Genomic DNA, 144,179 nt, shown 5'->3' on the forward strand with positions numbered 1-144,179 from the left:
TGACCGACGACAAAAGCTCGAGTTTGAATTGATGACAATGATTATTTTGCAATGATGTCATAAATGCTGAATTATTATTGGATTTTCCAGACATGGTTTAAAAAGCATGCTTTAAACATCGTTCTTTACTCTTTATTGAATTAAAAGGTAAATATTATGAATATGTTTAGGTTTATTATCTTACATATGATTAATGGAAACTGAGTCTAGATTTTGAAGCGATTAATTATTGTGATTGAATAGTCATTTGGAGATACGACCACGGCCTTTGTTTTATTGTTTTCGCAATACAGTTAAAAGACCCGTTTGATATTTTTCATGTTTTTCTTTCTTGCCTGTATATTTCAAATCTGGAATACGGACAAAACCCCTCACGGATAAAAACCCTCCCGTCATTTTCATAGGGGCGGACGAAAACCCTCCCATGAATAAACATGGGCGGACAATAACCATCCCATGAAAAAAACGAGGGAGGACAAAAACCCTCCCATGAAAAAACAGGCGGACAAAAACCATCCCGTAAAAGAAAATTTACACTTAGTGTTGCATTCATTAATCCGACAAAATTACCCATTGTGTGTATTGTGTATTGTGTTTTCAGGGGTGTGAAATTGGAAGAAAATGTGTATCCATTAACTGCAAACATACCGCTTGCATATATATCCGATAATCCAATATGATAACAACATCAATTAAAACATAATATCAGGCCATTTAAAGACAAGTGAATTTAAATTTAGATTGAATGCAAAACGATACAGTGCAACGTTTAATCGTGTTATACGCTCATTCATGCAAAAAACGTGCTTTCCTGGAAGTTTCTGAAAACTTTGCGAAAATGAAAGTAAAATTCTGTTAACAACTAACAATTCGTTAGCATGTAACTAATTTGTCTTAATTACTTATTTTATTTATCTTTGACTGTAACGTTTTCAATTGCATTGCAAAAACTCTCCCATGAAAAAAAACTGGGGAGGACAAAAACCCTCCCATAAAAAAAGGGGCCGGACAAAAGCCCTCCCGTGAAATCTGAGCCACGAATTCAAGTTCCAACGATTATTTATGAATTTTTAATCCGTAATCGGTCATTTCCGAATGTCATTTCCGACATTTGTATTTATTTTGTAGTCGGTTATCCGAGATATTTATTTTTTGTAATAGTGACTTCACTTCAGTAGGTAACATTACACTATATATTGACTAATTAATATTTAGGACGAAAAAAATATACTGCATTTAATTTCACGACAGTTTGTGTATGTTTTTGTTCTAAACAAACAGCAATTACAGTTAAATGACCTATTAAAACAAGCATAGCTAACAAGTGGATTTAAGACTTAAGACTAGGTTTTGTTTGTTTTTATTTTCAATGTTATGAAAAACTTCATAAAATACCGAGCCACAAGACACACTACTATAAATCCGTACGACTTATATTTCAACAGTTACAAGTACATGTAGTAACGAAAAGTTAAAATAAAATGAATACTGCAACCATTATTATTCGTCAGACATTAATTTTCGTCTTTTTCGTCCTTCGACCGATGGACGAATTCAAGATCCTAACGAAGAATCATGTCCCATATTTGAAACAAATAAGATTGAATTACCGTAGGCATGAGGCATATAAATCCAGCGTAATCCATGCATATACACAGGGCTCGAAATGAACACTCGCACACTCGCAAAATGCGAGAAAAAAAAGATTGAAAGGTAAGTTATAAGCCACCAGCATTTTTTGCAAGTAAAGAAATAGTTGGGAAAAAAAAGAGTTATATTGCTAAATGCGTTCGACGGCGTGAACGCTAAACCGTAGGTCACTTTTTTGAACGTCCGAATACCCATATGCGGAAGCGCGCACCTTGTTTGTAGACTGGTATACTTATAGTACAGATACCCGGATGGTATTGATACAAAGAACATGAAACAGTCGACTATTCACACTCAAGTTTTAATCCGGTTTTGACACAAAGGGGTGTTCATTATAATGTGTACTGACAACTGACATTTCCTGTAAAACGCGAATGCATTAAGGCTGTATCGAATGCGTCGACTTCGTTTAGGTATAATAGTGTTGATTAGCGCTTATTGTTAACAACTTTATTACCCATTGTGTGTATTGTGTTTTTCAGGGGTGTTGCAGATTATACAGCCAACACGCGGCGAATCCGGATTAAAGACAATACTATTAAACGCAATTAAATTATGACGATGTGTTATCAACACCTGACTGACATATATTCTGCGCTTTTATAACAAATTAATAAAGAACATATTGGTTTGTGTTTGGTTGTCCGTGATTATAATGGAAAAAGACTAATTGGCAATTGGCTTCGTTGTTTAAAACACTCGTTAACGGTTATTCAGTCCCACTTATCCGCTAATCATAATAAAGAACGTGTCAATGACATAAATAATAAGGGACAGTTACTATCACTTGAAATAACAGACTTATTAATTGGCATATGCCAAACAAGGCCCGCCTCCTGCAAGTGACTACCAAGTGTCGCCCCTCTTTCCCCAGCACGATTTTGTTCGCAACCGCGTATTACATGTATTACAAACATTACAAACAATTCGGACGCTTTTTTTTCAAACACAGAAAAGGACGAATTTAAGTGCTGACGAAATAGTCTTTTTTCTTTAAGGACGAAATTTCGTGCTGACGAAAATAAATGGTTTCACAGTATTTGTTGTAATATGAAATGTATTACCGGATTACTGATTGAACAGACGTAGAAATTATAATATTGCGATTATTATATTTAGTTTTATATTTAGTTTCTATCGACTTTCAGTATTGGTTATATTAAAAATTTTCATATGCACATTACACCGGTAAACATGTTTGTAATTATTATTATTATTATTATTATTATTAGTATTATTATTATTATTATTATTATTATTATTAGTAGTAGTAGTAGTAGTAGTAGTATTATTATTATTATTATCATCATCATCATCATTATCATCATCATCATTATCATCATCATCATCATTATTATGACAATTATTATTATTACTACTACTATTATTATTATTATTATTATTATTATTATTATTATTATTATTATTATTATTATTATTATTATTATTATTGAGTTCAGTGATATACATAACATGATTTCACATCAAAATATTAAAATCTCAATCAGTTTTTTACACAGACTAAATCACTTAACTTCGCCATTGATTCTCTTCATCTCCTCTTCCGTCAAATATGACCGAACTAGTTCGAGTGTAGTTTCCCACAATTTCTCCTGCTTCTGCTTGTTGCGCGCGTCGCTGTTGGGTGTGGCGATTTTAAAGTCCACCCAATAGAGTCCGTTCACTCCGACATGCTTGGGGTTTACCGTGAGGTCGATGGAACATTTCGCTGCTTCGACTGACGAGATCGCCAGCCAACACTTAATACAGCAAAATAAACATTTCCTTATCCCTGTGTCCCAGTCGCGCCATAATGGAGTGTCGACAACGCCCGGATGGATGCTATTTATAGTAACATTGGAACCGGAAATCCTGCGACCAATCGCGGCGGTTTGCATGATCTGGTATAGCTTTGATCTGCCGTAGTAATTCTTGCTGGAAACCCCTCAGGCGGTCCGGAATAGTTAATGGTCTTTAAAGGGGCCTTTTCACAGATTTTAGCTTGTTTTGAAGTTTGTCATTAATGCTTTATATTGATAAATGTAAACATTGGGTCTAAAAATATCCAGTAAAAAAACAAGAATATAATTAAAGAATTTGAAAAAAGTAACCCTCAACGGGGCTCGAACCACTGACCCATGGAGCAAAAGTCTACCGCTCTATCCACTAGACTATCCGCGCTTATACAATCTGAAGCGTATTTTTTACTTCATATATGCAATCCTTGTAGTATCAAAAAATACAACGACAACAACAGAATTCTCCAAATTATTCAATCGTTTCGCGTTGCAACGCTTTATAATTTTCAGGTTTTTAAATTGTCAAAAGATGCACATAATGGATATTTTAGAGCATGGTAAATGTTCAGTATAACTGTTTCCTCACAAATATCATAACTTCAAGGAAAATTTGCGAATCTGAAACAATTTTGTTCAATTTTTTCAATTTACCAAAGCGTGAAAAGGCCCCTTTAAATCGAAAGTGCCTTATTGGTGCGCGGCGCTAGACATAAGAAGAACTCTACAATCGGGTCCGGACTGTTGCATGAAGCCAAGCAATTTGGCGATCATTACAAATTGACTAAGGTAATTCACCTGCAGCAACATCTCCTTGCCATCTGCTGTTTTTTTGGTACGGAATAAACCCCAAACCGGCGTTGCAGAACAGCACGTGAAGTTTCGTCCGCTTTTCTTAATTGTTTCGCAGAAGTTTGTCACCGATTCGAACGACGCTAGGTCGAGATGCATAAACTCCAGCGCTAAAGTTGTGTTCTCGGGCAACTGCGATGTCTTCTTCGATTTTTCTTCTTGAAACTCCTGGTTCATTTTCGCTATAGCCTCCTTTGTTTTTGAGTATCACGGTCGCACCCATTATGGCCGACCACTTGGCGATTTCGTACCCGAGGACGGAGTTCGCACCGGTGATCAGGATGATTTTATCCCGTGTCATTGGTACTATTGGAAACGACGGCCCGCTTCCCATTTTAGATAAACCTAAAAATAATAGTCCAATATAAATCTCAATAGAGGGGATCAAAATATTTTCAATTTGATGGAAGCATATTTCAAGCGACTTAAATTTCGAACAATATGCACATACTCGGATAGGAATTAAAAAATAAATATGAGAATATGAATATTTTGCATAAGAAATGTGTCGTCAAAGTATGTGTTTCCATACAAGTATTTTAGATAAGTCCAAATAACGCATCGTAGTTATGCTTAGCAACAGCATTCAATGAATTGCTTTTAAAAATAAAAAAAAAATACACAAATAAGTCCATCCAAAACGCTAAAAAATGTATTTTTATTGTAATTCTCGGAAAAGTGACTTTTACAGACATGCATGGTTTCCGTCTGCCCAGAGATCAAGATAACTGGAGTTTCCTTATCTTTCAAAGAAGCAATCGAATTGCGAAATTGTTATTTATTGATTTACGCACTCTGTTTTGTCTCAGCCGCACAAAGTTTCGACTAAAATACTAGTACATAGTTATAAGTTTAGCTACAGGAATTGATAAATGATGTTGGCCGTTATGTCGTGTTTCACGGTTTGGTATACGGTTATATACATGTATATAATAAATAATAATATACACAATCGCGAAGTTGCTTCAACATAAATTAAACGTAACAATTCGACAATTACATTCAAATATGCAAAACCTCTTTTAAAGCTAATTTTTCTTGTAGTTCGGTGATACTTCCAATTGCAAGTTTGCGTCATGCTTAGCAATGTGCTAGTGTGGCTTAACTCTTTCAGTGCTGGAACCGAATTTTGAAGGCCTTTGAAGAACGTTGCGTCTCATCAGAATCCAAACTGTTTGCTATTCTTATAGTATTATTTGATAAGAAAAATTGAAGAAAATGCTAATGTTAGAAATGCGGCAGACGACATTTTAGCAGACGACAAATTTACCAGCATGCACAGGGTTAACAAAGTGGTATTGTGTGCAAACATTTAGCTGTTTTAGAATATGATGGTTTGGTACATCGCGGTTATATTTCGCACACTTGACATAGCTGACGCTTGACTTCATTTGTAATACATTTGAAAGTCTTTATTGACCCATTTATGCCTAGCGTCTAGAAAAAAGGCCTTGGCAAACAGTGTAGACCCAGATGAGACGCCGCATGATGTGGCGTCTCATCGGGGTCTGCGCTGTTTGCTTAAAGGATTTTCTGTAAGAAATATTCTAAATATAGAAATAAATAAACTAGACATCCTTAATTTTGGAAATAAGTTGATCCAATTTACACGGATATGAGAGTCCACTAGGCATTAATGGGTTAAATTAACAGAGATTTACTTCTAGCAGTACATTTTCGGCCCATTAGTCTTGGATGAACGCTGATAAAGTAGTCTTTAATTTTGCACTTTCTGCACCGTTTATTATAACATAATACGAACGGTAATTAACGTTCTCTTTTAAACTACAAACCGTGACACATATAGTATTTTTTTATTTCCACATGGTAGTTTAATGAAACTACAATATTTGTTGGACTACTTTTCATTAAGTTTGAATAGTGCTATAAGTTAAGATCTTGAAATTATTTCCGTATGCCGGGGGGATAGTTTGTCATGCACGATTCCAAGAAATATTAACGTGTTTACTTTACACGTGTGTAGTAGTAGCTTTATGATAAAACTCAAACTCAATAAAAGAGATTCGAATACAAATTAATGTGTTAAGTGTAAATAATTGCAATTATAATGTAATGTTAAATTATTATTAACAAATTTGTATATTTGCAGCAATAGTAACAACTCACTTACTTGTAACCAATGATTATACAATGTCCATATAGAACAAAAGTGTACAAGCATATTACTGTTAAAGTCCTTTATGGTAGCGAACTTTTTCGACCATGGTTGTTGTATAATCCTTTTTATTAGGTCCTGCACTAAATCAGATTTAAAAAAAACAACAAGTAAAGCCTTAGCCCAGCATGAATATTGGATAGGCTAGCTATAATCTGTAATCTCTGCGATTACGCATTGTATCGCATTGTATCGTCTGTTTTTTGTAACAGTGTTAAATAATACCAAATGCTGGGAACAAGTATAGCAACTTATCATGGTTACACTGCACTATGAATATGCATATGGATTTTTTTCTATAAGCATTATAGAAAGACGGATCCGCTTAGTATTTCTTAGATATTGTCTATTGAATTATGCGCACTTAAAATGTGACAAACGAAACCCTATTATAATCTATAAAAAAGGATGAATGCAAAAAACCGGAACCCTTATGTTCTGACGACAATTTGAAGTTACGACTTTTTTACTTACAAGAAATTTACATTTGTGATCAGCATGTTCCGTTTTCAAAGTACTGACAAACAGTAAGGAAATGAAAACAATTGCTCAAATTAAGTATCGTAACTTAAATTTGTCCCAAGATGTATCGTAACTTAAATTTGTCATAAGATGTTTGTTAAGACGTACTCGTTTGTTTTGCAGCATAAAAATGATCATTCATATGCATACATGTACTGTAGACGTTATATTTAGTATGAAATTAAAAGAAAAGCCTTTGCTATTATATATTTATTTACAATATACATAAACAGTAACATCTTTATATACAAATTCTATTTACAATATATAAATAGTTGGAAGATTTCAAAGAGTTTAATTTCATGACATCTCTTTGTACACTATTTACAATACTGTCGAGTTTTAGATTTAAAAATATCAAAGAATGGATCTTTGACACTTTTTATAAATCATTTAAGAAAATCTAAAACAATAAAATAGCACTGTTGTGTGCGCAACAATTAAACATAAAATCTTTAAAAAAAAATACTTAAAACAGACGCGTGCAATACACGTGCACCAAAGAACTGTATGACATAGGCCAGTGTGGAGATTATTATTTCAACATTAAAACCAATAAAATATATTTATGGTTCGAATCAGTGTATCTTACTATTTGTAAGCAAAATATTAAATTTAGTATTCACTCTTACCTTCAAAGTCTTTAACAGTATTATAACAGAAATATTTACCGATAGGAAGCACACGTCTAGTTTGGATAAATTTCAAACATTTCTTTCGTATACGTTGCGCAATCTAAAGATATAATACTATTCCAAAAGCAGTTGTGTCAACACTCGTTAGATAATTTCCAAACGCGTGTATCTACAGAGCAATTAATCGTCTGCAATAATAAAATTGCAAAAATAAGGCAAATGTAAAAGCCTCTTGACGAAATCGAAATACAAGAGGAATTTTTTGCTTTATAATAACAAAAAGATGCTTTATATGTTTGCTAATTGTGCTAAATTTCCGAAATTTTCCGAATATGTCAAGAACCCTTACCAAAACGAAATGCAAGGGATTCAGTATTCGGATCACTTCGGATAGCACGAAAATTTTGTATCAGTTTTGTCCGCTAGTTGATTTCGTGCACAACGGTTTGTTTACATGCTATTTTTTCAAGTTGTTTGATTAATATATTACTAGAAACTTTCGTACGTTTGATCCGACGATGATTATGACAATCGCTCGTGTTAAAAGCAATTGCTCTAATCAATAAATATTATGAAATGAACATACATATAGATACACTGACTTTTCCATAAAACCCGTACACTTTTCGGTGGATTAATTGTGATATCATTTTTAGCTACTTACTGGCTACCGCGTCTTCAAAAACAGAACAAATACACTAATTAAAACTATAAAATATGCCTAACAGACAGAAAAGACAGACTCTTCAGATCAGGTTGTGTATACTGTTGAGTCATTTGTTGATAATCAACTGCTAAATGCACATGCGTTCCAAAGACGCACAGACGATGACGTGACAGTGCCGTCGGCGTTGATGACAAGAATTGGTGCCCCATGCGTACCGGTATATCTTCGCGTCTGCTGCCAAGATGGCTGCGAATACGGCTTTGTGTTTTCTATTGGCTCACCGTTTTCGACGAGTCCCGGTTGGAGACGCGTACTGATTTGTCCATTCGGATAAGGAGGTGGAGACGGTAGGCTAAACTCCGCGCCTATCCTGTACGTGTACCGAGCATCTGACGTCATTGCGCAGGGATGTGACTGGAACGCCATACACGGTGAAGAAAATGATCTTTGCCCGTATGAATCGTCCGAGGCTTGAGATTGGGACGATGCGTTCACCGGATTAAAGGAATGCCCGGTCTCGGAAAAATCGCTTAAACTAAAGGGCGAAAGCCTGTTCAAGTCACCAATACAGTCATTACTGAGTATACTGGAGTCAAAATTATCGTAAAGAAGACTCGGAGAATTGAGAATGTTGTTCTGTTGACGGCTGCAATCGGCAAGCATCCGACACGAGCTATCGTTCGGGCTCGAGTCGCAGGTTTCAAAACCACTGTCGTAGTGATGCTCCCCCGATGTGTATGGCGGGGTGCAACGCTGGGGATCCACGCCATTGAAGCTTAATTCCGGACTTTGTAGAGTAAAGCGCGGCATCCAGGGGTCCTCGAAATCGCATGATGACGTCATATGATTCTCACAACTGTTGTCATAACCACGAATCCTCGTAACGCCCGTTGGCCCGTGTAGTTGTCGATTTGCATCTATCTGGTAATATTGATTAGCGTTTTCTGTGCTCCTCATGTTCATGGAACTTCCGGCGCTTGCCATGGTGTTCGATTCCACTTGCGATGGAGTGCAGACACCGAGGCCAGTGCCGAACTGATGGTTGTGGTGTTCGCTAAATGTCTGACTCGACCCGAGGTTTAGGTTTCTCGTATGAAGAGGCTGTCGGTGTGATTGGACGTCGTTGACCGAGAGTCGACAAACCTGGGCCTCGAACACGAGGCCCGGCGTCTGCGATTCGCGGACGAGGTTCTTAAAGGCCGCCATCTTGTTTGCGACGTAATCACCCACTTCTAACCAGAACTTCTCTGCATTTGCACTGAAACCGACATGCGTGTTTATATATTGCGTTTTTTGTGAAACAACTGCATATTATTTTGCTTAAGAAGAAAGACGGATAGAGCTGTGGTACCATAACGTTACAGTAGTTGCAAAAAGTAAAACAGCCGTTTGAATATACTTGTAATTAAAGAAAAATAGCAAAACATCTTTCAGTTGGCCTATATGTTATTATGATAATAATTTTTCATAATGACAAACGCCGGAATATCAACTGAATATATCATTTTATGTGTATGAGAAATAAAAAGACACGATTAAAAGAATCAGTTAATTTGTTCAATACATGAGCGGATTATGCATTCTCAATGTAACAAAACAATCAAAATTATCCCTTTAAAGTTCTTCAGCAACTTTTTGTATTGTGTCCGTTTCGGGGGGAGGGATGCGTCGCTATATTACACGTCTGGAAAATGTTCCGAGTCTAAAAGGGTGAGGGGTAAAAAACTTCTCTTATTATGCCGGTGTTGTTTTGTTCGTGGTATAAAATGAAAAACACCAATCGGAATCACAGCACCATGATATGATGGCATTACAAAATCTGTGTAGCCTGTACAAAGACAGCAAAAAACCTAACCGTAAACCACCACTTCTTGAGAACGTGACCTACTTGTAGTAGCCCCATCGGAGTGTATTGGTTCCCGGGTCGCCGTCCGCGTTCGTGCTGGGCCGGTAGTCGCCACGTGCGAAGCACGAGATGCTGCTCGGGATGATGCACCACAGGTACGTGGAGCGGGCGAGCTTCTCGCTGTTACTTGCGCCTCTACCTGTGTGCGGAGAATAAAAATGCATTATGTAAAACTGCAGAAATACCCTGTATTTTTGTAGAATGTCTGATTTTTTTTATAATATGAGTCGCGTTCTGAGAAAACTGGGCATTATCCAGTTCGCACAGGCTAATCAGGGACGATACTTTCCGCCTTAAATGGATTTTCGTGTAGAAGAGACTTCCTTTAAACGAAAAATATCATTAAAGCCGAAAGTGTCGCCCCTGATAAGCCTGTGCGGATTGCACGGGCTAATCTGGGACGACACTTTACGCACATGCATTATGCCCAGTTTTGTCAGAACGCGACTCATATAATCATCTGGCGTGTTGGCGGGTTATACGGTTTCCAACACAATAACGCTCCAGAACAACTCATATAACCACTAAAACGACACAAAGAGCGAAAAATGTCATAATTGTTTCGGCGCACTGTTTTATCGTTCTGGTGGTATATTTGTCGTTCTTTCCGCGACCAGTCCAAAACCCGCTAGCACGCTTTGACGATATGACAGAAGCCAGATACCATACTCAACATAATTACTAGTCTTTTAAACTTTTAGCTCGATTGCACTGAAAGTATGCCGCCATAACGAAATTCTCGGCCCATGGCATTTTTACCGAAATTAACTTCAGCAACAAAGACTATCATATGCAGAAAGGTTTGACGGACACAAAATCTACTTAAAATCTGGTATAAAGGTAACTTGGAGCGTCATGGCGACGATGTTAACTGTCAGTTTTAAAGATATTTACCTAAGTATGAACCCTTCACAGACGTATTGGTGTTAAGTAAACATGGGAGAAAATGAGTGCCCCGTGACTATGCTATAACCCACGGTGCCTGTGCTATAACCAACGGTGCCTGTGCTATGATCCACGGTACCTGTGCTATAATCCATGGTGATTGTGCTATAATACACGGTTAATGTGTTATACCGGTAATCCACGGCCCTTGTGCCAACTGAGCTAACCGGGCGGCTGTTTCTTACCCACGCATTCTATAGAGAGTATACGCGACTGTCCGCCCATCGCCGTTACTTACCGACGGTAATCTTGGTGAAGCATAGCGTCTTGGCGAGACTGTGTCGCACGGCGTTCTTCCAGTGTTTCCGGGTGGAGTGCTTGTAGAACTGGAAGCGCGCCTGAATGTATCTGCAACGGAAAGGCGGACGCTTTTAGTGACATGAAGATGATTGAAGCATTGGCGCGGTGCAACTTTTTTTTGTAAATTAAAACACGATTAAAGTTACAGCTACTGATTTTTTCTTTATTCATAGATCGAAGCATTCAACGTGAGTCCAAGTGTAACCGTATAATAACTAACTATTGCTATTCAAATAAGTTTGCATGAAAAATATTTTGAATAATCATCATGTTTAGTATAAAAATAATGTGAATCTAAATTGGTAACCTTAACCAGCTTAATGTTAACTTCCGTGGAAGCCTCCTAAAGATTAGACAGCCCGATTTTTAACAAATATTATGCATTCGTACCTGTATATCTCAGTGATCGGCAAGCAGAAATTGGGCGACCGCAGCATGGCCAGAAAGGCCAGCTCCGTGTAGCTGTAGTTGGGTTTGGCGGCGGCGCTGTCCGACCGGTCGAGTTGCTCGTACACGTTAACGAAGTTGTCGATAACGCGCCGCAGTTCCACTTCCGCTGCGTCCATCGCCGACGTTCTTAGGGAATGGTGCATACGAAGCGCCCCAATACCGGAGCTTGAAGACGCTACGTGCACCTGTCGTCGACTTCCGGTTTCGCCGACAGGTGTAGACGCCGACATTGGCTTTCCAATGAGAGGGGAGCCGTAAGAGTTCTGGAACATGTCGCCGGAACTTCCGGGTAGCATAATTTTGGCGGGGTTCTCCATTGACGCCCCGTCGCCGGCGGCAAATTTCCGCTTCATGGTGGCTCACAAGGTGTTCCTCTGCAGACGATTCACTTTTCACAACGTTCAAAAGCAAAGTCAAAACACTATTTAATTTTGGTTCCGCGCCTTTCTACAATTCCTAACTCTTTTTCATGCACTTATTTCGACCCAATGTCCGCTTAACGAAACTACTACGATGCACAGTTGTTGTAATAATAACATATAAAAGGTCCCAAGCGCGCTACATATACAAATATTATTTCTCAGTTTTCTCATCAAAAAAATCTCCGTCTCTCCACCTTCTCAACAAGTGACACAATGAACTCGAGAATTAAAAGCAGTCCATACAAATATACATGTTATTATACGCACCATTGGCTAATGTTTTCAACAATTATGTGCCATTTTAAGATAAAAATGTGCTCATAAGCTCGTGACATTTCTGAGCAGTTTTTGAGCGCCTATTTTAAGCGCCTTACCCGACATGGTTAGTCATCCAGTAATCGGTTAGCCATCCAGTAATCGCCGTTGTATTGTCCACGTAATGTGTTTGAAAAAGGCGCGAAAAATATCATGCACTGCGTGGTATTGTTTCGTAATCGGGTTTAATCGATCAATTAAGGGACAATTGTCAATTAATGCATTTGTCACCATGCCTTAACAGATAAATGTGCTTATTTTGGTGTAATATTACGTATTGACGTTTTGAACACATTTTGTGTCACTCTTGCGATCCCACAAGGTTCATGTGTTTTATTAACATTTTCTTTTTCCGCAAAAAAATATTATTTTTTGGAAACATTTTTTAACCCCGTTGTGGTCAATGAAAATTCTTGTTTTAATTGTGTTCTTCCATACACTAATGAACACTCTTTATAAGACTATGAAAGGACGGAGTTTTATTTTAGCGGTACCCGCTAAATAGGTTTCGTGTTTAGCATAAAAGCTAATAAATATTTAAAATGTATATATAAGTATTAAGCACTTAATTATTTATCCGAAAATTCTTTCACAATGAAAATCGTTTCTACGCTAATATTGACAAGGTGGACATTCGTTCGTACGTTGTTTTAACTACCCGGACATTCATTCCCACGCTATTTAGACATTCCGGACAATCGTTCCAACATTATTTTGACAGACCGGATATATATACTCCTACATAGTTTCAACGCCCAGAATTCTGCAACATATTTTGGCAAATTATTTATTACAGATCTCAGTGTAAGTCGATATATTCTCATGATCACGATAAAATCTTACAACAATATAAAGTATAACACAAAATATGAGAAAATTATTTTTTTAACTATTTCAATAACGACATATTAAAATACCGGATAAAATGCCCAGAGTGCCATACTATTTTGATAAAATGTGATAATAATGACCGGGATAGCAATTATTCAGGAACGAATCACCGGGCTGTCCATATAACGAAGGAACGAATGTCCAGGCTGTCAAAATTATGTAGGAACCATTATAAGCATTGTCATAATAACGAAGGCACGAATGTTCCTGAAGGATGTCAAAAAACATAGGGACGAATGTCCGCCTGTGTGAAAAATAGGCTATGACGAATGTCCAGCATTCACTGTATTAATATGATTAAACTGGCTAATATCTATACAGTATTTATTTTGAGTATTTGGCGTTACATAAGTCTTAGAATAACAACGTAATACTTCTACCACGATAAGACATTGGGGTACCATACATGGTGTTCAATGACCAGGCATCTACCACGGGTGGTTTATGACACCATGGTGTTATTTAGTATTTGTCGGCACAGTATCTGATCATAACGAGATAATTGGTTTATACGGAACACAGGGGCTATTTAACCACAGATGTATCAATAAACATGATAGATCTTTTTTCAAACAGCGCGATAAAAAAGCTCTAACAAAGCGTGTCAAATGTGTGAAAAAATGGAGAAAAATAAGTACTTTAATCAAGACAATTTATTTAATGTATTGACACTTATAATGTGAATTACATATTTATAACTTATTTTGACAATGTCATATTGTGTTTTCTAAGTCGCCGAATGTTCAAAAGAGTGAAAGGTTGAAATGAGATGCGATGTTGCGCGGGATTATTGGAAATTTATACACGTTCAGCCTCGTTCGGGAGTTCTGCGAGTCACGTGACTTTGCGCCCTTATCAATTTTGGCCTATTGTGAAAAGGGTCTATTACATTTTACAAAGTATACGTTGTGTAATGGTTACACACTGACGCTAGAACCCAGGAGTAGAAGGTTCGATGACCAGCTCAACCCCTTTTGTTGGTGACACAAAACCTAGATGCAATCTATCATGTACACCACATTATAATTATGATTTCAATCAAACGGTTTAAACTTCAACATACTTTTTTATTCAATTCACGTGTGTTTGTGTGCTGTTTTATGTTGAACTTATGATGAACGTTTTCCTTATTTTATTATTGAGTTTAATTCACGCAGTAGTCTAGTTAACAACAAAATCTTTTGTTATGTTTTACTAATCGAGCAAACTAGATTCAGAAAAGCTGAAAGTGTCCGGTAGACATAGAACATAACATGAGTGTCCGGTAGACATTGAACATAACATGTGTTTCCGGTAGAAATATAACATAACATGAGTGTCCGATAGACAAAGAACATTACATGAGTGTCCGGTAGATAGAGAACATTACATGAGTGTGTAGTAGGCATTTATCACAGCATGAGTGTCCAGTAGACATTGAACATAACATGAGTGTCTAGTAGACAAAGAACATAACATGTGTGTCCAGTAGACAAAGAACATAACATGTGTGTCCAGTAGGCATAAAACATAACATGAGTTTCCAGTAGACATAGAACATAACATTTGTGTCCAGTAGTCATAGAACATAACATGAGTGTCCAGTTGACATAAAACATAACATGTGTGTCTAGTAGACATAGAACATAACATGAGTGTCCAGTAGACATAGAACATAACATGAGTGTTCAGTAGACATAGAACATAACATGGATATGGTCAGTAAACATAGAACCTTAAATGAGCGTCAAGTTAATGTAGAGCATAACATCAGTGTCCAAAAATACAAAGAACATTACATCAGTTTATAATATACATACACCATTTAAGATGAGTGTCCAGAACAAAACATACGTGTCCAGATGATATAGAACATAAAATGAAGATATAGAACATAAAAACATTAACAGAAGTGTAAAAAAAAAAGCGAAAATACATGGGTGTCCAGAAGCTATATAGGACATACCGCGAGAATCCATTAGACACGGAATATAATATGAAGGGCAGACATGCTACTTTAATTGAGTAGTCAATTGACATGTTCAGTAGACATATGAGTTTCATGAAAGCATACGACGAGACATAAGTGTTCAGTGGGCATATTGCGCATAACTTTTGTGCCCAAAAATAATGTTTTAGAACACACTATGAGTGTCAAGAACAGTAAGATTATCATTAAAGTTTTATTAAATGATGTTGTTTTTTTAAAGTGTCATATACATTATGCAAAAAAAAACAAGCGGAAAAACACTTCTGACTAAAAAAAGTTAAGAATAGTCTGGATGAGTACGTCGAAGATACCACTTCTCAGCTTTTACTCAACGGTGATGGAGTGCGCGAGTATACACTATTGATGTTTTAATACACTGTATCTGAAAATATCTATCGTTAACGGAACCGGATTGTGCCATCTATAATCTCGCCCTTCTTTCATCAAGGGTGACACTAGACACACGAAGCGATACACGATATTTTGCGCGACAGTCGCGGCGACGCATTACCGGTATATTTTGAGCGACAGTCGCGGCGACGCACGATATTTTGTGAGCACAGTCGCACGATATATTTAACACGATATATCGCCTTTATTATTATAAAATAATATGATATCAAAAGATATATATACGACATGATGCACATGCTTGATGACGTAAAAATTTCCCCTTTTTGTCTCCCCTGATTTTTTGAAAACACGACAGTCGACAGGCGATATTATTACAGCGATATTTGAACAGTACAATTATCGTGCCTCGCCGCGAATGTCGCGCTAAATATCGAGTATCGCTTCGTTTGTCTAGTGTTGCGGTCTGATATTAGACCGCGATACACGAGATTTGGATAATATGGGCGATATTTGAATAATAAAATATCGTGCGTCGCCGCGACTGTCGCACGATATTTTGCGCGACAGTCGCGGCGACGCACGATATTTTGCGCGACAGTCGCGGTGACGCACGATATATTTAACACGATATATCGCCTTTTGGGCTCTACCTACACAAGGGCGATATATTGTGTTAAAGATATCGTGCGTCGCCGTGACTTTCGCGCAAAATATCGTGCGTCGCCGCGACTGTCGCGCAAAATATCGTGCATCGCCGCGACTGTCGCGCAAAATATCGTGTATCGCTTCGTGTGTCTAGTGTTGTCCTTGATGAAAGAAGGGTGAGATTATAGATGGCACTATCCGGATTCCATAATCGTTGCACATTTCACAGTGTCATCACTTAGTTTGTTCAGGTCAATCAAAGTTTTAACAAGAAATATCTTTAAAAAAGATTTACGGCGTTGATTGTGGTCGATGTTTATGAACGATGAAAAGTTATCTCTATGAGATAAAAAGTAGCGGATGCCTTTTTTCTGCGCAGTTCTTAGCTACATCATAAGCAAATCAATTACGGGGTGTTGCGCCAGATTTCGTGGCTTATTTTGCTTTATGTGATATTATTACTCAGATATCTATATTTACAGAATAGAAAAACACAAGAAACATGAAAATAAACGAGTGCATATAGGTCAGCCGGCAATACTCGAATCTTATTTAATTGCATAATTATAGTATAGCGAATTATTGTGCTCATGCTTAATAAACTGGTCTAAATGGATAAATATTTCTAATAAATTTTATCAAAATTGGTCCTTATCATGCAAATGTTGAAACCATATTAAAAATCGATGATTGACATACCACAATAATATCGCCGAATATCGTTATTTAGTATCTTTCTGATCAAAACAGACTTCAAGTGCACAAAGTTTACGAGACGGCGTTTATATAAAGATTTCTGCAACTGACCGCAAACTGACCTTGATACCTTGCGGATTGGAATGCAAAGCATTACAGTCACTACTTTATTGTCAGTAAGACCGGTGTAACACAATGATCGCAACCCCTTCTGCGAACTCCGGTGATGAACTGTATATAAACTCTGACTTTCACAAATGGTCGCGAATTGACCCGAAACCTCGCGGGTTGAAATGCAATGCAAGTAAGTACTAAATATGACAACATAGCCCTTAGTATAAACGCTTTTGCGCTGGTAATTCTCTGAAAATAAAAGGTGAACGCACAAACTGTATTTATGTCGAAAATTGATTGTAAAACTGTTCTATCTATTGAGGGTTTTCATTAGAGATAAAATTGTTTCATGCAGTAAAACAGTGTTACAAAGACGCGGATATGTTTCCAATGTTCTGGTGTTATACTCAAATCAGCCAATGGAATAAATGAAGTGTATTCATTCGTACCTAGCCGCGGGAAATTTTATTTGAGTATTATTGGACACTTACAAAGGTCAAGTCAGGGTGAAAAGCTGGTTTAATACAGCTTACGCCGAAACAAGAAATATCTTTAAAAAAGATATACGGCGTTGATTGTGGTTGGAGTTTATGGAAGGTAAAGATTTAAATGAATGAGATCAAGGATAGCTAATATCTTTTTCTGTGCAGTTTTTAGCTGCATCAAACGCAGTACGGGATGTTACGCGGAGTTTTCGCGGCTTATTTTACATTATTACATATTGCTGGTCATAAACCTATAGATACAAAACAGAAAACCAAAGTCAACCGGCCACACGCAAAGTCTCCGTACATATTTTAAATATGTATACGCGCGTTCTTCGAACAAACCTGTTTGAGTGGTTTATCGGGCATTGCTACGTGTATTTGATTCGATTACTAACAGTATCGAGAATCATCGCGCTCATACTTAATACATTAGTCAATATGCTGCAATAATACATTAGTAAATATGGTGGAATAATTCTTGTTAATTAATTAAAAATAATATTTATCATGGTATTGTTGAAAACACATTAAGAATCTATTATTGACATGCCATAAAATAATATCGCCGGATATCTTCATTTAACATCTTTCTGGTGGTAAAGAAAATTCCAGTTCACCTAGTTCACGCTATAGCGTCTTTATTATATAACTATTATGTTACTGACCGCGAACTCCGAACAGCACATAAGGTCTGACCTGTATATAAACTCTGACATTCAAACACACTAACCGCAAACTGACCCCTTATACCTCGCGGGTTGAAATGCAATGCATTAAAGTGAGGCATCGCTTCCACTGCTCTTTATACTTTTACATATAACATGTTGACAGGAATATGGAAGTCAGTACTAAATATGAGAACATGGCCTTTAAGTACACAACGTTCTCGCGCTGAAAATCCTCTGAAAATAAAAGGTGCACGCACAAACTGTATTGATGTCGAGATTGAGTGTTAAACTGTTCTATCTATTAAGCCTTTTTATTAGAGATAAAACTGTTTCATGCTGAACACGCAGTAAAACAGTGTTACAAAGACGCGGACATGTTTCCAATGTTCTAGTGGTATTATCAAATCAGCCAATGCAGTCAATGAAGTGTATTCATCTGTACTTGGCCGCGGGAAGTTTTATTTGAATTCTATTGGACGCTAACAAAGGTCAGGCTAAGGTGAAAAGCTGGCGTATACAGCTAACGCCGAAAAAGGTTACAGTTTTGCTGGAATTGTTTCGAAGCACTTGTAATTATTGTTCACTATGTTACACACTATGTTTTGATGGATATAGTTCTCGTAAGGAAACATTTTAAATCTAGGTTGTGATAATTATTGATCCATGTACATATTTTATGAAAATTTACAATTTTCAGACGGAGTGTCAATAATTGAGCTCCTCATGCTTAGCTCAGTGTCCTTCCCAAAATATCGCAGCGGTAAGGGAGATAATCTTGCTTAGTCAGTTGCCTCCCTTGATAGGTGGCGTTGTGTGTGTGTATGTTTGGACTTATTCTGTACGCATCGTACTGTTCCTTCCGCCATATTGCCATAAAAAAAGCAAAAAGAGCGAAATATAGGGAACGATAAACATCATTTTGGCTTCAAAGAGCCATAAAAACTCTCATCATGTTTCCGATTACACCAGGTAACGTTTGTGTGTCCAAAAATACCCCTCGTTGCTAGAATTTTCTTGTATTTTTTAACAATGACAAACTGGAGAAACACGATATGAAACAAATATCGCATTAACTTAATTAAGTTAACAGACAAATACTTTGGGAATAACAAAATGTAAAATATGCTTGAACAACATTAAGTTTAACCAGACAAATTAGGTTATATATGGTTGTTTTTTGTTGAGTTGTGGGTAAAAAGATCGGTACGTAGGGAAGCCCAGGACAGAGATGTACAGCAAGCTCTACTCGACCTATCAACCGACTACAACCTCACTCAAGTGCATGACAAGCCCACCAGAGAAAACAGCCTCCTTGATCTCATTTTCACCACCAACCCATCTTTAATCAAGTCCACTGCCAACACCCCCGGGATATCTGATCACCATATTGTTGTAACTGATTCGGACACAAAACCCTATTATATTAAGCAAAAACGGAGACGATGTTTCACTTTTTCTAAGGCGAACTGGGACCAACTGAAGGCCGACATCACAGACATATCAAGACAAGTAGTACAGCTCTATAACAACAAAAACAACGTTCATCATCTATGGAATACACTTAAATCCAAACTCTCATCAGCTATCCATTCTAATATACCATCTAAAATGAGATCTTCAAATAATTCGGCTCCATGGATTTCCAGAAACATCAAACGGCAACTGAAACGCAAAGCCAGACTCTACAAAAAGGCAAAGAAATCTAACAATTGGGCTAACTACAGAAAATGCCAAAAGGAAACAAAGAGAGCTATGCACAAAGCTGAATGGAATCACATTAACCTAATAATAGAAGAGGGCCTCCAAAACAATAACTCAAAACCCTTCTGGAATTACGTCAAGTCCAGGAAAGAGGATAACATTGGAACAGCTCCTCTACCTGAGCATGGACACCTCATCACAGACAGTAAAAGCAAGGCAGAAATACTAGTAAATCAGTTCCAGTCTGTTTTCACCAAGGACGACACAAACCAGCCAACTCCGCAACTAACAAAGCGGGTAAATGACGACATCCCTCCACTACACATAAGTGAGGATGGTGTACTCAAGCTGCTGAAAAACATCAATGTCCGGAAAGAAGCTGGTCCAGATGAACTTCCAAACAGAGTACTGCAAGCCTGTGCTATAGAGGCAACCCCAGCCATTGCTGCCATCTTTCAGAGGTCAGTAGACACAGGCGAACTTCCAAAGGATTGACGAGACGCAAATATTGCCCCAGTCTTTAAGAATGGAGATCGCCATTCGCCAGAAAACTACAGACCGGTATCACTCACCTGCGTGCTCTCCAAGCTATTGGAGCATATCATCTGTCGTCACATATTTAACCACTTGGACAAACACAAAGTATTAACAAACCTAAATCATGGCTTCCGCTCAGGATACTCTTGTGAAACCCAACTTGTTGTCACAGCCCATGACCTACTCGGATACCATGACCAGAACAAACAGGTTGACACCATCATCCTAGATTTCAGTAAGGCCTTTGACACCGTGCCCCACCAATGCCTTCTGCTGAAGCTTGAACACTACGGCATCCGCGGTCCAATACACAACTGGATATCCCATTTCCTCACACAACGGGAAATGTGCGTCGTGGTTGAAGGAGTAATGTTGCTGTAGGATCTGGCGTACCTCAAGGCACAGTGTTAGGGCCCCTGCTGTTTCTTTGCCATATTAACGACCTACCAGAAAGGGTGAAATCCCACATCCGGCTGTTCGCAGACGACTGCCTACTGTATAGAGCCATCAATTCAATCAAAGACCACCGAATCCTACAAGAAGACCTTGAGAATTTACAAATATGGGCCCAGGACTGGGGAATGCGGTTCAACTCTAAGAAATGTTATCTCCTCAGCTCAAAAACGAAATCCTCATTTTTCTACACCATTGGCAACACAATTCTCAAAAATGTACAAGAAAACCCATACTTAGGAATAACGTTCTCTAATGACATGAAATGGAAAACCCACATCTCAAACATTACTAATCGGGCCAACTCTACACTAGGCTTCCTGAGACGCAACCTCAGATACTTCCCCCCAAACTGCCGGAAGACCGCGTACCAAGCGCTCATTCGCTCTAAACTGGAGTATGGGAGTGTCAGAGATTTCAATAGATTTTAAAAACCAGGAGTCAATGACCCCTGGACTGTAATTTTGAGGAGTCAAATTGAAAAATGGTGGGGTCAATTTTGAAGCGCGTTAATTGTGGTTTTGTCTGTATTATTCATTTTTTTTAGATAAAATATGCTCTAAGAGTAACAAAATATCTTAAAAAGTTATACTGCTTTATTAAATAACAATACCATGATACATAACACAACATATTTTAATGAATTGGTACAGTAAATATATAATTCCTTACAGTATAGATATAACACATTTAAGTCTTTTAACACATTTAAATAATTTAAGATATGTACCGGTAGCACCTTTTCATCACATTTTTATCGTCATTATATTATCATCATACCCATGATAGCTTTTCTAACAAAACACAATCTAAATGCATGGAACATCTAGTATATCTATTACTGTTTATCCGAATACTATACATGTCCGAAATATGTACACCTTGGAATCTTTACCTGTAGTAGTTTTACTTTAATAATCCAAATTTTTCTTGTTGTTATCAGGTTTAACAAACCTGATCAAATGTTTGTTAAATCCAGTTAATGCTTTCTCCATTATTGAATCGCCATTACTTGCAATTTGAATTGCCAGCTTTGAATTGAGCGCGGGTTGAAAGTTAAGTCTGCCATTTACAATGTCGAAGGTCATGACGCAGCAATTTAATTCTACTCGGATAATTTATATCTTATCGAGAAAATGTGTTTTCTCAATGTTTATGTGTAGTATTATTACTTGTTAGTATAAAAAATGAACTGTGATTCCAGTTTACATAAGATGGGTGTTACTCGTAATTATCGGTGGATTTACAACTGACAAAACTCGCTGGACTTAGATCTACTATTGGATCAACGTAATTAATAGACCTTTGATCAATGTTTTTTACTTTAATTAATTTTGCCGACTTTCTTTAACCGTGCGGTCTGAAAAGTCTGCAAAAAACCTGCAATTATTGGATGGTCAATCAATTTTCATGTAACCACTGCTGCTAATTACCCAGTTAGTGGGCACGCACTATTTAAACGGTGACATGTGTATTGGAAGAGATGATATAAGATAAACAAAGCCCGGGGTATTCCCTTGCTTATAGACCGAATTTCAAATACTGAAACATTAGGTAGACACGGTAGACATTGAACATAACATGTGTTTCCGGTAGAAATATAACATAACATGAGTGTCCGATAGACAAAGAACATTACATGAGTGTCCGGTAGATAGAGAACATTACATGAGTGTGTAGTAGGCATTTATCACAGCATGAGTGTCCAGTAGACATTGAACATAACATGAGTGTCTAGTAGACAAAGAACATAACATGTGTGTCCAGTAGACAAAGAACATAACATATGTGTCCAGTAGGCATAAAACATAACATGAGTTTCCAGTAGACATAGAACATAACATTTGTGTCCAGTAGTCATAAAACATAACATGTGTGTCCAGTAGACATAGAACATAACATGAGTGTCCAGTTGACATAAAACATAACATGTGTGTCTAGTAGACATAGAACATAACATGAGTGTCCAGTAGACATAGAACATAACATGAGTGTTCAGTAGACATAGAACATAACATGGATATGGTCAGTAAACATAGAACCTTAAATGAGCGTCAAGTTAATGTAGAGCATAACATCAGTGTCCAAAAATACAAAGAACATTACATCAGTTTATAATATACATACACCATTTAAGATGAGTGTCCAGAACAAAACATACGTGTCCAGATGATATAGAACATAAAATGAAGATATAGAACATAAAAACATTAACAGAAGTGTAAAAAAAAGCGAAAATACATGTGTGTCCAGAAGCTATATAGGACATACCGCGAGAATCCATTAGACACGGAATATAATATGAAGGGCAGACATGCTACTTAAATTGAGTAGTCAATTGACATGTTCAGTAGACATATGAGTTTCATGAAAGCATACGACGAGACATAAGTGTTCAGTGGGCATATTGCGCATAACTTTTGTGCCCAAAAATAATGTTTTAGAACACACTATGAGTGTCAAGAACAGTAAGATTATCATTAAAGTTTTATTAAATGATGTTTTTTTTTTAAAGTGTCATATACATTATGCAAAAAAAAAACAAGCGGAAAAACACTTCTGACTAAAAAAAGTTAAGAATAGTCTGGATGAGTACGTCGAAGATACCACTTCTCAGCTTTTACTCAACGGTGATGGAGTGCGCGAGTATACACTATTGATGTTTTAATACACTGTATCTGAAAATATCTATCGTTAACGGAACCGGATTGTGCCATCTATAATCTCGCCCTTCTTTCATCAAGGGTGACACTAGACACACGAAGCGATACACGATATTTTGCGCGACAGTCGCGGCGACGCATTACCGGTATATTTTGAGCGACGGTCGCGGCGACGCACGATATTTTGTGAGCACAGTCGCACGATATATTTAACACGATATATCGCCTTTATTATTATAAAATAATATGATATCAAAAGATATATATACGACATGATGCACATGCTTGATGACGTAAAAATTTCCCCTTTTTGTCTCCCCTGATATTTTGAAAACACGACAGTCGACAGGCGATATTATTACAGCGATATTTGAACAGTACAATTATCGTGCCTCGCCGCGAATGTCGCGCTAAATATCGAGTATCGCTTCGTTTGTCTAGTGTTGCGGTCTGATATTAGACCGCGATACACGAGATTTGGATAATATGGGCGATATTTGAATAATAAAATATCGTGCGTCGCCGCGACTGTCGCACGATATTTTGCGCGACAGTCGCGGCGACGCACGATATTTTGCGCGACAGTCGCGGTGACGCACGATATATTTAACACGATATATCGCCTTTTGGGCTCTACCTACACAAGGGCGATATATTGTGTTAAAGATATCGTGCGTCGCCGTGACTTTCGCGCAAAATATCGTGCGTCGCCGCGACTGTCGCGCAAAATATCGTGCATCGCCGCGACTGTCGCGCAAAATATCGTGTATCGCTTCGTGTGTTTAGTGTTGTCCTTGATGAAAGAAGGGTGAGATTATAGATGGCACTATCCGGATTCCATAATCGTTGCACATTTCACAGTGTCATCACTTAGTTTGTTCAGGTCAATCAAAGTTTTAACAAGAAATATCTTTAAAAAAGATTTACGGCGTTGATTGTGGTCGATGTTTATGAACGATGAAAAGTTATCTCTATGAGATAAAAAGTAGCGGATGCCTTTTTTCTGCGCAGTTCTTAGCTACATCATAAGCAAATCAATTACGGGGTGTTGCGCCAGATTTCGTGGCTTATTTTGCTTTATGTGATATTATTACTCAGATATCTATATTTACAGAATATAAAAACACAAGAAACATGAAAATAAACGAGTGCATATAGGTCAGCCGGCAATACTCGAATCTTATTTAATTGCATAATTATAGTATAGCGAATTATTGTGCTCATGCTTAATAAACTGGTCTAAATGGATAAATATTTCTAATTAATTTTATCAAAATTGGTCCTTATCATGCAAATGTTGAAACCATATTAAAAATCGATGATTGACATACCACAATAATATCGCCGAATATCGTTATTTAGTATCTTTCTGATCAAAACAGACTTCAAGTGCACAAAGTTTACGAGACGGCGTTTATATAAAGATTTCTGCAACTGACCGCAAACTGACCTTGATACCTTGCGGATTGGAATGCAAAGCATTACAGTCACTACTTTATTGTCAGTAAGACCGGTGTAACACAATGATCGCAACCCCTTCTGCGAACTCCGGTGATGAACTGTATATAAACTCTGACTTTCACAAATGGTCGCGAATTGACCCGAAACCTCGCGGGTTGAAATGCAATGCAAGTAAGTACTAAATATGACAACATAGCCCTTAGTATAAACGCTTTTGCGCTGGTAATTCTCTGAAAATAAAAGGTGAACGCACAAACTGTATTTATGTCGAAAATTGATTGTAAAACTGTTCTATCTATTGAGGGTTTTCATTAGAGATAAAATTGTTTCATGCAGTAAAACAGTGTTACAAAGACGCGGATATGTTTCCAATGTTCTGGTGTTATACTCAAATCAGCCAATGGAATAAATGAAGTGTATTCATTCGTACCTAGCCGCGGGAAATTTTATTTGAGTATTATTGGACACTTACAAAGGTCAAGTCAGGGTGAAAAGCTGGTTTAATACAGCTTACGCCGAAACAAGAAATATCTTTTAAAAAGATATACGGCGTTGATTGTGGTTGGAGTTTATGGAAGGTAAAGATTTAAATGAATGAGATCAAGGATAGCTAATATCTTTTTCTGTGCAGTTTTTAGCTGCATCAAACGCAGTACGGGATGTTACGCGGAGTTTTCGCGGCTTATTTTACATTATTACATATTGCTGGTCATAAACCTATAGATACAAAACAGAAAACCAAAGTCAACCGGCCACACGCAAAGTCTCCGTACATATTTTAAATATGTATACGCGCGTTCTTCGAACAAACCTGTTTGAGTGGTTTATCGGGCATTGCTACGTGTATTTGATTCGATTACTAACAGTATCGAGAATCATCGCGCTCATACTTAATACATTAGTCAATATGCTGCAATAATACATTAGTAAATATGGTGGAATAATTCTTGTTAATTAATTAAAAATAATATTTATCATGGTATTGTTGAAAACACATTAAGAATCTATTATTGACATGCCATAAAATAATATCGCCGGATATCTTCATTTAACATCTTTCTGGTGGTAAAGAAAATTCCAGTTCACCTAGTTCACGCTATAGCGTCTTTATTATATAACTATTATGTTACTGACCGCGAACTCCGAACAGCACATAAGGTCTGACCAATACTGCTCCAGCAGCTGGAGTTTCACTTCTTTATACTGTATATAAACTCTGACATTCAAACACACTAACCGCGAACTGACCCCTTATACCTCGCGGTTTGAAATGCAATGCATTAAAGTGAGGCATCGCTTCCACTGCTCTTTATACTTTTACATATAACATGTTGACAGGAATATGGAAGTCAGTACTAAATATGAGAACATGGCCTTTAAGTACACAACGTTCTCGCGCTGAAAATCCTCTGAAAATAAAAGGTGCACGCACAAACTGTATTGATGTCGAGATTGAGTGTTAAACTGTTCTATCTATTAAGCCTTTTTATTAGAGATAAAACTGTTTCATGCTGAACACGCAGTAAAACAGTGTTACAAAGACGCGGACATGTTTCCAATGTTCTAGTGGTATTATCAAATCAGCCAATGCAGTCAATGAAGTGTATTCATCTGTACTTGGCCGCGGGAAGTTTTATTTGAATTCTATTGGACGCTAACAAAGGTCAGGCTAAGGTGAAAAGCTGGCGTATACAGCTAACGCCGAAAAAGGTTACAGTTTTGCTGGAATTGTTTCGAAGCACTTGTAATTATTGTTCACTATGTTACACACTATGTTTTGATGGATATAGTTCTCGTAAGGAAACATTTTAAATCTAGGTTGTGATAATTATTGATCCATGTACATATTTTATGAAAATTTACAATTTTCAGACGGAGTGTCAATAATTGAGCTCCTCATGCTTAGCTCAGTGTCCTTCCCAAAATATCGCAGCGGTAAGGGAGATAATCTTGCTTAGTCAGTTGCCTCCCTTGATAGGTGGCGTTGTGTGTGTGTATGTTTGGACTTATTCTGTACGCATCGTACTGTTCCTTCCGCCATATTGCCATAAAAAAAAGCAAAAAGAGCGAAATATAGGGAACGATAAACATCATTTTGGCTTCAAAGAGCCATAAAAACTCTCATCATGTTTCCGATTACACCAGGTAACGTTTGTGTGTCCAAAAATACCCCTCGTTGCTAGAATTTTCTTGTATTTTTTAACAATGACAAACTGGAGAAACACGATATGAAACAAATATCGCATTAACTTAATTAAGTTAACAGACAAATACTTTGGGAATAACAAAATGTAAAATATGCTTGAACAACATTAAGTTTAACCAGACAAATTAGGTTATATATGGTTGTTTTTTGTTGAGTTATGGGTAAAAAGATCGGTACGTAGGGAAGCCCAGGACAGAGATGTACAGCAAGCTCTACTCGACCTATCGACCGACTACAACCTCACTCAAGTGCATGACAAGCCCACCAGAGAAAACAGCCTCCTTGATCTCATTTTCACCACCAACCCATCTTTAATCAAGTCCACTGCCAACACCCCCGGGATATCTGATCACCATATTGTTGTAACTGATTCGGACACAAAACCCTATTATATTAAGCAAAAACGGAGACGATGTTTCACTTTTTCTAAGGCGAACTGGGACCAACTGAAGGCCGACATCACAGACATATCAAGACAAGTAGTACAGCTCTATAACAACAAAAACAACGTTCATCATCTATGGAATACACTTAAATCCAAACTCTCATCAGCTATCCATTCTAATATACCATCTAAAATGAGATCTTCAAATAATTCGGCTCCATGGATTTCCAGAAACATCAAACGGCAACTGAAACGCAAAGCCAGACTCTACAAAAAGGCAAAGAAATCTAACAATTGGGCTAACTACAGAAAATGCCAAAAGGAAACAAAGAGAGCTATGCACAAAGCTGAATGGAATCACATTAACCTAATAATAGAAGAGGGCCTCCAAAACAATAACTCAAAACCCTTCTGGAATTACGTCAAGTCCAGGAAAGAGGATAACATTGGAACAGCTCCTCTACCTGAGCATGGACACCTCATCACAGACAGTAAAAGCAAGGCAGAAATACTAGTAAATCAGTTCCAGTCTGTTTTCACCAAGGACGACACAAACCAGCCAACTCCGCAACTAACAAAGCGGGTAAATGACGACATCCCTCCACTACACATAAGTGAGGATGGTGTACTCAAGCTGCTGAAAAACATCAATGTCCGGAAAGAAGCTGGTCCAGATGAACTTCCAAACAGAGTACTGCAAGCCTGTGCTATAGAGGCAACCCCAGCCATTGCTGCCATCTTTCAGAGGTCAGTAGACACAGGCGAACTTCCAAAGGATTGACGAGACGCAAATATTGCCCCAGTCTTTAAGAATGGAGATCGCCATTCGCCAGAAAACTACAGACCGGTATCACTCACCTGCGTGCTCTCCAAGCTATTGGAGCATATCATCTGTCGTCACATATTTAACCACTTGGACAAACACAAAGTATTAACAAACCTAAATCATGGCTTCCGCTCAGGATACTCTTGTGAAACCCAACTTGTTGTCACAGCCCATGACCTACTCGGATACCATGACCAGAACAAACAGGTTGACACCATCATCCTAGATTTCAGTAAGGCCTTTGACACCGTGCCCCACCAACGCCTTCTGCTGAAGCTTGAACACTACGGCATCCGCGGTCCAATACACAACTGGATATCCCATTTCCTCACACAACGGGAAATGTGCGTCGTGGTTGAAGGAGTAATGTTGCTGTAGGATCTGGCGTACCTCAAGGCACAGTGTTAGGGCCCCTGCTGTTTCTTTGCCATATTAACGACCTACCAGAAAGGGTGAAATCCCACATCCGGCTGTTCGCAGACGACTGCCTACTGTATAGAGCCATCAATTCAATCAAAGACCACCGAATCCTACAAGAAGACCTTGAGAATTTACAAATATGGGCCCAGGACTGGGGAATGCGGTTCAACTCTAAGAAATGTTATCTCCTCAGCTCAAAAACGAAATCCTCATTTTTCTACACAATTGGCAACACAATTCTCAAAAATGTACAAGAAAACCCATACTTAGGAATAACGTTCTCTAATGACATGAAATGGAAAACCCACATCTCAAACATTACTAATCGGGCCAACTCTACACTAGGCTTCCTGAGACGCAACCTCAGATACTTCCCCCCAAACTGCCGGAAGACCGCGTACCAAGCGCTCATTCGCTCTAAACTGGAGTATGGGAGTGTCAGAGATTTCAATAGATTTTAAAAACCAGGAGTCAATGACCCCTGGACTGTAATTTTGAGAAGTCAAATTGAAAAATGGTGGGGTCAATTTTGAAGCGCGTTAATTGTGGTTTTGTCTGTATTATTCATTTTTTTTTTAGATAAAATATGCTCTAAGAGTAACAAAATATCTTAAAAAGTTATACTGCTTTATTAAATAACAATACCATGATACATAACACAACATATTTTAATGAATTGGTACAGTAAATATATAATTCCTTACAGTATAGATATAACACATTTAAGTCTTTTAACACATTTAAATAATTTAAGATATGTACCGGTAGCACCTTTTCATCACATTTTTATCGTCATTATATTATCATCATACCCATGATAGCTTTTCTAACAAAACACAATCTAAATGCATGGAACATCTAGTATATCTATTACTGTTTATCCGAATACTATACATGTCCGAAATATGTACACCTTGGAATCTTTACCTGTAGTAGTTTTACTTTAATAATCCAAATTTTTCTTGTTGTTATCAGGTTTAACAAACCTGATCAAATGTTTGTTAAATCCAGTTAATGCTTTCTCCATTATTGAATCGCCATTACTTGCAATTTGAATTGCCAGCTTTGAATTGAGCGCGGGTTGAATGTTAAGTCTGCCATTTACAATGTCGAAGGTCATGACGCAGCAATTTAATTCTACTCGGATAATTTATATCTTATCGAGAAAATGTGTTTTCTCAATGTTTATGTGTAGTATTATTACTTGTTAGTATAAAAAATGAACTGTGATTCCAGTTTACATAAGATGGGTGTTACTCGTAATTATCGGTGGATTTACAACTGACAAAACTCGCTGGACTTAGATCTACTATTGGATCAACGTAATTAATAGACCTTTGATCAATGTTTTTTACTTTAATTAATTTTGCCGACTTTCTTTAACCGTGCGGTCTGAAAAGTCTGCAAAAAACCTGCAATTATTGGATGGTCAATCAATTTTCATGTAACCACTGCTGCTAATTACCCAGTTAGTGGGCACGCACTATTAAGACGGTGACATGTGTATTGGAAGAGATGATATAAGATAAACAAAGCCCGGGGTATTCCCTTGCTTATAGACCGAGTTTCAAATACTGAAACATTAATTTCAATTAGGAGCACAGCGGGATTTATTACCATGGAACTCGATATGTTAACTGACTGACGCACGGGTCAAATTCCGCGTTCACTTCAAAGCTGGCGATTCAAATTGCAAGTAATGGCGATTCAATACAGTCGATTGGTGTATAACGGATAGTTAAGGACTTCGAGTTTCATTTCAACGTAAACAGCATGCATTAAGTAATTAAACCATTACACCTAGATAGACACATGTCTTTCCTATTGAAACATGCCAGCGGTTTTAAATTTCTGGAAAATATTATTTGTTTACAGCGCGAATTTCATGGCACACTAATTCAGCCATTACCGGATCGCTTAGGTCTTTATTGGATTACATGTGTATCATGTTATTTCCTGAAATTTGACACAGCATTTGTAAAAAATAATTGCAATATATGTACATTTCTAGAAAAGAAATTCATTTCTGTGTTTAATAAGACCACGTTCATGGAAATCGCTGCACAATTAATGAAGTAATGGCTGCTCAAAGCGATGCACCCTATATTCGGGTCAGTTTGAGTTGAATACCTTGTTATATATATAGATTTGATAGTGAAAAATATGTTTTCAGAAAAATCGATTTTTCGTTATAATTTGATTATTTTTCATTAAAAATGATGTTTTCACTAATTAATATCATAGCCAGAAGCTAACCACATGTGTATTGGACAACTTCAATTGAGTTTATATTTATTTTGAGACAATCCCCACATTCCTGAATATGGGTCACCACATGTCCGTTATTCACTAAATCCCGAGTTGAAGCTTTCATGCTTATTTTATATGGTACGCATCAATTTGGTTTCTGAGCATTCTTACTTTTGTAAAGGACACATAATACTAAAATATTACATCAATGACATTATGTTTACCAAACAAAATCTGCAAAATTCAAGAAACCATTTGTCTGCACTTTTCCTGTCGTCAGAAAAACGGTGCGTACATAACGTGACCTTGTTTTGCTTTCGAAAAAAGAAACAGTTGTAAACATTGACACACGTCAACAAAAACATTAATCGACTTAACAATGTATTCAATTCATAGAAAGCTATTAATCTTGACATAAATAAAAGTATTTTGCAAAAAACGTTTAACCTATCCGTTACTCACTAAAATCCGCTATACACCAATCGACTGTAATGGAGAAAGCATTAACTGGATTTAACAAACATTTGATAAGGTTTGTTAAACCCGATAACAACAAGAAAAATTTGGATTATTAAAGGGGCCTTTTCACAGATTTTGGCATTTTTTAATTTATTCATTAAATGCTTTATATCAATAAATGTAAACATTGGATCGTAAAAGCTCCAGTAAAAAATCAAGAATAAAATTAAAAAAAGGAAAAGAACATTGTCCGGACCAGGTTTCGAACCAGTGACCCCTGGAGTCCTGCCAGAGTCCTGAAGTAAAAACGCTTTAGCCTACTGAGCTATTCCGCCGATTACACGTGTTAGATGTATTTTAAACCTTATATAAGCAATCTTCGTAGTTTCACAAAATTTAACGACAAAAACAGAACTCTCCAAATTATTCAATCGTTTCGCGTTGCAACGCTTTATAATTTTTAGGTTTTAAAATCGTCAAAAGATGCATATAATGGCTATATTAGACCATGGTAAATGTTCAGTATTACTGTTTCCTCACAAATATCATAACTAAAACGAAAATTTGCGAATCTTAAACAACTTTTTTCAATTTTGTCAATTTACCAAAGCGTGAAAAGATCCCTTTAAAGTAAAACTACCACAGGTTAGGCATTCCAAAGTGTACATATTTCAGACATGTATAGTATTCGGATAAACATTAATAGATATACTAGATGTTCCATGCATTTAGATTGTGTTTTGTTAGAAAAGCTATCATAGGGATGATGATAATATAATGACGATATTAAATATGTGATGAAAAGGTGCTACCGGTACATATCTTAAATTATTTAAATGTGTTAAAAGACTTAAATGTGTTATAACTATAAGGAAGTATATTTAATGGACCAATTCATTAAAATATGTTGTGTTATGTACATTTTTTGTATCATGGTATTGTTATTTAATAAAAGCAGTATAACTTTTTAAGATATTGTGTTACTTTTTGAGCATATTTTTATCTAAAAAATTGAATAATACAGACAAAAACACAATTAACGCGTTCAAAATTGACCCCACCATTTTTCAATTTGACTCCTCAAAATTTCAGTCCAGGGGTCATTGACTCCTGGTTTTTAAAATCTATTGAAATCCCTGTAAAGGAAGAAGACTGATTATACCTTAAAACATGTTGTAAAAGTGCTCTGTTAAATGAGGACTGTTAAAATGTGTCCCCATCAACTCTGACATGAAAAGTAAACAGTTATCTCGAGTGTGAAAAGAAGTTAGTAGACTCGCGAAAGTTGGTGTGAATTTTGAAATATAGCTACAATATCCAGAATTTTCATTGTTACTGAAAGATTTTTCAAATTTGGTGTGGTCTTGTGTTGTGGGGAGGAAACCCGAGTACCCGGATGAAACCCCACCTTTCTCATATTATGACCACCAACCAAACTCTCATGCTGCAGGGGTCGGGAATGGACCCCAGGTCGCCTAGATAAGAAGCGAGTGTACCAACCACTATGCTAGCCGGAGAGCCATTATCAGTTCCATTATCCATTATCAGTCCAAAACCTTTGAAATCCTGAACTTTTTTTGCAGGCATGATGCTGGGTATTTTTTTATATTTTAATCTAAAAAGTAATGCCGGGCTTTTGTCAATTGCAATCCCATTGCTCAGATGATTTATTTAATAAATGCACTCTTTTTTACAGATTTGTCAGTATCTTATATTTTGCATGTTGTAGCAAACAATCACACAGGAAAAAAAATCATGTTGTCAGAACAAATGTCATTTTAAACTCCTTGTAGCTTGTAGCAGGAAAATGATAAAGATAAATTAATTAATGTGATGTAAGGTATTAATTTCCTGATATAAATGTGTTATTAAAGTAAATTAAGTTATGCGTTTAATGACATGTAATGTTATCTCCATGGAAACCTGTTTAAAGTTATCTGCAACTTACAGATACATGAAATCTTGGTATGAAACAGCGCTTCCGTTAGCTTTTAAAAGTAGGATGTCCTGACTTCCAAGCCTAAAATTGTGGACGTCCCAGACATAAATTCCCATTTTTATTTCAGAATTTTTAATATACATACATGTTCCAACTCTCTCCATTACCCGATAATCCAGTATTATTACGATTTCTATTTTCAAAACCAAAATATGGCCAATATTGACACCCGCAAACATCTGCAATTTTACGCAAGTTGAATTGTGGGATGGGGGTATTCCCATTGAACATGCGTTAAATCACGTGACGCGATTGGAAAGCATAGAGCACTGTTCATATTTAGTAATTACGACAAATCAACGACTGAATTTAAAATGTTTCTTGTACCTTCTTTCAGAAAAGTTAGCGTAAGTGAAAGCGTATTTCAGAGTATTAAAACACGTCTTTCTTTAAATTTTACCGAGTACATTTCTTTAAAATTGCGATATAACTTGTAAGGTCATTCATGCATGTAGACCAATATGTATGCATAGTTTGGCAATCTCAAAACACGTTATTTAACTACTTATTGCATTATGTGTTATGGCCATTGATATATAACAAAAAACATTATTCAATTTTAGTATTTTCAAATGTGTATAATCAAATGTGTTATCCGAATCATTTCCAGATTTTATTATTCATGTAAAGTTAAGAAAATTCTAGCAACAAATAAACATTTCTCGTGTATTTTGTGTGTACCGATGAAAATAATGTTAAAATTAGACTTCATGTTCAACATCACGTCATTCTTCCTCGGGGAAAGAGTGGGCTTAAATATTTGATTGCTTAATAAAAACTTCGTAGCGCAGAGGTCGCTAATATTATTGTATGCAGCTTCATGTGGGGTCGGCGTGTATTCGGCTGCCTGAGCGCTGATTGGCAAATGTGCTTACCAAGAAGAATTTGATTGACAGCTGGAAAAATCAATATTGGCCACTCGCTGAGAAATTCATTGAAAACATTAGGCAGAGTTAACAGTCTGAATAACCCGATTTACTGTTGACATTTAAACATATTGTGTATTTGACAAAAGCGTACATGCGGATTATAGGACGTCCAAAGGACTTCCACCATTAGTATAATGGATGTACGACTGCCATTTTCGGGCGTAATTTACGACCGGACGTCCACTAACGGAAGCTCTGGTATGAAATGCAAATGTATAGTTTTTGTCTCCATTTCAATTATTCTTGTGTTATAGTTTTTGATATAGATATCAAAAATATATCACTTTGCCTCTAAAATGGTTAGTTATGACATAAAAATATATCATTTTGCCACTCAATGGTAAAGTTATGTGTTGCTTAATTTTCAAAAATATATCATTTTGCCACTCAAATGGTAAAGTTATTAACATGTCCCAAACCTTCAAACGGGTGTATCTTGTGACAGTTTGGCACTATTGTTTTTGCATTCAATTACTCCATATTTCAATAGTTGAGCACGCTGTACTAGGACAGCTCTTGTTCATTAAGTTGTATGTTTTTGTCATTGGCGTTGTTTTGTTTTGTTGAAGGTACAACTATTGACAGTGGCTTCAAAAGTACCCTGTTGAACGGTACCATCGGTGGTACGTAGTATTCGGGGCTCTTGAAGGCTATCAAATGCAACCCTTCTGCCAACAATTCAAATCTTACCACCTTTCTTTCCTAGCAATGGGTGCCAAAGAATTTTGTTTTTCAGTCATTTAAAGTTTTTTGAGTCATTCCTCGTTTGACTGAAAAATGAGTACATTATTTGTACACCATAATTTAGGACAAATTGTGTACTTATTCATTCTCTTTCTTTCAGGTCTACTGCCTCATGCTATTAAGATTATAATCAAGTGACAATAGCATTAATCTAGCATTAATGACCAATTTGCATAATCTTTTTGTTACACTGGTATTTTCAGGTTTTAAGAAGACGGTCATGAATGACTTGATAGATTGAACTAGTCATCATGATTAGTCCCTTTTTTGTTCTGTGGCAACTTTACTGCAAATATAAATTGTTGATAATTTGTTTGATTATCTATTTGATTTACTTGACTTGCAAGTAAGTTCATTAGTAAAATGTATCATTTAATTGATATCTGTTAACTGTAACTTGACTCACTAGTAAGTTCATTTGAAAAATGTCAATATGTGTCATTTAATTGATATCCGCTAACTGTGACATTTTGTCAGTTTCCTGTGTATGAAAAAGTTAAATATGCAATTTGCAGTATTGTTGACCACATGAAATTGTATGCTTCAAATCTTTTTTGTGATAATGCATGAAGCTTTCCTTAATTAAGGAAAATATTAATGCTATACTTGGCTGTAAATGGTTTTTTGTAAGATTGCTTTGTGATTTTGTGGCACCATTGCAACAGTTGCATTTTATCCTATGTGTATTCATCAACTCTCAGTTTTGTACCAAATGATTTAAATACCGAAACGGACAATTGTGTTTTATCATTGGACCCAACACAACCACAGGCGTACACTTAGTTCGCGCTTCTAATAAGTATAAATTAAAATTCATACCTTTATTTCATTATTTTACTGTGGATGTTGGACCTATCAGTTGTGTTTTTTTTAAATAATTTTAAAGGTTATAAAAATAAAAAGCTATTGTTACATTTCTATGCTTTTAAGTATAATAACACCATTACAATTTATCTCATAATAATACATATTAATATTATCTTAATGCGTTTTTAAAGGAGTCACATGTGCATGGGTCATTTAAAAGTTGTTGTTGGGTAACCTTTTGTACCACAAGAAGTGTATTCATAGTTACTGTGAAACCATTTATTTTCGCCAGCACGAAATTTCGTCATTTTTATAAAAATGATGTTTTCGTCAGCACTTAAATTCGCCAATTCCTGACTTTGAAAAAAAAATGCTTCAGTCAATATCAGATTTGTTTGTCCGAAATATATCGCGGTTGCGATAAATCGTTGTAGGGAGGACACTTGCGAGAGGTCAATATACAATATATGTCTTTTGTTATCAGGTGATCAGTAATTGGCCCCCACTAGTGTATCATTATTAAGATTAGCGAATTAGTGGGACCGAATAACCGTTAACGAGTGTTTGAAACAGTGAAGCCAATTGCCAATTGGTCTTATTCATTTATTATCATCGCCAAACTAATAACAATCTTACCTTTATTGGCGCAAATTAGAGAAGATGCGAAGATTATTGGTTAAAGTTAATGTTAGCAAACTATTTGGTCAATTTTCAATAAAGTTTCAAGAGTTTTTGCATCGTAAATATTTGATCACTTTAAGTACAATAATTTTCTGAAGTGTAAAATTAACAGTGCATTATTGGACAGTGGTTTCATAGGGCACAGCTCAGATTTAATTTTAACAGCCAATGGACGAATGAGTTTAAATTAGATTGAATGCAATAGGATCCAAAGCAATGTTTTATTGCGTGATACTCTGTCATTTGAAAAACATGCTTTCCGAGGATTTCCTGAAAACCGCGCACAAATATAAGTGAATTTTTGTTAACAAATATCCTACATTTGGAAGTAACAAATCATAATGATTGCTAATTTCTCTTTACCTGTTACGTTTTCAATTGCTACAAGTAACACTGATTTGAAACATGTATCGTAAAACTTGTCAAAGCTGTCAATAATTAAAATATCTATAGCCCATAAACGAAGCACAAGCTATTTTTACATCTGTATTGTACTTAAACGCAAACAACCAAACACAAATCAACATGTTCTGTATAAATTTGTAATCAATGTGGAGAATGTATATAAGTCAGGTGTTGATCACACATCATCATCTTTTAATTTTGTTTATTGTCTTTGATCGAGATCCGCTGCATGGAGGCTGTATAATTTGCAACAACACTGAAAAACACAATACACACAATGGGTAATAAAGTTGTTAACAATTAGCGCTAATCATTACTATTCTACCTAAAGAAAGTCAACGCAGTCGATACAGCTGTACTGCAGGCGCGTTTTAGAGAAATGTCACGTGTCAGTTCAGGGGGTTTTTTGGGTTGTGGGGGAAGGGGCCTTTAGCCCTTACCGGTATGTTGGGGAAATTTTACGCGGGATTTTCCACTTTGGGGAAAAATTGTGCGCGGGGAATTTTCATGGCGTTCCCCTTTTTGGGGGATTTGTTTACTTACTCTCTCATTATTACAATACATTTGTACATGTTTGCACTATATTCATTGTTTTTTTCATAATTGATTACTTTTTAACCAGGTTTTCCGAAGGAAAAAACTGGTTATTAGATTGGCGAATTCGGGCGGGCTGGCTGGCTGGCTGGCTGGCTGGCGGGCGGGCGGAACAAGCTTGTCCGGGCCATAACTATGTCGTTCATTGTCATATTTTAAAATCATTTGGCACATTTGTTCACCATCATTGGACGGTGTTTCGCGCGAAATAATTACGTCGATATCTCCAAGGTCAAGGTCACACTTTGAGTTCAAAGGTCAAAATTGGCAATAAATGAGCTTGCCTGGGCCATAACTATGTCATTCATTGTGAGATTTTACAATTATTTGGCACATTTGTTCACCATCATGGGACGGTGTGTCGCACGAAAGAATCACGTCAATATCTCCAATGTCAAGGTCACCACAACTTAAAATAGATTTATTTTGAAACAAACTTACAAAGGGGGTTAATTTTGTTTGTTCATTTCAAAAGTTCAGTTTGAGTTGTCTCCCTTATTCAGATTTTTTTTCACAATGAAAACCTGGTTTTGTGACAATTTTGTCCCTTGTTCAAGATTAAATTGAAAAAGAATTGAGATATTATAATCATGAGACACATCTTTCTATTAAAAAAAAAATGGGGGAATTTTTGGTTCTGAAAGGGGAAAAAACCAGCCTAGTTTGGTTGGGGAAGACGCCGATATTCGGCGTCTGTTATATAAGGTAAAAAAAACCTGCAGTTAAGTACATTGTGTAATAGACACCCTTTTGTTTCAAAACCAGATTAATCTTGATTATGAAAAACAGACGGAGTATGTATGCGTGGATTATGTGGATTTTAGGGCCTAATGCCTATGGTAATTCAGTCTTTATAATTTGTTCAAATATGGGACATAATTGTTTGTTAGGATCTTGAATTTGTCAATCAGTCGACTGACGGAATACAAGAAAATTAATGCCTGACGATAAATAATGGTTTCACAGTATGGCAAGTTTCCCTTAAAACTCCACAGATTTTCAAATACATAAATAGCTAAAAAATATTAATCAACCCTATAGTAAAGTATATACAGCTTGATTAATACATTTTCCAACTCGATTCATTGCCCGATAATCTAGTATAATCAATATTTCTATGTTCTCAGTGACACCCAATTTCTGGTTTATTGAACTGGTATTTTCGTCTTTTTTAATGGAAGTAAATGTAATAAATGAATTTTGAATGCTGTGCCGCAACAACCTTAGGCAACACTATGGAAAAAATGCTTGAAGAGCATTACAAACAATTTGCAAAAATATTGTCCACGAGTTGATGAATACCATAAAATCCTCAGCATTTTCAGGGATGGCCTGCAAACCTGCCTTTGGGGGTTAACTGACTTCCAGAGCCCTTGTTTATTCTTGTATTCTTATGACAGTTTTCACAGACTTTAAACAGTACAGCTATTAAACGCTGTGTAACTCTGCTACACTTGTCATTTAGTGTGCTTTACCATGTATCATTTACATTTTAGTACATGTACTGTCTTTACTGTTGGATTCATCCATCATTCTATTTGTAACTGATAGCATTAATTTTTGTTCTCAGTTGTTGCATAAAGTATTATGTTTATTTGTGAATGGAATTTTATCCAATAATCCGTTTTCAGTCTGATACTTTTACAATTTTTTACCCAGTCATCAACATAGAAATTGCCATGTTCAAAATAGTCTAAATCAATTTGCAGAAGCATAGAAATACTAATGTTATTTAGTAATTGTTAAGGATGAAGTTTTGCTAGCCTCGGCGCTCATAGTCAATCAAGAATCTTGCTTTATTAAAGCTAATGTACATTATAACAATGTCATTTCATGATTATGTTTTCCTGGTAAATAACCCTTAACACTGTAAAAAACAATTTTGTGTATATTTCATCATCCATTTTCGTTTCTTAAGTTTCATTTTAATGGTTGGCTAGTCAGTAGCATAGTTCCAGTAGTTATTCCATCATACATAATTGTTGTGAGTCTGTCAACCGTGAACGACATGTTTGTTTGGAGCTTTTCAGTATTGAAAATGAGACATCTTGTCAACTTTGTTTACAGTTTAGTAATAGTTTTTTAGAGGAAAAGCTATCAAAAAACTTTGTAATTGATGGTAAACTTTATTTTAGGAGTAAATTAATTAAAATAAACTTATTGTCTAAATGATTATAAATTGAGCTCCTTATTTATTTGAAATTTATTAAGCTGAGAATGCAAATATGTAATGCATAGCAGAGATAGACGTTTTAAGTCCAGTATCTGCTGGCAAAAACTTGAAAATTACATGTCTGCATGCGCTTGTTTATTGGTGTGTAAAGCAGTATTCATTATATATTTTTGAGAATGTTAAAAAAATCTCAAAAAGTGCAGGTCTGGAATTTGTGTTGAAAGTTTCAGGAGAATGTGTTCTAATGGTATTTTTTTGTTTCTTTTGCAGGACCAAATCCATTTGCATTTCCACCAGTTCTTGATGGTAAGCTATTTTAGATTATTTTTTAAACTTAGCTTTTAGTTTCTATTAGGTAGGAATATATGACTATAACAGTAACATGAAGCTGTGCTCTTTCCTTAACATGACACAATGGTGTGACTGTGTCATTGACAAGATGCTGTCGTGCAGTGGTCTATCATTGACATAATGCTGTTACTGTATGGTCTGTCATTGACATAATGCTGTTACCGTATGGTCTGTCATTGACATAATGCTGTTACCGTATGGTCTGTCATTGACATAATGCTCAGAGTTCTGTCATTTAAATGTAGCATAGTTGTGTCCTTAATACGAAAATGTGACAGTATGGTCTGTTATTCACATGGCATCTTGGTCTGTTGTTTATATGACACTTAGGTCTGTCATTAACACAGGTCTGTCATTAACACAATGCTTTAACAGTTCGGTCTGTCATTTACATAACCATGGGATTGATTTCTCCTCATTCCAGCTGATTTCCACCCGTTAAATGTCAATCTTATTTTTCAATAAGTTATTAACTTTAATGGATCTATATACAAATGAGGTGTTAAGTTAAAACCTGTTAGGGGAGTAAGGCAAAAGCACACCCCTGATAACCTCATGCAGTCTGTCATTAACTTTACACCTTGCTCATCATTATTTGTGTAGCTTCTCAATAAAGTGCTAATGAATTCACTAAACAGGATCTCCATTACCATAGCAGATTCTTTCTCAGACTCACTAATTCAGAAGAGACATAAGCTGTAATAATAAAGTTTGTGTGTTTCAGTTCCCCCGACCACCCTGCCCTTTGTGTTCCCCCCTGACTTTCAGGCCCAGGCACCACCGCCCGTGCCCGCCCCAGTGGAGTTTGTCTGCCCGACCCGTCCCAACCAGGGCACAGAGGGACGACCCATCGCACTGAGGGCCAACCACTTCCAGGTCCGCATACCCAAGGGGTTTATCCACCACTATGACATTTCCATCACACCTGATAAGTGTCCCCGCCGTGTGAACAGGTGAGTGTTAGGGCTTACTCTGTCATTTGCCATTATAGCTAATGGCTTTATATTGACGGAATCGGCTACAGAAAATTCTGTTCGGCTACAACTTGGCCTTATAAATTCTATAAATTAACCAAAAAAGTAGAATTTCGCTAAACAATTCAAATTGGTTTTTATAATTTTTTTGAGCTGGGAGAAGCCCTGAGTGTGCATTTGAAGGTAAGGTCTGGGATTTTGGCCACTGGTTTACAAACAATCTAAAAATAAATCTTTATTGACAACTTTATGATTACCATGTGTGTTGGTCAATATTCTGCAAGTAGACTGAGTTTGAAATCAAAGAGCCGCATTTTCAGAACATTTTCTGTAAAGATCTTGAATATTCTATTACACACGTTAATAGAATAAGAACGTTTGACCAAAAAGCTCAATAACTGTGCACATTTTTATTCTATTTTCCTAAGCTAGTTATAAATTCGATTGAATATCATGTACCTTAATTAAGGAATTTATGTTAAACCATAAATTGCCATGTCCGCTATTTTTCCTTTAGTTATCTTAATGAAACATTGTAAATGTAGGGAGATTATCGAAACCATGGTGACAGCCTACCAACAGAAGATTTTCCAAGGCTCAAAACCTGTGTTTGACGGGCGCAAGAACCTGTACAGTCGTGATCCGCTACCCATTGGAAAGGAAAAGGTACAGGATGAGTGCTGAGTTGAAGCCAATTCAATAAATCTGGATAACTCTTGACTTATCCCATTGGTTAACTTTTCGTTATCTTTAGTTTTAGGAATTTTGTTTGGTCAGTGATTGTATAAAACAATATATATTCGAACAGGCGCAAGTTTTGGTTAAGTTTTGGATATGATTTAGCCAACGTATTTGACTTTGGTTATCTTTTGGATTGGCTCAAGTTATCCATATTTATACGATTGGCTTGGATCACAGAAGGCGCAGGGTGCTTCTTATAAGTAGACTATTGGAAAGCCACACATTTCCTCTCAAATTTGTAAACTCCAATAAATTTCTTATTGCCTAAAATTTGGAATATGCCTTTTTTTTTTGCTAGAAAATACTTTTTAATAATTGAGAATAAAAACGTTCTTATCTAATATTATATCGCATAAAGCTGTAGACATGTTGAAATTGGTAATGGGGCCGAAATAAGGCCCCAAATTTGAAAAAAAGCTCACTGCATTGGTTTCACACATAAATGTGTACTGAAGTAGAGGGCTGGTCCATTGAATTGATGCCAAGTTTAGGGCCTTGGACTTCGAATTTTCTGTTTTTTGGAGGTTTTTTTACGCAAGGGTGTCAAATATTGAGCAAAAAAAAATGTGTAAGTCTACCTACATGACTTATAGATGAAGTGTGAGTTATGATCAGGTCCATTGATTTTTGGCGAAGTTATGGGCCTTAGACTTCATCTGTTTTCTAGAGGTTTTTAGAAAAGCTTTCAGATATTGAGCTGATTTTTGGTATGTGAGAGTTTACCTACATGACATATATGAAGCGTGAGTTTCAGTCCGGTCCATTGATTTTTGGCCAAGTTATTGGCTTTGGATAATAATAATTAGCCGGATTTTTTTCGAAAAAATCTCGGCTTATAGATTGATGTTGTCGGGCGGGCGGGGGGGGGCGGGCGGGCGGGGTGGCGGCGTGCTCGAAAATGTTAAAGTTCTTATTTCATGGTATAACTTTGGTATGCTTGGACCTAGAGTCTTCAAACTTGACATGAAGGTTGGCCAGGATTAACAGATGACCACTGGTCATTTCAAGGTCATTCATTTGAAGGTCAAGGTCACTGTGACCTTCAATATAAAAAATGTTAAAGTTCTTATAACTTTGGTATGCTTGGACCTAGAGTCTTGAAACTTGACATGAAGGTTGGCCATAACTAGTTAGTAACCACTGGTCATTTCAAGGTCATTCATTTGAAGGTCAAGGTCACTGTGACCTTGAATGTAAAAATGTTAAAGTTCTTATTTCATGGTATAACTTTGGTATGCTTGGACCTAGAGTCTTCAAACTTGACATGAAGGTTGGCCAGGATTAACAGATGACCACTGGTCATTTCAAGGTCATTCATTTGAAGGTGAAGGTCACTGTGACCTTCAATATAAAAATGTTAAAGTTGTTATAACTTTGGTATGCTTGGACCTAGAGTCTTGAAACTTGACATGAAGGTTGGCCAGAACTAGTAAGTAACCACTGGACATTTCAAGGTCATTCATTTGAAGGTCAAGGTCACTGTGACCTTGAATGTAAAAATGTTAAAGTTCTTATTTCATGTTATAACTTTGGTATGCTTGTACCTAGAGTCTTCAAACTTGAAATAAAGATTGGCCAGTACTAGAAGATGACCACTGGTCATTTCAATGTCATTCATTTGAAGGTCAAGGTCACTGTGACCTTAAATGTTAAAATGTTAAAATTGTTATAACTTTGGTATGCTTGGACATAGAGTCTTCAAACTTGACATGAAGGTTTGCAAGCACACTTAGATGACCACTGGTCATTTCAAGGTCATTCATTCTAAGGTCAAGGTCACTGTGACCTTGAATGTAAAAATGTTAAAGTTCTTATAACTTTGGTAGGTAAAAATGTTAAAGTTCTTATTCCATGTTATAACTTTGTATATGCATGCATTCAAAACATAACACAAGGTTTGCTCATGCCTTGAAAAGTACTTACATTTCATTTTGACCTTTGAACAATATTTCAGTAATTTAAGTATTGCATTGACAAAAACACGAAAGGTACTTTCCTGTCATTTAAATCAAAAATCCGGCTTCAATGCGGTCATCTCCGACCGCGGAACTCTTGTTTTCTTTAAAATAGCAGCTTTGCGGTTTCAAAGGGCAGTAGGGGGCATTGTGTTTCAAACACAGGTCTTGTTTGATCTTTCCTTTAACTTGTTGAGGAGAAATTGTGTAGTGTAAACTACCAACAGACTTTGTTGAACTATTGTCTCTGAATCAGGTCACAGATCTTACAAATAATTACTTTTTGCTTCATGCTCTAATTAATTTCAAGATATTTTTCTATTAAATATTAAAACAGTATGAAAAATAAGTTGCAAGGCTTTTTTCCTTGTTAGAGAGACCAGTTTTTTATTTGCTCTTTCATATGTATGTGTTGATTAAAGATTAAGATAATGCATGTAAATTAAGTGTTTATAATATATAAATGAGCTGGCAATTTGAATGATAAACATACATTGAACTAGAGTTATTTTGCGAAACCAAAATGCTAAGTGAGAATCATTCCTTCTACAGCCTTTTGATTACAATTTAAGTATCTTAAAAAAAATTGTTATGATTCATTTCCTATTATACTATTGTTAAGTACAAGTATGCTGCATGTTTCAATAAAAAATCACCTTGTCACAAGGACACCTTTTTGTATCTTAATTAGAAAGCATTCTTTATAAAATCAAAACTGTGATTGGGAACAGATTTTTGAAGCACCAAGTCACAGCAATAAGTATGTTACCATGTTTCAGTGTTGTCTTTGGAAATAAATGGAGATATGTATTATATTGTGTGTTCTACACTGGCAAAAAGGAAAGCTGTACTAAGATATAAACCATGTTTGATGGTGCAGTGAAGGCTAGTTTTAAACTTTTGAAATATATGTGATATATTTTATATATATGAGCAAAAAAATCACACTAGACATTGGTATAAACCATGTTGCCCTGGTCCCTCAGTGGAGGTTAGTCGCACATTTTTTTACATATTTGGGATATGTATTACAATTTTGGGTTCCAATCAGCCAAAACAAACTGTACCTTGTTTTTAACCATGTTGCACTGAAGCCTCTAGTTTCACTGTTGTCTTATGTAATAAATATTATATAACATGTTGGGTTCATGCGACCACAGTTATTAACTTTACTTTGTTTAAAACCATGTTGCACTGACTCCTCCAGTGGCCAAAGTAAAAACTTGATATAAACCATGTTGTACTGACTCCTCCAGTGGCCAAAGTAAAAACTTGATATAAACCATGTTGCACTGACTCCTCCAGTGGCCAAAGTAAAAACTTGATATAAACCATGTTGTACTGACACCTCATTAGAGGCAGCGATTTTTTCCCTTCTTTATAAAGTAACCGTAAAAGGTAGTTTCCCAATCGAACAAAATATACAAAATTCCCAATTGCTGTCTGAAAATTCCCCAAAAGGAAGGCAAATTACGTCAATTTTGTTCAAAAAGTGCATTATCTGCACGTTAACAAAAAAAAATGAGCACTTACACTGAACATTTCAAGCCAAAATAAGGTAAATCAACATTTGAGTTGATTTTTGCCTTTGATATCAAGCAATTAAAAAACCCTATAATTCCCAAATTGGCAGATTTCACGACGTTAATTTTCCCAATTTCAGGGTTTTCCCAATTGGTAGGGAACGGGTACTTTAACCAATTGGGGGAAAAAAATCGCTTAGGCTAGATGTAAATATTTGAAATATACATGACATGTATTATACAGATATTTCGGGCTCCAAAAAGTGTCCCTTATACATGTAAGCCATATTGCACTGATGGCTCTAGTAGGACTGCTTTCTACCCCTGATATTTAGATTGAGTTGCAAGTAACGCTACCAGGCGAGGGGAAAGACCGCGAGTTCACCATTGTGGTGAAGTGGCTGGCCCAGGTGTCCCTGTACGCGCTAGAGGAGGCGCTGGAGGGCCGGGGTCGCGCGATCCCCTTCGAGTCTGTACAGGCCCTGGATGTCATTATGAGACATCTGCCTAGTCTGACGTGAGTATGAGGGAATACCCAGGAATAGTGAAAACTCGTAGGAGTGTAATGGTGGGGAGAAAGGGTTGATAGAATTAAGCGTTGTGGTGTTTTATGTTTTTGACAGTTGCCCCAGTCTTGTTGTGTCTGAGTTTATTACTTACTAACACACACCCTCTCTTGTCCCCCTCTCACAAACACGCCCAACCCCTTAGTTCTGTCTGTGCGAGGCGCAATAGGGGTCAGTTCTTGGAGCATGTTGTTGTGGAAATGGTGTTTAAACAAAATGGTGGAATTTTTGTTGCTTCTTTTGGGTAGTTGCAAAATGAATTTGAATGACCTTGGTTACATAAAATTAATATGTAAAATTAAAAGTTAATTACAATAAACAACGGCATGAAAGACGATTAGGAAAATTTGGAACTACACAAATACTGACATTTTTTTTTGGTGATGTTCAACAAAAATGAAAATGTGTATTCCGCCATTTTGTCTCTTGCATTTCGATGGTAACGATGCCACCAGTCCTATTGAGAGTGTCCCATCTCTATGACGTCTAATAACCGAGGTTGTTAAGTGGCGTTATTTTATGTCCCATTGCTAGGTGGAGCTTGAGTTAACCCTCCCCGGGGAAGGCAAAGATAGAATTTTTAAAGTATCTATTAGATGGATCGGGCAAGTAAGCTTAATCGGACTTGAGGACGCGCTGGAAGGCCGGTCACGGAAAATCCCGCTGGACTCCTTGCAAGCGCTCGACGTTGTTTTACGGCATCTACCAAGCATGAAGTAAGTTGGGTAATCCCGAGAAAAAAAAAACCGGATCCGTCTGCTATTTCTGAAAACCTAAAGTTCTGCTAATTTATAATGTATAAAAGTGTTATCTGCAAAATCAGGGCTCCTGCCAGCCCTGAAAATGCTGTCAAAAGATGTCGAAAATATTAAAACTCATTATTCTTGGCCTGCCTTTGAAACAACCCTGGGGCTTTTTGCTGAGTGACATAACTGATTAAGATTAGAATATTTAAGATCATCCTTTGGATGAGAACACACTCTTAGAAAAACCTGAATGAAATCAAACTTTTCAGACTGTTCGTAAAAGTAACTTGCTTTACCGGGACCTTGACTGAGATTACATATTGAAATTATGCTCTCTGGTAATAAACTCCTTAGGCTTACCCTGAAGTTATATTTCTGAAGTGAAGTGCCAACGGAAATTAATAAAGGTGGTAGGAGAAGGTCACTCTGCACTAAGTCTTTGCAGGGTTGTTTCACTATCTCAAGCTGCACCAACCCTTCTTGGCCATAAAACATCCAACTGTTGGCATGCCAAACAGGTCCTGTTCTACTAGCCGTATATTTCCATTGGTTTCCTCGTTTTTCCTTTCAGCTGTATGGTTTGTTTTCTTTATGTACATTGAACCGAGAAAATTTAAATGCTTAATCAACAATTTTGTCTTGAATCTCTCAGAAACTTGTTGAACAAAATAATTAACACATATTTTTTATAGCTTTTATACAGGTTTGTCTACACTTGTTCACCCTGGAAGACAAATTTTTGCATGTAAAAAAATATCTTTGACATATTTAACGTTAATTTGAATGACAAGTTAATGATTGATGAAAAAATCGTACGCATCTGGTACTTATATCTTAGTGTCAAGTTTTTTAAGAAACAATATCTACACTTCTGGTAATTAAATCTAACAGTGAACTTATTGATTGTTGCAAGACTCAAGGTAGATCATACTTTCATGTCATGAAGGGAACTGGAACAAATGCATCTAGAATTTATTTTGTGAACAAATTGCGCACTTTACAGTGAGTTCTACATGTAACAGGCCAGAACTTGAAGCTCAAATTCACAGCTGTGTTACAGGGAATTATCATGAGGGGAGATCTCTGAAGATGATTATCAGGGTTCATATAAGGCTGTTGGATGTTTTGTGACTCATAAAATAATGCCATTTACGTCTCAAGCATGTCGAAGGGGAAGATCCAGAATGAAATAGCAGAGTTATAACTTCTGCTCCTTGTTAGTTCCAGTCTACTGCTCTCTAGGTTTGTAATAAGAGGGACATTTATTGTGCGTTACTTTGGAAAGTAGAAAGTGTAATATGATTTTATGCTCTAAAAGTAGGAAACCCATTTACCGGTACCTTGTTACTGTACCAATAGCACACACATCTCTCATATACTCTCTCCCCACCCAGGCCCTTGTCCTGTAGCTGTAGTCTTTTAAAGACCACATACACTTGGCACAATTTATTTCAATCATACAGTCATGCAATTCCTCATATAATTGATCTTTGCACAGTGTTTTTCATTCACTTAATTGGGGTATTTTTAACATGCTGTCACTAACATGTACAGAACAAGTTTTATTGCTCCAACCTGGTCAATGTCAAAATGTTAATTGAACACGAAAAATGGAAGTATTAATTTAACACCAATCAAAAATGCAGTTAAAAATAAAGATGAATATTAAAGACCTCAATGATTAAGTACTTATCCAACACGTGTCCTATCAAGATTCAAACTTGTATGAAGTGTTCCTCATGACGAGAAGTTGTGTAGAACATTTTTTTTTACTTAAGTTCTTTTGTACTTAGGATATCTATAATATAATTATTACAATTATTACAACTTATAATGTTATTATGACATGCTGCATTTCGGGGGTGGTGGTTGGGGCGTTTCTTCACCATTTCTTACACAGCAGGTGACTTATTCATGCTGGATCCTTCCCTACCTAAAAGATTGTTTAACCTTTGAAGCGTACTTTAGCATGTATGCTGATAGATAATCTTGATTACATGGTGCAGAACTACAGGGCCTCCCCAAGTCATTTTAGCGCCCCGGTCTTGGGGCTTTTGAATTCTGCATTGGACAAACCCAGGGCACCTATAAATAGTGGTACCCTTATACTGCCCTTATAAACACTGGCTGCTGCAAGCATATTTTATAAATTGGGCTGCTTTAATAATTGCAGCTGAGTGACAAAGTGCTGTCGAAACTAATTAAGCGTGAATAGTTTGCTGTAATTGGCATCGTCACTTTTATGCATGGAAATTGTGGATGTAACAACGGTCAATGTGCTGCTTAATAAAGACATGCAGATTCGGTACATGTTGTATTTTAGAATGACACGCGATCGGATTATTTGAAGAAATGTATATAAGAGTCGTGTTCTGAGAAACTGGGCATAATGCATGTGCGTAAAATGTCGTCCCAGATTAGCCTGTGCAGTCCGCACAGGCTAATCAGGGATGGCACTTTCCGCTTGTATGACATTTTTTGTTAAATGAAGTCTCTTCTTAGCAAAAATCCAATTCAAGCGGAAAGTGCCATCCCTGATTAGCCTGTGCGGACTGCACAGGCTAATCTGGGACGACATTTTACGCACATGCATTATGCCCAGTTTCTCAGAATGCGACTCGTAAGGAAACCAAATTTGACCTGTTAATATCATAGGATACCAGTTTTATTTAAATTTGCAGACATGTAAACTGGAGTACACATACAATTTAAAAAGCCCAAATGTACTATGTAATGTCATTTGGCATGTAAGTTGTAAACAAATGTGAACATAGAGGGGGTAACCCACCTCTTCCTGGGGAAGGCCCTGAACCATGCTGTTATATCATTAATTAGGCAGAGACTTTGTCTACTTGTGTACTGATTCATCAATGTTTGGAGCTTTATATAAGGATAAAAATGTGTAGCCAATCCATGTAATGGGTGATGCACAATTTATGTAAATCTGCATCATATGACGTCTACCAAGTATGGTTGCACTGCACTCATAGGAAACTCTTTATTTTTGTTATGTTATTTGTGTGTTGCCTAATTAAGAAAATACTTATCAGACTTCTGAGATACTATCTTGACTAATAAAGACTCTTGGATCTGTATAACCAATTAACCTCTGTCTCTTACTCCTCAGAAATGACTGATTTTATTTGTTTCTCTGGACTTATTTATACTCCTGTATCCAGCTATGTTACAGTTTGTATTTCTCTAATCTGTGTCTTGTATAATGAACTCAGAATAAGAATGTTGGTGATGTAAATGAAAATTTTAAGTAGAAGTATGGTAAATTTGTAAAAATTGACATTAAACTAAATGTGAACTAATATAAATAGCACATATAAAAAATACACACAAAAAAACAACTAATTTTTGTTTGTATTTGATATTAATATTTTTGCTGAAAAATGTAAGGAGAAATGTAAATAATGATTTAAATGTAATGCTGAATGTGTTTAAAGGAAAATGCTCCAGGAACAAGTGTATTAAAATGTAAGTAAAATGAAAATGTTATGTAAAATGCCATGAGTTTGCAATTAGTTTTTTCACTACCACCGCTAACAACGGTGCCTGTACTTTCAGCTATACGCCTGTGGGTCGCTCATTCTTCTCCCAGCCCGAGGGTTATGACCACCCCCTAGGCGGGGGCAGGGAGGTGTGGTTTGGCTTCCACCAGAGTGTGCGCCCCTCCCTGTGGAAGATGATGCTCAACATCGATGGTAGGTCTACATGCACGTGATTTCTCCTCCATTCATCTGATTTCTTCCTTTTCAATGTCAAAATTATTTTGCGAATAGTTATTAACTTTTCTGGATCTATATGCAAATAAGGAGATTAATGAGCCCAGTGAGCGGTAGGGCATTTTCCTCCATTGAGGTGATTCTTAACCCTTTCCCCCATAAGAAGCGAAGTGAAAATAGCTTTTGCAAACAGCATAAAATCAGAACAGCCTGCAAGTAACTCTGTTCAGGTTTTATGCTGTTTGCTGCTCATCAGTATCAAAGGGTTGGAAATAAAGCCTTTAAAACTTGAATTTAGTTAGAAAAGTTTTTAATTTAATTTAACTTTCTAAGGTACTACAAATGTGTCAAAATACGTATCTAAGTGGTAAAGAGGTTAATCACACCTCTGGTCTTGAAATGCAAGACCTTTTCAATGGGAAATAATTGGACCAGCTTTCCTAAGGCTCCTCAAAGAACTCCTACAAGTTGTTGTAATGCAGGAGAAGGGTTACAACAAATTTGCTATTATTCAAAGTGTTCCTGTTGCTTTTTAAAATCCAAATTGGAATATGCATTGTGTATAGAAGGACATATATAAAATTTGATGTTCTGATACTGTTGTTTCAACAAAACACTTCTTCACCATCTATGACAAACCTGTTTATTATTTGACTCCTTCAGTTTCGGCGACGGCGTTCTACAAACAGCAGCCGGTGATTGAGTTCATGTGTGAGGTGCTGGACATGAAGGACACGTCAGAACAGAAGAGGCCCCTTACTGACTCACAGAGAGTCAAATTCACAAAAGAGATCAAAGGTATATAGCAACCTCTCAAAGAATGTTTACGCATTCAACCTATTACCCTTTTATTGTACCCCCGTTCTTGAAATATGACATTGGGTATATTAGAATCAATCTATCAGTAAGTTGGTTTGTCAGTGTGGCCACTGGGATGTTAGTCACAAAGGTCTTGTTCACGTTATTAGATTTAATATTTCTCAAGTATTGGTACCAGTGGTGTATTGGATATTGTGTGATCAGGAGGTCACGGGTTCGATATCCACTGTGGGAGCGTTCTTTAGATTTCCCCTTAGACTCATAGACTCACAGAGGGTCAATTTCACCAAGATATCAAAAGGTTACTAGCAACTTCTCTTAAACTTTAAAAAAATGTTTACACATTAGACCTCTTTCCAAATTAAATAAAGTTTTACAGTGGGTACATGGGTGTCATTATGTTGGTGGGTTGGACTGTCCGAAAAGAAATGATGGAAGCAAACTACTTCCACATTTTTCAAGCAAAAGATTTGCAACTTGAAATATGTCATGACAATGAAGTGCAGATGTGGAAGGTGCTTTTCATGCTCAATGATCCTCATATTCCCTTGTTATTCGCCCTTTAACATATCTAACGAAGCTGAGCTGGGATGTTAGTTATCATTATAGCAACGCTCTCGTTCAGATCATTAGATTAAATACTTGAAATGTATATCATAGGAAGTACTTAAGTTACTGTTTTGGGCATTGCAGGTTTAAAAGTGGAGATAACTCACTGTGGTACAATGAAGCGAAAGTACCGAGTGTGTAACGTCACGCGGCGACCTGCACAGACCCAGTCGTAAGTACCTCCACATTCTCAGATTGTTTTATACATTTTGAATACTTCTATCAGTTTCTGTATGTATGTTTCAGGAGAATGAAAATAGCACATATGAAACAAGCAAACTGGTTTTAACGTCAAATAAAAAAATGAAAATGATATAACAAAATATTTTTTTATTTATTTCATACATTGGGCTGAATTGAGCAATAACGACAGCGATGCGATTTCTTATGATCGATTCGGAGCTTATGTTTTGAGGCCACATGGTTGTCAGTGATGTCGTGATTATTATGACACCATATTGACACTGTTAAACCCTTTACCACATAGATACGTCTTTTAATGCATTTATTGTCCCTTAGAAATTAAAATTTAAGTCTAAATTCAAGTTTTAAAGGGTTCATTTCCAACCCTTAGATACTGATGAGCAGAAAACAGCATATAACCTGAACAGACTGGGAGTTGCGCGCAGGCTGTTATGGTTTTATTCTGTTTGCACATACCAATTTTCACTTTGCTTTTAAGTGGAAAAGGTTTAAGAAAGAAAAACAGTGCAATATCATGCATGATTTGATCTCACTGCTGTGTAGCATTAGAAGTCCCATAATGACCAGATGAACTTCAATTTATCTCACTGCTGTGTAGCATTAGAAGTCACATAATGACCAGATGAACTTCAATTTATCTCACTGCTGTGTAGCATTAGAAGTCACATAATGACCAGATGAACTTCAATTTATCTCACTGCTGTGTAGCATTAGAAGTCCCATAATGACCAGATGAACTTCAATTTATCTCACTGCTGTGTAGCATTAGAAGTCCCATAATGACCAGATGAACTTCAATTTATCTCAGTGCTGTGTAGCATTAGAAGTCCCATAGTGACCAGATGAACTTCAATTTCAGCCTTGCTCTTAGGAGACTGGGTTAAGCATCTGCGTTAACCCTTTCAGTGCTGGAACCGAATTGTGAAGGCCTTTGCAAACAGTTTGGATCCAGATGAGAAGCCACAGAACGTGGCGTCTCCTCTGGATCCAAACTGTTTGCTATTTTGATAGTATTCTTTAAAAAAAAATTGAAGAAAATGCTTATTTTACAAATTCAGCAGACAACATTTTAGCAGACGACAAATTTCCCAGCATGCAAAGGGTTAAGTTTCATCCAAGATTAGTCTTAGCAGTCTCAACAGGCTAATCAGATACAGCACTTTCTGCCTAAACTGGATTTTTGTTAACCCTTTGCTTGCTGGGAAATTTGTCGTCTGCTAAAATGTTGTCTGCTGAATTTTTAAAATTAGCATTTTCTTCGATTTTTTTCAAAGAATACTATTGAAATAGCAAACAGTTTAGATCCTGATGAGACGCTCATGACACACGTTCTGTGGCGTCTCATCTGGATCTAAACTGTTTGCAAAGGCCTTCAAAATTCGGTTCCAGCATTGAAAGAGTTAAGAATACATTTCTTGATAAAACAAGCGGAAAGTGTCATCCCTGATTAGCATGTGCACAGGCCAGTATGTGCCAACACTTTACATGCACATATATCAAGCCAAGTTATCCCAGAGCCAGGTTCATTTGATAAGTTCTCCCATCTCTTGCCTCCAGGTTCCCTCTACAGCTGGAGTCCGGTCAGACGGTGGAGTGCACGGTGGCGCGCTACTTCCTGGAGCGCTACAAGATGAAGCTGCAACACCCACACCTGCCCTGTCTGCAGGTTGGACAGGAGCAGAAACACACCTATCTGCCACTGGAGGTGAGTCATTGTAGTACTTTGAATAAGGTTTGATTGGCGTGTCATAAGGGCAAAGTTTCTACTGACCAAAAAACTCTTCAGAATTGCTTACTTTTATAGTACAATCTTTACCTAAATCAGACGATAGACTTTATTGATGTTTTAAAACAAAATCTGATTTAACGGAACATTTTCCTACCTAAAAGACCCCTCCATTATTTACCATAATTAATTTCAGTGTTGTTTAATGGTGTTAAATAATTCTAATTCTATAATGATTCATTTGAGCCAGGGTCTGGAAATATAGGGCTTAATGCTTTAATGGATCTTTTCCTTGAAAGGAAGTCTGCACTAAATGAAAATCCATTATAGGTGAAAAGTGTAGTCTCTGATGAGCCTGTGCAGACCCTTACTGCATATGCATTTTAAGCCCCTTTTACCCTGTGTGTTTGGCTCATTTATAACAGCACAAAGGACCAAAGCAGTCAGTATGACATGGTTTGTTGTTTGTCTGTTTCAGGTGTGCAATGTGGTTGGAGGTCAGCGCTGCATCAAGAAGCTGACAGACAACCAGACCTCCACCATGATCAAGGTTTCTCAAATAAGTTCCCCTTTAATCACAGCACACAATGCCCTTTTAATTGAGTCAAAAATCGTTCTTGTCTGTTTAATTATGTTGTTCATTTGTTTGTGAATGGTATTGTTTACTGGCCTTTTAATAGTGTCTTTTTCAATGTTGTTGTCCCTTTAATTGTGAAGTTGATGTTGAATGTTCATGGTGCCGTTTACTGGCCCTTTAACTGCATCTTTCAATGTTGTTGTCCCTTTAATTGTGAAATAAATTTTGTATGCGCATGATTCTGTTTGTTGTTGGTTAACAAAATGTCGGAAATGGTTAACAGAATGGCTTGTGAGTTTTCTTTATTGAATCTTGAGATCTTATATAGACTTATTATATGCTTATTTTTTGGTTGTTGGAAGTTTTGAGTTGTAGTTACATCAAATGAACATGAGTTTTTGTGTAGACTTTGCATATTTGGAAATTAACAATTGTAGTTACTCGACTGGATCTTATGGATGGAAGCATTTTATGTTGACCATGCGTTATTGGGCATAAATAATGTGTAGAATGTGTGGAATCGGAGATGTACAACATTATTTGCATAACTTGATCTGTACATTTTGTGTAGACTGTGCATTATTGGAAATTAACAATTGCAGTTACTTGGCTTGATCTTAGGTATCGAAGCATTTTATGTTTACCATGCATTATTGGAAATTGTGTGCGGAATCAGAGATCTATAACAGAACTCTCATACCTTGATCTGAGCAGTCTGTGTAGACTGTGCGTTATTGGAAATTTACTTGAGTTGCCTGGATCATGTTTCTATTCCTATTGGTTCAGTCCAGGTATTGGGTTGCTAGTTGTACAGTCAGTACTTGGGTTGGGTAGAACAAATTCAGCCACGCTAGAATTGTTATTATTACGTCTTTTTGATAGCGGATAGGTGCTGAAGAAGGCTTGATATTTGTTGGTTTTTGTTTTTAAGCCTGACTTATATAATAATTTTCTGCTAGATTAAGAAATGAGTGTGGTTGATGTAAAATGTGTGTGTCACTGAGAGCTACAGGTTGAAGAGCACAAAGTTGTGCATGTCCAAAAATAACAGATAAAATAGTAAAGCACTATTAACAATTTTATGCAGATTTTATGAGCTAGTACATCTTTTTGTCCCCTACCGGTTTCACTGGAGGGGACTTATGGTTTGCGCACTGTGCTTCTTTCTGTCTGTGAGTCTGTCTATCACTCTTATCTGGATCCTGCAATAACTTTAAAAGTTCTTCATATTTTTTCATGCAACTTGAGACATGGTCAGATGGCAATATGGAGATTAAGCACGTCATTTCATTTTGTTCCTACATCAAAATTATTGGTTGCTATGGCAAGAAATAAAAAAAATAAAATTCTTACAATGGTGGAGCCAGTAGGGGACATGTATTGCCTGGCAATAGTCTTGTTTATCATGTTTCATGTTTATTTTTCGCATGATAAACTAATGATTGGAAGCACATACTATTATTTGTGTGGTGTTCCTTATTCTATTGCTCATCAATTCGTCACAAATTAACACTGTTTGACTGTTCAATCTTTTCAATTTTTGAATACATGTTCTGAATATCCATAATTTTTCATATCTCATTGATGATACATTGTCCTATCTCATTGATGATACATTGTCCTATCTCATTGATGATACACTGTCCTATCTCATTGATGATACATTGTCCTATCTCATTGATGATACATTGTCCTATCTCATTGATGATACATTGTCCTATCTCATTGATGATACACTGTCCTATCTCATTGATGATACACTGTCCTATCTCATTGATGATACATTGTCCTATCTCATTGATGATACATTGTCCTACCTCATTGATGATACATTGTCCTATCTCATTGATGATACATTGTCCTATCTCATTGATGATACACTGTCCTATCTCATTGATGATACACTGTCCTATCTCATTGATGATACATTGTCCTATCTCATTGATGATACATTGTCCTATCTCATTGATGATACATTGTCCTATCTCATTGATGATACATTGTCCTATCTCATTGATGATACATTGTCCTATCTCATTGATGATACATTGTCCTATCTCATTGATGATACATTGTCCTATCTCATTGATGATACACTGTCCTATCTCATTGATGATACATTGTCCTATCTCATTGATGATACACTGTCCTATCTCATTGATGATACACTGTCCTATCTCATTGATGATACACTGTCCTATCTCATTGATGATACATTGTCCTATCTCATTGATGATACATTGTCCTATCTCATTGATGATACATTGTCCTATCTCATTGATGATACATTGTCCTATCTCATTGATGATACATTGTCCTATCTCATTGATGATACATTGTCCTATCTCATTGATGATACATTGTCCTATCTCATTGATGATACATTGTCCTTTCTCATTGATGATACATTGTCCTATCTCATTGATGATACATTGTCCTATCTCATTGATGATACATTGTCCTATCTCATTGATGATACATTGTCCTAGATAGCTTTCTGCGCATGTTGTTCGCTTCATTTTAGCTAGTGTGCTGTGATTTGGAATTCATTTTTTGTGTTTTGATTGTGAACTGATTTATGTTTTCAATTGATCCAAGAATGTCTTTTTTTCGTTCCAAGGACTATATTATCAGACATTTCTACTTTGTTTTACAAACTGAGCAACGCAGATGATAAACTTTGAAAGAATAATATATATTATATATAATTGTTTTGTCAAGTAGCATGACGATAATGTAGTCAATTTATCAAACCATGTTTAAAAAAATATATAAATAAGTCTTTTAAGGTGAAATATACAAAATGTATATGGAAATAAAGAGATGGTTTTCTGTGGATTAAATTATATTTTGATGATGTGGGTTATAGATTTTGCTTACCCGGTAATTGCTTCTTTGATTTTGATTGACATCAATCTAATTAAGAAATGTATCATTAAATCAGATTTTAGGACAAAAATATTATATCAATTTGATGACAATTTTAAAAAGAGCTAAATTTGTTGCAAGAGTATGATAATGTTATTTATTATTATAAAAAAAAATCAATGAAAGTGATGTGTCTTAAAAACTGGTTCGTAAAGTAAATTTATGTTTCTTGTAATTTATTCCAGGCTACGGCCCGATCAGCTCCGGACAGAGAAAAAGAGATCAACAACTTGGTGAGTAAATCTCAATGGTAGGCATAAACATACCAATGAGCCTCCCCGGGGGAAATTAGGGCTTAATACATGTACATAAAGTGTCATCCTAGATTAGCCTGTGCCATCCCCATAGGCTATTCAGGGATGAAACTTTCAGCCCTTACTGGATTCATGCTATAAAGAGCCTTATTTTAAATGAAAATACCAGTGAATGGAAAAGTTTCGTCTCTTATTAGCCTGTGTGGACGGCACACGCTAATCAGGGACGACACTTTACACACAGATTTTTTCCCAGACAAAGGCTACAGTGTTTGTGTTGCGGGCAACCAGAACCAACCTTGCATATACACAGATCCTTCAGTTGGTGACGATTGTTCACTGTAAAATCTGCGTCATTTTAGATATTTTCAATGTTTTTATACCAAATTGTGATGCCAAAAGATTATTTCTTGAATACTAACGTTTGTCTGGTAGTTGCCCTGAAATGCATAATGTATTTGGTATGGCCTAATGAACAACTTGCAGGGTAGCTAATGGCTTTAAAAAGCAAGAGAGCCAATGAAAACAATATATGAAAGTAATAAATAAAATTTTCACAACTTTCAGTTAGAATATTTAGAATTCACAAATATCATGTTATATCAAGATCAGTTAGGAACTGGGTCCTTTTGAACAACTGTTTTATTGGCAGGGACAGATGTGTTGGTGAGGGAATTAATGAAAAAAATCCCCAGGTCTTGTAATGGCATATGGGTATATTATAGATATTGAAGGTAAAGTCTACTGGTGCTTGTTCATAATTTTATCTCCAGTAAAGAATAAATGCCTTAACCCTTCCCCACTTAGATTTCCCACATATTTGCATGCATTCATAGTCCCTTAGAAAGTTACATTTTATTAAAGACCTTTCTTACTAGATTCAAGTTTTAAAGGCCTCATTTCCAACCCTTAGAAACTGATGAGCAGCAAACAGCATTAAACCTGAAAAGACACTTGCAGGCTGCTCTGGTTTTATGCTGTTTGCACATAGCCATTTTCACTTTGCTTCTGAGTGGGAAAGGGTTAAACGATGAAATGGACAAACTGGTAAGTACATTGTCAACATGTAGTCGGTTAATCACAGACAGTTAAATTATTATGTATTATTGACTCGCATAATCATATTTTCCAATATAGGTGTGCCAGGCTGACTTTTTTGTAACTGGTCTATTCTAAAAATTAATTATTAAACATCCCATTTTAATCCTGTGTCATGTCCAATTTAGGTACACAAGGCCAACTTTTTACCACTGGTCTTTTGAATATTTTGTGGGGAAAGAGACATTGTCAATGTTGATTTTACCCCTAAGCTCACACAAATAAATCACTGTTAACATTTCCCCTGAGCTGACACAAATAAACATGTTAATGTTGATATTACCCCTGGCTTACAAAAATAAACATTGTCAATGTTGATATTACCTCTGAGATGACACAAATAGACATTGTTAATGTTGATATCATATGACCCCTGAGCTCACACAAATAAACATTGTCAATGTTGATATTACCCATGAGCTGACACAAATAAAAATCGTCAATGTTGATATTACCCCAGAGCTCACACAAATAAACATTGTCAATGTTGATATTATCCATGAGCTCACACAAATAAACATTGTCAATGTTGATATTACCCCTGAGCTCACACAAATAAACATTGTCAATCTTGTTATTACCCCTTAGTTCACACAAATTAACATTGTCAGTGTTGATATTACCCCTGAGCTCACACAAATAAACATTGTCAATCTTGATATTACCCCTGAGCTCACACAAATAAACATTGTCAATGTTGATATTACCCCTGAGCTCACACAAATTAACATTGACAATGTTGATATTACCCCTGAGTGAGCTCACACAAATAAACATTGTCAATGTTGATATTACCCATGAGCTGACACAAATTAAAATTGTCAATGTTGATATTACCCCAGAGCTCTCACAATAAACATTGTCAATTTTGATATTACCCCTGAGCTCACACAAATAAACATTGTCAATGTTGATATTACCCCTGAGCTCACACAAATAAACATTATCAATGGTGATATTACCCCTGAGCTCACACAAATAAACATGGTCAATGTTGATATTACCCGAGCTTACACAAATAAACATTGTCAATGTTGATATTACCCCTGAGCTCACACAAACATTGTCAATGTTGATATTACCCCTGAGCTCACACAAATAAACATTGTCAATCTTGATATTACCCCTTGGCTCATACAAATATTGTTAGTGTTAAGAACAGTAAGACAAATGCATTATATAGCATCAAACATCACCAAATTCTAGTATTTGTCACTGCCAGACAAGCACCTGTTTAGGCATCACTCAATCAGGCAACTATTTGGAATATCATATTTGCCTGGAGTAAAATTGTAGCTGACATTTTCGCGCTGGCGAGTTGAATTTTACATCCCTGTCATCTCATTTCATTTTCCAATGTAGAAAGGCAACGAAAGCTTTCTTGTCACTTTGGAAATCTTGCAAAAAATTCAACAAACCAAATAACACATTTTAAACTTGTCATTTTCCATTTTAAGTACCCATAGCCAACTTAATGAAACTTGTCCTTTTAAAGATTGCTAATAATCTAACATAGCAAATTTGGCATTTTTACCAGGATTTGATTTCAGCTTTTTAAAGCTGATTTCTTCCCTTTCAAAGTCAGATTCATTTTACAAAAATCCTTATGTACAGATTTAAAGATTTCTTGACCATGTAAGGGGGGGGTATGGCATTTTCCTCCCTTAGATGGTTCTAAAATCAAGCCCTTATTAATCTTGTGTGATTTTTAAATTCAGGTCCGCAAAGCGAACTTTAACTCGGACCCGTATTTGCAAACGTTCGGCATCAGCATTGTGCCGCAGATGGTTGACGTTCACGGCCGCGTCCTAAACCCCCCCAAGATCCAGTACGGTGGGAGGGTAGGTGACAGCAGTCTGTCAGTAAGCAATACTGATAGGGGGTTAAGATGGTGACGGTGTTTTAGACATGACAGAGTCATTTGTTACTGATTGAACCTCGCTCTTGGAAGAACTGGGCTTAATGCATGTGCACAGGCTTATCAGGGAAGACTCTATTCTTCTGCTTTTATGCAAATGTTTGGTTTAAAGGATATCTATTCTCAATGAAAATTCAGTGTTTGCGAAAAGTGTCGTCCGTGATTAGCCTATGCTGACTGCAGTTTTACCCGAGCGTGGCTCAAATGTGTTTGTTAACCTCTAACCATCGTTTCTCTCTTGTAACCATTGGTTATGTTCTCGTGTCATCTTTGTTATTTGCTTTATTAATCGGGGTAAAAAATTGAGGTATGGCATCAGGCGTAGTCGGTAAGTTACCGTGTTTAAGAAGCAGATTTTTACCTCCAAATTTCAAATTCCAAAGTTTTTGTGTGTTATACATTGATACAACTCTATCCTGGCTGCTTAATTGCAAAAAATTTGTTATGTAGTCGTAAATATTCATAATAGCCACCATCTATTTAATTCCAGACAACTAAAAATATAGTGCTATGCAACCCATGCTCCTTATCATAATGACACTTCCTAGTTTGAATGCATAATTAAGCTTTTCAATGTCCTTGATTAAATGATTGCGTAATATAATAGTGGTGGCCATATTCCGTCCGATTTTCATGGTTTTTATGCTCCCCAAAAATTTTCGGGGAGCATATAGTTGCCAGTTTGTCCTTCCTTCTTTCCTTACTTCTGTCACACTTTTGATACAGTTTCTCATAGCACCTTCAATACTTTACCGATCTCTTTCATATTTGGCATGTAGGTACCTTGCATGGACCTCTACCTTTTGATGAGGTTTGAGGTCACTGCGGTCAAGGTCAAGGTCACCGAGGCTAATAATAGATTTTTCCGTCACACTTTTTTTACAGTTTCTCATAGCACCTTCAATACTTTACCGATCTCTTTCATATTTGGCGTGTAGGTACCTTGCATGGACCTCTACCTTATGATGACGTTTGAGGTCACTGGGGTCAAGGTCACCGAGGCTAATAATAGATTTTTCCGTCACACTTTTGTTACAGTTTCTCATAGCACCTTCAATACTTTACCGATCTCTTTCATATTAGGCATGTAGGTACCTTGCATGGACCTCTACCTTTTGATGCGATTTGAGGTCACTGGGGTCAAGGTCAAGGTCACTGAGGCAAATAATAGATTTTTCCGTCATGCTTTTGTTACAGTTTCTCATAGCTCCTTTAATACTTTACCGATCTCTTTCATATTTGGCATGTAGGTACCTTGCATGGACCTCTACTTTTTGCAGGGGTGTCAATTTTCCGGATTATTCCGGAAATCCGGATTTGAGCTGTCCAGGGTTGATTTTGAGGTGAATGTAAATCCGATGAGTTTGTTTAAGGCGGGTGGGGGTAGGGACAAAATTCTTTTAGTGCGGGATCATTTCAGAACGAATATTGTTATAGCATCGTCGGCATTCCGGACATTTGCGCTTGGTACCGATTTTATTTATTGATTTCTGATTGGTAAGCGGCTGGCACTTACATGAGCAGTAACTGGCTAAGTAAAGCACTGCAATATCATATTTTAAAACAATATGTTAATCAAATTATATATTGACTGCATATTTGCTAGGTTACTGGTTACTGGTTTTCATTTTCTGCAGTCAAACGATATGCATATTTTATTTCATTTGTAAATGATGTATCGCCACATGTTTTCGGACAGTCGTTTTCGGATACGCTGGTTTGTCGATTTTAATTTAATTTCGAAGTTCTTAATATCATTTGTTTAGAGTGACAAATACACCTGCGGTGTTACGGATGGTTTGGTTTATAATATTTCGCATTGTACTCACCAGAAATTGCACCTAGAAAGACTATTAAAAAAAAGAACAATAAGCTAGGGCTCGGGGGGTTGGGCCCTCTCTTCCCTTTATCCTACAGCTTAATTTTCTGGATTTCAAATTTGGGACAATTGACACCCCTGTTTTTGATGAGGTCACTGGGGTCAAGGTCACCGAGGCTAATAATAGATTTTCTGTCATGCTTTTGTTACTTTACCAATCTTTTTCATATTTGGCATGTAGGAACCTTCCATTGACCTCTACCTTTTGATGAGGTTTGAGGTCACTGGGCTCAAGGTCACCAAGGCTAATAAAAGATTTTCCGTCAAGCTTTTCTTACAGTTTCTCATAGGGCCTTCAATACTTTACCGATCTCTTACATATTTGCCATGTAGGTACCTTGCATGGACCTCTACCTTTTGATGAGGTTTGAGGTCACTGGGGTCAAGGTCACAGAGGCTATTAATATATTTTCTGTCACGCTTTTGATACAGTTTCTCATAGCACCTTCAATACTTTACCGATCTCTTTCATATTTGGCATGTAGGTACCTTGCATGGGCCTCTACCTTTTGATGAGGTTTGAGGTCACTGGGGTCAAGGTCATCGAGGCTAATAAAAGATTTTTTAATGTGGTTATTAACACATAGATTGACAAAGCGCATCATCAGGGAGCATCCATAGTTTCACTGATATTCTTGTTTGGTCTTGATTTCTTTTTTTCCTCCATTTTGGCTTTAAAAAATGGCATGCGCGTTATACATGGGGGTGCACTATACACTGGAAAATTTTGGTTAGCATGGTCATTTATACAAATGGTTACGATCCTAAGTCTTGTTTACTTGTAACCGTTTGTTTAATGTTTGTTTGGCTTCTTTATAAAGTGCTTTCTATTACCTACACATCAGTCTGTGTAGTGAGCAAAACTGAGAAGGTCAAGAGTTGTAAGCAAATGGTTACCTGTTGTAACGGTTTTCAGAAATGTACAATGACTGTTATTAGGTCTCATTTTGTTGGATCTTTGCCTAACCTATTGCTTGTAAAATAATGATCTTTGTTATGACTCCAATGTGAATAATTTTGGCCTCCGTCTGTAGTGTGGAATACAAAAAGGGTCAAGAGTCTTGTACAAATGGTATATCGCAGTTTAAACCCTTTACCACTTAGATACGTATTTTGACGCATTTGTAGTCTCTAAGAAAGGTAAATTTAATTAAAGACTTTTCTTACTAAATTCAAGTTTTAAAGGCTTTATTTTCAACACCAAGATGCTGATGATCAGCAAACTGCGAGTTACTTTGCTGTTCTGGTTGTATGCTGTTTGCACATAGCAATATTCACTTTCCATCTACATGGGCAATGGTTAAGATAAAAAAGGGATCGTTTTAAGCCTCTCAAATCACTTGGTTTCTTGGAACCATTGGTGACAAGATTGTTGTGTCTTTTTTATGAGCTTGATTTATTTATAGATTCTTATTCCATTTCCCGTGACAACAGTCTGTTGGTATGCAATGTGGATACGGTTAAAGGTTACTGTTTTAAGAAATGTTTGTTGTCATGTCTTGTCTTTATTCTGTCTTTCTTTATATTTCTTAACGTATGGGTGTGATTTCTCTATCAATTACGTGATTTCTTCCTTTTCCTTTGTGCCAAAATAGTAATATTAACTTTGCTTTGCTTGATGTTCTTTATATGCGCAGAATTTTAAAATTTGTAGATTCAACAAAAATACTCTTTTTGACAGCAATGTGTCAGCAAGCAAAAAATATGATTAGAACTTTACTACGCTTGATCTATTAAAAAAAATTGAAGGGTTTTGTTAAACGCTGTTATGGGGCAGGGAAATGCTGTCCCTGAGTTAATTTTAAAATCACACCCATAAATTAATGCTTTACAAATTAGTGTTTGTTGACAACTTTTCTTTGTGATTCAAATATGTATATATGAGCTTATTATTAATAAACATTGTCTTTTATAGCTCGGCTGTTTTCGGAGAAAACCTGAGGAATTGTCATAGCCAGCTCGCCGTCGTGTCATGTTGTCCACAGGCGTCGTGCTAAAACCTTGACATTTGCTCTACAATCTAAGTGCTTCCAACTACAACTTTGAAACTTCATATGTAGATGCACCTTGATGAGTTCTACATGCCACACCCATTTTTGGGTCACTAGGTCAAAGGTCAAGGTCACTGTGACCTCTTTTAAAAAAAAACAACACATTCTAACAAGCTTTCGCAGCCGAGCGTGGCATCCGTTATGCGGTTCTCTTGTTAGCTTGACTATTTACCAAATAGTACAAGCTATACAACTCCCCTAAATGTCGGCGTAGTGTTCTGATTAAGGTAACCATGGTTAAAGGTTAATAAATATTTATGCCCCCCTTCAAAGAAGAGGGGGTATATTGTTTTGCACATGTCGGTCTGTCCGTCCACCAGATGGTTTGCGGATGATAACTCAAGAACGCTCAGGCCTAGGATCAAGAAACTTCATAGGTACATTGATCATGACTGGCAGATGACCCCTATTGATTTTCAGGTCACTAGGTCAAAGGTCAAGGTCACAGTGACTCGAAACAGTAAAACGGTTTCCGGATGATAACTCAAAAATGCTTAAGCCTAGGATCACGAAACTTCATAGGTACATTGATCATGACTGGGGCAGATGACCCCTATTGATTTTCAGGTCACAAGGTCAAAGGTCAAGGTCACAGTGACTCGAAAGAGTAAAATGGTTTCTGGATGATAACTCAAAAATGCTTACGCCTAGGATCATGAAACTTCATAGGAACATGACTGGCAGATGACCCCTATTGATTTTCAGATCACTAGGTCAAAGGTCAAGGTCACAGTGACTCGAAAGAGTAAAATGGTTTCTGGATGATAACTCAAAAATGCTTACGCCTAGGATCATGAAACTTCACAGGTATGTTGATAATGACTGGCAGATGACCCCTAGTGATTTTCAGGTCACTTAGGTCAAAGGTCAAGGTCACAGTGACTTGAAATAGTAAAATGGTTTTCGGATAAAAAAACATTAGTTAAAGTTTGATAACTTTTTATGTCTGTCGGTCAGTCCACCAGATGGTTTCCTGATGATAAATCAAGAACGCTTAGGCCTAGGATCATGAAACTTCATAGGTGTATTGATCATGACTGGCAGATGACCCCTATTGATTTTCAGGTCACTAGGTCAAAGTCTATACTGGGGGACATATTGTTTTTTCCCTGTCTGTTTGTTGGTTTGTCAAACTTTAACTTTGGCCATAACTTTTGCAATATTGAAGATAGCCAACTTGATATTTGGCATGCATGTGTATCTCATGGAGCTGCACATTTTGAGTTGTGAAAGGTCAAGGTCATTCTTCAAGGTCAAAGGTCAAATATATGGGGAACATAGTGTTTCCCAAACACATCTTGTCAAAAGTTGTTTAGCAAACCTCATTTCTCAAGGGATTTTATAACTTAAAATATGTCATGTTCATGAAATGAAGATTTGCAATAATACCTAGTGATCAGCACATTCATGAGTTATGTGCCTTTGAATTGAGCTGACTAAAAAGATACTGGGGTATTAGTTTCAGCTGTGGTATTAGTCATATTTGGGGTTTAAGTTTCAGTTTAGACAACTTTCTAGTTGTATTTATAATTATATACTATGGTTACTACAGAACACAACAGTTAAAAAGGCATTGAAAACAATTTTCAGAGCCGCTAACCCTGCTGGGCCAGTAGGCCTGACAATCTACTTGCCCTGCTGGTTTATATTCTTGCCCTTCATTTTTTTATGTCCCCCAGTCTATACTGGGGGACAGGTTGTTTTTGTCCTGTCTGTTTTTTGGTGTGTTTGTTTTCTCATGGAGCTGCACATTTTGAGTGGTGAAAAGTCAAGGTCATCCTTCAAGGTCAAATACATGGGGGGGGGGGGGGGGGGCGACATAGTGTTTCACAAACACATCTTGTTAAATCAAAGAACTTAATTTCTAATAATAACCAAACAGGACCTTTATATTGTCACGATTGGTTGATATAAGTGGTTCAGTTTTGATTCCGATAATGATAATTCCATCATGTTAACTATTAAACCAACTGTGTACAACACATTCTTCCATCCAATTTGCAGCTCTCATTTGCACTTAGTTCTAAAGGATAGCTTTTAGGATACTGTGATGTTCATTGTCAGTCAGTGTGTGTATTAGATGCGTGTGTGCATTCATTTCCCTTTCTTTTTTTTTTAAGACTAATTATCCTAAATCTATTGTAAGATTTTAAAGACACCATGGAATAATGGTTGTAGTGCTCCGTATACATGTACATTAAATAGAAATAGATGACTAAAGCAACTATCTTTTAATGAGTCTTTTTAAATAAAAAAAAATAAAAAAAAATAGTTAAGTTACAGTTTGGTAATATATTATACAACTTGACATGGTTTAAGAACAATTTCTATCATTTAAAAAGTGAAATAGTTGAGAATATCACTGACTCCATATAAATGAATACTCACTGTAACTGAATATTTGGCCAGTAAAAATGCCATATATGGCTATTCAAATAAATCGAATCTACTGTATGTATACACTCTTCTAAAACTGAAAGGCCCAAAACTTGTGTATGTGGCATGGAACATCACGTGGTTCGTTTTGAAGGCAGGGATTTGATCCAGCTATGCTGGTTCCAGTCATATCTCTGAGCGGAGGTTGATCCCTAGGGTCAAAAATCCTTTGAGTGTGTTACTCGCTTCCCTTGTGATCTCACCTTAGCACAAAGTGCTCATAAGGAGGCTTAAGAACACTGATGTATGTTGTCCATCAGACAGTGCGGGAGTTTGTTACCTTTGTCTTCTAGCCACTTCTCCTCCTGAACATCTGAGCAGATTTAGCCTTTTACCACTTAGATACGTATTTTCCCGCATTTGTAGTCCTGTAGAAAGTTATATTTATGGCCCCCTTCAAAGAAGAGGGGGTATATTGTTTTGCACATGTTGGTCGGTCGGTCCGTCCACCAGATGGTTTCCGGATGATAACTCAAGAACGATCATGAAACTTCATAGGTAGATTGATCATGACTGGCAGATGACCCCTATTGATTTTCAGGTCACTAGTTCAAAGGTCAAAGTCACAGTGACTCGAAATAGTAAAATGGTTTCCGGATGATAACTCAAGAATGCTTACGCCTAGGATCATGAAACTTCATAGGTACATTGATCATGACGGGCAGATGACCCCTATTGATTTTCAGGTCACTAGGTCAAAGGTCAAGGTCACAGTGACTCGAAATAGTAAAATGGTTTCCGGATGATAACTCAAGAATGCTTACGCCTAAGATCATGAAACTTTATACGTACGTCATTGATCATGACTGGCAAATGACCCCTATTGATTTTCAGGTCACTAGTTTATTTAAGACCTTTCTTTTCTAGTTTCAAGTTTTTAAGGCTTCATTATTTTCCAACCCTTAGATACTGATGAGCTGCAAACTGCATAAAACATGAACAGACTGCAGGTTACATGCAGGCTGTTCTGGTTTTATGCTGTTTGCACATAGCCATTTTCACTTTGCTTTTTAGTGGGAAAGGGTTAAAGAACATTCATAGGAATGATCCTTTGGGTGGCTATTTCTATGTTAGTCACATTTTTCTGATCCGTTGCATATTTAAGTCCCCTGATCTCAAAATAGGTTTTGAAAATAAGAACGTAAAAATAGTCTATTCAACCACAAGACGCATGGGATAAATATTTGGTAACATTTTCTAGTGGTCCTCTATAAAGTTTGTTCAAATCATGCCTTAAGGTCAAAACATGACACGTCATAGTGGTCTCAAGATTTATATAGACTTACATAGTAATCAGACTTATGTATGAAGTTACTTTAAAAATCTTCTTTGAAACCTCAAGGGTCTGGGGTATAATTGGTGTTTAACATCGTATGGTGTTATTAGCCGGATTTTTTTCGAAAAAATCTCGGCTTATAGATTGATGTTGTCGGGCGGGCGGGGGGGCGGGGGGGCGGGCGGCGTGCTCGAAAATGTTAAAGTTCTTATTTCATGGTATAACTTTGGTATGCTTGGACCTAGAGTCTTCAAACTTGACATGAAGGTTGGCCAGGATTAACAGATGACCACTGGTCATTTCAAGGTCATTCATTTGAAGGTCAAGGTCACTGTGACCTTCAATATAAAAAATGTTAAAGTTGTTATAACTTTGGTATGCTTGGACCTAGAGTCTTGAAACTTGACATGAAGGTTGGCCATAACTAGTTAGTAACCACTGGTCATTTCAAGGTCATTCATTTGAAGGTCAAGGTCACTGTGACCTTGAATGTAAAAATGTTAAAGTTCTTATTTCATGGTATAACTTTGGTATGCTTGGACCTAGAGTCTTCAAACTTGACATGAAGGTTGGCCAGGATTAACAGATGACCACTGGTCATTTCAAGGTCATTCATTTGAAGGTGAAGGTCACTGTGACCTTCAATATAAAAATGTTAAAGTTGTTATAACTTTGGTATGCTTGGACCTAGAGTCTTGAAACTTGACATGAAGGTTGGCCAGAACTAGTAAGTAACCACTGGACATTTCAAGGTCATTCATTTGAAGGTCAAGGTCACTGTGACCTTGAATGTAAAAATGTTAAAGTTGTTATAACTTTGGTATGCTTGGACCTAGAGTCTTGAAACTTGACATGAAGGTTGGCCAGAACTAGTAAGTAACCACTGGACATTTCAAGGTCATTCATTTGAAGGTCAAGGTCACTGTGACCTTGAATGTAAAAATGTTAAAGTTCTTATTTCATGTTATAACTTTGGTATGCTTGTACCTAGAGTCTTCAAACTTGAAATAAAGATTGGCCAGTACTAGAAGATGACCACTGGTCATTTCAATGTCATTCATTTGAAGGTCAAGGTCACTGTGACCTTAAATGTTAAAATGTTAAAATTGTTATAACTTTGGTATGCTTGGACATAGAGTCTTCAAACTTGACATGAAGGTTTGCAAGCACACTTAGATGACCACTGGTCATTTCAAGGTCATTCATTCTAAGGTCAAGGTCACTGTGACCTTGAATGTAAAAATGTTAAAGTTCTTATAACTTTGGTAGGTAAAAATGTTAAAGTTCTTATTCCATGTTATAACTTTGGTATGCTTGTACCTAGAGTCTTCAAACTTGACATAAAGGTTGGCCAGTACTAGAAGATCACCACTGCTCATTTCAATGTCATTCATTTGAAGGTCAAGGTCACTGTGACCTTCAATGTTAAAATGTTAAAATTGTTATTACTTTGGTATGCTTGGACCTAGACAAAAACACGAAAGGTACTTTCCTGTCATTTAAATCAAAAATCCGGCTTCAATGCGGTCATCTCCGACCGCGGAACTCTTGTACAAAATTGTGTTCAAATAATGACACTGGAGTCAAAATTGGCGTTGCCCTGGGGTTAATTGCTTTCCTTACATGTATATAGTGAAAACTAAACACAATTTGCTTAGACTTTTCAAAAATAAAAGTGAGGACATAAATTTAACACCTGTCCTTAATGTTGGTTTTTTACAAATTTAACACCTGTCCTTAATGTTGGTTTTTTACAGGCTTTTTTTTTTTTTACCAAATTGTATTGTTCTTTTATTACTCTCATATTATTTATCTATTTTATAACAAATTAGATTTATAGCTCACCTGAGCACAACGTGTTCATGGTGAGCTTTTGTGATCGCCTTTTGTCCGTCATGCGTTGTGCGGCGTCAACATTTGACTTGTTAACTCTCTAGATGCCACATTCATTGTCCAATCTTCATGAAATATGGTCAGAAGATTGGTCTCAATGATATCTTGGATGAGTTCGAAAATGGTTACGTTTGCTTGAAAAACATGGCGGCCAAGGGGCGGGGCATTTTTACTTATATGGCTCTATATGGCTATAGTAAAATCTTGTTAACACTCTAGAGGCCACATTTATTGTCTGATCTTCATGAAACTTTGTCAGAAGATTCATCCCAATAATATCTTGGAAGAGTTCGAAAATGATGCCGATTGGTTGAAAAACATGGCTGCCAGGGGGCGGGGCATTTTTCCTTATATGGCTATAGTAAAAACTAGTTAACACTCTAGAGGCCACATTTATTTTCCAATCTTCATGAAACTTGCTCAGAAGATTTGTCCCACTGATATCTTGGATGAGTTAAAAAATGGTAACCTTTTCTTGCAAAACATGGCTGCCAAGGGGCGGGGCAGTTTTCCTTATATGGCTATAGTAAAATCTTGTTAACACTCTAGAGCCTACATTTATTGTCCAATCTTCATGAAACATGGTCAGAAGATTCATCCCAATGATATCTTGGATGAGTTCGAAAATGATGCAGGTTGGTTTAAAAACATGGCTGCCAGGGGGCGGGGCATTTTTGCTTATATGGCTATATAGAGTAAAACCTTGTTAACACTCTAGAGGCCACATTTATTGTCCAATCTTGATGAAATATGGTCAGAAGATTTATCTTAATGATATCTTGGATGAGTTCGAAAATGGTTACCTTTGCTTGAAAAACATGGCCGCCAAAGGACGGGGCATTTTTCCTTATATGGCTATATAAGGCTATAGTAAAATCTTGTTAACACTCTAGAGGCCACATTTATAGTTCGATCTTCATGAAACTCTGTCAGAAGATTCATCACTATAATATCTTGGAGGAGTTCAAAAATGATGCTGGTTGGTTGAAAAACATGGCCACCACGGGGGCGGGGCTATTTTCCTTATATGGCTATAGTAAAACCTTGTTAACACTCTAGAGGTCACATTTATTTTCCGATCATCATGAAACTTGGTCAGAAGATTTGTCCCAATGATATCTTAGATGAGTTTGAAAATGGTTTTGGTTGCTTTAAAAACATGGCCACCAGGGGCGGGGCATTTTTCCTTATATGGCTATATTAAAATCTTGTTAACACTCTAGAGGTCACATTTATTGTCCAATCTTCATGAAATTTGGTCAGAAGATTGGTCTCAATGATATCTTGGATGAATTGGAAAATAACTACCGTAATTACTCTATGTTTTCGGACACTCTTAAGTTTTCGGACACCCCTTTTTTTAGCAAAAACAATTATTTTTCGTGACTCTAAATTTTCGGACACAGGAGTTTTCGTCCATAATTAATGTCTCTAAGTTTTCGGACAGTAAATTGTACAGCGCTGTTTTACCAAATTTTGGTCCTGTTTTCGATATCGTATGGCACTTAGATCACGGGGTTTTACAACCAAATTAACATCATAAAACCTGGCAGCTGCATGCTGAGGGCAACGGGCCATTACATTTGCGTTATTGGGTTAATAACCTTGTTAACCGGTATTAAACAATGGTTTCGCCCGATGCACCCTATTGCAAGTTTTACGAACAATGGAAGGTGTTAGACAACAACTATCGGAAACTATCGGAAATGAACAAACAAATAATTCATAGTTTGCTTTTTTATTGAGTTAAAGGGGCCTTTTCACAGATTTTGGCATTTTCAACTTATTAATTAAATGCTTTATATCGATAAATGTAAACATTGGATCGTAAAAGCTCCAGTAAAAAATCAAGAATAAAATTTAAAAAAGGAAAAAAAACACTGCCCGGACCAGGTTTCGAACTAGTGACCCCTGGAGTCCTGCCAGAGTCCTGAAGTAAAAACGCTCTAGCCTACTGAGCTATTCCGCCGAGTACACATAAAAGACGTATTTTATACCTTATATAAGCAATCTTTGTAGTTTCACAAAATTTAACGACAAAAACAGAACTCTCCAAATTATTCAATCGTTTCGCGTTGCAACGCTTTATAATTTTTAGGTTTTAAAATCGTCAAAAGATGCATATAATGGCTATATTAGACCATGGTAAATGTTCAGTATTACTGTTTCCTCACAAATATCGTAACTAAAACGAAAATTTGCGAATCTGAAACAACTTTTTTCAATTTTGTCAATTTACCAAAGCGTGAAAAGATCCCTTTAATTACAGGTTCATACTAGCGAGTATCGGTACATCCCATGCTCATCTTTGAACTCGTTGGTCAAAGTACAACCTTGTAGTAAGTTTCTGTAAAATAAATTAAGCATTTAAAATTATTTAAAATGCAGTGCAAACACATATAAATGTAATTTATACTACATGGTATGGTATTTTACAAGCACGTGCCGGTAATCGTTGATACAATTGACGCTATTTTCGGATACTTCAATTTTCGACTCTAAGTTTTCGGACATCTGTATATTGTGAATATTTTTCGTATCTAAGTTTTCGGACACGAAACAAAATAATTATTTTTAAGTGTCCGAAAACATAGAGTAATTACGGTATGTTTGCTTGAAAAAAATGGCTTCCAAGGGGCGGGGCATTTTTCCTTATATGGCTATAGTAAAATCTTGTTTCATTTTAATGTACTGTACCTTACTACTTCCCTCTGCAAGATTGATCCAAGTAAGCAAATAAAATACAATATTTATTCTGATGAATTTTCTCTCATTTTAAGTGACATGAGGTCAAAATTGTCAATTGATGGCGTCCATTGCTGCTTCTATTTTAATACAAGAGCACAGGCCATCCAATTGATTGCATCCATTACTGTTACTATTTTAAGACCAAAGCACAGGACATCTTATTGATGGCTTCCATTACAGTTTCTATTTTTAGACAAAATTACAGGCCATCCTATGGATGGTGCCCATTGCTGTTAATATTTTTAGACGAAAGCACGGGCCATCTAATTGATGGCGTCCTTTACTGTTCCTATTTTTAGACAAAAGCACAGGCCATCCCCAATCAGGGTGTGTGGGACATGAGGGGAAAGCAATTTTACAGCGGGGTCGACATTCGGGTGTGGGCAATAGCTTGCTTTGCCCCTCAAAGAACAGTTAGAGAAGATGCTCTTAGGTTTGTACTTGTTGTTTCGCACATAGGCGAACAAGTTCCTAATCCTAACTCTGTTTAGGGTTTTGTTATTAACCCCCCCAGTTAACTGGAGTGAAACGTTGACGGATATTAGCAAACTTGTCTTTATGGATGAAAAATGAAAACTGGTGTTGTAAGAAATGTGGGAAAAACATTGGGACATTGATGACAAAGAATCTGCAACAAAGTGGGGGGGGGGGGGGAAACATGTCCCTCTTTTTGTGAAAAGAGAACGTTTGTACATAATTGTCTATAAAAAAAGTATGAAGGGCTGTTTTTGGTTTGGCAATATATAAGAAGTAAATTTCTCTGTCTCCTTAAATAAAACTATGTAATCAAATGCTAATGTAAAAAGTTTTTCCTCCTAACTCAGGTGGTGCCAATGTCTGTCAACAGAGAGAGAGAGAGAGATGAATAACACGTAACACACACGTTACATACACCAAGCAGTCACACAATCTATGCGTTCTTGTGTTCCTTGTTTAGAGTAAAGCCCAGGTGGTGCCCTCTGACGGTGTTTGGGACATGCGGGGCAAACAGTTTTACAGCGGGATCGAGATCCGCGTGTGGGCGATTGCGTGTTTCGCCCCGCAGCGTACGGTACGAGAGGACGCCCTCAGGTGGGTTAGTCATCCTGCACACACACACACATTTCTGCCTCTTGTCATGTTTTCCCCAAGTATTCATTGGTTAATCATGGTTGATGTTTTCGAATTTCCTTCCTTACCATGTAAAGCCTTTGAATGAGTATCATTATGGGAAATACATCATAGTTACTCTGGGGGTCAGTTGATTTGTCTGCAATAATTAAAATCTAGAACAGTGTGAGCCTCGACTTAGGAAAACTGGTACTAAAGCATATGTGTTAAGTGTCATCCCAGTATAGCCTATACAGGCTTATCAGGGACGACACTTTACACCTAGTCTTATCAGGGACGACACTTTACACCTAGTCTTATCAGGGATGACACTTGACACCTAGTCTTTTAAGCAATACTTCCCTTAAGGGACGACACTTTACACCTAGTCTTTTAAGCAATACTTCCCTTAAAGGACGACACTTTACACCTAGTCTTTTAAGCAATACTTCCCTTAAGGGACGACACTTTACACCTAGTCTTTTAAGCAATACTTCCCTTAAGGGACGACACTTTACACCTAGTCTTTTAAGCAATACTTCCCTAAAGGGACGACACTTTACACCTAGTCTTTTAAGCAATACTTCCCTTAAGGGATGACACTTTACAACTAGTCTTTTAAGCAATACTTCCCTTAAGGGACGACACTTTACACCTAGTCTTTTAAGCAATACTTCCCTTAAGGGACGACACTTTACACCTAGTCTTTTAAGCAATACTTCACTAAAGGGACGACACTCTACACCTAGTCTTTGAGCAATACTTTCCCTAAGGGACAACACTTTACACCTAGTCTTTTATGCAATACTTCCCTTAAGGGACAACACTTTACACCTTGTCTTTTAAGCAATACTTACCTTAAGGGACGACACTTTACACCTAGTCTTTTAAGCAATACTTCCCATAAGGGACGGCACTTTACACCTTGTCTTTTAAGCAATACTTCCCTTAAGGCACTACACTTTACACCTAGTCTTTTAAGCAATACTTCCCTTAAGGGACGACACTTTACACCAAGTCTTTTAAGCAATACTTCCCTTAAGGGACGACACTTTACACCTAGTCTTTTAAGCAATACTTCCCTTAAGGGACGACACTTTACACCTAGTCTTTTAAGCAATACTTCCCTTAAGGGACGACACTTTACACCTAGTCTTTTAAGCAATACTTCCCTTAAGGGACGACACTTTACACCTAGTCTTTTAAGCAATACTTCACTTAAGGGACGACACTTTACACCTAGTCTTTAAGCAATACTTTCCCTAAGGGACAACACTTTACACCTAGTCTTTTATGCAATACTTCCCTTAAGGGACAACACTTTACACCTTGTCTTTTAAGCAATACTTACCTTAAGGGACGACACTTTACACCTAGTCTTTTAAGCAATGCTTCCCATAAGGGACGACACTTTACACCTTGTCTTTTAAGCAATACTTCCCTTAAGGGACAACACTTTACACCTAGTCTTTTAAGCAATACTTCCCTTAAGGGACGACACTTTACACCAAGTCTTTTAAACAATACTTCCCTTAAGGGACGACACTTTACACCTAGTCTTTTAAGCAATACTTCCCTTAAGGGACGACACTTTACACCTAGTCTTTTAAGCAATACTTCCCTTAAGGGACGACACTTTACACCTAGTCTTTTAAGCAATACTTCCCTTAAGGGACGACACTTTACACCTAGTCTTTTAAGCAATACTTCCCTTAAGCACATTTTACCCAGAACAGGGCTCATAATGTCTTGAGCTTTAACCCTTTGAATGCTGGGAAATTTGTCGTCTGCTAAAATGTTGTCAGCTGAATTTCTAAAATTAGCATTTTCTTTGATTTTTTTTCAAAGAATACTATTAGAATAGCAAACAGTTAGGATCCTGATGAGACGCCACATTCTGTGGCCTCTCATCTGGATCCAAACTGTTTGCAAAGGCCTTCCAAATTCGGTTTTAGCACTGAAAGAGTTAACTTCCCATTGAATCAAAGGACTTTAACATTACTTGAAACAAATGTTACCCTATGTAAAAGTGTATCAAAACTCCCAGAACAACATGGCTACATTCAAGGTCAAAGTATTGGTTGAAGATTTAATGTAATTTAATTGAAGAGGTTTTGGACAAAGCTCTCTTGTGTCAAAGCTTATGTGAGGCTTTTAATCAACTAAGGTTACATGATCGATTGCTTATTATTTAACGCCTTTAGTTTGCCTACCAAAGTGTACAAATACATAACTCTTATCCAAAAAAATAATTACCATGATTTCTTTGCAAGTCTGCTTTTAGCGCTATAGTGATGAATAATATATTTTGGCATAGCTTTGAACCATTTTATCATCTTTATTGTATCATGCACTTTACGATAGCGCTAACGTATTTTGTGGTAAACTCCTAGACAGCTGCTTATTTCAGTATGTGTTCTCAATGTGTAGTAAATATTATTATGCACATTTTGTGCTCTAAATTTAAGGCTGTATTACTAATTGAACAAATGGGAAAACAACTTATTTGGGACTTTGCATAAATTCACTAGCAAGACCAAAAGGACAAAAACTTCCGATGTATAAAAAGTGAGTTGTTATTATGCCCCCCTTCGAAGTAAAGGGGGTATATTGTTTTGCACATGTCGGTCCGTCCGTATGTCCGTCCTTCCACCAGATGGTTTCTGGATGATAACTCAAGAACGCTTAGGCCTAGAATCATGAAACTTCATAGGTACATTGATCATGACTAACAGATGACCCCTATTGATTTTGGGGTCACTAGGTCAAAGGTCAAGGTCATGGTGACCGGAAAAAGTAAAATGGTTTCCGGATGATAACTCAAGAGCGCTTATGCCTAGGATCATGAAACTTCATAGCTACATTGATCATGACTCACAAATGACCCCTATTGATTTTCAGGTCACTGGGTCAAAGGTCAAGGTCAAGGTGACCTGAAATAATAAAATGGTTTCCGGACGATAACTCAAGAACGCTTATGCCTAGGATCATGAAATTTCATAGGTTCATTGATCATGACTCGCAGATGACCCCTATTGATTTTCAGGTCACTAGGTCAAAGTTCAAGGTCACGGTGACCCGAAATAGTAAAATGGTTTCCGGATGATAACTCAAGAACGCTTATGCCTAGGATCATGAAACTTCATAGGTACATTGATCATGACTCGCAAATGACCCCTATTGATTTTCAGGTCACTAGGTCAAAGGTCAAGGTCATGGTGACCCGAAATAGGAAAATGGTTTCTGGGTTATAACTCAAGAACACTTATGCCTAGGATCATGAAACTTCATAGGTACATTGATCATGACTCGCAGATGACCCCTATTGATTTTCAGGTCACTAGGTCAAAGGTCAAGGTCACGGTGACTCAATTTAGAAAAACGGTTTCTGGATGATAACTCAAGAACGCTTACGCCTAGGAGCATGAAACTTAAAAGGTACATTGATCATGACTCGCAGATGACCTCTATTGACTTTCAGGTCACTAGGTCAAAGGTCACGTTGACTTGACACAGTAAAATGGTTTCCGGATGATAACTCAAGAAAGCTTACGCCTAGGATCTTGAAACTTCATAGGTACACTGATCATGACTCGCAGATGACCCCTATTGATTTTCAGGTCACTAGTTTAAGGGTCACAGTGACAAAAAACGTATTCACACAATGGCTGCCACTACAGCTGACAGCCCATATGGGGGGCATGCATGTTTTACAAACAGCCCTTGTTTTATATCCAGTTGAAAAGTTTTTAAGCCTACAGAATTTAAAAATTGTTAAAGGCATAGAGAGATTGACATGGCATAAAATGCTGGCTATTTTGCACTACAACTTTTTTTAGCTTAACTGATTGCTCAGGTGAGCTTTTGTGACCGGTCTTTGTCCGTCTTATGTCCGTCCGTTAACATTTGCTCGTAAACACTCTAGAGGCCACATTTCTTGTCCCATCTTCATGAAACTTGGTCAAAAGCTTTGTCCCAATGAAATCTCAGCCGAGTTCGAAACTGGGTTGTGCCATGTCACTAGGTCAAAGGTCAAGGTCACGGTGACCTTAAATGGTTAAATGGTTTCCGGATGATAACTCAAAAACGCTTATGCCTAGGTTTATGAAACTTTATAGGTATATTGATCATGACTAGCAGATGACCCCTATTGATTATCAGGTCACTAGGTCAAAGGTCAAGGTCACAGTGCCAAAAAACGTATTCACACAATGGCTATCAAGGTCACGGTGACTCAACTTAGAAAAATGGTTTCCGGATGATAACTCAAGAATGCTTACACCTAGGATCATGAAACTTCATAGGTACATTGATCATGACTCGCAGATGAAATAATGATGAAACTTGACCAGGATGTTTGTCTGGACAATGTCTAGGTCAAGTTTGACATTTGGTAAAGATTGAATGAACCGACTCCTCTCAGGTGAGCGAACTATGGCCATCTTGGCCCTCTTGTTTATTTGTGTGTGTGGTATTGTGTGAATGCGTATTTACTAACATGTTAAATAATTTTTAACAGTTTTAATATTGAACCATTTAAAAAATCTAATAATTTTAGTTACAGTAGCCTAAGAAGCATTTGTACTTGATAATCTAGTAACGTAACCAACTTGTTAAATCTGTTATGGAAATGTTTTAAAGCAGCTAACAACAGTTTCACATGCAAATTTGAGAAACATATACAAACATGTTCGATTTAATAGTTTTCTGCTTTTGATCAGAAAACTTTTATGTATGTTTTCGTTATTAATGTTCTGACTTTTGGAATGCAACAGTTAAAAAAGAACTGGACATAATACACCAGAATTTTGTTACTGATTGCATGGAGAAAGTGATGAAGGCTGTTGTTGGTGTGTTAATAATTCAAAGTGTCATTCTATTAACAAGTTTCTAATGATGTGAATCAATTGTAAATGATATCAGTCAGTCAAGAGTCCACTCTTGTTTACGCCGCTGGTTACATGTCTTGATACATATTCATTTGAATGAATAATTCCTTTCACAATAGGCCATCTTAATCTGTATATAAGAATTTCTTTTGATTGTTCTCAAATCAAAAGTGATTTTAATCAATTTGTTTTAGTAACTAATACCTTTTTCATCGTCTTTTATCAAGCAATAACATTTTAATCAATCATGCATTCTTTAACCATTTGCTCCACATCCTATACATGATGTTCCTTCATGTTCAGCTTGAATTCCATGCTTCCATGAAAGATTTGAAGTCATTTGCCATTCCAACAGACATCTTTCATTTCATTAATTTTGCCATTTCAACGGCCATCTTTCATTTCATTAATCAGTGTAAAAAAAACACTGCAACATGTTTGGTAAGCCGAAATAAATATTTAAAAATAGATCAGTATTCCTTTGTTGCCAACCTTGTTCCTTACAAGTTAAAGCAAGAGCTTCACTATTGGTATGTGAAACAAAAACATAAAAATGAAAACACCATTTATACATTTAAAGAAGAACACCTTTGCAGAAGAATTGTGTTTTTAACCAGGTTTTCCGAAGGAAAAAAACTGGTTATTAGATTGGCGAATGCGGGCGGGCTGGCTGGCTGGCTGGCTGGCTGGCGGGCTGGCGGAATAAGCTTGTCCGGGCCTTAACTATGTCGTTCATTGTCAGATTTTAAAATCATTTGGCACATTTGTTCACCATCATTGGACGGTGTGTCGCGCGAAATAATTACGTCGATATCTCCAAGGTCAAGGTCACACTTTGAGTTCAAAGGTCAAAAATGGCCATAAATGAGCTTGTCCGAGCCATAACTATGTCGTTCATCGTCAGATTTTAAAATCATTTGGCACATTTGTTCACCATCATTGGACGGTGTGTCGCGCGAAATAATTACGTCGATATCTCCAAGGTCAAGGTCACACTTTCAGTTCAAAGGTCAAAAATGGCCATAAATGAGCTTGTCCTGGCCATAACTATGTCATTCATTGTGAGATTTTAAAATCATTTGGCACATTTGTTCACCATCATGGGACGGTGTGTCCCACGAAAGAATCACGTCAATATCTCCAATGTCAAGGTCGCCACGACTAAAAATAGATTTAAAAAAAAAAAAAAACTTACAAAGGGGGTTAATTTTTTTTGGTCATTTCAAAAGTTCAGTTTGAGTTTTCTCCCTTTATCAGATTTTTTTTTCACAATGAAAACCTGGTTTTGTGACAATTTTGTCCCTTGTTCTATCTTTATCAATGAGAAATGAAGAAAATGAATTTAAGGACCAAAAAGTTTTAAGATCCTGTAACATAAGCTTATTTTAGCCCAAACTGCCCCTTTAAGCCCTCAAATGTTGTATTTACCCAATAGGCTGCGATGTTTCTCAACACGTTTTTAAAATCTTGTTTCAGTTTTACAATTCTGTTACAGACAATTATTTAAGCAAATACTGACTCTTAAAGCCCTTTGTTATAATTCAAATTCAATAAGCTGCAATGTTTCCTTCTGTAAGAATAATATATGAATAAAAATATATTTTAGACATTGTTTTTAAAAATCTGGTTACAGATGATAATTTTAGCCATTACTGCCCCTTTAAGCCCACAAATGTAGTATAAACCCAACACACTGCGATGTATCCTACAGGAACTTCACCCAACAGCTCCAGCGTATCTCCAATGATGCGGGCATGCCCATCCTGGGCCAGCCGTGCTTCTGCAAGTACGCGACGGGGCCAGACCAGGTGGAGCCCATGTTCAGGTACCTGAAGAACACGTACCAGGGCCTGCAGGTTATTGTGGTGGTGCTGCCAGGAAAGACACCAGTCTATGGTGAGTTTTAGACACAAGTCTATGGTGAGTTTTAGACACCAGTCTATGGTGAGTTTCTCTAGTGCTCAACCTATTACCACATAGATACGTATTTTGACGCATATGTAGTCCCTTGGAAAGTTACATTTAATTAAAGACCTTTCTTACTTTATATAAGTTTTAAAGGCTTCATTACCAACCCTTAGTAACTAAAGAGCAGCAAACAGCATAAAACCTGAACAGACTGCGAGTTACTCGCAGGCTGTTCTGGTTTTATGCTAGTTGTAAAAGCCATTTTCACTTAGCTTCTTATGGGGGAAAGGGTTAAATTTGGCAGAAGATGCTGTATAGGTTCTTTGGGGTTTGAGTGATTTGGTGGGTATTTTTGGCTACTATGGCGGTGAACCGTAATACCGTTGGCCCAAAAATAATATAAAATGCTGCAATTTCAATCCTGGTTGAGGTTGCCGTGATGTAGTAGATATGGTGTCAGCCCAGCAACTGGCTTTTGTGACCACATTTGTATATTATCCAAACACTGAAGTTTTTGTGAGCACATTGGTACATTATCCATACCCTTAAAATAGCTTTTGTGAGCACATTGTTACATTATACAAACACTTACACAGCTTTGGTGTGGAGCCATATCTTGTAAGTGCTTTTGCGGATGTAATTAAAACTTGGTATAAGTAATATATATATGTATATATATATATATATATATATATATATATATATATATGGATAAGAGGATGATGCATGCCAAATGACATTGTACACCATTTGTTACTACCCTTGAAACTTGGTATATGTATATATATGGATAAGAGGATGATGCACGCCAAATGGCATTGTACACAATCTGATAATAACGGAGTAATGGCTCTTTGTATCTTGAAAATAAAATCTTTTTTTTTTGTCCCGAGCCATATCTTGGAAGTGCTTTGACAGATTTCATTGAAACTTGGTATGAGTATATATATGGATAAGAGGATGATGCACGTTTGCATTGTCCATCCGTCCAGAACACTTTTGATTTCAGAAGTATATTGGCGGCGGATATCAATTCAACGAATTTGCTTGTTTTCAGCTGAAGTGAAGCGTGTGGGTGACATAATGTTTGGACTGGCCACCCAGTGTGTGCAGGCCAAGAATGTGAACAAGACCACACCCCAGACACTCTCCAACCTCTGCCTAAAAATCAACGTGAAACTCGGTGGAATCAACAACATCCTCTTACCCAGTATACGGTATGGGGTCCACATTTTGTTTCTCCTGGCCAATCACACAGGGCTTATTCTAACGTCCACAAAATTAGCATATGTCTACATATTGACACCTTTTGCTTTAGAGATTTATTTTTGGTATCAACATTTTCTTCATAAAAACCCATATTATGATTAATTTTTGCTGGATGTTGGTCGGTCTGTCATATCAATAACTCGTCAACGAATTGACCGATTTTCTTGATACTGTACATGTGCATTGGCCTTGGACAGTAGATGACCCCTATTGATATTGGGGTCACTAGTTTAAAGGTCAAGGTCACTGTGACATTGAGTGTTAAATTGGTTTCTGTTTTGTATTTCATCAACGGATTGAGTGATGGCTGTAAAGGCCCTGTTTTGTTGTTGTTGTTTTGTTGTTGTTGTTGTTGTTTTTTGGGGGGGGGTCTCTTTCCAAACGCAGAGCTCTTGTTGCCATATTGAGGCAATTTGAGCTAAAGAAATCGTTTAGGAAGGGCCCAGTACCATCTTGTATAAAGGATAGTGATACGTTGTTTTTTTAAGTTTTTTAATATGGTAAAAGCTCAGTTGGCCATGTGGAAGTTTTGTACCTTTGTAAAAAATTGTGCTTAGTAATTATTTTGCTATTGAATATGATTTAGATTTGAATTGAACAAAATAATGAAATTGAAAAGCCCCATAGATCCTCAGTGTGTACCAATGTTTTAATTTTTGCCACCTAACGCCAGCTATGTGGCCATCTATAAAAAAGCACAATTTGTGATTTCAATAACTATGTAGGCCTTCAATGTTCCGAGAGCCAGTTATATTTCTTGGCGGAAGCGTAACACACCCTCCTGCTGGTGACAAAAACCGGCCGTCAATAGCTGCAGTAAGTCTAGTCATGTGACTTGAACCATGTATCACCAAAGAGAAGCTACACTTGAATGCTGTCTTGCTTAAGTTTAATGACTTTATGCTGATAATGCTGTTTGCCAAGTGTCATGTTTTCATTGCTTCAATATGATTACTCTGTAGATACAAATAGCTAGGCTTTGGCATATGTGACATGTTTCTTCCCCTTTATCTTTACAACACTTTCCTTGTATTGATGGAAAGTGGACAGCTGTCAGAGGGAATCTTGTCTTAACTGATAAAGAATGCTGGCCATAAAAAAAATATTTTCTGCTGCATTGTTTCTTTGCTCTTTCAATATCACAGCTCCCAGGGGAAAACTTTAGGGACAGTATTTGTCAACCAATGCTTAGAATAAAGACTTCAAATAAAGAAATTAAACCTGTAATGTTCTGTAACAATCTAATTATTGAATCAAACTTGGCATTAAACACAATAACATCTAAGAATGGGATGGTGGTGAATAAATGCTAAGGAAATTCCTAAATTCCTTAGTCTCTTACTATTTTTGTAATTTTATATTAACATAGTTTATATAAGTTATATTGCTAGAATTGTCAATATTTTATTCACTTATAGAAATTATCTGAAATGTTCGCAGAAGTACAACTTAAGGTTTCCATAAGAATCTTTGTAAAAAACCAACCCTTGATTGCCACCCTCTGTCTATTTATCAGCCTGTATTTCTATCTGTGCACATGAGACTCGTGCAGCATGCTGGACTTGCTTATGCCCTCCTGTTTGCAGACCCACGGTGTTTAGGGAGCCCGTGATATTCCTGGGCGCAGACGTCACACACCCGCCTGCAGGTGACGCCAGTAAGCCCTCAATAGCAGCAGTAAGTAGAACCGGATCTATAGGACCTTCCATCAGAGGCGTAATTACACTCTGTTCAATTGGTTTCCTTGATTGTAGTGTCAAGATTTCTTAAAAAATATGATACATGTTAGTTGGTCTGTAAATACTACTGAAGACTCAGTGATCCCAAGATGGTGGGTAGAGGGCAGGGTTCCCTAATATGGTGAACCCAAGATGGAGGGTAAAGGGCAGGGTCCCCTAATATGGTGAACCTAAGATGGAGAGTAGAGGGCAGGGTCCCCTAATATGGTGAACCCTAGATGGAGAGTAGAGGGCAGGGTCCCCTAATATGGTGAACCCAAGATGGAGGGTAGAGGGCAGGGTCCCCTTATATGGTGAACCCATGATGGAGGGTAGAGGGCAGGGTCCCCTAATATGGTGAACCCAAGATGGAGGGTAAAGGGCAGGGTCCCCTAATATGGTGAACCTAAGATGGAGAGTAGAGGGCAGGGTCCCCTAATATGGTGAACCCTAGATGGAGAGTAGAGGGCAGGGTCCCCTAATATGGTGAACCCAAGATGGAGGGTAGAGGGCAGGGTCCCCTTATATGGTGAACCCATGATGGAGGGTAGAGGGCAGGGTCCCCTAATATGGTGAACCTAAGATGGAGGGTAAAGGGCAGGGTTCTCTAAGATGGTGAACCCAAGATGGAGGGTAAAGGGCAGGGTTCTCTAAGATGGTGAACCCAAGATGGAGGGTAAAGGGCAGGGTTCTCTAAGATGGTGAACCCAAGATGGAGGGTAAAGGGCAGGGTCCCCTAATATGGTGAACCCAAGATGGAAGGTAAAGGGCAGGGTCCCCTAATATGGTGAACCCAAGATGAGGGGTAAAGGGCAGGGTCCCCTAATATGGTGAACCCAAGATAGAGGGTAAAGGGCAGGGTCCCCTAATATGGTGAACCCAAGATGGAGGGCAAAGGGCAGGGTCCCCTAATATGGTGAACCCAAGATGGAGGGCAAAGGGCAGGGTCCCCTAATATGGTGAACCCAAGATGAGGGGTAAAGGGCAGCGTCCCATAATATGGTGAACCAAAGATGAAGGGTAAAAGGCAGGGTCCCCTAATATGGTGAACCCAAGATGGAGGGTAAAGAGCAGGGTCCCCTAATATGGTGAACCCAAGATGGAGGGTAGAGGGCAGGGTCCCCTAATATGGTGAACCCAAGATGGAGGGTAGAGGGCAGGGTCCCCTAATATGGTGAACCCTAGATGGAGGGTAGAGGGCAGGGTCCCCTAATATGGTGAACCCAAGATGGAGAGTAGAGGGCAGGGTCCCCTAATATGGTGTACCCAAGATGGAGGGTAAAGGGCAGGGTCCCCTAATATGGTGAACCCAAGATGGAGGGCAAAGGGCAGGGTCCCCTAATATGGTGAACCCAAGATGAGGGGTAAAGGGCAGCGTCCCATAATATGGTGAACCCAAGATAGAGGGCAAAGGGCAGGGTCCCCTTATATGGTGAACCCAACATGGAGGGTTTAGGGCAGGGTCCCCAAACCCTAATATGGTGAACATAGAACAAAAAATTATTATCAGAAAGATATCAGTAAAATGGATGTTACATCTTAAATACTTATTATCCCCCGCCATAGGCGGAGGGATATTGTTTTTGCGTTGTCCATCCGTCTTTCCTTCCATCCCTCCGGCACTTTTGTGTCCGAAGCCACATCTTGGAAGTGCTTTGGCGGATTTCATTGAAACTTGGTATGAGTATATATATGGATAAAGGATGATTCATGCCAAATGGCATTGTACACCATCTGTTAATAACGGAGTTATTGCCCTTTGTATCTTGAAAAAAATGCTTTTTTGTGTCCGGAGCCATATCTTTGAAGTGCTTTGGCGGATTTCATTGAAACTTGGTTTGAGTGTATATATATATATATATGGATAAGAGGATGATGCACGCCAAATGGCATTGTACACCACCTGTTAATAAAGGAGTTATGGCCCTTTGTATCTTGAAAAAATGCTTTTTTGAGTGTCAAATATAACACTTCTGTGTCCAGAAGCATATTGGCGGGGGATATCAATTCAACGAATTTGCTTGTTTCTTCAATTATCTCCCAACATCTGAAAGTCAAACGATTAGTTGGGAAATTTAGGACTGGATTTGGGAAAAAAAGTTTTACAATAGGGAATATAGCCAAATAAGGGCTATAAAATCAGCTAACAAAGCTCAGAAATCTCACCCCTGTTTTATAGATTATCCCGAAGTCAGTGGCAAGTTCTGCTTGCCTGCAGTATGTGTTGAATGATAAACTGCAGATTTTTGTGCTCAATATGATAGTTTAAAGTAGCCCCATACACATTTGATGTGTCCATCTATTTAATTTTAATTTTACTAAAGTATTATACTTAAAGCTTATTTAATTTCCGGAATAATTTTATCTTTTTTTAATAAAAATCGGGTATATTGAATTATACCTGTCTTGGGTATTTGAAAACTAATTTGGCTAGATAGACAAGTGCTTTGTTTTTGCAATCAAAATGACATCTACTCTGTTAGACCTCAAAATGTCATGTGCATGTTATTGTGTGCATGTTCTCTATTTAACTGAAGATTAGCATGAATTTTTGATACAAATCTCTTTTGCATAAACATTCTATGAACATGTGTACTTGTGCATGGAAAGAATATAACAATTTAAACATTTTGCTGACAAATTTTGCCAAATCTTATGGCTTCCTCCAGAAGTTACAATTTATTAAATTATTAACATATAATTGATATTGATTGGTGAAAATAATGTTTTTTTAATGACTTATTATCATGGAACAGGCCCTTTTGCCAATACTTTGAAATGTGCTCCTATACTAGCTAAAGGCGCACCATAATGTTATAAAGTCTCTAAATGTTATCACCCCACCGCGCTTGCATAGTGGATAGAGTGTCTGCTAAGCGATAAAGTTTTCCTGGGTTTCATTCCCACTCTGGGAGAGATCTGAAGATAATGTCCAAAGACACCAAGAACTGCATTTCCAGAAAACGGACCCAAGAGAGTCACAATTAGCCTCGGGCTTTCAATTCAATCAAGCTAAAATACATAGGGTCAAACAGAATCTCCCATAAAAGACAAGCACTCAAGCTGCTACTCTGCCATGGTGCGGTTGTGGCAGCAATTCCTTAGAATTGCCTAAAAATACACTTCTAAGATTATATATTTCTGGGTTTTCATTAAGACTTGAGAGGCTGCAAAATCACGCAGACATTCCACCTTGTTATGCCATGACACCAGCTACTAGTCTTAAAAAGTTAAAGGAACAGAAAACATTTATTCCTAAACCCTTTCCCGCTCAGTAGCAAAAAGAAAACGGCTTTTGCAACCAGCATAAAACCATTACAACCTGCGATCAATTTTCAGTCTGTTCAGGTTTTATACTGTTTGCTACTTATCAGTGTTAAGTTTGGAAATAAAACGTTAAAAACTAATCTGGCAGTAGTGTGATTTCATTTTCTAATGAACTACAAACGTGTCAAAATGCGTATCTAAGCGATAAAGGGTGCCAATTCTACCTCCAGGCGCATCATAGCTGTGTATTAACCTATAATCTCTCCCCACACCAGGTTGTAGCAAGCATGGATGCCCATCCGAGTCGCTACTCAGCCACAGTGCGGGTGCAACAGCATCGGCAGGAGATCATCCAGGAGCTCTCGTCCATGGTCAAGGAGCTGCTCATTCAGTTCTACAAGTCCACGCGCTTCAAGCCCACACGCATCATCTTCTACCGAGACGGTGTGTCCGAGGGCCAGTTCAATTCTGTGAGTGGGTTGGTGGTTGTCTCCTCATTTAGTGAATCAGGTAGCATGTATGTGATCCCGTGTAAGTGAAAGAGAGCCAGTTCCAATCTGTGAGTAGATGCATGAGTTTGCGAGGGGATATTGCGGTTGGTGTTGTCTGGTCATTCAGAGAATCAGTCAGCATGTGTATGAGAAATTAAATTTGTAAAATAATCAAACGTGTTGCATTCCTTGCTTTTTAATGTCATGAAGCATTTTTTTCTAAACATAATTTAAAAAGTTCTTTGATCCCTTAAAATGTTTTAAAACTTTTCATCAGATTGTCATTTTAAAGATAGTCACTTTTTTCTTAGTATTATGTCAGTGCTTGGCCCAAATGGTGTGCCATTTCATGAATCTCTTGTATACACATTATTTAAAAGTGCTTTCATCCCTTCAATACTACATAACTTTTCATCACATCATCACTTGAAAACAAAAACTCATCTGTCAGTGATTTCTCAGGAGTTTGCAAGCCACTTCACATATTTCAACAAAATTAATGAGCGTAGCTGTGAAAAAACAGGGCTTCATGCATGTGTGTTAAGTGTCATCCCAGATTAGCCTGTGCAGCTCAGGCAGGCTAATCAGGGACAACAATTTACACCTGAAATGGTTTTTTATCTAAGAAGAGACTTCCTTTACGGAAAATACCGTTAACGCGGAAAATTGAGTATGCACAGGCTAATCTGGGAAATAACTATACACATGAATTAAGCCTCATTGTCACAGAATGTGCTCAAATTAAACCTTAACCCCATCAGAAGCAAAGTAAAAATGGCTTTTGCAAACAGCATAAAACCAGAACAGCCTGTGAGTAACTTGCAGTCTGTTCAGGTTTGATGCTATTAACTGCTCATCAGTATCTAAGGTTTGGAGATGAAGTCTTAACAACTTTTATCAAGTTAGAAAGGTCTTAAATTAAATGTAACTTTCTAAGGAACTACAAATGCGTGAAAATATGTATCTAAGTGGTAAAGGATTAAATACGTATCTAAGTGGTAACGGGTTAAATACGTATCTAAGTGGTAAAGGGTTAAATATGTATCTAAGTGGTAAAGGGTTAATACTCCTCTTTTAGGTCCTCTCTCACGAGTTGCGTGCAGTGCGCGAGATCTAAGTGGTAAAGGGTTTATACTCCTCTTCTAGGTCCTCTCTCATGAGTTGCGTGCAGTGCGCGAGGCCTGCATGAAGCTGGAAGGTGACTACCAGCCTGGCATCACGTTCATTGTGGTTCAGAAGCGCCACCACACGCGCCTGTTCTGCGCCGACCGCAAGGACCAGATCGGCCGCAGTGGGAACATCCCTGCAGGCACCACCGTGGACGTGGGCATCACCCACCCTACTGAGTTTGACTTCTACCTGTGTAGCCATGCTGGAATTCAGGTATTGATAGAGTAGTCTTGTTCCAAATATGGCTCATTTTCAAAATAACTTAGCCACATTGACATTCTGGTAATCATGGAATATACTAACCCCGTGATTCTTTTGAGAAGAAAAAATAAACACTTCATGTGTGGTAAAAATGAGATGACTTATTTACAAACTTCTCATAATCACATGCTATATTACCTATTGTTATCTGTGTGAGCATATATTGGTGCATAAAATGGCTCAACCTTGTTTGTCCTGACAGATATTATGGGTTTTTTTCAAAAGATTTGGTGATCCAAATTACAACAGGGGTGTGACTTCTCCTTTCAGCTCATTTCCTCCCCTTCAATGTTAAACAAATTTTACCAATAGTAATCAACTTTTCTGGATCTATGTATAAATGAGAGTTCAGTTGATTCCTGTATGGTGGAGGCTTTTTTCCTCCCCCGTGGTGGTTCTTAAATCACACCCGTGGTGTGTTATTTTGAGGTGTTTTCAAAATCATACCCCTTCCAAAAAAATAAAAGTACCCTCAACTGGTAAGAACGACATACAAAAAAGAAATATAGATCATAAAATCCTACTTTATTTACTACAGGGTACCAGCAGACCATCTCACTACCATGTGCTGTGGGATGACAATCGGTTCTCTGCGGACGAGCTGCAGATGTTGACGTACCAGCTGTGTCACACCTACGTGCGGTGTACTCGCAGCGTGTCCATCCCAGCCCCCGCCTACTACGCCCATCTGGTGGCCTTCCGCGCACGATACCACCTTGTGGAAAAGGAACATGACAGGTATGATTGCTTGATTTTATATCTGAATTTTCATATGAGATCGATTCTGGGAAAATGGAGCTTAACGGATGTTTGTAGGGTCATCACAGATTAGCCTGTGTAGTCTGCACAGGCTTATCTGGGACAACACTCTCCACCTCTATGGATGGTTTAGTTGTAAGGGAAGTCTCTTCTCAACAATATTTCAGTATAGGTAGAAAGTGTTGTCCCTGATAAGCCTGTTTAGTCTGCGCAGGCTAACCAGGGACGACACTTCATGCAAATGTATTAGGCCCAGTTTTACCAGAATAAGACCTGTGTGTGCAAAGTTATTTGTATTATTTTGTTTCAAGAAATATTTTTCTTTGATCTTTGCGAATTAAGTTATTGATTTGAAAAAGGAGGGTTTTTTAAGGGTTCATCGAAAACAATTATTTGTTATGCTCCCCCCAAAAAATTTGGGGGGAGCATATAGTCGCCGTTTCTTCTGTCCGTGTGTGTGTCCATCCGTGCACAATTTTTGTCGGGGCTATTTCTCAACAACTAATGACCGGAATTCAATGAAACTTTATGGGAAGCTTCACTACCAAGAGGAGATGTGCATATTATCAGCGGGCTCTGGTCGGATGATTTTTCACAGAGTTATGGCCCTTTGAAATTTTCCATTAACTGTACATATAGTGCAATTCTTGTCCCCCCAACTACTAGACGTTTCCTTTTATCTGAATATATAGTGCAATATTGTGACAAAAAACCTTTGGGGAGCATCACCCGTCTCCGACGGTTTCTTGTTTATTTTATTTTGAGACGAAGTATTAATGATAAAACTTTCAGCAAATTTAAGTAATTTTAATTCTGTTTTATTCAAAGAGGAAACATGAATAGGTGGGTTTTAATAGGAAATGCTAAAGAGTTGGCAGCTCTTTATTCGCTACTGAAAACATAGCATGTAATGTCTGCAAGGCTGAGACACTATTTACCTGAGAGGCTTTCTGGGAAAACTGGGCTTAATGCATGTGTGTAAAGTTTCAAGATGAGACTGTGCAGTCGACACAAGCTTTTCAGGGACTACACTTTCTGCTTTTGTTGATTTTTTTGGTTTAAAGGATGTATCTTGTAAACATAAATGCAGATGTAAAGTGTTGTCCCTTTATTAGCCTGTGAAGACTGCAAGGCTAATCTAGGATGACATGCATTTAGCCCAGTTTTCACAGACTGCGGCCATACCTAATATGTATGTGTGTAATTATAGCTCAATTCTTGTTTATATAATGCTATTTGCAGTTTCTTACTATGTGATGTCCAATAATTTACTAGGATCATCTTGTAGCTGTTTTGAACTTGCATACCGCTAACACTTTGGCATGTCTTTACATCTCAATTATAAATTCTTTTTCAAAGGTACATTGTTCTGTTAATTGTGTTAAGGTAACAGGTTCAGATTTATGTACAAAATAAACTTCATAATATGTTTTTGTGAAAATTAATTGTTTGAAACCTGTCTGAACTTAAGTTATCAAATGTTGTCAAAAATGATCTCTTAATAATTATAAAATTAAAACATTGTCACAGAATTTGAAAAAAAAAACTATTTGATTTTCAAGCAATCATGGTAGAATACTGAAATTTGAAGAAATAATGCAATATAATTTAGCAGTAGTTGTTATGCACCTTTAATAAGTATTTAAGGGTCAATTTTTTTTATGAAGCAACACAAACAAGTCAAAAGAAGTTCCTTTGCCTCTGCATAGGCTCATGGAAAACAGGTCTTAATTCATGTGCTTAATAGGTCATCCCAGATTGGCTCATGGAAAACAGGTCTTAATTCATGTGCTTAATAGGTCATCCCAGATTGGCTTATGGAAAACAGTTCTTAATTCACATGCTTAATAGGTCATCCCAGATTGGCTTATGGAAAACAGGTCTTATTCATATGCTTAATAGGTCATCCCAGATTGGCTTATGGAAAACAGGTCTTAATTCATGTGCTTAATAGGTCATCCCTGATTGGCTTATGGAAAACAGGTCTTAATTCACGTGCTTAATAGGTCATCCCAGATTGGCTTATGGAAAACAGGTCTTAATTCATGTGCTTAATAGGTCATCCCAGATAGGCTTATGGAAAACAGTTCTTAATTCACATGCTTAATAGGTCATCCCAGATTGGCTTATGGAAAACAGGTCTTATTCATATGCTTAATAGGTCATCCCAGATTGGCTTATGGAAAACAGGTCTTAATTCATGTGCTTAATAGGTCATCCCTGATTGGCTTATGGAAAACAGGTCTTAATTCACGTGCTTAATAGGTCATCCCAGATTGGCTTATGGAAAACAGGTCTTATTCATATGCTTAATAGGTCATCCCAGATTGGCTTATGGAAAACAGGTCTTAATTCATGTGCTTAATAGGTCATCCCTGATTGGCTTATGGAAAACAGGTCTTAATTCACGTGCTTAATAGGTCATCCCAGATTGGCTTATGGAAAACAGTTCTTGATTCATGTGCTTAATAGGTCATCCCAGATTGGCTTATGGAAAACAGGTCTTAATTCATGTGCTTAATAGGTCATCCCAGATTGGCTTATGGAAAACATGTCTTAATTCATGTGCTTAATAGGTCATCCTAGATTGGCTTATGGAAAGCAGGTCTTAATTAATGTGCTTAATAGGTCATCCCAGATTGGCTTATGGAAAACATGTCTTAATTCATGTGCTTAATAGGTCATCCCAGATTGGCTTATGGAAAACAGGTCTTAATTCATGTATTTAAATAGGTCATCCCAGATTGGCTCATGGAAAACAGGTCTTAATTCATGGGCTTAATAGGTCATCCCAGATTGGCTTATGGAAAACAGGTCTTAATTCATGCGCTTAAATTGGTCATCCCAGATTGGCTTATGGAAAACATGTCTTAACTCATGTGCTTAATAGGTCATCCCAGATTGGCTTATGGAAAACAGTTCTTTATTCACGTGCTTAATAGGTCATCCCAGATTGGCTTATGGAAAACATGTCTTAACTCATGTGCTTAATAGGTCATCCCAGATTGGCTTATGGAAAACAGGTCTTAATTCATGTGCTTAATAGGTCATCCCTGATTGGCTTATGGAAAACAGGTCTTAATTCATGTGCTTAATAGGTCATCCTAGATTGTCTTATGGAAAACAGGTCTTAATTCACGTGCTTAAATAGGTCATCCCAGATTGGCTTATGGAAAACAGGTCTTAATTCATGTGCTTAATAGGTCATCCCAGATTGGCTTATGGAAAACAGGTCATAATTCATGTGCTATATAGGTCATCCCAGATTGGCTTATGCAGTTTGCTGAGGCTTATCAGATGATGACACTTTCCGCCTTAACATCATCTGATAACAGACTTCCTTTATACAAAAATACCATAAAAGCGGAAAGCATCATCCCTGATTAGCCTTTGGGGACTGCACAAGCTTTACTGGGAAGATACTTTACGCACATGCATTAAGCCATTCATGCCTAGCGTCCTGAAAAAAGGACATTGCAAACAGCGTATACCCAGATGAGACGCCGCATGATGAGGCGTCTCATCTGGGTCTACGCTGTTTGCTTAAAGGAATTTCTGTAAGAATTGTTCTAAATATAGAAATAAATATACTAGACATCCCTAATTTTGAAAATAAATTGATCCAATTTAAAAGGATGGGAGAGTCCACTAGGCATAAATGGGTTAAGCCATTTTGCTAGGGCAAGGCTCATATTTTGCCTTCTTTCTATATACCTACATGCTCCAGTATTCACTCATCTCTGCCTGGTCTCTTTACAGCGGAGAAGGCAGCCGTTACTCGGACAACAGTGATGATAGGGCGCCCTCTGTAATGGCCCGCGCCGTCACAGTCCACCCTGATACTGTCAGATTCATGTACTTTGCATGAGCCATATTCTGTGCAATAGACTTCTACTGTGAATGCCTCCTTATAGTTCTACGGAACGCCAAATGATCGACTTCAGATGCCTTTTAAGTCTTGGAATGATGGATTTTTTCAACACTTCTCAGTTCTCATAACTTGGAATGATGTATCCTATTGAATTCCTATGTGTAGGCGCTGTTAAGGCCCTGGAACTTGAAATGATGGACTAGATAGATTGTTTTTTCACCTATCATTTGTCTTCAACCTTTTCAGGCTCATATTGGAGCAATCATATTCTAATATCATATAAATATGAAGATTTTAGTGGTCTTTTTTTTTGCTCACCTGGTTGTGCTCATGGTGAGCTTTTGTGATCGCCTTTTGTCCGTCGTGCGTCGTCAACATTTTGCCTTGTAAACACTCTAGAGGCCACATTTATTGCCTGATTTTCATGAAACTTGGTCAGAACATTTGTCCCATTGATACCTCGACTGAGTTCCAAACTGGGTCATGCTGGGTCAAAAACTAGATCACTAGGTCAAAAAAAAGGAAAACCTTGTGAACACTGTAGAAGTCATATTTGATGCCCAATCTTCATGTAATTTTGTCAAAATGTTTGTCTTAATGATATGTTGGTTGAGTTCAAAAGTGATTCTGGTCCGTTGAAAAACATGGCCGCCAGGGGGCGGGGCAGTATTCCTTATATGGCTTTAGAGAAACCTTGTGAACACTCTAGAAGTCACAATTTTTGCCCAATCATCATGAAACTTGGTCAAAACACTGGTTTCATTGATATCTCGGACGAGTTCGAAAATGGTCCAGATCGGTGAAAAAACATGGCTGCCAGGGGGCGGGGCAGTTTTCTCTCTCTATATATAGTGAAAACATGTGAACCCTCTAGAAGTCACATTTTTGGTCCAATGTTCATGAAATTGGGTCAGAACATGTGTTTTCTAGATATGACGGTTGAGTTTGAAAATGGTTTGGAGCGATAAAAAAGCATGGCCGCTGGGGGGGGGGTCATTATCCTTATATTTATATAGTAAAGCAGCTTGTGAACACTCTAGTTTAGCATGTCAAGGGAATTAACTGCAAAATGGCTATTGAAAAATTATGTTGAATTGACAGAGTTGTCTCCCTTTTTAAAATATTTTTTTTTAAGCACAAGAAGATTAAGTGGAATTTATTATAAATGATAGTTTTACATTCTGGAAGATAGCAAACTTTTGAATATGTTTTTTATTGTGTGATGATTCTGTACAATATGGCATTCTTTTGTCAAACGATTAAAGCCAGACTGTACGATTTTTATATGTGTTAAATTGTAATATATTGATAAATACATGTTACAATAACACAAAATAGGCAAGACATTGAAGACGAATTTCGTAAAATGCAGCAAAGACAAATTAGCGCACCGTGACGATGGTGACGAAGATATTTCGTACATATTATCTTACAATAACCGAAGAATTTGTCTTTTTATTAGGATCGGAGTTAGTGTTTGTGTGTCGTATGAATAGACATCATTGCAGAAATTTAAAAACAACCATTAAACTAAATTAAGATTGACATCGTACATGCATGATATACATTCTGGCAAATTCGACTTTACAGACATTTTCGATTTCAGAATTAAGTATCTGGCTTATTTCGCATTTTTCGACACATGTTCTTCTCAACTTTTATTTTAAATTTAATATTGAAATGTATGACCTTGTTAACACTCTAGAGGTCACATATATTTTCTGATCATCATGAAACTTGGTCTGAAGATTTGTCCCATTGATATCTTGGATGAGTTCGAAAATGGTTTTTGTTGCTTTAAAAACATGGCCACCAGGGGCGGGGCATTTTTCCTTATATGGCTATATATGGCTTTAGTAAAACCTTGTTAACACTCTAGAGGCCACATTTATTGTCCAATCTTCATGAAATTTGGTCAGAAGATTGGTCTCAATGATATCTTGGATGAGTTAGAAAATAATTATGTTTGCTTGAAAAAAATGGCTTCCAAGGGGCGAGGCATTTTTCCTTATATGGCTATAGTAAAATCTTGTTAACACTCTAAAGGCCGCATTTAATGTCCGATCTTCATGAAACTTGGTCAGAAGATTCATCCCGATAATATCTTGGATGAGTTCAAAAATGATGCCGGTTGGTTGAAAAACATGGCTGCCAGGGGCGAGGCATTTTTCCTTATATGGCTATAGTAAAACCTTGTTAACACTCTAGAGGCCACATTTATTTTCCGATCTTCGTGAAACTGGGTCAGAAGATTTGTCCCAATAATATCTTGTTATCTCAGGTGAGCGACTTTGGGCTTTTCAGGCATCTTGTTTTTTAACATTTTCGGAACCTATTGGGGGTTAATCATGAATTCCAAGGAATAGGCTACAGGCTTTACAGAAAGTAAATCCATGAACATTTTGATGTATGTTTTGAGGCAAAATTAAGGCAATAGGGTTTTCAGGGAAATCACAAATTATGACAAATAACAAATGTGAAGAAAACAACACATTCCTATGAAATTCTGGATAATTAATAATTTCTCTGATCTTATCTATTTTTTTAAGGATTATTATAAAATCGGTGTGAAATGTACATAACAATGAACCTTTTTATGTTAAAGAGTTTAATTATTTACTTTAAATTTTGTTTGACTCTACTACTGTTGGACATTTTATACAGTGATCTATTAACTAACTCAGATTCCACTGGATCTTAAATTAACTGCAATTATATTTTCAGAAAAACATGTTGTTATACTATATACTTGAATATCCATTGACTATTTCATGTAAAACATGCTTCTATTGCAATAATCAAACATGGTTTGCAATATTTATGAGTATCCGGTGGGGTATATATCTGAGAATGCTGTAGGAAATGACCGTATTATTGTGTGTTGGTGTATAATTTTGTCCGTGTGGATTTGCAATACAGGTGGAAATACCTACATAAAAGCAAGCGGAGTTGAATTACATATCAATGTACCACTAAAGGTGTTTTTAACTTTTTACAACATTAAGTTTAAGTTTTAAATTATGTATGGTGCATCATAAATTTTAAGTTTGTAACTTATATTAGCTGCATCAAAGACTTTTCAGTTTGTTATTTATATTTGCTGCAACAATATTAACAAATGTTTAAATGGTTTTTCTTCTTCAATCTGTTTATTAGAATTAAATTTTATTTTGTTCATTTTTAGCTCTGCGTTTTCGGAGAAAACCCGAGGTATTGTCATAGCCAGCTCATCGTCCCCGTCGTGCTAAAACCTTAACATTAGCTCTAAAATCAAAGTGCTTCCACCTACAACTTTGAAACTTCATATGTAGATGCACCTTGATGAGTTCTACATGCCACACCCATTTTGGGGTCACTAGGTCAAAGGTCAAGGTCACTGACCTCTAAAAAAAAGAAATTTTCACAAGCTTTCATTTATTCAAAACTGCACCCTTAGCCGAGCGTGGCACCCGCTATGCGGTGCTCTTGTACCTTTGAATAGTTGAAGCTACATCTTTTGACCAGAAATCATGCATAACAACTAGTTGCATTAAAACTTGCCATAAAGTCCATTAATTTATCATTAAATGATATTTCTTTAGCCATTTACAATGTATATGCTTCTTTAGTAAAGAAACATTTGCTAATTTTGTATTTGTTCCCAAACTATTCCGAATCATAGCTATAATTGTTCAAGTCATAGAATGTGCAGTATTTGCCTTCATGTAGGCAGCTACTTGTTTTGAACCGTGTGAATGTTTTATATGTGATACAAAGTCTAAGTGATATATGAGGTTGTGTGATAGTGTGTGTTTTTGTGCACATAATTGTTTTAGATGAAATGAGCCGCGTTCTGAGAAAACTGGGCATAATGCATGTGCGTAAAGTGTCGTCCCAGATTAGCCTGTGCAGTCCGCACAGGCTAATCAGGGACAACACTTTCCGTTTTAATGGTATATTTCGTTTTAAGGAAGTCCCTTTTTACTGAAAATCTATTTTAAGAGGAAAGTGTCGTCCCTGATAAGCCTGTGCAGACTGCACAGGCTAATCTGGGACGACACTTTACGCACATGCATTTTGCCTAGTTTTCTCAGAACAAGACACAAATGTTTAACGTTCTCCCTTATCTCTTTATGACTGATGGAATTTTAGTTATGCAATAACAACAAAAGAATTGTTATTTTTACTAAGTTTATGAATGTCTATAACACTAAAAATGTATTGGTTTTGGGACATTCTTTTTTAGGTGTTTTATTTACGAACTTTTGACATATATAATGGTGACTCAATCAAAATCGATGGCATTTGTATGCAGTTAATATAATTTAAAAAATATGCCTATATAATGTACCAGTAGTCAAACTTAGGGGATGTAATATTCTTACTTTGTTGCTAAGATACTGTATTTGTTTACATTCAAAGTGACTGGTGAAATAATGTTTAATTAAAGGAACATATTTCACAGCTAGTTGCTGAAACAAATTTCTATACAGTCAGGAAAGTTTGCAATCTATAAAAATTGTTCAGCTGTTTTGATTGAATTTGAGAATGATGCTTTTTTGTGTTAAGAAAAAATTACTATGGTTTCTTTTAGGAAGTATATTTATCTCCATTAATAAATTTAAAAAAACACCGTCTAAAATTGAGATTTGATCAGTTATCTTTCAAACAAATAACATATACTAGTAAACACTTCAATAGAATATTCATTCAACATGTAGATTTGCATTCAAACTGAGGTTAAAACTATGTAAAACGATCCCTGTGATTAATAAACAGTCACAATACTGTAGACCTAGGGGCATGAATTCTCTTCCTTTTGCTGATTTCCAACTCCTGAATGCCAAGATTGCTTACATACAGCTCTTAAACTCACTGTGCATATTTTAAACTGGAGAGATTTGGTGAAGCAATTGAGGGGAGGCAGGGTAGATTTTATTGTCCTTCTCCTGAGGTGTATGAAAAATAGTGTCCCCTTACCCCAAGCTAAAACTGTATGAATCTGTGTCTTTAATAAATACACTCTAACACAACTGTATGCATGTGGGATAAAAATGTCCTTTAATAAATACACCGTAACACCACTGTATACATGTGTGATAAAATTCGCTTTAATAAGTACACCGTAACACTTCTGTAAACATCTGTGATAAACTTCCATAACATAATAAATACACGGTAACACCACTGTATACATGTGTGCTATCTATCTTTCTGACACAATCCCAACATTTTAGTAGCGAAGGTGGAAGTAGCCGCAATTCATCAGACCAGGGTGAGGACCGCACTGTGGCCAACACAATTGCTCGCACTGTCACCCTGCATCCAGACACGATGAAAGTCATGTACTTTGCTTAAATTGGGGGTCGTCTTGCGTCGGGTCGTTGCAGTTGGTTAATTACAAAAGAAAAATTACATTGAACAGAAACAAATTTGTTGAATTTAGACTAAATTCAATGTGAAGCATATTTTGTATTCATCAAATTTCTTATTTATTTATTTTAAGTAATGTTTTATGCTTAAATTGTTGGATATTTACAGGGTTAGAGTTGCACAAGTTCTAAATAGTTAGACTCTTATAATTTTTACTAAGCATTTCTTGGAAAGAGATGTTATTCCTCAAAGAAAAATATTACCAACAGTAAAAGTTTATGTAATTTTTTTGTAATACTGGCTGGCACATTACATGTATAGGCTTTTGTTCCTGAGGTAACAAAAACTGAATGTGATTTGTGAATATTGAATTAACAGAAAAGGCGGAAAGCTTGAAAACTTATTCACATTTTTTCAAAACATGTTTTAGATATCCATGCTTTGAATAAGCTGTTTGTCTCTCGTCAATTTCATTTAAACATCATTTGTCAATTGTTTTATCAGTCATTGTGTTTTGAAATATGTCTGCGTTGTATTCATGGCTAGAAGAAAGTGTATGATAGTCATTTGCAATAGACTTGTTGATTGTATTCATACTGATTGTGTGAACGTTTGTGTGTATATATGTGAATTGAATAGACGTATATTGTTTTAAATTTACGACAAAGGCGGGAATTTAGGTATTATATACATACTTTGTTGTTCTTTGTTTTATTTATTTATATTGTATGTACATAAGATATCAGAGTAATTTCGTTGGTTCATCAATGTAAATAATGACCGATCGAAATATTTGTTTCACGTTGTTATGTTGGTCATTTTAATAATGAGAGTAAAGTAAACAGAATTTACTCATTCAATCATGGTTTAAATCTCATTACAAGTACACCTTTTAAATGTACGTTTGTATAGGTATCTTATGAATAAGAAATATTATATATTATATTCAAAGAAAAAGCTTTAAATGAAGTACAACGAATTTTTTTGATCAAATGAAAAGATCAAATTTAATGAATTTTGATCAAATCCCTCAACAAATTTGGCTGTAGATCAAAATCATCAGGTTGCACATTTCATAATTATGGCTTTTTAATGGTCATACATTTCATAGCACAATATTATGCTTGAAGTTGTTTCATAGGTCAGATTTATTTTTTGTGTCAGATATCAAAATCATTACAGTAGTTTGATTCTTATGTTACCGACTGGTCGATTGTTTTTAAGGCTGTCAGTGGAGATATTATGTACCTGGGTATTAGGATTTCTAAAAAAAAAAAGAAATACTTGGTTTGGGCGCTATTGCTGAATTGGTGTCACAGGTTACAATATTCATTCAATTAATTCTATCTTTGTGTTGTATTTTGAAAACCATTTTACTAAACCATGAAAAGCATGATTTATGAAGTTAACCCACTTGCTGTTAGAAACCGTGCTAGATTATCTGAAAGAAACCATCAGAAATATGTAAGAAAAATACTTCAATTTGATAAAAACCAAAATCAATTAAAGCTTCTAGTTATGTTGCTGTTCACCATTATGATCAATATTATTTCATTTTGTGGACTTGTTATTGCTTAAGTTTTCCATAGTTGAACGCCAATATGCATTTATTTCTTCATCGATAAATCTCCATTCCATGTTAAGAGCCTTGGATCTGTAAATTTTAATGAAGATCTTGAATTTCATTTATTAGCTAGAAATTGAGAATAGGTTCCTGAAATTGTGAACAATTGTGTTTTGAACATGTAGCTGTATTTTCCAGATAGAACAGAATGTGTAGTCTAAAAAATAAATTCATTTAAGAGATGCATATTTTCTAAACAATAATCTTTCAACTAATTGATATGTTATATTGTTTTCCTATCCAAAAAATGTGAACTTTTCCATTTATTTTAATTTGTAAGGCAATGCCATTTTTATTTGCATTCCTGGTCACCATGATATAACTGTGGTACTGATGAAAACAGCATAACCCCCAATCAACAATTATCAGGTACAGGTTTCACACTCAACTTATCTGATGATTAATGTATTGTGCTTATTTGTATTACATGTTATGTTTTATGTCAACTTTGCATCATGCATTTCCTTTGATCTTATTGGAATTTTGTTTTCTTCATTCGTTTGTTACAAAATGCCTTTTTGTTACAAAATGCCTTTTGTCTTCTTTGATTTAGAGACTTTAACAACAATATACATTATCTATTTATATTTGCTTTGAGCAAAGGGGATTGAGCTGGAACCTATTTTTGCGGACAATTGTTTTTAATGAACCATGTTTTAAAATTTGATATGCTGTCTGTCCTTGATATTTTGTAAATAAATATGTACATACTGTGCATTTCTGTTGTGTTGTTATATAAGTGTTTTCAAAAGCATTTAGGTTAAAAGGCTTATCTCAATTTGAATGAAAATAATACTTTCTCCAGGAAATTGGATCTTTTCGTAAATAAGAAGCTCATTAAGATATTTTACCTTGCATATTTAATACATATTGTGTATTTTTCATTGAACATTGAAATGAACATTGCAGAAAAAGTGTCGATATTGCTTATATTTGTCCATATCGGCATGTTTTGGTCATATCCGCGGATATGAGTCATATTCGCATTTTAGACGGACCGCTTTTTACCCGGGATACTCGTGATACCTACCCAAATGGGAGACAACTTCTTAATTACGAAAATCCCAAATAAGTTTGCATGGATTTGAAACAAATTTGGTCAATTATCAATTCTGTCCAACTTGATGTCAGTACTGCCTGCAGTCACGATGTACATTTCTGCGCAAGATATTGGACACTAATCATTTTCAATACTGGATATGTAACACCTTCTTGAGCAGACATTGGCATTGTTCTCCAGTTGTTTTCTTTCAATTATTATGCAAGGAGTTGTTTCCCTTTGATTATTAATGTCATTTTCTTTTGGATTGTTACTGAGCAAGATTTCATCTTCAAATGATCGGAATCAGATGGAACTTGGTGCTTCTTATGAGCCCGGTAAAAGAAATGAAATAGGTGGCATATAGAAACACCCTTGGTGGGCATTAGGCGGCGTGTAGGAGAAAAGTCTTTGCTCATTTACTTGAACAGTTTATATTGGATCATCATTAAACTTGCTGTTCATGTTTGTGCGGACATCTAGGCCAAGCTTGATTATGAGCCAAAAAAGGTGGAAGCACTATTAAATTTTTACCCTTGAATGATAAAAAATTGGCCAAACAAACCTTGTCGCTCTCTAACTCATAACAGTTCTTAAAAATCATAAGGAAACGTGACGATAATTTTTTGTGGGCAGAATAGCTTGGCCAAGTTTGATTCCAAGCAACTATAATGCGCTACTGAATTATTGCCTTTCATAATAAAAAATGGTCATATTAAACTTACCTATATACGTTGGAAGGCAAAACGTTTAAATCAGATCTTCGTGGAACTTTGTGAAAATGTTAGTGGGTATGTAATCTCAGTCAAGTTAGGTAACCAGCAAGATTGCATGAAGCTTTTCTGAATTATGGTCCTTTAATTAACCCATGAAGCAAAGTGAAAATGGCTATGTGCAAACAGCATAAAACCAAACTTGGATCTAGTAAGAAAGGAATTTAATACTACAAATGCATAAAAATACGTATCTAAGTGGTAAAGGATTTTAAAAAAAATTGCAAAATAATAAATGTCCACCATCTAACTCGAGTTTTAATGAAATTCTCATCAAATTTGGTCAAAATGTGTACGGGCTTAACATTAAGGCCATGTACGAAAACCAGCATTTATCACCTGAAGCTCTTAGGAATAATAGCCTGGGAATTATCTGACATTACCAAATTAATGTCGCCTGCTCTTTAACTCAAATAGTTATAATCTTACAATTGTCCAAACTTGTTCAATGTAACACAAACCTTTAATGGGGCGTATTTTTGGACAAGTTGGCTCACGTATTCCTTTTTTGTCTAATACATGTTTGTGCATATTCTCAGGTGTTCTGCTCGAATTATTGCCCTTTGTATACTAAGTCCTTTCTGCTTTTAATTTTGGACAATTATGATCCAAATTGTTTGACAGTTCATCCTTAAGCGTATATTTTTTTATGTTGGTCCAGTCCAATTTTTTTCTCTGAGCTATTGTTTTTTGATTACTTATATGACAGTTTTTTATTGCTGTTGGCAAGCATTTTGACATCCGAAAACAATCTTGTATATTTTCTCTATGCTGTTATATCCACTCCAAATAATATTTTAAAACAAGGGACAAAATTGTCACAAAACCAGGTTTTCATTGTGAAAAAAAAATCTGATAAAGGGAGAAAACTCAAACTGAACTTTTGAAATGAACAAACAAAATTAACTATTTTTAGTCGTGGCAACCTTGACATTGGAGATATTGACGTGATTCTTTCGTGCGACACACCGTCCCATGATGGTGAACAAATGTGCCAAATGATTTTAAAATCTCACAATGAATGACATAGTTATGGCCAGAACAAGCTCATTTATGGCCATTTTTGACCTTTGAACTCAAAGTGTGACCTTGACCTTGGAGATATCGACGTAATTATTTCGCGCGACACACCGTCCAATGATGGTGAACAAATGTGCCAAATGATTTTAAAATCTGACAACGAACGACATAGTTATGGCCCGGACAAGCTTGTTCCGCCCGCCCGCCAGCCCGCCCGCCCGCATTTGCCAATCTAATAACCAGTTTTTTCCTTCGGAAAACCTGGTTAATAAATTTGTGAAGGCACAAATGTAAAAAGGCTGCGTCCAACTACTAGTATGTGCCTTGGGGGTCATCTATGACTGTGACACTTCTAGTTTAACATGATCAAGAAAGCTGTTAGTTTTGCTTTTATTTATTTGACATATAATTAAATACAAAGTGACGTAATAAATAGTGTCCAGGAAAAAAGCAAACATATATGTTTTATACAATATAGAAGTGAGCTTTCTTTAATATTAATACATGATAAGAACAAGTAAAACAAAATAATTATTGATAATCAAACATGACATGTTAAAAAATCTAAAATGCTGTAAAATTATTTAAAAAAAACATCTTTGTATTCACATGTACTGAAATTTTGTAGATAATGTAGATTAAACCATGACATTGAACGGTCTGAACCTTTACACAGATTATTAATGTGAGAAAGGAAAGACATTTAGTAAATGATGCAAAAGAACTCAAAAACTACACCCTGCAAATATCATGTACAAAACTATGATAAATGCAAACAAAAATGGCAGTGGAAATGGTAATACTCAAAACCATTACACTTCTGAAAATATTTGTTTCCAAAGTTAAAACAAGATGTGTTTGTGAAACACTATGTTCCCCCCATATATTGGACCTTTGACCTTGAAGGATGACCTTGACCTTTCACCACTCAAAATGTGCAGCTCCATGAGATACACATGCATGCCAAATATCAAATGGCTATCTTCAATATCGCAAAAGTTATGGCCAATGTTAAAGTTTGACGCAAACAAACCAACAAACAGACAGGGCAAAAACAATATGTCCCCTAGTATAGACTGGGGAACATAAAAACAACAACACAATATTACACAATGTTTAAACACTGAATCAGAAAAACAAACATTCCCTTCAGTGATCACCACAGATGACAATAACTTGAACATGAAAAACAAAAATTATTGATATATTTTATAAATACCTGAAGCTTAAAAACATAAATACCAGTAGACAGGAAATATTTGTAACAACACTTATCTTTATCAAAATATTTATCATATTTATGAGGTTTGTAAGTAGCAGTGTTCATGGTCAAACAAATAATGCTCCATAGGGTCTACAATTAACAGGCCTTTCGTTTAAAACATAATGACAACATTTAAAACTTGTTTGACAATGAAATAAATGTTAGACTGGTTAAACAGTGTAATTAGACAGATAGGAAACCAATAGATACTTTATTTGTGAAAAGTTGAATGAAATGTGAAATGATACGCATGTGAAATGATATGAGTGTGAAATGATATGCATGTGAAATGATATGAGTGTGAAATGTGGTTTTAATTGATTCGGTTTGTAAGCAGGCCTTGAGCATCTTCTAACAGCTGTTCAATTCGTTCACGCTGAAAAAAACACAGAGCATAATATCAGTTTTCAGCAAACATTTTATTATTTTATCACGTCATGCTTTCCCTTGTTTTCTATGTAATGTTACCATTACTAACATTTGTATCTTTATCACAAAGGCATAATTTTAATAATACATCACGATCATCTTTAATATTTAAAATCTACAAAATTAATAATGTCCATAGAATTAAAGGCTTAAAGCATCTTACATCCATTTTTTCTACGGTGTCCCCTTTATCCTTGGTGTCCGAGTAGGCGGGGACCAGTGCTTGCAGGCGTACAGCCTTCAGAGCAGTTGGTTGACATGCGATCAAATGGTTGATCTCTTGCGCCTGAAATGGCAACAAGTCTAGTTCCAGGAAAACTTGGTTTAATGCAAGGGCATAAAGTGTCTTCCCAGATTAGCCTGTCCAGTTCACACAGGCTAATCAGGGACAATACTTTCTGTCTCTTTTCATTTAGAATAGACTTCCTTCAAAAGAAAAATGACATAAAAGTGAAAGTACCGGTATCATCCCTTACTGCACAGGCTTATCTGGTATGACACTTTACACACATGGACTGCACAGGCTTATCTGGTATGACACTTTACACACATGGACTGCACAGGCTTATCTGGTTTGACACTTTACACACATGGACTGCACAGGCTTATCTGGTATGACACTTTACACACATGCATTAACGCAAGTTTTTCAGATTGAGGCTCACATAATTGTTTTACTTGATTTAAGATGTATATTATTAGTTACACAATCAAGAGGGCCTAGTGGCATTAGCCCCTTAAAGTTGTGATAGGCCCCTAGCAGGAGACCGTGAACAATTTACACCTTAAAGTTCACTTGCTTAGCCCATTGCAAGAGCAATTGATCCTGAACATTGGTCTGGGCTGCTTTTTTTTATTTTCTGAGTTTAACCTCTATTTGCATGAGGTTCTGAAAGAAATGTGTAGGCAACTAGGTCACTGAGTCAAAGTTCAAGGTTACTGTGTCAAAGTTTAAGGTCACATGAGCTTTGTGTAAACAAATAGTTTTTTTTATGATGTATATCTATACATTGCTTCAACTTATGATCTTAATTGAAAAGCTGGTTACTTTTGACAGATTTTTATTTTTTAGGCTGCTTATGGCAATGTGAAATACATCAGAATTACTTTATTTAATAAGCCTGTGTTCTTGTTCAAAATTTGATTTGAACTACACTGTTATGCTTCATGTAACATGAAATTTTGTCAACGTTTTCAGACGTATTCAAGGATTTATTCTTATACCTTAACACATTGCATTAAACTGCAAGAAAAACTGTCTTTTATGCACTAAAGATTTTCACAAATGTACATGTATTTCAATAACTTGAGATATTTGCAAAAATAAATTTCTCAACGGTGTGATTACATTCTGTCCAGCCCGTGTGTAAACCCCTGAAAACCCTGTTGATTCAGCACCCTGATAATGTTTCTGTCACTAAAGACTCACCCTACTGGACTGGTACCTTAGGCGCATTATACGCAATCGGTTTCGAGCCTCAGCCGCTCTGAAATGTCATAAACAGTCATTGAAAATAGCAGTTCCACAAGAAGAGCCAGAAAGCTTATTATATTACTAAATAATGAGTTACATGCAAACGTGAATCTGAGTAAGCAAAGTTCCGATTTTACTACTGCGGGGCTTGCGGGCTTGTTTTGTTTAGGTGTGAAATTATTCTCAACAATCAATGATAATTGCCAGGTACTCAAACTCACTTTAGCTGTCCGATAAGCTTTTCATGTTTTTCCCTCTCAAGTATCGCCTCGTCTGTTTCTGGGGCATTTTTGCTGTAAAAGAAATTAGAGGTTTGTAAACATATAAATAGCACATAAATAATACCCAGAATAAATAACCCCACAGTTTGTAAGCTTTTTCCAGAGAAAATACCTAATGAATGTGTAGATCATTGGACATAAACGAGTGTCTTGCACTTCTACACTTCGTGGTGGTATTTGAGGTCTCAATTTAATCACTTGAGAAATGTGAAAGTAGTTTGGTCCCCAAATTAATAAAAAAAATTTGGGCACTGACTGGCAGCGTGACCAACAAACCGGCAGCCAGAAAGAAGGAAAGCCGGGCCAGGGACATATTTAGGTAATCAGGGTTTTTTCCATCCATTTTGGGAAAAGGAGTCTGGTCAAATTGGGATTTTTTTAATCGACTTAAGTGGCCAATTTGAGAATTTTCATCGACAAAAAGGATCAAATTGGGAAAAAAAAATCAACAAATATTGACACAACAGGTCTTTTCCTGGCCATTTTGGATAAAAATCATATAAATTATGGATATATATATTTTGTAGGTTGTAAGAAAAAATGAGATATAGAGTCTAATTTCTTGGAATTGGGATTTTTTTAATATTTCGGTTTGGGATCGGGTTTGTTTGCGTTGGGATTGGGTACATATTACGGCCTTTATTACATAGTAGAAAAACCCCTGGTAATAATTATATATTTTCTAAATCTAAAAGTTGTAATTAAGATTAAAGATGTATACATGTAGTCTGTTGATTTGCCACTTAATATATAACATATTATAATTACGATATTTCCTTAAATATACTCATACTCCTTCTTCACAGTGGTTGTATCATAATGCACTGAATGGATTTTTCGTTTCTTTGTATTGGTTTTAAAAAAATACATGTATTATACATTTCAACTAATATTTTACAAGCTTTTTCAGTTTATGATCAGTATTTAAAGGCATCCAAAAATGGTGGAAAATCATGACATGTTCTGTTTGCTGTTATCTATTACTTGATAATATTGTCTTTCCAATCCACCACTAAAAATACAGAATATAATCAAAATACCATATTTACCCAATTTTGGGGATGTTAACATCCCTGACTACAGAAATTAATAAAAATCGTTTCCATCAACTGATTACATACCGCAAACTATATGAAGATCAAAAGCAGAGAAATTCTTTTACCATCCACTTAAAATCTTTATTAAAGGCAAGTGACCATTTGCCTCTACAAAACAGGGCAATACAAACATGTCAGTATAAAAATAAATATATGAGCCGCCTTGTTCTGAGAAAACTGGTCTTAATGCATGTGTGTAAAGTGTCATCCCAGATTAGCCTGTGCAGTCCGCAATCAGGGACGACACTTTCCGCCTAAACTGGATTTTTGCTAAGGAGGGACTTCCTTGAAACTAAAAATACCATAAAAGCGGAAAGTGTTGTCCGCACAGGCTAATCTGGGACGACACTTAATGACATGCATTAAGCCCAGTTTTCTCAGAACGCGGCTCATATATAGTTACATTTGATATTTAATACATATTGTGTATTTTTCATTGAACATTGAAATGAACATTGCAGAAAAAGTGTCGATATTGCTTATATTTGTCCATATCGGCATGTTTTGGTCATATCCGCGGATATGAGTCATATTCGCATTTTAGACGGACCGCTTTTTACCCGGGATACTCGTGATACCTACCCAAATGGGAGACAACTTCTTAATTACGAAAATCCCAAATAAGTTTGCATGGATTTGAAACAAATTTGGTCAATTATCAATTCTGTCCAACTTGATGTCAGTACTGCCTGCAGTCACGATGTACATTTCTGCGCAAGATATTGGACACTAATCATTTTCAATACTGGATATGTAACACCTTCTTGAGCAGACATTGGCATTGTTCTCCAGTTGTTTTCTTTCAATTATTATGCAAGGAGTTGTTTCCCTTTGATTATTAATGTCATTTTCTTTTGGATTGTTACTGAGCAAGATTTCATCTTCAAATGATCGGAATCAGATGGAACTTGGTGCTTCTTATGAGCCCGGTAAAAGAAATGAAATAGGTGGCATATAGAAACACCCTTGGTGGGCATTAGGCGGCGTGTAGGAGAAAAGTCTTTGCTCATTTACTCGAACAGTTTATATTGGATCATCATTAAACTTGCTGTTCATGTTTGTGCGGACATCTAGGCCAAGCTTGATTATGAGCCAAAAAAGGTGGAAGCACTATTAAATTTTTACCCTTGAATGATAAAAAATTGGCCAAACAAACCTTGTCGCTCTCTAACTCATAACAGTTCTTAAAAATCATAAGGAAACGTGACGATAATTTTTTGTGGGCAGAATAGCTTGGCCAAGTTTGATTCCAAGCAACTATAATGCGCTACTGAATTATTGCCTTTCATAATAAAAAATGGTCATATTAAACTTACCTATATACGTTGGAAGGCAAAACGTTTAAATCAGATCTTCGTGGAACTTTGTGAAAATGTTAGTGGGTATGTAATCTCAGTCAAGTTAGGTAACCAGCAAGATTGCATGAAGCTTTTCTGAATTATGGTCCTTTAATTAACCCATGAAGCAAAGTGAAAATGGCTATGTGCAAACAGCATAAAACCAAACTTGGATCTAGTAAGAAAGGAATTTAATACTACAAATGCGTAAAAATACGTATCTAAGTGGTAAAGGATTTTAAAAAAAATTGCAAAATAATAAATGTCCACCATCTAACTCGAGTTTTAATGAAATTCTCATCAAATTTGGTCAAAATGTGTACGGGCTTAACATTAAGGCCATGTACGAAAACCAGCATTTATCACCTGAAGCTCTTAGGAATAATAGCCTGGGAATTATCTGACATTACCAAATTAATGTCGCCTGCTCTTTAACTCAAATAGTTATAATCTTACAATTGTCCAAACTTGTTCAATGTAACACAAACCTTTAATGGGGCGTATTTTTGGACAAGTTGGCTCACGTATTCCTTTTTTGTCTAATACATGTTTGTGCATATTCTCAGGTGTTCTGCTCGAATTATTGCCCTTTGTATACTAAGTCCTTTCTGCTTTTAATTTTGGACAATTATGATCCAAATTGTTTGACAGTTCATCCTTAAGCGTATATTTTTGTATGTTGGTCCAGTCCAATTTTTTTCTCTGAGCTATTGTTTTTGATTACTTATATGACAGTTTTTTATTGCTGTTGGCAAGCATTTTGACATCCGAAAACAATCTTGTATATTTTCTCTATGCTGTTATATCCACTCCAAATAATATTTTAAAACAAGGGACAAAATTGTCACAAAACCAGGTTTTCATTGTGAAAAAAAAATCTGATAAAGGGAGAAAACTCAAACTGAACTTTTGAAATGAACAAACAAAATTAACTATTTTTAGTCGTGGCAACCTTGACATTGGAGATATTGACGTGATTCTTTCGTGCGACACACCGTCCCATGATGGTGAACAAATGTGCCAAATGATTTTAAAATCTCACAATGAATGACATAGTTATGGCCAGAACAAGCTCATTTATGGCCATTTTTGACCTTTGAACTCAAAGTGTGACCTTGACCTTGGAGATATCGACGTAATTATTTCGCGCGACACACCGTCCAATGATGGTGAACAAATGTGCCAAATGATTTTAAAATCTGACAATGAACGACATAGTTATGGCCCGGACAAGCTTGTTCCGCCCGCCCGCCAGCCCGCCCGCCCGCATTTGCCAATTTAATAACCAGTTTTTTCCTTCGGAAAACCTGGTTAATAAATTTGTGAAGGCACAAATGTAAAAAGGCTGCGTCCAACTACTAGTATGTGCCTTGGGGGTCATCTATGACTGTGACACTTCTAGTTTAACATGATCAAGAAAGCTGTTAGTTTTGCTTTTATTTATTTGACATATAATTAAATACAAAGTGACGTAATAAATAGTGTCCAGGAAAAAAGCAAACATATATGTTTTATACAATATAGAAGTGAGCTTTCTTTAATATTAATACATGATAAGAACAAGTAAAACAAAATAATTATTGATAATCAAACATGACATGTTAAAAAATCTAAAATGCTGTAAAATTATTTAAAAAAAACATCTTTGTATTCACATGTACTGAAATTTTGTAGATAATGTAGATTAAACCATGACATTGAACGGTCTGAACCTTTACACAGATTATTAATGTGAGAAAGGAAAGACATTTAGTAAATGATGCAAAAGAACTCAAAAACTACACCCTGCAAATATCATGTACAAAACTATGATAAATGCAAACAAAAATGGCAGTGGAAATGGTAATACTCAAAACCATTACACTTCTGAAAATATTTGTTTCCAAAGTTAAAACAAGATGTGTTTGTGAAACACTATGTTCCCCCCATATATTGGACCTTTGACCTTGAAGGATGACCTTGACCTTTCACCACTCAAAATGTGCAGCTCCATGAGATACACATGCATGCCAAATATCAAATGGCTATCTTCAATATCGCAAAAGTTATGGCCAATGTTAAAGTTTGACGCAAACAAACCAACAAACAGACAGGGCAAAAACAATATGTCCCCTAGTATAGACTGGGGAACATAAAAACAACAACACAATATTACACAATGTTTAAACACTGAATCAGAAAAACAAACATTCCCTTCAGTGATCACCACAGATGACAATAACTTGAACATGAAAAACAAAAATTATTGATATATTTTATAAATACCTGAAGCTTAAAAACATAAATACCAGTAGACAGGAAATATTTGTAACAACACTTATCTTTATCAAAATATTTATCATATTTATGAGGTTTGTAAGTAGCAGTGTTCATGGTCAAACAAATAATGCTCCATAGCGTCTACAATTAACAGGCCTTTCGTTTAAAACATAATGACAACATTTAAAACTTGTTTGACAATGAAATAAATGTTAGACTGGTTAAACAGTGTAATTAGACAGATAGGAAACCAATAGATACTTTATTTGTGAAAAGTTGAATGAAATGTGAAATGATACGCATGTGAAATGATATGAGTGTGAAATGATATGCATGTGAAATGATATGAGTGTGAAATGTGGTTTTAATTGATTCGGTTTGTAAGCAGGCCTTGAGCATCTTCTAACAGCTGTTCAATTCGTTCACGCTGAAAAAAACACAGAGCATAATATCAGTTTTCAGCAAACATTTTATTATTTTATCACGTCATGCTTTCCCTTGTTTTCTATGTAATGTTACCATTACTAACATTTGTATCTTTATCACAAAGGCATAATTTTAATAATACATCACGATCATCTTTAATATTTAAAATCTACAAAATTAATAATGTCCATAGAATTAAAGGCTTAAAGCATCTTACATCCATTTTTTCTACGGTGTCCCCTTTATCCTTGGTGTCCGAGTAGGCGGGGACCAGTGCTTGCAGGCGTACAGCCTTCAGAGCAGTTGGTTGACATGCGATCAAATGGTTGATCTCTTGCGCCTGAAATGGCAACAAGTCTAGTTCCAGGAAAACTTGGTTTAATGCAAGGGCATAAAGTGTCTTCCCAGATTAGCCTGTCCAGTTCACACAGGCTAATCAGGGACAATACTTTCTGTCTCTTTTCATTTAGAATAGACTTCCTTCAAAAGAAAAATGACATAAAAGTGAAAGTACCGGTATCATCCCTTACTGCACAGGCTTATCTGGTATGACACTTTACACACATGGACTGCACAGGCTTATCTGGTATGACACTTTACACACATGGACTGCACAGGCTTATCTGGTTTGACACTTTACACACATGGACTGCACAGGCTTATCTGGTATGACACTTTACACACATGCATTAACGCAAGTTTTTCAGATTGAGGCTCACATAATTGTTTTACTTGATTTAAGATGTATATTATTAGTTACACAATCAAGAGGGCCTAGTGGCATTAGCCCCTTAAAGTTGTGATAGGCCCCTAGCAGGAGACCGTGAACAATTTACACCTTAAAGTTCACTTGCTTAGCCCATTGCAAGAGCAATTGATCCTGAACATTGGTCTGGGCTGCTTTTTTTTATTTTCTGAGTTTAACCTCTATTTGCATGAGGTTCTGAAAGAAATGTGTAGGCAACTAGGTCACTGAGTCAAAGTTCAAGGTTACTGTGTCAAAGTTTAAGGTCACATGAGCTTTGTGTAAACAAATAGTTTTTTTTATGATGTATATCTATACATTGCTTCAACTTATGATCTTAATTGAAAAGCTGGTTACTTTTGACAGATTTTTATTTTTTAGGCTGCTTATGGCAATGTGAAATACATCAGAATTACTTTATTTAATAAGCCTGTGTTCTTGTTCAAAATTTGATTTGAACTACACTGTTATGCTTCATGTAACATGAAATTTTGTCAACATTTCAGACGTATTCAAGGATTTATTCTTATACCTTAACACATTGCATTAAACTGCAAGAAAAACTGTCTTTTATGCACTAAAGATTTTCACAAATGTACATGTATTTCAATAACTTGAGATATTTGCAAAAATAAATTTCTCAACGGTGTGATTACATTCTGTCCAGCCCGTGTGTAAACCCCTGAAAACCCTGTTGATTCAGCACCCTGATAATGTTTCTGTCACTAAAGACTCACCCTACTGGACTGGTACCTTAGGCGCATTATACGCAATCGGTTTCGAGCCTCAGCCGCTCTGAAATGTCATAAACAGTCATTGAAAATAGCAGTTCCACAAGAAGAGCCAGAAAGCTTATTATATTACTAAATAATGAGTTACATGCAAACGTGAATCTGAGTAAGCAAAGTTCCGATTTTACTACTGCGGGGCTTGCGGGCTTGTTTTGTTTAGGTGTGAAATTATTCTCAACAATCAATGATAATTGCCAGGTACTCAAACTCACTTTAGCTGTCCGATAAGCTTTTCATGTTTTTCCCTCTCAAGTATCGCCTCGTCTGTTTCTGGGGCATTTTTGCTGTAAAAGAAATTAGAGGTTTGTAAACATATAAATAGCACATAAATAATACCCAGAATAAATAACCCCACAGTTTGTAAGCTTTTTCCAGAGAAAATACCTAATGAATGTGTAGATCATTGGACATAAACGAGTGTCTTGCACTTCTACACTTCGTGGTGGTATTTGAGGTCTCAATTTAATCACTTGAGAAATGTGAAAGTAGTTTGGTCCCCAAATTAATAAAAAAAATTTGGGCACTGACTGGCAGCGTGACCAACAAACCGGCAGCCAGAAAGAAGGAAAGCCGGGCCAGGGACATATTTAGGTAATCAGGGTTTTTTCCATCCATTTTGGGAAAAGGAGTCTGGTCAAATTGGGATTTTTTTAATCGACTTAAGTGGCCAATTTGAGAATTTTCATCGACAAAAAGGATCAAATTGGGAAAAAAAAATCAACAAATATTGACACAACAGGTCTTTTCCTGGCCATTTTGGATAAAAATCATATAAATTATGGATATATATATTTTGTAGGTTGTAAGAAAAAATGAGATATAGAGTCTAATTTCTTGGAATTGGGATTTTTTTAATATTTCGGTTTGGGATCGGGTTTGTTTGCGTTGGGATTGGGTACATATTACGGCCTTTATTACATAGTAGAAAAACCCCTGGTAATAATTATATATTTTCTAAATCTAAAAGTTGTAATTAAGATTAAAGATGTATACATGTAGTCTGTTGATTTGCCACTTAATATATAACATATTATAATTACGATATTTCCTTAAATATACTCATACTCCTTCTTCACAGTGGTTGTATCATAATGCACTGAATGGATTTTTCGTTTCTTTGTATTGGTTTTAAAAAAATACATGTATTATACATTTCAACTAATATTTTACAAGCTTTTTCAGTTTATGATCAGTATTTAAAGGCATCCAAAAATGGTGGAAAATCATGACATGTTCTGTTTGCTGTTATCTATTACTTGATAATATTGTCTTTCCAATCCACCACTAAAAATACAGAATATAATCAAAATACCATATTTACCCAATTTTGGGGATGTTAACATCCCTGACTACAGAAATTAATAAAAATCGTTTCCATCAACTGATTACATACCGCAAACTATATGAAGATCAAAAGCAGAGAAATTCTTTTACCATCCACTTAAAATCTTTATTAAAGGCAAGTGACCATTTGCCTCTACAAAACAGGGCAATACAAACATGTCAGTATAAAAATAAATATATGAGCCGCCTTGTTCTGAGAAAACTGGTCTTAATGCATGTGTGTAAAGTGTCATCCCAGATTAGCCTGTGCAGTCCGCAATCAGGGACGACACTTTCCGCCTAAACTGGATTTTTGCTAAGGAGGGACTTCCTTGAAACTAAAAATACCATAAAAGCGGAAAGTGTTGTCCGCACAGGCTAATCTGGGACGACACTTAATGACATGCATTAAGCCCAGTTTTCTCAGAACGCGGCTCATATATAGTTACATTTGAAGCTTTTTCTTGTTTTCTACGAGTCGTTTTGCAGCATTGGCTTGGGATTCTTGGACGTCTTTTGAGGGTTCTTCATACTGCATTACAAACAAAATTATTTGCTGTTACAAATAACACTAATGAAGGAAACAATACTGAATAGACACCAGACAGAAAAATGATCATTTATACAAAAAAAGAGCATAATCTAAATAAATAATTTTTCTAACTTTAAACAACAGAGATGAATAGTTTGTTTAAAAATCAGGAATGCTATGATTCTGTTGCTGAGACATACTTAAGATATTCCAATATGCTAGTAGTTTCAGCCATAGTAACAACAGTTTTACTTATAACAGGATTAGGTAACATTAAATCAAATAGTAATTTAGCACTCTCTATGACTGACCCAAAAGGTTGATAACTACATGTGGTCTGAGGACGTTGGTGGAATGTAGATAAGGTTACTTACTGCTAAGTATTTACTCCTGAGCTGGGGTGCCATTTTTTTCAGGTCCTTTTCCTGTAACTTTTTCTTGTTCTTTGGCTTGAACTTTCCATCCTCCTCGTCCTTCAAGTTCAAAGCAGAAAACAAACATCATGTTCAATTTATTTATTGACCAATAGCTATATATATTTAATACTTGTTATTTATCCCAGCAAGAAATAAACTGAAGATGTTTAAATGTACAGACTTGTCATGTAGTCTATGGGGCAAAGTAAAAATTGAGTAAAAAAACAGCATTTTCACAGAATAAAAAGCAGAATTTAAAAAAAACTATAACGTAAACTTGACAGTGGATACATAAAATGAAAGAGGAAGATTTACACATTATCACACAATTCATTGATGTTTTTTTCACGAATATGATGTCTAAAGTTTCTAAAATTGAAGTTTCAGCAAAAAAAGTGAAAGTAATTTTATCTTTGATTACAAATTAAACAACATCTTTGGATATACTTATACTCACCGCCATTGTTTAATTTATACCGAGAAAATGTAAAAGCTCCACCTATATGAAATTTTGATTAAATGTTACCAATTAAAAAAAAGTTGTTGTTGGTCTAAAATGCAATGGGGGTCGCCATTTGTATAAATTGTTACCAAGTAACTAGAATGGTTGTAAGTTTTTGTGATTTTATGTACGTATTTAGCTTACAGTATTAAAACCAGTCTGCAAAATGAAAGTCTCGTAATGTTTCGCGAGATTTAACTTGCCAACTGTTCCAGAGTGCTTTGTCGACAATTGGGATTTTCAGCCGATTATGAAGGTATAATATTAATTTAATCAAATTTCAATATTTTGTATAACGGAGCATATAATTATTTATTATCCAAATATTGTATTGTAGACTGTCGATACCGCTTATTGCTACATATGCTTAGTTCGTTCTAGATACCTGTTCGTCCCCAGTCATTTCGTACTTAAACGTGATTATAATAGATTTATCAATAAATAAGTCTTTATTAAATTTCAAACTTAAAGAGTTCATTTTTTACTTTCATAAACCGAACAATGTAAATATTTGCTCATACATTTACAGGTTCCATCAAGTATGCTTCGCCTTGGTAAAGGGATCGATATATGGTTATTAAGTTGCAATAATCCAACTCCCAGCTATTGATCCTCTGGGATGCTGGAAGTTGTAACATATAATGGCTTTATTCATGGAAACGTAATGGCTGGAATCCAGGCCGCACTCCAGATACCTGGTGCTCACAGAAAATGATATTAATCCATAGTTTGAAACAAGTCAAAAGTTCCTGAAAATGTGTTAGTTTTTGCAATGTACAAAGCCGAGTTTTGTGAATTTGAAAATCCACTGTTGACTTTCTCTGGAATCCTCAGCAAGATTCATCTCATCTTGAAACTCAGAAACCTCTAAGATACATTGAATCGTCTATTCAAAACTTCTTCTTCCCATTTTTTTATCAAGTTGGAGTTATGAGTCTTTCTTTACAAATGACATGCAAATTGATGTCGATGGTAACATGTATTGTGTTTATTAAGATGTATTAGGTTGATTGAACTTGATTTAATAGACATACATTAGACATCATTTTTTGCCATAAAAAAGCTTTATCAGGATGAACTCTAAGCTGTAGGTATTTACCCAGAAATGCTCAGAGTATTCAAGAAGTACTATATTTGGTTATGAAGTTCAAATTCCAGCCTGGGGGTATTTTATTTTTTTTAATGATAAATATGGACATATTTAATGTCACCACACTAGGTCTATGTTTTTGTAAGCGCATTTGTTGGCTGAATCACCTTTCCCAGAAACATTTCAGTTCGGTTTACGGTCACTATACCGGAAACGGGAAAGGAGTGGTTTCCTTCAGGTTTTCCGCCCCCCCCCCCCCCCCCCCCCCCCCACAACAACACATGGCCAAACCAAAATTGGAAATCTTTCAGCTACTACTAACTAGCTGGGAATTGCTTTAATTCAAAACAGCCTCAGTTTTCTTGAGTATAGTGTCGTTGAATTCTAAAGGAGTGCTGGGAAAATATTGTATTCAAAATACAGATAAACTGCTTTTCAAATTAACTGACACAAATAAGTCACAAATAGTGAGTTTTGGTTGCTTTGAAATGTGAAAAGTTAAGCTGTTCTTTATACACTATTGCTGTCCATAAATGTAATTGTTTTATGATGTTTGTACTGTTACACTGTTTTTCTTTCCAGATGTTTAAAGTTATCTGGAATATCATTAAAAAGATTTTTGGGGTCCTCTTCCTCCTGTGTACTCCTTTGAAACGACTCTGGTGCCGAAGGAAACGACGAACATCTGACACCATCTTGCCTCTAGCCAATCATTACCCTTTAGTAGAAAACCTTAACTCAAACTATTCACCATTGAACGGAAACGTATGTTGTTTCATTTACTTTTGTTAAGTTAATTTAATGAATTATATTTTTTAAGCTCGCCTTGTAGAAGAAGAATTTAAATCATTTTCATGTTGTTTGTTACTGGAGCAGTATGTCCTATTGTCCCTTTTATAGTTTTTTTGGTGGAAATGATATCCAAAACAACAAACTAATAAAAATCAGATGAACATTTCAAACAGTTTTCTGTTTTTGCATTTTGAAGGAAATGATTGTTTTTGCATGGAACAATTATATTCAAATTGCATTTCTATAAATATGGACTTACTATATGTTTAATTTATGATCTGCGAAAACCTGGCTTAATTCAGTTCACACTAGGCTAGCTAATCATTAGCAACAATTTCAACCAAGATTTGATTTTCGCTAAGGAGAAAAATCCTTTGATAAAAAATACTATAAAATCATTAAGTGTTGTTCCTGATAAGCCTGTGCAGTGTGCACAGGCTCATCTGGGCCGACACGTTACCGACATGCATTAAGCCCCATTTTCTCAGAGCGAGCGAGGCTCATTTGAAAACTTTTCTAGCCGGGGCCTGATTTGGCGCCGTGGGATAGCTGGGAGGAACAGCAGAAGGTGCGGTCGGTGGAAGAATACCGCCAGAGACAGTTGCTACAGCAACAGAACTCCCAGGAGCCCGAACCAGAGCCAGACTACTTTCAGGATATGACCCCAAAATACCAGAAACAGAAAAAGGTGAGGCTAGACCTGGGCATGGTGAGCGAGTCCTTCATCTTGAGTTTAAACACGGAAAATTTAGCCTGATTGAATGGAATTAAAGTTCTCAAGTTTCCTGGGTAGAACCAGTACTTGGTGTCATTTATCTTTATAATGCTCCCACAGTAGGGATTGAACCCATGCCCCAGGTGGACACCATATCCAATGCACCATGGCAACCTGTATAATAATCTTTGCTCTGCAAAGAAAAATTAACTTGACCGACAGTCCATCAATTGAAGGTATTTTATATAAATTAAACTAGAATCTCCATAATTGAGTAAAGTTTCGATTAACAACTCAAACTGTAGGCAACTCATACTCTAGTACATTTATATCAATGCAGGTTTTCCAAAATAATTTTTATTGGCTCATTATGTTATAAGGATTATTTTGTTCAATTGTTTGAGTACACAATTGATTGAGTGTTATAAACACTCCAGTTATTCGCAACTGTTCCATCGTTTAATGGAACACAAGGCAACTAAATCAATTAGTGTTGTGAATTGAATTTAAAGATTCATCTCCCTTGTTAGCAGTATGGTTAAGTACTGGAAGTATTGGGTGAAAGTATCAGAATACTTCACCCTTTATTGTTTAATGTCAGTGTTAAGTTTTGAAAGAAAGTCAGGTCAAAATACTCGATTTTTTTTACTGATTAACCAGGTTTTCCGAAGGAAAAAACTGGTTATTAGATTGGCGAATGCGGGCGGGCTGGCGGAATAAGCTTGTCCGGGCCATAACTATGTCGTTCATTGTCAGATTTTAAAATCATTTGGCACATTTGTTTACCATCATTGGACGGTGTGTCGCGCGAAATAATTACGTCGATATCTCCAAGGTCAAGGTCACACTTTGAGTTTAAAGGTCAAAAATGGCCATAAATGAGCTTGTCCGAGCCATAACTATGTCGTTCATCGTCAGATTTTAAAATCATTTGGCACATTTGTTCACCATCATTGGACGGTGTGTCGCGCGAAATAATTACGTCAATATCTCCAAGGTCAAGGTCACACTTTGAGTTCAAAGGTCAAAAATGGCCATAAATGAGCTTGTCCTGGCCATAACTATGTCATTCATTGTGAGATTTTAAAATCATTTGGCACATTTGTTCACCATCATGGGACGGTGTGTCCCACGAAAGAATCACGTCAATATCTCCAATGTCAAGGTCGCCACGACTAAAAATAGATTTTTGAAAAAAAAAAAAAATTACAAAGGGGGTTAATTTTTTTTGGTCATTTCAAAAGTTCAGTTTGAGTTTTCTCCCTTTATCAGATTTCTTTTTCACAATGAAAACCTGGTTTTGTGACAATTTTGTCCCTTGTTTTGTTATTAGTTTAGTAGAGGACAAGCAGACCGTGACTTTTCACTTGTCATTTTGAACGAGCAGATTATTTGTTTACTTGTCCGGACCAATATTTTGGTGTTCTCAGACTTTTGTACAACCCTTTATGTCCAGCCCTATAATTTTACTTGTTTGCTGTTTTCTCAATATTAAAATAAACTGAACTGAAAACAGTGTTTCTATTCTTAAACAGTCATTTTCATAATGGCGGTTATTTGAAGTTTACTGTCCTTTATCATATATCCGACGTTTCACCATACAATATAGCTAAAATAATGTTGAACATCAAATATGAATGGATGGATATACAGTGTGTTTTTCACCAATTTTGGAAACGGGGCCAGGTCCTGTTGGATTTGGAAAAATGCGGCGTTTTGACCAAAGTTCGGTAATTAGTTTTGTTGTTTTTTTGCTAACAAATGAAATATATCAAAAATGATATTTAAAGTGTTTTAAATATTAAATTTAATAAAGTGTAACTTGTAGAGCTGGATGGGATATTAAGTAAATGTTCATCTAAAAAAAATAAAAAAAATTGGAAACCTTCAATAGGGAATTTTTAGGTCCTGTTTGGGAAAAAGATTGATCAGACAGCAAGCCTTAATATGCTCAGGATGTAACAACACTTTATTTTATAATTATCAAAATAAAGTTACTTTTGATTTATTCTTTTTAGTAGAAAGTTTAATATCTGATAGAACACTATCAATTCATGTCAATGATTGTATAGGAGAGATTACAAACAAGATCATAGGTATTTGCTATGTGTACTACCTGAACACACTTTCTTTTTGTACAAATAGCTAAAGATACGGTAAACATGCAACTTCTTCGTGTTAACAAATTATTTTGATTTGCTTCAATGAAGCCTAAAGCGCTTTGCATGGTAAATATCTGATTAACATTTTAAGTACAATAATTTATAAGAAATATCACTTGTGCAATAGACTTATCCTGGAAAAGCACGAGTTTAGAAAAACCCACTAATCACCCCGGTACAAACAATGCTGGTCTATTATATCAACCAATGATAGCTTACAGCTTACTTTAACGGTTGATACAGTGTGTGATTTTGAAAGGATTATAAATGGGTCAGCTTTATTTGTACCAGCAGATTAGTGGGTTTTTCCAAAAAGTAGTTTTTTCCAGGATACATGTATTGCTTAAAATAGGTTTTACATAAAATGTGAAGTGCCCGCTATGCACACCATCTAATGCACTCCCCGGCATGTACTATCATGATTAATCTGGATTGCAAAACAAATGCATGATGTGTGTGTGAGTGAATTACGTTGGATATTTTGTCTTTCTTTTGTAGTCCACGTTAATTCACACACAAAAAACATTTGAAATAATTGCTTCTTTGTATCTACCAACTTTGCTAAAATCATGCCCCTCCCATAGAAATTAGCCCCACTTGGGGATAACTTGTTTCCTTTAAATGTATATATTGAGAACTATGAAAAAATCCTTCTCAAAATCTAGAAGGACGAGTGGTTTGGTAATTGGCATGTAATATCATACAGTAGTCCCCTACCAAGATTGTTAAAATCCTGCCCCTAGGGTTGACATTTCCCCAGCCTTGGAGGTGACTTGTTTCTCTTATATTATATGGTTAAAATCTCCTCTGAAATAGTAATACACGTACCCAGAGGTTTGGTATTTTGGCATGTAACATCATATAGTTCTCTACCAAGTTTTTAAAAATCATACTCATGACGTCAATATTTGCTCTATCCCTGATGGTAATTTTTGTTAAATGACATCTCTGCAGATTCGGAAAATGTTTGCGGTTAGTTGAAAACATGAACACAGGGGGTTTAAGTTTTCTAACATGGCTATAGTGCATAATTGTAAAAACTCAAAGTTGAAAGTTTTTTTCAATCTACATGAAACATGCTCAAATCATTTGTGCTAATTTTACCATGGCCAAATGCCATGGTTTCGGGAACATAAAATAATTTGCTCAGAACAGCTCACTCCCCCAAAATCTAAGGTGAGAGATCAAGGACCTATGGCGGCTTTCTAAGTTTCATAGCTAATGGCTCATAATTTTGCAAATAAAAGAAGTGATTTAGAATTCGTTTCAGAATGTGTTACCATTTTCAGGTTTTGATCAAGAAAAAAGAAGCCAGCTACAGTGGTTCAATATCAAGTAAACTGGCAGTGGCAGAAGACCTTCCTGTGATGCAGGTTAGTGTTTGGAGCTCATTATAACCCTTCAAACGAAGTTTGATGGAGAGTCTATTGAAGACACTCAGTAGGTTTGTCGGTTGGCCTTTGCATTTACAGTGGAGCGCACTTCTTCCACGTGTTCTTGTGGAGTGCACTTTGTCCTCATATTCTCAAGAAATAAAAAACTTCAAATATGAAGTGTAGTGGTGGTGCAAAACATTTCTTTTTTACAACAGTGATTAACGTGTTCCTGAGTGATTTGTTCCTTTAACAAAACCAACAAAGCAGTGCCCACATATAACTCACTAGTGAAAAAGCTCAAGTAAACCAAAGCTTGACTCAAGTTTGGATGACCAAGATTTCCCAGAAGTTTGTTTTCTTCACTAAGTTTGTATTACTTGTAAAAATCTTTTTAAGGCTAAACTATGGTATTAAAATCCCAAGACTGACTGAGATTGTGTTGAGTTTGACAATTTAGTAGAACCAGTTCTAGGTGCTTTTGTATGTATTTAAATTGCTCCTAAACCAGTTAGCTCCAGGTAAGCATCATGTTCATTAGGCAATGATTAATCTTATATACATAGTAAAATTCTTGGGGAAACCCTGATATATTTTTGTTTAATAAATTAATAAATAAATAATAAATTTAATAAATTATTTTGATACATTCATATGACCTTGCAGTGTTCATTCTTACTTCTGACTCTTTCCCACTCAAAAGTAAAGTGACAATGGCTATATGCAACCAGCATAAAACCAGAACAGCCTGTGAGTAGCTTGCAGTCTGTGAAGGTATTATGCTGTTTGCTTTCATCAGTAGCTTAGAGTTGTAAATGAAGCGTTTAAAAAATGAATCTAGTAAGAAAGGTCTTAAATTTAATTTAATTAACAATCGGACTACAAACAGATATTGTGCGAATCTGTGTGGTTTAATAACAACTTAGTTTTATTCAACACTTGAGCAGCATTGTGCAGTCCGCAAGGCTTATCAGGGACATCACTTTCTGTTTTAATGCAATTTTTTTCATTTAAAGGAAATCTCTTCTAATAAAAAAATCCAGTCAAGGCAGAAAGTGTCGTCTCTGTGCAGACTGCAGGGGCATATCTGAGACGGCACTTCATGCACATGCATTGAGCGCAGTTTTCCCAGAAGGATTCTCAATTACTTCGTATTTTGTTACAATTATGCTGCATGGCAGTCTTCTCTCTTCACTACAACAACAACAAAGTTTTTTTCAACAGCTGTATAACATACTTACATATAATATTCCAGACATCAGAGCTGGGTAGCTGGGAGGATGAGCAGGGGAACGCCTGGGAGGAGGAGGCTGTGGACGACAGCGACCTGGCGTGGGAGGCGGACGTCCTGGTGCGTGAGAAGAAGAGGCAGGAGCGCCACCTACAGCAGCAGCGTCGCAAGCAAGAGCGGGATCAGCAACGGCACGCCAAGCCTCAGAGCCATCTATCAGCGGTGAAGCTTTCATGAGACTGAATTTCAGTTGTTTATGTACTTATGTAAACATTTTTACATGTGTACATTTGGATTTGAATTGTGGGAACTGCCAGGGACTGAATTTAGCGAAATCTCACAGTCATTTATCAGCTGTGCAGCTTTCTTGAGACTGAAATTGGTATTAATTAGTGCACTGAAGGAATTCAATACATGAAAATGAAAGAAAGAAAAGAAAGCAAAAACATTAGATAAATTTACCAGCAGTGAAGCATTCATGAGAAGTTTATTGACTTCACTTGTCGCCAGCGGCATGGTCATGATTGCTTCACATAAGTGCTAAATCTCTTATTATTTGTTCCATTGGAAGTACACCCCAGGTGGACCTTTTAACTGATACATTTGTTCATCAGTGCTAAATGTGTTATTGGTGGCCGAGAAATGACCCATTGACAGAGCATGTAGGCTATAAAGTGCAAGTGAATGAAGAAGTGGACAGCTAAGGGTAAAACGATTTTTTTCCTGGAAAGAATTAGGTGCTGTAAAGGAGAACCAGTTAAATGTTCACAGAAGCTGAGTAAAAGTGGCTTTGGGAATACTCATTGTTTGCGCTATAACATGGGGAAATATTTTTCACACCTGCCAAAAGCTGCATGTAGATAATACATTATTTTCATAATCATTAAGATGTCAAATTTGTACTTAGTTTTGTATCATTATGGTCCCACTTTGCAGAAGTGGGCCTTAGTTTTCTTTGCATTTATCAGTCTGTCGGTTCATACACCTTTTGTTTCCTTGTGATAAATACAGACCTACATCCATGCAATGTGGTGTAGTTTTTACACGTGTTGAATGTAAAATGCTTACTGAAATTGAGGTCATCCGGTCTAAGGTCACATGCGCTATCATAAAAGTGATAAAAGTGGTTTCTGCACAAAATCTAAAGAATTCATAGGATTATGTTACTTGGTGTGCGCTTTAGTTTTAATGAAGGATGACCCTACAGTTTTTAAATCTAGATATTACCATGGGCAACATTGCTGCAAGTGGGGGAGGGGGGAGACAACAATATTGACAATAAGCACTGCTCTTTACCAGTACATGTATACATGAAAAAAGTTTGCAGATTTAGGGTTTTACAGGAAATGTCAAGTGTCAGCTAAATACATAGTATACTGCACTCTCATTACTGTTGCATCTGGATTCCAACACAAACCAAGGATATGTCTATGGATTACGTTGAATATTTGTCTTTTGTGGCTTCGGTAATACTTTTTTTAAAGGAATTATGTTTTGTCTGGATCTTAAAATCGTGGATAAGTCTATTCACAAAATGAACAAAACTTCTTAAAGTAAATGTCTCATAAATAATTATGACTTTGAAGTATTTGATAATTGCAAATGCTGTGTAATGCTACAAACATTCCACATTGATTTGTGTTTCTTAACTTACTAGGATCTATGGGGAATAATCTTTCTTTTTTTTCATTAACTTTTGTTTATTTAAATGCAAATTATTATAATGTATTATTATTCGGGACAAAGTTTTGTAAGGTTTCTTTATATAAAATGTAAACTAGTCTTGTTTTGTTTGGATCGTTTATCACCGTATAATTCGTTGTGTACATGTTTATAATATGTATGTGCATACAGTTTAAAAATGCATTAGGTTCTATTGCAATTTCATTTCATTGAAATGCAAAACTTGGTGGAGGATGTAATTTGCACACAATCATTTGTGAACGGTCTTGTATGAAAAAAGGAAACAAAATGCGCTTCTATTCATGTTAAGTTTGTTATCTTTTTTGAATGAATGGATATTGGAAAGTGTATATATTGAATGTTATTATATTGAAATACAATTATTATGCATGTGTTGGGCTCTTTTATTATATTTTTTATTTGCAAAATAATTTAAAGAATCACTAATTTATTCCAGCTTGTTTTGTCAGTAAAGATGATTGTTTGCTTATTTATCAATCGCCACAAAGACTTTAACTACAAATTACAGGACTATATTTCATATATGATGCAAGCGTATCATGAAACTGCATGGGTGTAATGATATCTACTTTCTTAAATAAAGTATTTTCCCTTTGATTTTTTTAGTATTATACCTTACATCAAGGGATAAGCACCCATCCATAAAGAATACATGTATTTATTTGCTTATGATTTAGGTTGCCATCTTAACACTAAACTTTTTTGGCTTAGCGCCAACCTAGAAAGCAAAGTGGTAGGGAGGATAATTGGAGTGCCCAGCAACCATCTGTTCATGAAACTGGCCTCAAATGTAAATGGCATTGTGACCATGAACAGAAGGCATGTGTCAGTCATGCGTGCTCAAAGTCAAGGCCATACTTCAAGGTCAAAGGTTTTAGCGTCCATTTTCATGTCTGCTTCATACCTGCTATACCCCTTCAATTATTTTCATAAAGCTTTGCTAAAATATTGAAGTCCTTGAGAAGTTTTGCTGAAATTATGGGTCAGTCACTCCTGCTCAAGGTCAAGGTTATACTGTTGGGTCAAAAGTTTTAGCCCGTATTCTCATGTCTGCGCCATATTTCCTATAACCATGGGAGTATTTTCATCATGGAAGGAAATATCCGCCAGTCCATTCATGTTGCCAAATGACAATTACATATTGCTAAATGACAATTGGGGCCGTCCATAAAGTATGTCACGCCTTTTTTGACCATTTTACCCCCCCCCCCCCCCTCCCCCCTGTCATAAAATCTTGGACCCCCCCCCCCCCTAAAGTACGTCACAAACTCACACTTTCGAACATTTTTTTTATTAATACCTATTTAGTTATATCAAGGAGATACATTTTCTCTAATAAACATAAAGAGATCACTCATAACAACCCGCGAGCCTTTGTCCTCGGTCTTTTATGACTGTAGGGTTGTTACGGTGGGCAGTATGAATATTTATCCCTGTGTTTACCTCTAAAAAAACGAAATTATCAATTAGATTTTCTTACAACCCTTTACAAACTAAAAAAAGGAACAGTCCAATACATTATTTCGTCATGTGCTAATGTAATCTGCGTGGAGGTTGTGCCTATTAAATACATGTATGCCGGCCCAGCCAAGGTGCCTATTAAAAATTCGAACAACATATTCAGGAGATACGCAATTCGTCTTATTTTGACATAAAACTAATTCAAATGTTTCACACATTTTTTGAAAATTATATTTAAATTCTACTCTAGAAATAATAAATAAATTAGAAATATTTTTTTTAAATAAATGTGTGACATCACACATGGGCTGACCATCCCCCCTCCCCATGTCACAAACTGTCACACTTTCTTACACCCCCTTCCCCCACCTGGAGCGTGACATACCACAGGCGCTCGATGGCAATTTTTTTTAATTTATTTTTTATTTTTATTTATTTTTTATGCCCCCGGTAGGGTGGCATATAGCATTTGAACTGTCTGTTCGTCATTCCGTCCGAAAACTTTAACATTGGCCATAACTTTTGCAATACTGACGATAGCAACTTGATATTTGGCATGCATGTGTATCTCATGGAGCTGCACATTTTCAGTGGTGAAAGGTCAAGGTCATCCTTCAAGGTAAAAAAAAAACAAATCCAAGGGAAGTAATACGCTTTAAAGGGAGGTAATTAATGAACCTGCCAAATGAGAAAAAAATGTATGAAGTGGTATATTGTTTTTGTCCTGTCTGTCATTCTGTCCCAAAACTTTAAACTTGGTTAAAGTTTGATAACTTTTGCAATATTGAAGATAGCAACTTCATATTTGGCATGCATGTGTATCTCGTCGAGCTGCACATTTTGAGTGGTGAAAAGTCAAGGTTAAGGTCATCCTTCAAGGTCAAAGGTCAAATATCATTGTATTTTTCTTTCCTAAAACTTTAACGTTCATTAAAGTTTGGTCATAACTTTTTGAATATTGAAGATAGCAACTTGATATTTGGCATGCATGCGTATTTCATGAAGCTGCACATTTTGAGTGGTAAAAGGTCAAGGTAATCCTTCAAGGTCAAAAGTAAAAAATACAATCCAAGGGAAGTAATAAGCTTTAAAAGGGAGATAATTTCTAAACCTGCCAAATTATATACAGTATTGAATTTTTATTTCAAAGCGGCGCAATAGGGAGCATTGTGTTTCTGACAAACACATCTCTTGTTAAATAAATTAAAGCGGCGCAGGAGGGAGCATTGTGTTTCTGACAAACACATCTCTTGTTTAGTTACCCGTTGTTTATTATAATGCATACACATACTAAATCATTAAAATCTTCCGACAAAACGTTTTCTTAAAAAAAGATAGTTCGACTATGTTTATAGATATCTATATACATAGTCGAACTATCTTTTTTTTAGACGAAGGTGAGTTACGATAATCAAAAGGTCTAACTGTTGTCTTGTTTAAATTTAACTATTGATTTCGTACTGATTTCATCGCATATCTTTGTAATACTGTCTTTATATAATCAAATCTTACCTAGGTTGGTAAAATCGTATCTTATTCAAATTATGAATGAGGTTGTCATCAAGACAGCCCTGTTGACTCGTACATTGTTGTTTATGCATTACTTGTTACCCGAGCAGTTCACACGGTGTTTACAACTCTGACCTAAACATTGGTATAGATCACTAATGCGCTTTTTCGGCGTAGCTGTTTTACTCAGCTTTTCATCTTAATGACTTTTACATAACGCCAGCAGACACGCATGAATATTTTCGAATATTTCATTGGCTGATTCGAGATACAACCTCTGAACTTCGGCTACATCACTGTGTCTGTGCTCAGCGCAAATGATGTAGCACTGTTCAGTGTAAGGAATTCCGGACTACTCTCTGTATGTTCAAACGATACAGATTGTGGCCCAGTTACAATTACGCGCTAAAATCCATCTCGCAGAATTTCAGTTTAGCTTTGCAAGTTGAGAAAACGATCATTACCGAAATAGTACAGCGTCACGCTAAGAGGAAAATCGTTTAATTATCCAACCACAATACTTGCCGTACTTGGTCAGCACGTCTGGAAATCGTTCCTAAACGCCTGGATAGGCTGCCCTTATTTACAAGTTTGCTATTTTGAATTCAATTTTGTATCGAAAAGCATTGTGCTAAAATGTGCCATTTACAATTCGCAATGAGATTTTTAATGATGATGATGATGATGCCTGCGCATCTCTGTTTGGTCAGGAGATACATAATGAGACCATAACATATTGAGTGATTTTATAGCGAACAGCATCGCCTCTGACCTGACTGCGCAAATGCACATGTTGGGTTAAAGAAACGCTGGCCGAAACACATAAGACCCATTTTCGCATGACGCGGCTATGAACGTGTGATTTTAATGTGTCCGAAAGAAAACTGCGTTTAAATAAAATATTAACTTACGATATATTTCAATAGTGAAGAAATTTACTCATAATTAGGCATGTGAGGACACATATGATGTGCACGCCCGTAGTATATTTTTTATCTACTTTCACTAATGTGTGGTTTGACAATGCTAACACACATTTCATGGGGTGAATATGCAACTTACAAATGAAAAAAAACAATAGTTAAACTTTTGTTTTCATTTTATTTATTTATTTAGAAAAGTAAATTGCAAACTTTATTTTAAAGTCAGCGTTTACGCAGACTACCTTTTTAAAAGATATTTCTTGTTATATTTTGTTGTTTTCGGTTTAAGCGATTATAAAGCATTTTTGAGGTTGTCTATAGTATTCCTGTAGTAATTGGTAAACTCATGCCCAACGTTTTATAAATTGAGAACTGTGAATATAAACAAGTTACTATTGCGTTGTTAGCACCCGTAAATACAAAAGATCGCCGCTATCTGTTGAGAACAAAAGAACGTTCCCCGCTGAAGAAGCATATGAACGAGGTTACGAAACAGACCATTCGTGTTATATTTAATTGTTTGTTATATTCGGTTTAAGCGATTATGAAGCATTTTTGTTGTTTTTTATCGTATCCCTGAAGTTATTGTTGAACTCATGTTCAACATTTTATAAATTGAGAATATAAACAAGCGTAACTTTATACTATTGCGTTGTTATCCCGAATCTGTTAATAGCCCCAGATTATGAATGACCTGTACTACGTCATTAAGACACAGCAGAAAGTGGACTATTTTAATCATGCATAAACAATCTCTTCCGCGACACGTATACTACAATCATTGTTTATTGATTCTTTTCTATATAAGCTCCGTTCGGAACTTTTCAATTTAACACGATATTCACATAATGTTTCGATTTGTGAATGAATATAGTTTGAGAACTCAAACATTTTACAACTCTTTCTCGCGCGGATACGGCATGTGTGGCGGGCAGTAGGCTTTCCGTAGATAACAGCGAACCGACTTGAAATTTTCAGCAACAACATTAGCTACGCTACGCGAACAACTAAAATGTTCTGTTAATGATAATAGAGTGTGCTAAGGATTTTTGCTACTCTGTATTCAATATCCGTAGTGGTATTTTATTAAGATTTAGAAAAAATAAGGCCAATCTTAATAAGACATATTCTGCTAGTTAGAACATATTGAACTGTTTATTCAATCATGCAGCAATTTGTTGTTTGCCATTTGAGCATTTGGCATGCTTAAGCTCAACCTAATATTAGAGAAATTTATTTATTTCACATTTTTTTACGTATGATTTTACAAGCATCTTGTTCACACATCTTGTCGATTGGTAAGCAGATATGTTATTGCTAGATTTCAATGGTGTAGTTTTTAGTAAAAATTTCTTGCCTTTCAATTTTGTTGCGCTGACATTAAGACATTAGTTATGTTTTGTTTGCAGTGAACAGCCTAGGTGAAGTAGACCGCGATCTGGGGAAAATGGCTGTATGCATGTGTGTGATTAGCTTATGTGGTCCACACATGCTTATCTGGGACAACACTTTAGGCCTAGACTGTTTTTTCTTTTTGAAAATACTTTCTTTAAACGAAAAATCTCATAAAACCAGAAAATGTCTTGCCTGATTAGCCTGTGCGGACCATACAAGTTAATCTGCAATGACACTTTAGGAACATGCATTAAACCCCATTTTCCCAGAGCAAGGGTCAATTGTATTTATTTCCTTTCAATATTCACATGCCCTTTATTTTAGGACCATACTGATTCTAAATGCCTATTTATTGTAAGCTGAATATTCAGTCATAACCAAAAAGTGTCATAAGGTCTTTGTTAAGACAGGACCCTGAATTATAGCATTTCATGCGGTTATGTGCTTTTCCACACTTAATTCTTTGTCTTTTATAAGTAATAGGTGAACACTAGCAACAAAATAATTTGCTACCAAAAATGTTTTCCATATATTACTTCTTTTACATGAAAGAAGTAAACATGTGTAAAAAAAGTTTGGCAAAGAAAATGACAGGTATTAATTTCTTTGTGGTTTTATTGCATTTATTTTACACGAATTATATAACCATGATGAATATATGTAATTGACAAATATAAATCAGTTTATTTATTGTGCATGCAGGCATTTACATATAACCAGACAGTAGTGCAATTTCACATGTATATATAGGTTTTTAACTTGCATTGCACCAGTGTATATATTGTTTTGAAAACAATTGTATGATCATGGTAAAGTTGCATATGTCTAGTCATAAGCAGTATGTGTTGGATACACTAGGAACAGGGCCAGAGGGATCATTTTGTTGTCAGATGATGATTATGTAATGTGTGTCTCATCCTAATATTTATTTAACCAGTATGCCATGTAATACATATATTTTCTAATAAAATTTTATAAAGGTTATTCAGTATTTAGATTGTGTTGACATGCTATTTCATGATGGATGGCTTCATCTACAGTCACTACAAGACTCACAGCAACAACATAATTGAGCCTCGGTCTGCGAAAATGGGTCTTAATGCATGTGTGTCAAGTGTTAATCAGGGCTAATCAGTGATGAACTTTTCGCTTTAATGAAATTTTTCGATAAAAAAGTATCTGGCGGAAAGTGTTGTCCCTAATAAGCCTGTGCTGACGGTATAGGCTTATCTGATAAAACATTTTGAGCACATGCGTTAAGTCCCATTTTCCTAGAGCCAGACTCAAATGTTAAAGCAATGCCCGTTTAATTAAGGAATATATCCAATGAAGAGCAGCAAAAGTGGTTTGCAATTTATTGAAAATCGCATTATTGTTTAAAAAAAAAGATTTATTCCTCATTTACAACAAGATGCAATTATGTTACCAAAACAACAACACAATTAGCATTTCATGTAGAGGCTATACACACTATATGATAAATTAAACTGGTATTTATTATAAACAATACCATGCTAAAGAAGCACATACAGTTCTCACTATTCCATTCATAGCAATTCATATTTATTTCAACAACAACTACTATAAACAACATTCCCATTTGCATCTTTTAAAAGGTACAAGTATTTCAGAATGCTATTTCAAAACACAACCTATCATGGAAACAACATGTTGACTTTTGAATTGTAGCGGAAATGTAGCGGGCATTGTCATGTAAAGCTCTGTCTTAAAATGCACGTTTTTTAGTCATCAAGATAGAAAATTACTGTACCTCTTCGACTCCTTCAAAATATATTGGTACATACAAAATACAAAATATACACAAACTCATCCTGATGTAACAACCTGTGACACGCAGTCTGATGTCTGGTTAGCTGCTGAAACACCATTTCTATTGAGTGTGAAAATTACATCAAAATATTATTTTATCTTAAGACGTTTCTGGCTGAACAAAAGCTTGTTATAACAAAAAAACATATTCCACCAGTTAAATATCAACAATAATATTTTAAGTGATATCGAAGAAAAGGTTGTTGTTGTTATTGTTGTTTACAAAATCATTACCTCAAGTATAAAAAATCTTGTATACTCTATATAAAAACTCACTTTAAAGTAATTTTTCAAATGTCTTGATTCATTAATTTACAATATCCTCGAGTGCCCACTTTCGACGCATCTAAGCAGTCGGTTAAAGTTTTGTTGCTCAAAATAGGGATTAGGTTATAAATATTGTTATTTAATATCAAATGTCCCTTTTATTTACACAATTTAATTTCAATTGATTGTGCTATTAACCAAACTTTGCTGATAAACGACACGAGCTAAGTCAACTGTAACGGCGGCCATCTTGTAGAGAGTGCCCGGTAACGACGCATCTGATTGGTTACCTGATTTCAATGTAAACATCACTCCTGTGGAGACTGAATGCATGAAACATTTACTCAGGATTGTTGTACTTACATTTGTATCACTGTTAAAGCAATCTGGATCTGGAATCAGTTAGGGTTTTGAATTGTATTCATGTAAATTAAAACAAGTTTTCAACAAGTTCAAGTTACTCTTCAACAACACAGTGAGGACACATGGAGATATCACCTCTCCTTACAACCCGGAGCTGCGTACAATAAATGAGATGAACCCAGTGTCCACACCCAGAACACTGCACCCATTTCACAAAGACCAGTGAAGAACTCTGCCGTACAGCACTGGGAGTGAATAGGCTGCATACACAGCACACCTCTGTTTCATCCTCATCCTCTGATGATTCATCTACTGGTGTAGCAAGGACAGGTGACACTGCCTTAACTGTTCCAGATGGTCCAGGTTGTACGTTTAACTTCTGGGTCTTTGTCTTTTTTTTCCTTCCATCTTCATGATCCTAAATTTTTTTAATTATTATATCCTCAGTAATTGGCTTTCCACTGACCACTGAACTTAGGTATTTCCTCTTTTTTGTTGCTTGTTTCTTGGATGTGATGTTTGATTCTTTGTTGCAGAAAAATTGGGAGACGTCCGTTTCTTAGGGTTGGATGATTGATTGAAGAGAACTGGTTTCTTGTTGAAGGGCATCTGATGGCTTGAATACTGAGGGATCTATAGCATTCGGATCATATGGGTAGATGCCGGTTTTGCGAAAGGATGCCTGCAAATTATTTGGTGACAGTACTTGTGAATATGCATTGCTTCCAAGTGCACACACATTGAAGCGTGTTATACTTTGCCCGCAGTTGTCGCGCATGAACTTGTGACACACAGAGCTGTAGATCCTTTCGAATGACCCAAAACAACCAACATCTAGAGGCTGCAAAACATGGCTCGTGTGTGCGGGCAAAATAAACAGGATTATGTTCTGTGACTTGGCCCAATCAATCAACCCCAAATTAATGTGAGATTTATGGCCATAGAGAATCAGAACAGGATTGTCCAGACAACGTTCAGGTAAGTATTTTAGCAGGTGATGCTCTAGGTACCTTTTGAACACAGCACTATTACTCCACCCGGACTCAGTGACTGTACCATCAACTCCATGACCACCACCATCTAATAATTCCGACTTGATTCGTAACCCTGGAAATACAAAGAATGGCGGGACACTGTTAACCATGGCATTTCCGCAACCAATGACTGTGATGAGGGTTCTTGAACCAGATGTGACTGCTTGTGGCTGAGATTCCCACCTATATAAAGACTCGCCCTAGCAAGTAAAATGTTATATTATATGTGGTAATATAAAGGAAATCAATTCAGAATATGAATTTAAAGGTTCGGCATAGTTTGATAACCATCGGGATTCGGTTTAACACCATTATCCATTATCAGCCCTATATTTAACTAAAATATATATTCACTATGGAAATTCAAGACACACTGTTAAGATCGCTGTATTCATCATTAAGATAAAACGACATGTCTAGAGGACGAATATCTACAATTAATTTATTATTGGTGCGGTGCTTCTATGAAAAATCTTATTGCATATTATAAATATGCGTATAAAAAAATTCTTAAATATTCAATAAAAGTTACTATGTATTTATGTCCCGTTTCAACTAAAACTAATACGTTAGATTTGACATTTTTCTAGAAGATAAGCTGCTCGCTCTAGATAAATGGGTTCGAGCTAGAAGATAGCTGATCGCTATAGATAAATGGGTTCGAGCGTCCCGATTATACTGCCGGGAGGCGATACTTGAAAGTCATAAAATTATGTTTATGGATTATTTTAAAACAAAATACCTGCAAGACTAATTGGTGTTTAATCGAAGAATCAGAGCTGTAACTATACTTTCCGTATATAAGTCTAAATTTTTAACTATTGTGTTTTTATATCACAATTTCTATGTTAAATATATTTTACTTCAGAACATAGACTTATAGTAAACTGTTAACCATGTACTGAGCAAATGCTGAAGTATTAAATGTGTTAATGCTGATCAGAGAACTATTAATAGATTTAATAGTCCACTAAGCTGATAAATTTACTAAAATAAATTTGCAACTGTATATTTGAAATACTGCGATCTGATTGGCCACTCAATAATTTTAAACACTAAATAATTAAAGAGTTCGGTATGAATGTGCATGAATAAACTGAATGTAAATCTGCTATGTACATTCCAGCTATTCATTTTATGTCAACTGATGTTGAACACTGAAATAAATCAGTACTTATTGGGTGAAATTTAAACAATTAAAATCCCACGGTAGCTCCGCCCATTACCTTTTTTCGTGTTAAAATTTCGCTTAATAAGTAACTTCTATCATATACCAGGAAGCTAAAACACAAGTCCCTGCAAATTCAAAGAATATTTTGTTAACTTCTGATGAAATCTCAAAGAAATAGGCAAACAACGGACTGATATCCAGATTTATGATATTCAAAATTAATCAATGCTTAAAATAAAAAAATAACTTTCCATCATTTCTTTCTGAGAAGGATCTTGTGCAATATGGACCTCTCTTGAAAATCTGACAAAGTGCACACTTAGAATAACTTCATTAATTTGAATAGAACTTCAAATCAGTTGCTTATAACTTGACAATATCATTGTTTAACTAGCAAAGTCCACACCTGTCTGCCATAAAGTCACGCAAGGTTTCGTGGTCTCATAAGCTGACATTATGACTCATTATCAGAGTGTACGGATGGCAGAGGCATTATCTGCAGCACTGCGCTGATATCTCCGAAGACCCATTTTTGCATGAGCTCCTGAAGTAAATTTCTCCTTTAGACATTTTTTGTGATCAAAATCTCAAAGATAACATGCTGGTATATATGGCTTACAATTTGTTTGAAATGTGGTAAAATAAGAAGCACCTGTGGATTCTTCGCCATAATAAAACTATTTAAGGGAAAATAAACAAAAAAACTACAAGAAAATTCGAAATCAGATGCACTAACAGTAGATGATTCATTCGTAAAATGATTAAGGGCTAGTCAATAGATACATTATTGTTTTCACAATAATAGCTGGGTGCGGATGTTCTGCTATTGCAGTGGTATATTGAATGCTTACTTAGGTGACCAGAGATCCTCACACAATGCTGCATATTCATGATAAAACCTCATAAACTTTAAAAACAAACACACATACAAGATATGCACTCACCTTGGTCATAAATAAAGGGTGTCCCGAATCCACCATTGTCATTATTGTAGTTATTGCTAGATGGAGCCCCCTAAACGACACCAGGGCATTGGTTTAACATTTCAGAAGATCAGCACCGCCCTGAACGCATGTTAAAGGGACCGTCAACAAGATTGATGAAAAAAATAAAAGTTTTAAAATACCGTTTTTTTTACAATTATTAATTTATATTGATTAAAATATCACGACTGTTATATTACATTACTTGAAAAAAAGTTGTTAAGTTTTCATATTTTCTGTATATTCGGTAATAAAATTTTACTGAGTGTGTCTACCAGGTAACTACCAGTTAACTATAAATAACGCGAGTAGATTGATCATCACCGTAACGTGGTAAACCCAGGAATGCGTAGCGAATTGTATATATTTTATATATATATAATGATCATTCTACTTGCGTTATTCATAGTGTGTATATCGTTATGTCACCTATTTTCGTGATGTTCTTTCGAATTCAACTCGCGAAATTTTTATGACAGAATAAACTGAAAATATGAAAACTTAATAACTTTTTTCTAGTAATGTCATATACCAGTCATGATATTTTTATCACTATAAACTAATAATTGTAAAACAATACGGTATTTGAGAACTTTTCTTTTTTCGTAAATCTGGTTGACGGTCCCTTTAAAAACCTTGGCAAGCAACATTGGACACAGCCCGGACCTGCAATAACACAGCAGATATATTGGTTTTTGATGGCATTCACACTAACGCGAGAACATGACTAATTTACTACTGACTACCGTTGACGCGATGTAAAGTTCAAACCAAATCAAATCCCATGAAATACATGTTACAACAAAGACACGTTAAGCTTTTAAGTTCCTGTTATAGCGTTAATAAATCACAAAAAGTAGAACTTACCTGGGCATCATTTTTGTCAATGCGATTAACACAGTAATAAGGTGTCGAGAGTGGGATTTTAAACATTCCATGATTCCAAGCAAAACAATAGGCGTGATATAGACTGGTAAGTGTTTTACTCTCCTCTTTACGGAGGATTCCAGAGATCGTCGATATATCACGATTGATACTGGAGATTTTGATTTTCATTTTAATGTTTAGAGTGATCTCCCGGCAATAGTAAATTACGATTGAATTTGCGCTAGAATTAGTTTTTTAAATACTGGTTCCACTTTTTGCAACGTTAACTATTTATAATGGCGGTGTATGCAAAACCTAAGACTAATTTTAAATCAGAGACGCACTAGCAATCGACCTAAGAAGTAATATAGATCCACAGAGATATTGACAGCTATTTAAATTCAGTAGCAACATAGCCAAATGCACATAGTTAAATAAAGAACGCCTTTAGAATTTTAGCATTAATACAAATTCCAAAAGTTTAACTGCAATTGTCAATAACACACACGAAGTAAAGATATACATGTATATGAAGTAATTATAAACTTAGCAATATGTATAATTGGATGAAGTGCTTGCACAGCAAATGTAACTAGGCAAAATGCAACTACCATGAATCAGATAGCATATGACAGTAGGTAACATAAGAATGTCATTTAACAGCATGCATGTTCTGTATTCAAATAAGCATGTAAGTGCATGCATGTGCTGGCAGATTTTCCTTTCCATATTTCATGAAACTTTACTACAATATTTAGGTCTCAATGAGGCAAGGTGCAGAAGGCATGTGTCAATCATGCTGGGTCAAGGTCGAACTTCAAGGGTAAATGTTTGAGCCTCCATGTTTGTGTCTGCTTCCTATTCATATTCCCTTTGAATGATGGTTTATATTCCCATACCCTTTGAAGGAAGCTTCATATTCCTATTTGAAGGAAGCGTCATATTCCTATACCCTTTGAAGGATGCTTCATATTCCTATACCCTTTGAAGGAAGCTTCATATTCCTATACCATTTGAAGGATGCTTCATATTCATATACCCTTTGAAGGAAGCTTCATATTCCTATACCATTTAAGCTTCATATTTCTATACCCTTTGAAGAAAACTTCATATTCATATACCATTTGAAGGATGCTTCATATGCCTATACCATTTGAAGGATGCTTCATATTCCTATACCATTTGAAGGATGCTTCATATTCCTATACCCCTTTGAAGGAAGCTTCATATTCCTACAGCCTTTGAAGGAAGCTTCATATTCCTATATCATTTGTAGGAAGCTTCATATTCCTATACCATTTGAAGGAAGCTTCATATTCCTATACCCTTTCAAAGATGCTTCATATTCCTACACCCTTTGAAGGAAGCTTCATATTTCTATACCATTTGAATGATGCTTCATATTCCTATACCATTTGAAGGATGCTTCATATTACTCTGCCATTTGAAGGATGCTTCATATTCCTATTCCATTTAAAGGATGCTTCATATTCCTATACCATTTGAAGGCTGCTTCATATTCCTATACCCTTTGAAGGAAGCTTCATATGCCTATACCATTTGAAGAATGCTTCATATTCCTATACCATTTGAAATAAGCTTCATATTCCTTTACCATTTGAAGGATGCTTCATATTCCTATATCATTTGAAGGATGCTTCATATGCTTATACCCTTTGAAGGAAGCTTCATATTCATATACCCTTTGAAGGATGCTTCATATTCCTATACCATTTGAATGATGCAACATATTCCTATACACTTTGAAGAATGCTTCATATTCCTATACTCTTTGAAAGATGCAAGATATTCCTATACCCTTTGAAGGATGCAACATATTTATATACCCTTTGAAGGAAGCTTCATATGCCTATACCCCTTGAAGGAAGCTTTATATTCCTATACCATATGAATGATGCTTCATGTTCCTATACCATTTGAAGGATGCTTCATATTCCTATATCATTTGAAGGATGCTTCATATTCATATACCCTTTGAAGGATGCTTCATATTCATATACCATTTGAATGATGCAACATATTCCTATACACTTTGAAGAATGCTTCATATTCCTATACTCTTTGAAAGATGCAAGATATTCCTATACCCTTTGAAGGATGCAACATATTTATATACCCTTTGAAGGAAGCTTCATATGCCTATACCCCTTGAAGGAAGCTTTATATTCCTATACCATATGAATGATGCTTCATGTTCCTATACCATTTGAAGGATGCTTCATATTCCTATACCATTTGAAGGATGTTTCATATTCCTATACCATTTGAAGGATGCTTCATATTCCTATACCATTTGATGGATACTTCATATTCCTATACCATTTGAAGGATGCTTCATATTCCTATACCATTTGAAGGATGCTTTATATACCTTTACCATTTGAAGGATGCTTAGTATTCATATACCCTTTGAAGGAAGCTTCATATGCCTATACCATTTCAAGGAAGCTTCATATTTCTATACCCTTTGAAGAAAACTTCATATTCGTATACCATTTGAATGATGCTTCATATTCCTATACCATTTGAAGGAAGCTACATATTCCTATACTATTGGAAGGAAGCTTCATATTCCTACACCATTTGAAGGATGCTTCATATTCCTTTACCATTTTAAATAAGCTTCATATTCCTTTACCATTTGAAGGAAGCTTCATATTCCCATACCATTTAAAGGATGCTTCATATTCCTATACCCTTTGAAGGATGCTTCATATTCCTATAATCTGACGGATTTTCGTGAAGCTTTGCTGAAATGTTCAGGTTATTAAAACAATAGGAAGAAGGCGTTTGTCATATAAGCCTCCGGATGGTCGACATTATACTTGCCAAGTTGGAGGTCAAACATTTTAGCCCTTATTTGTATGTCAATTCCATACCTTCTATAGACCCTTTCAGTTATTAACTGATTATAATTACCTCCCCTGAATGACGTCATCCGGGGATACCCGATTTATATCGACTGTAAGCAAACAAAGAGATGTCTGTTTGACAATGTGTGTTTTCAACGGTGTAAATGGACTTAAAATATGAACGAAAAGGTTTTTACTGACCTTATTATTAATAATTTATTATTTTCTTATGCAATTTTGATATTCGGTTTATAATGCTGATAAAGCAGCGGTATTGTTTTTGTCTGTTATATGTTTTCGCGAGGACGAAACGTTCAAACGAAGGATTTTTTACTGAAATAAATCCTGTTCAGAAATGTTGATATAGATTAAATAGGTGGAAATATTGACTTGTTTTATCTAAGGACATTTCGTATTCGTCAAAGTATGAACACTCGTTGGCATTTATATTTTGAAGCAACTAAAGGACGCTCGTACTGGTCTTAGTCATACCGTGCTTTTGTACCAATTGACCATTTTTTTAAATTGAAAGCCAACGGCATCCAATGCAACATATGGTTTGTTAAAAAGCTATTTGTTTGATTAGAGCTTGTACTAAGCTATACCCGGCCTAATGTGTATTAATGTGTAAAGTACAATGAATCAGTTATCATGAATGTTATGAAACAGAATTTTGTTCAACAGATTAATGACCACGACTATGCTGTCCAGTTTTACACAGCAACACCAGTATTCGACTCAAAACCGGATGGAAAACAGATTCAAGACATTACTGTATCACTCGAGAAGAAGTTGAAGGTAAATTAAATTGTTTAGTCAATTGATTTGTTTAAATAACATTTGGGAATAAAACATTTATAGACATATAATAATTAATATCAATACAAATAAAATGAAATTCTTAACCAATAGGATAAAAACACATCTTATTATTTGTTAACCACGTTTGTGGACTTTGTTATACTGATTTTAATGATCCAAAATAATTGGTAAAGTTGTTATTCACTTGATTTTTTTAAATATTATTAGTTGATCTTCATAAAATTTCAGTCTAACAGGATCTGCTGTGTGCCCAAATGTCACACCACTGGCTAAGGATTGTTAGAAGGCCATGGAAAGCCCAGCAATCATGCATTTCCAGCTGAAGATGATCCAGTTCAAGCTGTTTGGTTGAATAAAATACGAAGAGATGAAGACAGACATTTTAAGGTCAGTTGTTAGTGGTTTCAGTAAAACTTTAATGATTTTGTATAAAGAAAAATAAAACATGTAAAGTACTATACATTTTCATGTCAGAAAAATAGTGTTGATGTGATTAAAAAAAAGCACACATATTTATTTATTCTTTTTTTTTCTTTCAGATAAGTCACAATACGGTTGTCTGTTTTCTCCATTTTGAACGTGACTGTCTTGATGAATCTGGATTTGCTAAGCGGAGGTATCTAAAACCAGGAGCCATCCCTACAAGATTCGACTGCTGGAAGGACAAACCACATCTGTTGAAGCGAATTCAAGTGGAACGTGCAATTAACAAGATTAAAAGTTTTCACATATTTGATCAGGTCATTCTGGTTTCTCTGTTTGGGATAATTAATCAAATTTGGACAGTTTGCTCATTCTTTTCCAAGACCCAATTATACCATGTCCTGGTGTTTAACATACATACCATTTATATGAACATTTGTTGTTCGTGTACATCATACTACATGTAGGCTAATGAAAAACCATTGGCTGTTCATGTAATATTTGTACATTTTTTGGCTTTGTATAAAGTTTTTGATAATTATCTTGATATAAGCATTGATTTAGTTACAGATTAATGCTTAAAGAGTACTTAAAGCTACACACCTTGAAATAAAGTACATGTTCATATAGATGCAATTTGAAAGTGTGCAAAATTTTCATTAAACCTATAGTCTAGTTAGCAAGTAATTTATTATTTTTCAAACAGGAATAACTGCTTTTAAAACTGAAAGAAGGATTTCTATATTAAACACGATTATTTTTAACTTTTTAAAGCGCAAAAAAAGATGGCTTTCTACCTTGTTACCACCAGATATATTCTAGTTGGCATAATAAAATTAAATCTATAGCCTAGTTTAATAGCAAGTTATTTTTTTTTCAAACAGTACTGCTTTTAAAACCGAAAGTAGGATTTCCAGACGTACACATCCATTTCGACAAACGCGATTATTTTTAAGTTGTAAAGTGCAAAAAAGATGGATTTCTACCTTGTAACCACCAGATATATTCTAATTGGCATAGATAAAATATGTCACTCATACTTAAATTTACTATGCCAAATAAGGTGTGTGGCCTTTACATAAAAATTGTATATACATCTTTTTAATCATGTTTGTTAATTTGTTTTGATTGTATGACTACTGAATAAATAATTTTGTTAATAGAAATTTTAGTTTTTTTTGGGAAATATTAGGTAAAACTAAGAAAGTCCAATGCATATTGAGACAAATCAGTACTTAAGTTCATTTCCTGGGAAGAACCATTACTGATTCTCAATGGGGATCGAAACTGGTTGCTCCAGATTGCTTAGCAGACACCATAGCAACTATTTCACTAAGACTCTGCTACAGATGTGCGTAATCCTTTGAGTAAAAACACTTTGTAATCAATGATATAAGCTTTATTACAACAGAAATAATGCAAGATAAGCACATTTGAGTAACATAGTTCATCACAAAACAGTATGAAGTATCATTAATTGTAAGATTATTGATGAAAGACAACACGTGAAAGCTAGAAATCATAAACTAATTTAAGGAAACACAATCTGAAAATTACAAACATTCAGATACAGGTATTGCACCAAAATGAGCTGAGATCCTATGATTATATTGAATGAATAAATGTGATTTGAGGTGAATCTCACAAATACTGACACTAAAATAACACAAAATTGAATACTTTCAAATATAATTTAGATTATTTCAATACTCTTTATTTCTGATTACCAGTTTTTCATGGAGCGGAAACACTTGCATCTAACAATTGTTGAACTGTTACGTTCAGATGTCCATGTGTCGAATACATAACCGTCATGAAAAAACACATAGCCTCGTTGAATAGGCTTTTCAACACCCAGTTTTGAACCTTTACCAGAACTTTTGGTCCATTCCAGAATGTTCATGTACGAAAAGTCTTTGAAGATCGGTCTGGTGCTTTGGGTCCATGTGCATTCTTCCAAATTAAGATGTTCTTCCGCTGTTGACACTGTTGATTGTCCTTGACAGTTCATACAGGACGACTTCTGCTTAGCTGCAAATGGCTGGTCTGGATAAGGATCCACAATTAGGATGTTATCCTGGTTGTCACTGAATTTCTTTACCCTGGAAAATATATAAAAGTAAAGATTTAAACTTTGTAACAGAACATTAAGATTTAAGGTGTTACAAAAAAAGCACTACTCCAGAGTCTGTTTCAGATACTTGTTTTCCACCTAATAAACGCCACCCCTACCTTCTTTGTGACCAAAAAATGTATAAAGACAATTTAACTAGTGGCAACCAATTTCTAATGCAGACTTAAGAGAGTAATGTAACTTATTATGTCAGGGATTTTAATTGAAGCAGAAAGCTGTGTGCCACTATGCATGTTATATACATTGTAAAGTACTATATGCTGTGTGGTCGAGTCAGGCTGACTAAACAGATAAAACTTATTTTTAACAGACTGGTTGACAGAAACATAGAAAAAAATTCACAACATGAATGTGCGTTTTTAATATAAAAAGCAGGCTTTTTCCTGGCCATTTTGGGAAAAAAGCAATTGCAGGATTGTGAATTTTTCGTGCCAAAAATCAACTGATTTGGGAAAAACTAATATAAAATAACCCTTCACAATCATTCAAATTAGATGAAAAATCATATTATTCATGGTAATGTA

The 144,179-nt window shown here is 36.2% G+C and overlaps 4 protein-coding genes and 3 long non-coding RNA genes across 21 annotated transcripts in view; 3 read left to right on the top strand and 4 right to left on the bottom strand.

Annotated features, from left to right (window-relative positions):
- Positions 1-7,338: 7,338 nt before the first annotated feature.
- Positions 7,339-12,510, bottom strand: LOC127847246 (uncharacterized). The gene is made up of 4 exons (XM_052379037.1): positions 11,840-12,510; positions 11,388-11,497; positions 10,187-10,343; positions 7,339-9,556 (listed from the first exon to the last, which is right to left on the bottom strand). Exons 1-4 carry the CDS (start codon positions 12,250-12,252, stop codon positions 8,419-8,421), a joined length of 1,818 nt encoding a protein of 605 aa, XP_052234997.1. The 5' UTR covers positions 12,253-12,510; the 3' UTR covers positions 7,339-8,418.
- Positions 12,511-19,291: 6,781 nt separating this feature from the next.
- Positions 19,292-101,540, top strand: LOC127847243 (protein argonaute-2-like). 10 transcript variants are annotated; one of them, XM_052379030.1, is made up of 21 exons: positions 19,300-19,430; positions 35,320-35,373; positions 40,425-40,460; positions 41,230-41,458; positions 42,025-42,145; positions 46,034-46,215; positions 50,584-50,720; positions 51,405-51,539; positions 52,254-52,341; positions 53,931-54,078; positions 54,578-54,649; positions 57,790-57,837; positions 60,675-60,818; positions 74,095-74,228; positions 80,847-81,031; positions 82,101-82,260; positions 83,899-83,989; positions 87,573-87,767; positions 88,935-89,171; positions 89,758-89,957; positions 99,066-101,540. In XM_052379030.1, the coding sequence occupies exons 1-21, from the start codon at positions 19,412-19,414 to the stop codon at positions 99,184-99,186; spliced, it is 2,736 nt and encodes a 911-aa protein (XP_052234990.1). In that variant the 5' UTR covers positions 19,300-19,411; the 3' UTR covers positions 99,187-101,540. The 10 variants fall into 10 exon arrangements, with proteins under 10 accessions (XP_052234992.1, XP_052234990.1, XP_052234988.1 ...); XM_052379028.1 differs by lacking the exon at positions 19,300-19,430 and adding an exon at positions 27,277-27,421; XM_052379024.1 differs by lacking the exons at positions 19,300-19,430; positions 83,899-83,989 and adding exons at positions 34,789-34,948; positions 83,038-83,128.
- Positions 101,541-104,035: 2,495 nt separating this feature from the next.
- On the bottom strand, positions 104,036-116,654 carry LOC127847254 (protein LKAAEAR1-like). 5 transcript variants are annotated; one of them, XM_052379051.1, is made up of 7 exons: positions 116,489-116,654; positions 115,990-116,088; positions 115,533-115,615; positions 107,046-107,117; positions 106,780-106,837; positions 105,514-105,636; positions 104,036-105,297 (listed from the first exon to the last, which is right to left on the bottom strand). In XM_052379051.1, the coding sequence occupies exons 1-7, from the start codon at positions 116,492-116,494 to the stop codon at positions 105,235-105,237; spliced, it is 504 nt and encodes a 167-aa protein (XP_052235011.1). In that variant the 5' UTR covers positions 116,495-116,654; the 3' UTR covers positions 104,036-105,234. The 5 variants fall into 5 exon arrangements, with proteins under 5 accessions (XP_052235011.1, XP_052235010.1, XP_052235008.1 ...); XM_052379050.1 differs by lacking the exon at positions 107,046-107,117 and adding an exon at positions 113,973-114,044; XM_052379048.1 differs by lacking the exons at positions 106,780-106,837; positions 107,046-107,117 and adding exons at positions 113,707-113,764; positions 113,973-114,044.
- A 9-nt stretch (positions 116,655-116,663) lies between these two features.
- LOC127847250 (receptor-binding cancer antigen expressed on SiSo cells-like) lies at positions 116,664-125,971 on the top strand. 2 transcript variants are annotated; one of them, XM_052379043.1, is made up of 5 exons: positions 116,664-116,789; positions 118,206-118,388; positions 118,936-119,103; positions 122,582-122,665; positions 123,921-125,971. In XM_052379043.1, exons 1-5 carry the CDS (start codon positions 116,784-116,786, stop codon positions 124,131-124,133), a joined length of 654 nt encoding a protein of 217 aa, XP_052235003.1. In that variant the 5' UTR covers positions 116,664-116,783; the 3' UTR covers positions 124,134-125,971. The 2 variants fall into 2 exon arrangements, with proteins under 2 accessions (XP_052235003.1, XP_052235004.1); XM_052379044.1 differs by lacking the exon at positions 116,664-116,789 and adding an exon at positions 116,805-117,106.
- A 6,463-nt stretch (positions 125,972-132,434) lies between these two features.
- Positions 132,435-136,617, bottom strand: LOC127847258 (uncharacterized). Its single transcript, XR_008033877.1, has 2 exons — positions 136,498-136,617; positions 132,435-134,455 (listed from the first exon to the last, which is right to left on the bottom strand). It is a non-coding gene; the product is annotated as an uncharacterized LOC127847258 (long non-coding RNA).
- Positions 136,618-140,379: 3,762 nt separating this feature from the next.
- On the top strand, positions 140,380-142,687 carry LOC127847256 (uncharacterized). The gene is made up of 4 exons (XR_008033875.1): positions 140,380-140,465; positions 140,961-141,074; positions 141,327-141,485; positions 141,638-142,687. It is a non-coding gene; the product is annotated as an uncharacterized LOC127847256 (long non-coding RNA).
- Positions 142,688-143,020: 333 nt separating this feature from the next.
- The window catches only part of LOC127847255 (uncharacterized), a 2,609-nt gene continuing 1,450 nt past the window's right edge, over positions 143,021-144,179 (bottom strand). The window contains exon 4 of the long non-coding RNA XR_008033874.1: positions 143,021-143,623. This is a non-coding gene — a long non-coding RNA (uncharacterized LOC127847255). The remainder of the gene's footprint in view (positions 143,624-144,179) is intronic.

The sequence above is a fragment of the Dreissena polymorpha genome, chromosome 10, assembly GCF_020536995.1.
Source record: "Dreissena polymorpha isolate Duluth1 chromosome 10, UMN_Dpol_1.0, whole genome shotgun sequence".
Lineage (NCBI taxonomy): Eukaryota > Metazoa > Mollusca > Bivalvia > Myida > Dreissenidae > Dreissena > Dreissena polymorpha.

Coding starts and splice junctions, on each gene's coding strand:
- LOC127847246 (XM_052379037.1), bottom strand. CDS start 12,252: ATGAAGCGGAAATTTGCCGCCGGCGACGGGGCGTCAATGGAGAACCCC. Junction 11,498..11,839: donor CCGATCACTGAGATATACAG/GTACGAATGCAT, acceptor TTTCCGTTGCAG/ATACATTCAGGCGCGCTTCC. Junction 10,344..11,387: donor CTTCACCAAGATTACCGTCG/GTAAGTAACGGC, acceptor CTCCGCACACAG/GTAGAGGCGCAAGTAACAGC.
- LOC127847243 (XM_052379024.1), top strand. CDS start 34,885: ATGGATGTACGACTGCCATTTTCGGGCGTAATTTACGACCGGACGTCC. Junction 34,949..35,319: donor GTCCACTAACGGAAGCTCTG/GTATGAAATGCA, acceptor GTTTTGTTGAAG/GTACAACTATTGACAGTGGC. Junction 41,459..42,024: donor TGTCCCCGCCGTGTGAACAG/GTGAGTGTTAGG, acceptor TTGTAAATGTAG/GGAGATTATCGAAACCATGG.
- LOC127847254 (XM_052379051.1), bottom strand. Junction 115,616..115,989: donor TCAGGAGTAAATACTTAGCA/GTAAGTAACCTT, acceptor TTTGTAATGCAG/TATGAAGAACCCTCAAAAGA. Junction 107,118..115,532: donor AACAAGAAAAAGCTTCAAAT/GTAACTATATAT, acceptor TTTCTTTTACAG/CAAAAATGCCCCAGAAACAG.
- LOC127847250 (XM_052379043.1), top strand. Junction 118,389..118,935: donor ATTCACCATTGAACGGAAAC/GTATGTTGTTTC, acceptor AAACTTTTCTAG/CCGGGGCCTGATTTGGCGCC. Junction 119,104..122,581: donor AATACCAGAAACAGAAAAAG/GTGAGGCTAGAC, acceptor TACCATTTTCAG/GTTTTGATCAAGAAAAAAGA.